Below are 105,106 nucleotides of genomic sequence, written 5' to 3'. Positions count from 1 at the left end.
AAAATCAGCTTAAAGGAACTCTTGAGCCAAAGTTTTGAAAATGTTTCAGTTTATGAAAGCTTAGCTTTAGATAGTATATGTCTGGGTATCCCAATTCAACTTTGTTTTATTAAAAATATTTATATTAATTTGGACCAATATTTTCAATGTGACAAAAATTTAAGATATGTCATTCTTTCAGGTGTATGCAAATGAAGACGATAAAGCAAGACTATCTAATATGATAGAAAGAAAAAATAGATCTGTTATACTAGATACACATGATTTTGAGTATCAAGCATTTTTTTACTGCATTAAACACATAAGGGATTTACATTCATCTATCTTTAACTAGCCAGTGTCAAGGCTTTTCTAGATTCTAGTCAGTTATTTATAAACAATAAGAATTAATGTGCAGATCAACAATCTTGCTAAAAACCAGATTTTTGTATCAAATAAGCAAATCCCTGTCCTCTGCTTTAGAGAAGACACAATCAATTCTAGCTTATTTTATACACTGCAGTTATTGCTACTTTTGGCATAGATGATCTGGCTCCAAATTTGCTGTGAGTAGCCCAATTTTTTTAACATTTTCCCAGTATAAAAATAAAACTGCCTTTATGGCATTCCTGATGTTACACTATCAAATTGCACAAGGCCTTCCATCCTGGGGAAAGCATGAATAGAGAAAGAGAAGAGGGGGGGTAATTAAGCAATTTGCCATTCCCCCCTTAGAAGAGAGCACAAAGTTTTGGATTTGAGTCATGGGGTGTGGTGTGAGTCAGTCATTTGGCTTTAAGCAGAGTAATTTAAGAAGAATAGAAGAATTTTAAGCAGAATAAATTAAGAAGAATAACACAAATAATGCACTGGTAAGGTTTCGTCTGGTAATGTAAATAGACTTAGCTTTTGCTGTTATGGCAGTTTATGTAACATTTTTCTGGTTTATATAATATTTCCCTTGCTTGTTTTTAGGTATTAAAAAACCAGAAGCCTGCACAATACTGTTGGACTACATTTTATTTGTCCAATTTCAAATTGATCATTGCATTAGTATTCTCTGATACTGCAATATCTCTCCTTCCTATCATGTTTCAAAACCAAATTAGCAGAAGATATGAAATGAAATTATATTTTAGTATACGCTCTGTCTTCTGCCTTTGTTTGCCTCTAATTATTTAACATGTTTGATTGGAACTTTGAAAGAAAGACCATGGGGGGTCAGGTGTACTCAGCTGGCATAAAATAACAAGGCCACCTGGAAGTGATCATTTCTACCACGTGAGGGTCTGGTAGCATCATCCAATTCATGCATTTTGGTGAGTGTTGGGAGCAGTATTTCTGACAAGTGATTTCCTGAAGGTGACCTGGATCCTGTCTGTCCTGTGTCCTGCAATGGCAGGATGCACCAAGTTAACAGGTACAGGATAATCACTCTTCTCACTATCACCTACTAGGTTTTTTTGTCTCGTTACACACTAGCAGGTTTGAGAGCTCACTTGCTCTCTTGCCAACTAGTCAATCTGCCCACCATCTGCATATGAAGAGCACCCAAGCAGTCAGGAAACTGACTGGTTTGATAAAAACACTCTGGTGTGTTGGTTTGGGGTTTTTGTTTTGTTTTAATTAAAGGACCCCAGGCGGGTTTTTTGAAAATTTTTTAATAACATACAAATGATAAATTTTGAAGATTAACTATAACAGCCATGAATAGAGATCTCTCCTGGCACCCTGAACATCTCAGCAAATCTGTTCATTTTATTGCAGTAGTGCAACCTCTTCCTCAGAACCATCTGCAACACCACTGAGATTTGAAAGCCAGAACACAGGAAAAAAAAAACATTGCTTAATGGATAATGATCAAGGACATTCTCAAACTCACTGCACTTATCCCCCAGACAAGTGCCCAAGCAGCTAAAGCCCTTCTTCATTGGTCTCACTTCCATGTGAAAGATACAAACAACACAGAGCCAGACAACTTCTCTAAAGAAAACCAGCTGATTTCTCACACAAATCTAGTGTTATATTCCTCCTCAAAATCTTTGCAGGACCTTAATGATAAACAAATAGAATGAATCAAGCCGTGACTGCACAGCAGAACAAATAAACAGCAGTGAATATTCAAATGGAATTAACAAAATCAAGCTTCTGATGGGCTCATGTAACCAAAAGTGATGCTGTTCCACTTATTGGGAGTGACCTCACAGTGGCTGGAGACAGCATTTGCAGTGCTGCCAGTTTGAATGTGTACCAGAGTACACTGACACTAAAAGAAAACACAGATCTCTGTAGAAGACAGAAGACATAGTGTTTGTAGGAACAAAGCAAAAATACCAACACTTGCAAGTAGTCACTGCAAAACACATTCAGTCTGGTGATCTGTGCACATCACTGTGACAGCAGCAATAAATCACAGGCTCTGCAGCTGTTCAGAGGGAAGGTTTCCTGTGAACCTGAAGCCAAAGATTAAGGTGGATCACATGATATTGAATTCATTCCATTCAATAGATAAGTTTCTGGTCATCTTATGCAAAAAACATACATACCATCTGTCTTGAGCATTTATGAAATGTTAGTACTGTGATACCTACACTGTGAGCAAAACAGAAACAGACTCTGCTCTTGCCTTCCTGTATTTTCATATGATCACATCTCTCAGTAAGATGCTTTGTTCTTAAATGATCTCTTCTACTGCAACCTTTGAAAGTATAGCTGTCAGCACTGAATTGCACCTTTTACCGGTCACCTGATCAAAGCTAGTTAACTATGTAATTCCTACTGACTTCTGTAAATTTTGACAAAATAGTAGTACTCCACCAGAATAAAACATTAAACTCTCTTATACAACTCAAATCTGAAAAATTTCTAGTGGCTGGAAAACACACTAAGAAAAAATCATTCAGCCTAGCAATGGAATAGAGTTGTCCAGTAGCAAAGAAAATAAGTTCTACTTAAGTATCCTGATGCTCTTCTCGTTGCAAGAAATTTTATTCTTTTGATGGATTTAGGATTAGGGTAGCACCAATGTCATTTCTCAGCTACTTGTCATCCTACTTGATGCAGACATCTGACATCTCATAACAAATCTGATGCTGTTGAAGCTCAGCCTGTCTCTGGTGAACTGTACTACAAATACAACCAAATTCAAGGTCATAGCTGAGATTCTAAGTGACTATATAAGATAAAATTAAATATAATGCATAAAATCTCATTTGCATTTCTGTCATTTCTTATATGAACATCTCTGAAGGAGTATAATGGTGAACAGCTCCAACCTCAAGAGTGATGAATTTCTGGGGGAGTTGGCTACAAATGTTATCTGAATCTTCATATTCTTTTCTTCTTGAAGAGACATTCTGGTTCCTCACATGTTTTGATTTAATAGAAAGAGACTAGTAATGAAATAACCCATATAAAAGCACTATAGATTTCATCTTAAGTTCTTCTGCAGGCCCAATATTGAGACATCTTGAGACATTTTCATGGCATTTGTTGCTAGCTTGTGATGCGCTTTCTTTTTTGATCTTTCCCTCTCCAATTTCATAAGCTAATTTTTTCTTTGCAGTCTGTTGCAAGTGTTTTACAAAGAACAAATTCATCTTGTATCACCTACACAAAGTGACAATGCTGTCTTCCATTTTTTGCAGCAGCAGCAATGCTGAAGTTATTCATAAATTGTGCTGTGCATTTGACATACAGCCAACAATTGGAAGAAGCAAACTCACCCCTCCCCAGGTATTATTCTCCATTCTATAATTTCACTGTATTTACCAGACACTTCTAGTTACTGTGGTACATAGAATTATTCTTACTTTTGTCAACCCAGAGAAAAGAGCCCTCACCTGATTTGCACTTGCCAGTTTTATGTAATCTTCTGAATAATTAATGGGACCATATAATCGAGCTTTGTTCATATGAACAAGGTTACATATGGTTTATAACGATTGTTCCTTTTTTGCATTTGTTTATAGATGGAATACATATCCTCTCACCTATGGTTTAGTAATAACTTTACAAAGTTTTAAGGAAATTCACATGAAGAATAGGAGAATGATACTAAAGGGATGAATAAACCCAGGAAATCTGAGAACTTTGAAATTGAACTTAAATTATCCTCTTGTGCCTGCCTGCTGTATATTGCCTTTATTTTGCTGTGTTTCTACTAATAACAATGGCATATTTGCTTGTGAAAAGTAGAGGAAACCAGTGGGCCAAAGCCATATGTAAAATATTTTTCAAACTTCTGCAGAGTGGGCTAAATGTGTAATCTAATGTTTCTTTATCAGGCAGCCATCATATGTCTGTATGCTGCCTGTAGCAACAGATAGCACAATAATATAACATTCTGAATTCTGTAACTGAGAAACACATCAAGCAAAAATCCTGTGCCTGGTTCCAAAAGTACTATCTGTATTTCTTCTTAGCTGAATTTGCAGGGGTTATTAGCAGGCACTGTTTACCATTTCTTTTGGGGAGGGTCTGAGGAAGGGAGGGAAAAAATCTAGCTATGTTTAAATGTCCTATGGGCTTTCTTATGTCCTCCATGGCTTGATTAAAATGATGTGTTCCCACTTGTCCCTTATCCTTTATCCCCTACAGAAGGAGCAAGTAGCAATAATTTGCAGCAAGATTTTTATGTAAGTGTCCCCCTTAAATGGGTTTTGTGCAGAAGGGAAACATATGGTTCTGAAAGAGCATTAATACCCAGGTACAGCTGGCCTTTGAAGATTTTAAGTGATCTAGATAAGAAGCATGATCAAATGCCTCCCAAGGGAGACTGTAGCTGTTCTGACATAGTTCTTCATAACAAGTGTAACACTTATAGGGAGATGTCTACAGAGACCCAAGAATAGACTGAGGTTTGTATTGGCAAAAGAAAAATAGACATATCAGCCAATAAGACAAAAATAAACCCCTCAACATGGCCAGCAGTGGAGAACTTAATCACAGTCTACCAGGTTGGCAATGAAGAAAAGCAAAGTTATTAATTCATCTATTGTTATTAGTTAATGCAAGAACCAAGCATTTCTCCATGACAGGAATGTCTCTGTGCCAGGTTTTTATTATCCTGCGGCACTGGCACTCCTATTACTCAGGGAGTTTCCATTGATTTAACACAGTTTTGTTTGCTGGATTTAAAGTCAGCTATCACAAAAAGATTACAGTCAGACCTTAGTGAGTATGAACATGGCTTCCTATTCAAAAGACTCATTTGTTTTAAAGAAAAATTGCTTTTAAAGAAGGGAAGATCTAAGGCAACAGATTTACTTAAGGAGCTGATCCCAAGTAATGATGTTCGATCTGTATTTTTGTTGTACAGAAGTACCACAGAGCTCCAACCATACTTAATCAGGCTTCATTACTGCATACTCCAGAGGCTCACATGGAAGTGCAAGAGCTGAGACTGGGTAGTCATTAACTGCTCCTGTGCAGGGAAAAATTTCCCAAGGTGTACATTCCCAGGAGAGACCAGATTGGCAAAGGGATAGAGAATAAACTTGATATAGAGAATGTGAAATTCAGATCAGAAAGTTCACAACAGAAGGTTGAGTGAACCTGGAAAATTTATGAAACTCCTATAGTTTCACGACTGCAAGAGGTAAATTAAAGGAGCAGTAGAAAGTCAAGAGGAAAGATGGAAGAGAATTGTGTAATCCAGGCAGTGCTCTGAGAAGAGGAGCCTTGTCTCACTGAGATTGGTAGCAAATCCAAAGCTTACTGTCAAATACAAACAAGAAAGCTAAACTACAGCATCAGAAGCTGTGGGCCAATTCCGCAGAATGAAGCTATATTTTGCAGGACTGCTCAAGGTAAAAATCTATTTCAGAAATAGACCATCACATCCATATTTACAGCAGCAATGAGAATGAAGTTGCTAATATAAAATAAACACAAATCTATCATTTTTCTTGAATTGTGCAGCAAGAATGTTTGCAGATAAGATGCAAATCTAGTCCTGGGGCTGCCACTGCATAACATGCCCCTAACTAGAAGGATTAGAACTACCATGACATAAGAAATCCTAAGCTAATTTGCAAGTAGAACAGCTGAAGAAAGGCTGTTAACAGAAGCTGGAATTAGAATGCAAGGTTAAATTGCTTCAGATTATTTCTATCTGTGCTGATACTAGTGCCAGATGTGAAAGTCTGGGTGAGATAACCACCTTTGAAACCACCAAGTCTTTCATAAGTCAGGAAGTTTAGGAGGCAAGATCAGAGATATTGTGCCTATGAGTGTAAATAAGAAAAAATTCATTTTAACCTTCTCATGTAAGATTAGGGCAATAAAAAAAAATGGAAAAGAAAATTATATGAAGGGAAGTTTATCTGTTTGGGTTTTTTTTTAATGAGGAGACTAAATATATTAAGAATAAGTAAAAATTGTAAGTTACGGTAATTATTTTAAAGTAACTAAAAGTTGCTTCACAGATTTTTAACAAAATATGTCCAGGAACTGAATACCTTGACTAAATAATTTCTCAAACCAAAAGTAGATGTGATCTTAAGTAGGTCCAAGCTGCAGTCTTGTTCTACAATATCTGCATGTGTATTTTATAATGTTACAGGTTATTAAGCATGTTGAGGTATAAAAATATGCAGAAATGTTGACTGCTCAAAGATCATGGAGCACAAAGAGATACTAGCTACATAACAGATTAGTAACAGCTGGATGATTTGGAACCAGAAGGCCTAACATGCCAGTCCAGGGAAAATTTCACTCCATTTACAAAACAAGACTGCCTTACCTGGGGCAATGAAACAATGCCTCTGGATTGGGTTCTGCAGAACCCGGGGCTCCCTTGTGAAACTGCACAATAACTTGGGCATGACAAAGATGTCACAGGATCAGAGAGCCCAGCAGAGAAATTCAGCTGCCTGGAAAGATTCTGACTTGAGAAATTCTGATTGCTTGAAGAGTTGAAGCAAAAAAAGGAATTAAGCTTGAGGTTACAAAATTAAAAATGGAAGTCTATACTTTTGCGCTGTAGCGTCTCTATGAATCTTTTGATTTCTTTAAGTAATAGAGCTGCATTCTGTCATCTTTTATCTTTACAAAGATTTCATTGTGTGAAGTGCTTAAGATTTGCCACTTTTAGATTCTCTTTTTGCAGAGGGGTGGGTTTTATTCAGTAGAAAGACTTTTCAGCTATAATGTCATATTTCAAAATAATTTTTTTTGCTGTGTTTTGCTCTTTCCCTTTGACAGCCATCTTGCTGAGTAATGCCCAGGGTCATACTTATGAAAAGCAGATTCTTCCTCTGCAGCATTGCTGCAGGACCTATAGCGGAGTGTTTATCCAGAGAACCAGGTGCTCATTCTTCTGTAAGATATAGGTTGATGCCTTATATCAACTTTGATATCTGGCAGAAAAGTGCCAGATGCAGATTGCTGAAGAAATACAAAAGGGAATATCAGCAACTTTAGAAATGGTTTTAGGAATATGTAGACATTTGTTCACATGTATATATAATTTTGAAATATTAAGCAAGAAATGCATTAAACGTAAATTAATTTGTTGCACCAGAAAAGCACTAGTCCAGGTCCACTTGCTTGGATACAACTCCAGACTGAGCCAAAATCTTCACCACAGAGAACAGAGAGCTTCAACTGAAGTCAAGAGAGTTGACCCAAAGTATCAAAGATAAAATTAGTCTGGACAAAAAGTCCTGAAAATGCCTAGATAGCAGCTATTTTCCTAACAGAATTTATTACCAAAACAAAACCTGGAAAAGCTCTCCAACTTTCTCACATCTGTTGGCAGATCATCAGTATGCTTAGTAAAACACAATAATTTTCTCCTGTAACAGATTTCCACCCTTAATAAATCTTAGTGTAAAAAGTCACCAGCACTCAGCTCATCCTTAGTGTCAAAATTGGACCAATGTCTCTAATGGGACATTAAGCATTAAGAAGGCATTGCAGAGGACTCAGATCCCTCATTGCTAAATTTTGCTTCAACAAAACAAAGAAACTCTATTACTTGCAGAGAAAGCAGAAGTGGACCTTAAATCACAAGGTAATTCAAGAGACAATCTTGTCTCTTGAATTATCTCTTCAATCTTGGAAGAGTAGGGGTTTTGCCCCTGAAGGTGAACAATAAAGAAATCCTGACTGTGATGGTTACTTTTGGGGTTATTAGAAGGGGACAAGCTTGTTAGTAAGGCCTGTTGTGATAGGACAAGGGGCAATGGTTTAAACTGAAGGAGGATCAATTTAGATTACATAGAAGAAAGGAATTTTTTACAGTGAGGGTGGTGAAACCGTGGCACAGGTTGGCAAGGTAGAGCTGGTAGATGCCCAGTCCCTGGAAACAGTCAAGGTCAGGCAGGATGGGGCTCTGAGCCACCTGCTCTGCAGTGAGGTTTGGATCAGACAACCTTTAAAAGGTCCCTTCCAACCCTAACTATTCTATAATTCTATTTTTATGGTCATATGCCAGATCTTTACAAGAACCTTAAAATTATTTCCATTTATAATTTGATTTCCACTCCCCTGTTCCAGCATTTTTGTTCAACTGGTTTTATAGTTGGCCAAGATAAAATATGACTAGTTGGTATATGACATGTTACCTCTGCAGTAGATGAACATATTTTGATTTCTACAGCACTGAGTCAGCATTCTGATGAGTTAGCATTTATATTCCCGACAGCTGTTTATTCCTCTCAATGTAATTTCAGAGATAAATGTCCAGAAGGGCTTTGCTGCCCCAGATCTATCAGAAAACATATTTAAGATATTCTTTGGTATTTAAATCATAAAAAAACCCCTTATTCAGTAATGCTAGGACAAACTGTGTTAAATTTTTAACATTAAATAACTAATTTAAACCTCAGCATATTATTTTGAAATATAATCTGGTGAAAAGTCAAATTATTTTTATTTTCTGTGCAAAATCACATAATTGGTTTCTAGGGACATTATAAATTTAAGAAATATACAGCAACTTCCAATCAGTGTTTTCACTTTAGTTCTTTAATTTAGAGTTGAGAAAGTAGCCTTGAGAATAAAAGAGATAAGACTCAGTGCACATAAAGAACCCAATGGCTCCTGGAACAGCTGATGGATTGTGTCTTACTAAAGCCATGGGAGCAGTTGGCACAGTGGAACATAAATCTTGATAGAAAGCAGAACCAGCGGACAAGGATTCACTGAATTCTGAAATTCTTCAGGTAATGCTGCAGGGTTATGTTGGCAAATGTGGTGTAGGCTGTGGTCATTCATATGCTGTCATTTGAATCTGCATTTTTGGTTTTAGTCGTCCCATAATGCAGTGCAGATGTTGCAGAGCAGCACAGATTTTATTTTCCTGCATCAGCCCTGTAGAATTTGTGAGGTGTTTTAGTACAGCTGCCTTAGCTTTGGACTTTAGCAAGAGTAAACTCTTTCTAGAAGATGTTTTCTTCTAAACACTCTTCTGATAAATGTGCATTTACAATATGGTAGGGAAATGAAATTTACTGTTAGCAAGGTTACAGAAGTGCCTGTTACTCATGCAAAAATAAAATCCAGTTCTGAATCCCATTAAATTAATGGTTTTGATCATATATGGTGGCAATTAATTCTACAGATTACTTATGATTTTGCTAAGCTAATACTTAATTGTTCTGTTCCTTTAGCCTTCATTTTACCTTGTCACAGAACACAAATTCTAATTGTTTGGTTCATCTCCTCTATTACCTACCTTTTGCTTACCCTAATCTCTAGTTTGAATCAAACAGTGCCTTTTTCAGGCTCAGATAAAAAGATATCTTTGCTTATTAAACTAATAATATATTTTGCCTCATATTTTTAATTTTGTTCTTCTGATTTTTTTCTTCTTCCTTTCTGGGATAGAGTATAAGGAGCAGTGAACAGTATTAGAGGAGTTTTCCAATAGATTCTTTCTGTATCATAGTACTTTGGTTGCTCTGGACCACCAACCACCAGTTCTTACTACATTTGCTGTATTACTGGCAAGTATTTTTCCTTTTATTCGTCCCATGGTACATATAAATTTAGAAATAAAGATAATAGGCCAAATTAACTTGCAGGCAATTCCATTCATCTCACTTATAACTGTGTCCATAAATGAACTTGCAAACCAATGAATAAAACCATCATGGTTACTACTCCAGTAAAGTAAGATTCTAAAATACAAACAGTGCTTTTATGCTAAGCTCCTTAATAAACACCCCAAACTTGAATGTTATTACCATGGGACTTTTTCCCAAGTGTTTACTTATGTCAGTAAATGAGGCTAAAGAGGAGGTGAAAATCTTCAATGTACACCAGTGAAACCAAGCTATGATGCAAACTTTATTATGGAAAGAAACCATATTGAATCTAAGCATTTAAGATAATTTCTTTGGCTGTGACATATACACAATAAAAATGTGTAAGTAGAAGATAATAATCTTTTTGATCTATTAATGAAGATGTATTTGGGCCATTTCTGTATAAGTGTTGCACTGCCAATACAGACTAATGTACAGCTGTCTCAAAAATCATTAAATGCGTCATGAAATTGAACACTGGTTACAAATTATTATTGTTCCTTCTAAAATCAGTTCATTATTCTGTATCTGTATTTATCAGTTTTCTGCTGGCATTATGAAACATCCTGAAGATTGCAGTGCCCGTACTGCAGTTTTGTGGATATTTGCTCAACATTCCACTTGGGTTTAAAAACATGGTGAAGAATGGCCATTGGGGTCAATATACTGCATAAAAGTGTTCTCATTTTAATGTTTTGCTTTATTCCCAGATCAGTCTTAAAAGACATGGAAAAAGAACAGTAATTTGATTAATTGAAATGCTGCTTTAAGTGATTGTGTACATAGCTCTCCACCTCTTGAGAAATCATTAGCTTGCACAGCAAACAGCTCCATATACTCTCACTGCAGGAACTCTAAAAACTTCATGTTGACCTTTGCAAGACAACTCATGCTGTATACAACACAGATTTTCCCAAACACTCAACTAAATACATATATTTGAAATGATACCAAAAGCAACAATGATTTTTTAGACCCCCTCATAAACTGAGTATCTGTTTCTTGGTGCTACTGTTACTTCAGGATTTCAATGCCTGGAGTTCCCAGGTGCCACTGACAGAGATTTATTCTGGACTAAAAGTGGTACAATCTAAGTATGTCTTTATGGAAGTATTGCTATGACAAAAAGGTCAAAATTATGTTATTACATACAGTTTAATGCATTTTTTCCTCAGTATGCAAGCAGTGCATAAGCCAACAGCACTCATAGAAGAAATATTTTTATGGCAATTCTATGATGCAGTGCTGTTGGGGCTGGGCACCAGCAAAGAATGTGTTATTAATATTACAGAGGAAATCTTCCCAAGCATAGCCAAGTCTTAAGACAGAAGGCTTCTGTGAGAAAATCTTACTAAGATGCAGTCATTGTGTTATGATTTCTTACTCAAAGACTGGTTTAAATATAAATTAAATTACAGCAAGAATATGTACATCCCCCAAGTGATGGATGAGCACAGTGACAGTGAGAATGCACACTGCCAGCTCCAGCTCATCCCTCACATAGCCCTTCTCAAACCCAACACTTCCATGTCTTAGCCTGCATCAAAACCCTGAGGAAACCATTAGAGCAGGGAGGAGTCATCTTAAAACAAGACTTTTGGATGGCTGGAAACGCAGCTGGCAGTGTCTGGTCTGCTCTAACAATGCCAGCTGTACCTGGGATGCACAAGAAATTGAAAAAGGCCCCCCTGGATACTGAAGAGATGGCTCAAGATGCATATAGAAGCCCAACCACAGCTCCCAAAGTGTGGGATTTAGCTGGAATACCACTGTACTCTGATGTTTTCTGATGCAAAGGACAATCTTTTGGGCATTCCTTTCCAAGAATAGCCAAAAATAATTTAGAGACTGTCATCTTATATATCAAGAGTTCTACTGTTGTTATAGCGCAAAGATTCCATATCACCAGGGTTTCATACCTCCTCAATGTTTCTCATAGGCAGTTCCTCTAAGCACTGACTGCTCCTGGTCCTTGCAGTAGACAGCTAACTTCAAATGTCACCAATCCACTCTTTTATACCACTGCTCTTATTGGCTACAGGTGTGGCCTGTTATGATCAGGCCTGTTCCTAATCTTTGGTAATTAGCTCAGCTGCAACTCTTTAGGGGATAAGATAACATTCTATACCACCTTCATTTACCCATACTGTATTCCCCTACAGAGATTGCAGTAGTTAAATGTAAAAGCCAAAAATTAGAGAAATTCAAAGATCAGAAAAAATGTTTTCAAGGCCAAAGGTTTGCTTTTAGGTTTTGTTGAAAGCAAAATTCAGGGAGAATAGACAAGGGAGGTCTGGATATTTTGAGACATGGGATATTGTGTGAGGAAGCATACATAATGCATTGCTATGGTAATGGTTGCCAGAGTTGGTAGGTTTTGTGGAAAAAAAAATAAATTCTGTAAAAGTGTAGTTACATAAGCAACTGCTACTTCAGTCACAAGAGCCATTCAGTTATCTATATTATCATAGAACTTCTCATATTTTACATTTTGTGTGGCAAGGGGAGCAGTTTACTGAAGTGGCAATTTATATAGAGGAAATGTAGATTTCCCTGAGGCGAGCAGGTTATTAAGGAGAGAGTCTGGTCTTTACTCCAACATACTGTACTAACAGTACAATTAACTACAGGGTCTGATAGCTGCTAATGTGTCAACAGTGGCAAGAAATTAAAATAAGAGACTGAAGAGTATTCAAAATGGTAATTCTAAAGTGGAAATACCCATAATACTTGGGAAAGACACTTGTGCTCAGCTCTTTATTTCCTTTTCTCTTCTCTTCCTTCACTTCTCTTTTACACTTCTTTCTCCTGCTGTCTGTAGCCGTGGCTAATCTGTTCCAGGTTCCAAACTGAGATAAGCAGCTTCCTGTCAAATAAGCCAATGCTGCTGGATGAATTGACCTTGACATGACTGCTGTGATGCCAAAAGCCACAAGCCAATGGTGACAATTGTTACATATTGTCACCTGATTGGTATTGTTGATGCATGACATAAAAATACCAGGTGGTAAAGACACAAAGAGTGCAGTCCCTTGGTTCATCAAAATCTAACCTCTTGAACCTCAATGAACAGTTGTGTCAGGCACAATCTGAATAAAACCTTTCCATATGTATGTTACCTGTGCTATTACCTCCCACTTTGCAAAATACATTTGCTCTGAAAATACATGCAAAATTGGGGATGGCACCCTCAAGGCAGAAATACTGGCAGTGATTTAGGCATGCCAAGTAGCAGGTGTTTGCAGGAAACCAGTCAAGGTTTTCTCTCAGTATTTGCTGGCAAGAAATGGCTGTTTTTCCTGATCCTTGATTGCATTGGCTCAGTGCACCCTCTCTTGCAGAATACCGTCCACGAGGAGGTGCATAATCCATGAGAATTTTCTCTTATAGGTTCTTCCCACGTAAATTTCATTAGGACAGTAGGATTTCTTTTCTATTTCCAATGCCACTCCAAATCATTCAGATGTGGAGAAAAGCATGACCATTCATTAAGGAGCTCTGTACTCCCAGCACATCCTAAAACCTCTTTGAGGACTGGCTACTTCTCTAAGTGAACACTGGAAGCAGGAAATACGAGGTGCAAGCACCAGAGCAGCACACAGTATTCCAAGTTTTTATAATTTTTTTGGACAGCCGTATATTGACATCTGACACCTCTAAACATCATTACTAATGTAGGTAGTAGAGTGTTTATGTCATTTTTTGCATGTGTTTTGTGTTCCTTCAAAAAACTTAATAACAATAACAATAATAAAAAGCATTTGAGCAAATTGGGGCTTTATCAACTGGCATAATTTTATTTTCTGATTTGTTCTTTTTCCTTCCCTAACAAACATTTGTATTTTTGGATTGGTGCCATGTACTGAGTTGATGTTTTTATGAAAATGTCTGTCACAATCCAAAACTTTCACTTTGAGTGCTAACAGGCAACTCAGAGTTCATCACTTTATTCATAAAGCCAAGAACACTAGCCCATGTGTATAATTTCACATTTATCTACACTAAATTTCCTCTGCCATTTTGTTAACCAGTCAACCTTAAGGCCCATTTCTGTTCTGTGAGCACAGCTCTCACACTACCTACATTAAGTAAATGTATATCCTCAGCAAATTTTTCCACTTCACTGCTAAGATCTTCTTCCAATCAATTTTTGAGTTTGTTAGGAAAAATCAATCCCCTGCAGATTTCTGCTGGTGACTTCTCTCTGTACTGTCCCAGTGCTCAGCTGGTTGAAGCCTTGGTGCTGGGGAATGTGGCATTCAGCACGGGTCTGTAAAGGTGCTGGGGAGCTGCATGGTCCCTTGTCTGGGATTTCCTCTGTAAGGATCACCTGCAGTTCTGTGCTGGGCTCCGTCCCTTGCACAGGGATCTGCACTCCAGCAGAGCTCACAACCTGATGTGTGCCTTCCTCTGTGCCTGGCACACTGGGCAGCAAGTGAGGGGATTATTTGGCATTTCCAGCAGTGGAGGACTGTGTGATTTCCATCAAGGCTCTCCATTAACTGAGGTCGTCTCAAAAGGGATTTTTTCTATATGCAGTCCAGACTTATGCTCTTTGTCATGTGATTTGACCCCCATGTTACATATCCCTTTTCATGTGATCAGACGCACATAAGAAAGAACGAACTTCAGAAATCTGACTTCGCACAGAAGGGAAGACACTAATAGCCTTTGCTAAAGGAATCTTTTGGGGCATAAAAAAGTGTTTTAGAGCACAAATAACAATACACAGACTTGTGACCAAGTAGTCAGGACCCACTACAGCAGTTCAGTAGGGAAACTGTATAAGATGAGTAGAAAGTCTGTGGTAATATGATTTGTTTTCATAAAGATGCAAAAAAAAGGAATTGTATATTAATCTGTTGGATGTGAATGAATATAGCCAAACAAATAAAACCTAGATGTTTGAATAGCTGTGGCTTTTTTACTTGCTTTGGACTTCACAGGCTTGATTTACTACTATGGTGCACTTAACTTTGCTGTTTGCAAATAGAATGTGGGTATGAAGGTCTCCAAATAGCAAGGAATTCAAAATCACATCTCTGAATTTGGGCTCATACTCTTCACTGATTTGTGTTTGGGTGCCATTTATTCCTCTCAGGGAAGACAGTGTCTGAATTTTGTTTGCCACATTCAATGAAGGAAAGGAAGTATTTGCCACCATGCCTTCGAAACACCAAAGTTCCATTTGTATGGGTTGATAAGGAACATGGGCTCTTTATTGATGCTAGCAAATCAAACCAAGAAATGCTTCTAAAAATCCTCTGCATCTGTCTCTGTGTGTGTGTGCGTGTATTGTGCCTAGGAAAACTGGGCAAACAAGTCATTATGCTATTGTTGCAATTCTAAATAATCATTCACAGTTATAATTTCAAATAGGCAGCCAAGGAATTGTCCTGTGGTGCAGTACCATCTAGTGGCCCCATTGAACAGGGTTTTTTGGAGACAGGTACTAGTGCCCAGTATCAACTGCCAAATGCTGCATTTGTTCATGCTTTTTATTATTGTTATTGTTGTTAAGTTTCTGAAGGAACACAAATCACATGCAAAAAATTACATAAACATCCAACTACCAAAATTAGTAATGATGTTTAGAGGTGTCAGATGCCAATATACGTCTATCCAAAAAAATTATAAAAATCTGTTGCTGTGGCTTAACTCTGCACTTCTTTCTGAATAAATGCTGCTTACATGCTTTGTACACATTATTTTTTGTTATTTAAAGCAAGGCAAAGACTATCACTTTTACAATAGAATTTATAATTAGCAGTGAAGTTTTGACACACATAAGCTTTGTTTCCCTGTGCAAAATGTTCATTTCCAAATGACAGATTCCAAAATATTCTGATTTGAAAGGGACCCACAAGGAAAATCAAGTCCAAATTCAAGCGACTTAAGGCAATCACATACAGGGACTGAACCCACAGCCTAGGTTGGGTTATCAGCACCTTACTGTAACCAACTGAGCTATTGTGAGCTGTAGTCCATTCTCAGCTAGATTCCTTATCAACTTAGGAAAAGCATGACTCCAAACACACAACTGCAAATGCTGGAACTGAATGCTAACTACATAAAATGAAGCATTTTAGGAGTTTCCAAGGTTTTATTTCCCCTATTTTTATGTTCAAATCCCTGAAGAAGGAACTTAAATCCCAGTATCACAGCATGTATCAGGTTACATGCTGCTCTTACATAGGTGTTCCTCAGTTTCTATTAATCTGAAAGTAAATAAAATAAAAATAACAGAAACTGTGATACTAACTTAGGCTGTCTGCCACACTCCAAGAAAATGTATGAGTAAAATATTCTTCTACATACATACTTAGCCCTTAATGCTGAAAACTAGCAGTGTCATCAATGCATTGCATCACTACTGAATACCTGTAGTAGAGACCAGGGATGATTCCTAGCACAGCATCCAAAAATCAACATCCAAAAATGTTTGTTATACAAAGCAGAATTGTACTTTACAAATGCTAGGTAAAATCAAATGCAATTAAAGCTTCAGTGGTACTTCACATATACAGACATTAACTCATGGGAAATGTGATTATTAAAGACATTATGACAGTGATAATTTTAACCTGTATTTGTTGAATGATTGGTTCAGTTGCTCCTCAGCAGAAAGGCTTCCTTCTTGGTCACTCATCTGACAGGCTTCGTGGAGCTCCATCTCTGCCACAGCTCTCAGTTTTGTTTGCTCTGGTAACGCTGGGGAACGCATACGGTCTGGATAACAAAGAAATTTCTCTAACAGCTGATGCGTAACTCAAAATAACATCTACACTTTGGTGTAATTCTGTCAGTGATGTTACATTTGGGTAAGTGGCTGGTTTAGGTAAACACAATATTTTTTTGACCTTATATTCATAAAGTTGTTTCCCTATTCATATTTCCAATAGACCTGAGATACTCAGGTCAGACAATTTATAGAAATTTGGAAATAATAAAAAGTCTTACTCCATATAAAATTCTGTCTGGCCAATGAAGAACTGACTTTCTATGGTATCATATGGGCAAGTAGTAACCCACAGTTTCTCCCTATGAGATCACTAGGGGCTTTGTTTTATACTATAGGGAGAATTTTAAGTAAAGGAATAAAGTCACTAATCTTGATGCATCGGTGGTGCTGTAACACCCCCTAAGTTACTGTGAGGGAAACTCTTTGAAATAATGAGGGGAAAGAGTTCAAAGTGGTGTGAAAACAATTATGTGCAAGCAACACTACATCCTTCAGTGACCACAGCTCACTAGCACAGTTCACGGTTTTTGCAGTGAGCCACAGCAATAGTCCACAGCCTGAGTGACCTCTTGGAGCCATGCCACATTTCCAGCACCTGTCAAATGGTTCTTTCTGTAGGGCATGCAGACAATGGAAACCCATTAAAATAACCATATCTGCCAACAGAGGCAGGTCCAGAGAACAGAAATTGGCCCCACTGTACATGGAGCTGATCAATGACAGAGATTGATTCTATTCTGTGTGCTCAGTCAGCCTGCCATAAAGAGTGTCTTTAACCAGCACAGTGGGCAGGATGGCACTGCTCTGCTCCCTGGGTGCTGATGCCACAGAGCACAGCCATAGCAGCTTCTCATCATGCATCTAGACTGCATTCCCTCCTTTTGATTCCTTTGCCCTATCAGTCAGCTTTTAGAGGGTGGAGAAGAAAATTATTGTAATGGAAATAATGAACAATGTTCTTTTTCATCGTATCTTTCTATGCACCTTGTAACACGGTTTATCAAAATTGATCTATAAAAATCCACAATGCCATAACACATTGTGCATTTTAATTGAATCTGCAATATATGTATGCATGAATTTAAACAGATTATTTGCATGAATTAATGTGAATATATAGCATGTGTTTTTCTTTGCCTGTTATCCAGTCAATTATTACTAGCAAAAACAGATTCTAAAACTAGCTTTGCACATTTGATAAGCGCTGCTGGGGGAGGGGAAGGAAGAAAGAGTGTAATAGTGGCTGAGCTAAGGCAGCCTGAGGCATTTTTCTGCCTGCACAAGGCACAGACAGACAGAATGGATTGGGGACATTGCTCCAACAGTATCTTTTACTCTTTTGGAAATGTGTGGCATTTGCTTTCTCCTTTTTCTCTGTATCTCCTGTGATGTTGTCAGGGAGACAGAGTCCTTGACTTGCACCCCACAGCTGAGGCCATCCCCCTTTAGAGCAGTACTACCCCCAAACCTTGTACCCAATGGAGGATTGAAATCTGTTCTGTGACAGGCCTCTGCACGATCTGTTTAGGTGGCATAGAATAAAAACCTCCCTGCACTGTCTCTTCAGTTAACTCAGAGGAAGCCCAAACTTCATCCCAAAAAGTATATTCCAAAAGACCTGGCTTTATAATGTATTTATGATCAATTGTATTTAAATGTATATGGTTTTTTAAAAAATGATAGCATAAAGAGGCTCTTTTTATAACATTGTAGTCTGTGAAGTACATTGTCCATGTATTAAATTCCCCAACAACATTCGTGAACCTCCTTTGATTTTCTTGTTCCTGCTATAAAACCTTACTGTAAATTGATCTTGAAAATTTACATTAAACGGGCATCTTTTGTAATTAAATTAGGGTAAAATGTCTGTTGCGTTCTCATGTAATTAGAACTCCAACTGTCAATTTTAAAAGTAATCAGGTTGTCAAGAGAGGGCACAATCTAGTTATTTTAAAGGTCAAAATGGTTTTTATATTTCAATTTTTCATATTTAGTTTATTAATATCTTTACAGGACTCAGACTTCTTTCATTTATAAATAGTTGTAATTTTAAGGTGTTTAAAGCTGGTACTGAATAGATTGGTGAAAGATGTGACTATTTTAATTACATTCTAAAAGGACATTCTCTATATAACCTTGGAGCACAACCCTGCAGTCATTGCTGAGAAAAACTCTAGCTGACTTGATAGACTGAAATTTAGAATATAACAGACACAAAAAATAAAAATAGGTCAGTAAGATATAATTGTGAGCACTCTGCACATTTTCACATTATCTTTGCTAATATCGAGCACAATATTGTTCCGTAAATCAGCACGGCTAGTGCCGATGTCCAAATAACCATTTGATTCACTTCACTTGTATTGTTGGTATTTAGTAATTCAATCCTTTTTCACACAGTTGTTTACAGACAGACACAGTAACTAACCAGAAAAATGTGAACAGGATCACTTAGTCGGGCTTTTGCCTACAGAACTTCTCAATCTATTTTTAATATTTCGGAAAGCGGAAGGAACGTAAACGATCAGTGTTACATTTCTTATCTGAGCGTTATCAGTAATACCTAGAAATCCTTTTCCCTATCCTGACTTTCTTTTCTTAATAGCAGCAATTTGAGTATTCAGCATTTTATCAGGTTAAATATTCTAAGTATAACAATAAAATATGTTTACATTTATTTCTCCATATTATTTTCTCTTTGATAACAAAGAACCATAAAGGCAGCAAATACTATCTCTGGTTTAGTGCAAGAGAGAAAGTAAACACTAATTATAGCAAATAACTATTAGTGTCAAAGGATTGCAAGACATTACCAATATACACTTAAGCATTTCAGAGCAGACAGTGACCTTACCTTCATAGCCAAGGAGAAAGCATGTCAGCAAGTTAGGAGAGACCTCCTCCAAAATGGAACAAAAGGCAGAGAAAGCACCTGGGCCTTTTAAATAGAGTTTATCTAGAAAATATTCAGTTCTCTTCTTGTAGCTCTCCTGGGACCAAATGTCTTTGTATTCCTCCAAGGAAAAGACTCTCTTGTAAACCAAATATGACAGCACTTTGTTCACATCCAGCTCCTGCAGTATTTTCTCTCTCTGATTGCTTGGGATTTCAGAAAGCCACTTACTCCTGCTTTCATTTTCTCTTCTGGTAGATTTTGCACAGTTGTAAAACCAAGACTTGGCTGTTCTTCCAAACATTTTGATATTTAAGTAGAAAATAGAAAATTCTGCTTCTGCATTTATTGTGCAGTACTCAGTATGCAAAATAAACATAATGTGGATGGCTGGAATGCAAATACATACTGCTGTCTGTGATTATTGTAATTCCAATGGAATAAAGAAGGCCTACATACAAATTATAAAGAAATCTAGCTCAATGCCCGCAGCCTCCTAAGAGGATTACATTACACTAATTAGCCCTTTACAACTGTTAACAGCTTCTGAACCGTAATGATGAGACTGAGAATTGCTTAGTTACTGTTACTTTTTAATTCTGTGACTGATCTTCAAAGATATCCCTTTGCAAAAAATAATTCATTCTAGAAGACGGCTGATCAAACTGAAATAATCTGTACAAGCTGGTGCAGGACATAAAGCATCCTTTGTACACTTTGATTTTATATTCCTCAGAGGCCATACCCAAACCACAGTACAAATGCCCTCCACTTCTTGTTTTCCCATAAAATATTAGCTTTAATATGCAATGAAATTACACATTTTAAAAGCATGTTTCTATATATATTTTGTAAACCTGTATGCAAAAGGTAAAAAAAAAGGCTACAGATTAAGACCTTTTTTGTGAAGGTAAATACATAACTACTAAGAATAACAACACTTCTGCATGTCTAGATTTTTATGCCATTTCCAAGCAAAATAATTCATGTAACGTCCATTTCCTGAGCCAGGTTTACCAGTGGAGATTACTGCAATCCCAGTGGAGGTGTTCTGCCACTGATAATCATTCATTGAGGATCACACATTACATAACCTCCCTTATGCAAATGCTCCTTAGTACATGGACTGCTCGGGCTTGTTTTCATACTTTCTGTCAACACAAATTCCCTGTATAGAAAAGCTATGAATACTTTCTGCCTCCTCCTCCTGTTTCTTAGTCTATTTTTTCTATTTCTACTGCTGCCAACTGATAATGCATCCATGGCCTTGCTCGTGTGGCCTTACCTGCACTTTTCTAAAGGGTAGTTGTGGAGGAAACAAAAATATTTTGCCAAGCTTTTAGTCCAACGAGTTTTAGAATATTTTCTGTTCTTGTGATCTTAAGTTGCAACCACTGTATCCTCCTGTCAGGCTTCTTCTGTTTCCAAAATTTCAAGTACTTTTCAGTTAACATTAAAGTTGACCACTGACCATATCATAATGCAGGAATTTTACTGACTATGTGAGCATCCAGTCAGTCAGCGAGGCTTCCCAGAATTGTTTGGCAGCATTGCCTGTCACCTTGTGGTTGTTTGCAGATACAACAAGTCTCTGTGTGACACATAGTGTGGAGCAAGGACCATGGGATTGTGTTTTATTGGAAGCAATATTAATGGTCCCAGTTTACAATGTCATGGCCTATTGGCCATAGCAGTGAGATTCTCATGCTCCTGTGAACATCTCAGGTAGAGCTCCCTGTGCTCTGCACATCACCCACCAGAGAGGACCCTCTGGGGGGACAGGGATGGTACAAAGCAGCTGCAATCCCAACCATGAGCCATCCCAACCATGAGCCAGGGAGCACAGCTAAACCAGGGTCATCTGCAGAGGGCAGAGAAAGTAGCCAACCTATCTGGCATGTCTTCTAGGTAGCCTTTGAAAGCAGGGGCTCTTTAATTCTCAAAATTCCCTCTGGTTTTGAACATCCATAGAGGTAGTACAATTTTTTTTCTCTCTTCAAATTGTTTCTGTCTCAGAAGTTCTACTAATTAACACCATATTATCTCAGCAGATAAAAGATCCTCATAGAGAGTACTGGCACTCCACATATGTTAGACAGCATCCTCTGAATCAGCCTTCTCAGCCTCTACAGCTTTGGAGGGGAAGTTCTTCTATTACTTCACTAAATGCTAGAGCAAGCCCAAAGCTACATGTGTTTGAGTTCATAAGGCACTACCCAAAGATGAGATACAGAGGATATAACCTGAATACATTTCTCAGAGTTTAATTTAAAAAACAAATCTGTCTTTATTTTATTATGCTGATAACACTGCTTGTCATCAGTATCCTAAGCAAAGTAACTAATTCTGCACAGTAGTGAATTTAAAAATTAAAGGAATAGGTAACCTATCAAATTAATAATGAAATGGATTTCTAAAGGAAGCTATAGATTATGTGTTACTTTCACACCTGCCAATCCAACCTCAAAGAAATACAACCTTGCTGTAGTGAGGGATAGACATAGGTGTTGTCAAGTTGCACCACTTCAGGAAAGGAAGGAAGAATTGGTGCAAATGAAAAAAGTGCATTGGTATCAGTTTGCTGAGGTATATTAACCTAAAATTTGTGAGTATAAACTACAGGAGTGTCTTTGGATTTGATGCACTGAATAATTGACTTTTTTCTTCTGAAGGAGTACAAAGTTTGGAGCCAGAAATCTCCCCATTATTTTTGTTGGTAAAACAATATATTCTTATAGCCTCAACAGTGTTCTTATAAAATCTTAAAATCACAAAGAAGAGTAGATGACATAGGAAATGTATCAAGTTGTGAAAAATTATAAAATTTATCTCTCTGCCTTCTCACATACCATGTATTTATTTCTCACTATGTAAATAGAAGAATAAAATGCTAAAATTCTGACTTGGTAATTGCCAATTTGGTAATAAAAACCCACACCTTTTAAAGTCTGAGTATAGGTTATAGGCAAAAATTTGAAAGTGTGTGTTGAGAAGCTGAACACAGAAAAGTGAATGTGAAGTGCAATAAAGGGAGGAAACTAGATAAATTGCAGATGGCAAGGAAGTGTTTAAGACAAAAGGATACATGAAAGTACGTGGTGTATATAAAAGATTTGTGATGGAGAGCTATTCTTTTCCCAGGGTCAAGGGTCTGAGGTATTTAACTGCAATGACCTGTAAATGATGCAGCAGACTGTTGGGCTGTGCAACAGGAGTTGTACAATCTGAGTCCTAATGCCTGGCAAATCAAACCTCTCCAAAGCATTTACCTTCGTGCTAAGTTCTGCAATTTGTGCTAAGATGCTCAATAGTTTCAATCAGCCTGATTTCATACGAAATGGTGTCAGCCAGGAAGCATCCACTACAAATAAGCTCTGGCAGTGTTTATTTGACATTGAAGTCAAACAAGAATGCAATCGACCAACACGTTTTAACAATGCCATTGTTTCATAAAGCGTTTAAGGAAAGACTGAATGTGGCACATGGAGCCATGCTCCACTTGACGCGGTGGTCCTCGGTCATAGGTTGGACTCGATGATCTCAGAGGTCTTTTCCACTCCAATTGATTCTGTGGATATCTACGCTTCCCAATTGCTCACCGGCCTCGGGTAGGTTGATCGATCACCGGCAGAGCACCAGCGGCTCCATAGAGCCGTTTGCCCATTTAAAAGGAGCGACGGGAGCAGGAACGCCCCTCACAGCCCGGGCGGGCTCCGCTGGCAGTGGGCGGGGCCGGGGCGGAGCGCGCCGGGGCCAAGATGGCGGCAGCGGCGGCCGCCGAGGCGGTGGAGCTGCGGCTGTCGCGGCAGGAGCGGGAGCTGCGCTGGCTGGCGGCCGAGGTCGGGCGGCTGAAGGAGCCGCAGGAGCTGCACTGCCCCGGCAGCGCCAGCCCCGAGCTGCAGCGGCTGCGGGCCGAGAACGAGAAGCTGCGCTACCGCCTGCTGCACCTGCGCCGCAGCCTGGCGGCCGAGCTGGGCCGGGCGGCGCCGGCGCAGCCCCCGGCCGGCGGAGAGGTAGCGCCGGGACCGCTCGGAGCGGGGCGGGACGGTGACCCCGGGCGGGCGGGACGGGACAGGGGCACTCACGGGGCCGAGCCGCCTGTGCCCAGCCCCCGGGAGCAGAAGCCTGTCGCGGTGTCTGCCCGCAGCACTGGGCAGTGGTCTCTGCCCTTGTGCCAAAGCGGCGCGTTCATAAAATGGTTTGGGTTGGGAAAGACCCTAAAGATCATCTTGTTCCAAGCCCCTTGCCATATGCAGGAACATCTTCCACTAGACCAGATTGATCATAGCTCCATCCAGCCTGTCCTGAACACTGCTAGGAATGGGCATCCACAGCATCACTGGGCAACCTGTTCAAGGTGTCTCACCACTGAAAGTTGCTGTGACTCCTCACTCCTTTGGTTTGGTCTCCAACGGCCTCTCTGCGGTGATTTTGCTAGTGATAGTTGTAGCGGTAAAATTTGGAAAATTTTGTTGAGAGGACTGTGCTTGGTGAGCAGCATTGCTGTGTCTGCAGAACATCAAAAGGATGTAGTTTAGATGTGCCGTGAGAAGTCTTTGTACTGAGGACATACCTTCTTCCCTGTAATTGCCTTTCTAGCCCTATATAGTACTGATTTGGTTTGTTTTGATGATTGCTGGGGAAAAAAAGATGATGGTATAATAGGGGTATACTTTGTATTCTCACTGTTTTCAGAAAGTCTCCAGTGCAAGTCCAGCTGATGCAGTGAATCAAATTAAAGAGGAGAAGAAAAAGGAAAATGAAGCTGTGAATCAGCACCAGAATGATGTAAGTGGTTCTTTAATACCACATAGTAATACAAGTGGTTTTCAGCCAGGTTCAGAAAAGGCACTCAAATCTGGAATACTTTGCTGTATTTTGAAATCCCAGCTTTTGGGGAGAAAGCTTGCTATAGCACAGAGAAAAAACCTCACATTATTCAAGAGCTTAATCTTGCATTAGTAGGGTTGCTGATACATTATTAAATCTCTACCTTTTATATAACGAAAGGATTTGGGTTATTGGAAAATAAAGCTCATGGTTTTGTGGTGCCTAAGGAGGGTGATGGTTCATGAGCATTCATGACGGCTGAAGGGATGTTGGCAGTATTTCTGTCGTACAATAGAGCTTAATAATTCACCTTAAGCTAAGGTGAGTTTTACTTCTCTCAAAATACAGGAACCTTCATGTGAACTGTCTGGCTTGAATCTGATGCTTTGAATGTAGTGGCAGAAGTGAGGGCTTGTTGGAGTGATCCAAATTTCTCCAGGACATCTGCCAAATGCAAATTTTGGGTCAGGAATATAAGCTGCTTTCTTAGGTCCAGCTCACAGACCCATTTAGACCCAAATTGATGAAAGTGCATAGAAAATCACTCTAAAATAGTCAGTAAGTTAGATGGGACTATCCTGTATATTATTATTTATAAATGCTTTACTGAATTTTAGTGTAAATTCCAGTACAGTTAAATCTGGACAAGTTGGAACCTCTGGGGATGTACCAACACTGTGAATCCTTTTATTCTCTCTGTCTCACAAATATGTGTACATGACCAAATTTATGTCTTACAGCTCCAGTGTGTGCCAAGCTTCATAGAAGACAGACTGAAGCTTTATGAAGCACTGAAAAAAGAACATGATGCTTTGCTAGCTTACAGAGCAGTCAACCAAAGCAAACCTATCAAAATTACTCTGACTGATGGGGAGACACTTGAAGGGGAATCTTGGAAAACCACGCCATATCAATTAGCTGTAGGAATTAGGTAAGGGCACATTCAAGGAGTTGTACTTCTGTAGTGATCAAACTGTTACTATCATTTGTCTCTTACCTTCTTATATAAAATGTATATCACGGTCACTGGGTGGTGGCTCCCTTAAATTGGTTTGCTTGGGAAGCATTGGCACTTCAGCTTCATGTAGTAGAAACTGTTTGCAGTTCTGATGCTTGGGATTCTGTGCTGGGATCATAATGCTTCCAACTAAATCTGTGGCACTGCTGGGAATTGAGAGACGTTTTGTGAGTCAGCAGAATCAGTAGAACCTGTTGTAAGGAGCAGCCTTTCCTCCAGATCCCCAGCACTGAAAAGTGTTAAACAAAACCTCTCAAGACCTTAAGGTTCTAAACCTTAAAAGCAGGCAAGTGTTTAAGAAGACCACAGAAGCAAAAGTTTATGGTCTTCAGGTGCTACAAGATGTGGATGTGATCTTACGGGGTTTAGATTTCTAAAGTCTTTTACAAATCTGAACCTAAATATTCTTGTCTCTTCTGTTTCTTTAGTCAAGTGTTGGCTTCAAATGCAGTCATAGCCAAAGTGAATGGTGAGCTCTGGGATCTGGACCGTCCGCTGGAGGGAGATTGTACTCTACAGCTGCTCACCTTTGATAATGAAGAAGCCAGAGCTGTGAGTAAACACTCTGCTTTCTGCTTGATTAAAGAAACTAATGACATAAAATTGATTGCAGCATTAAGCTTTAAAAATCTTATATTAAAAAAACCCCACAAAACTATTCAAGTAATGTATTTCCTATGATTCAACCAAGATTAAATTCTAAGTGCCTGTAGTCTGAGGGTGAGTAAAATCTGTGTCCTTTTAATCCTTCTCTTTTGCATAAACAAGTTATTTCTCAAAGGAGTTAGCACAGAAAGCCTTGATTTGTATGTGAACTTGAAGCAGTCTGTGGTTTGGCTCAGTGCATTTGAAGATCAGATGAAAGCAAAGTGAGGCAGTCTCAACTGTTTTCTAAAAGCTATCCAATATTAGACTTGAGCCATAAATAAAATCTACACCCCCTGGTACTGGCACTGTTTATTAGATCCTTAAGTAGACATTTCTTAGTCAATTAAACTATATGTATACTTAGCAACTTGACTGAGATTTTTCTTTAATGGTATTCAATCTGAAGCTTATGTTGTCTTTATACGCTGGGATTGGACTTCAGTTTTGTCAAAGAATTATTCATGTGATTAAGCTTGTTGGAGACATTTCAGGAGCCTGTCAAGGCTTTATCTTATAGCAGTAGCTCTGAAATAGTCTGTATTAATACGAAGTCAGAACATCAGACTGGTATTGATCTGCTGTGTTGTTGGCTTCTCTTCTGACATTTCAGGTAATGTACTTTACAGACCCATTAATAAATGTACTGAATGTGAACAATGGCAGCCTAACTGGCTACATTGCTTTAGATGTGATTAGGGGTGCACAGACTTCAACTGAAATTAACTTCTAAATAAGCAAGGTGCAGTAATTAAGTTGAAGGAATTGTGCAGAGGTAGAGTCATCCTCTTTCAGACTGAACTATGATGGGCCTTTATCTTTTCATTTTGAAGTATTCTAAATGAGTAATACAAAGTTGTTTTACTTCTCTCAGAATTTGAATAACAGTGGTTCCAGTCTGTGTCCTACCTGTAGATATCTCTAGTTTGCTTTTTCTTTTTAGTTACACAATGCCATTGACCTCATGGTTTGCTCAGCTGACTTCATTTACAGGTTTATTGGCATTCAAGTGCCCACATTCTTGGAGAGGCCATGGAAGGACATTTTGGGGGCTGCTTATGCTATGGACCACCAATTGAGAATGGATTTCATTATGACATGTATATTGAGGACAGGTAAAATTACAGTGTCTTAGAACTTTAATAGTCCCTATTAAAGATTAGTACTAGAATTATTTTGTTTGTTTCTGCATGTTAAAAGTATAATTCTGACTCTAATATGATTTGAAACATAGTCTTCTATATATACAGTTCAATTGAGTGTGTGTATATATTTAAATTCAGAAGCAGTAAGAGCTGAAGCTGTTCTGTGGAAAAAATGCAGTGTTTGGGTTGACTTTCTGAAATTCCTGTGAGGCAAAGGGGATGGTTTCCTTCAAGAGTCATGTTTGGTTTCCAGGGGTCACAGTCACTTGTAGAAAGGGCACAAATGCATGTAACTTGTCTAGGTGTTTACTACTTTTCTAATCCTTGTGCACAGCTTTACAATTCTGTTTTTTCCTTGTTTATCCTTCTGTAGGCAGGGAGAATACTGAATCTGCATGAGCTGATAAACTGGCTCTTGGGGCTGGGTTGAGCCTTTTTCCCCCTTGGTTTGTTTTTTTCCTAAATCGTATGTGTATTTTGAACTGTAGGTGTTCCAGACATTCAAAGGAATGATTGCAATGGATTTTTCAGGGTGGTAGTATCTGTGTTTCTGGGCTTTATGTCTGAAAATACAGCTGATTGTAACTAACGAAGAAAAAAAATACTGTGACAAATCACAACACATTCCATGTTTTTTGAATTAGACCATTAGAAAAATGGGAGTACCAAAATAATTAATTTATATTTCTTTTGCCTGTGTCTTTTTATCTAGAAGTGTATCTAGTACTGAATTCCCACTACTGGAGAACCGTTGTAAAAATATCATAAAAGAGAAACAGCCTTTTGAAAGGCTAGAAGTCAAAAAGGAGATCCTGTTAGACATGTTTAAGGTAAATCTTTAGAGTAGCTGTGAATCTGATGTGGGGTTTTTTTTGTTGGTTTGTTTTGATTTGTTTGGGGTTTTTGTTTGTTTTGGGGGCTTTTTGTGTTTTTTTTTAGTTAGAAGTATCTTTTACTGATGCACTTGTAATATAAGAATGTAATGTTTGAAGAGAATTTTATTATCCATTTTGTTAATGTTTCTGGCTTTTCATGCTTCCACACACAGTATAACAAGTTTAAGTGTCGTATCCTTAATGAGAAGGTGAAGACACCAACTACCACAGTATACAGGTAAAGAAATATACTTGAATGGTATTAATAGGTATTTTTATAGCTAATTAACTTAATTTTAGAGAAAAATTTGGGGTTTTTTTAATTCTGAGTTCTGAATTCTTGTGTGATTGGGACTATGGTTTACAAATAATATTGCTACGTAGGTAGAGTGTGATTTTCTTTCTCTGCTGGGACAGATTAGGTCTCAATTTGTGGACAAATGTCAAATCCAGTTTTTATTTATTCCCTCTGGTTTCAGTAGACTGATTAAAATAAGTTGCCATCTCTGACATTGTCTTGATGCATAATGTATAGAGCTAACTCTAGCTCAGTGTGGGGTAAGGAACCTGCTCATTGTTAGTTGGTTGGAAAATGGCAGCATCATTTTCTGTTTGATGTGCATACTTTAAAATTTCCTGGCCAACTTGAACAAGTTCACATATGGAACTGTATGAATTGGCAAATGTGAAATGATGCTCTTGAAAATGGATCAGTTGTTCTGAGCATTTACTGAGTGAATATTCCACTTCAGGTAGAAGGCACAGTTACATTTAAGGTGCACTGAATTGGCTGCATTGTGCATGTTTACTGGCATGTTTGAATGAGTCAAACATGAACTTGTGTGTCGTTAGTGAATGTATTGAAAAATGTTGGGTTGCTTGGAAATGAATATTTTTTGTTTTGGCATGTAGATGTGGTCCATTGATTGATCTCTGCAAGGGACCCCATGTGAGGCACACTGGAAAAATTAAGGCCCTTAAAATAGTTAAGGTAAGTTTAAATTAACTGTGCATCAAAGCTGAAATAAATTGTCAGTTGATTTATTGATGTATTTATTTTTCCTGATCTGACTGTACTAGGATTGGTCCATTGGTATAGTTTTCTTTGCTTACTGTACAATAGTTCATTTCTTTCCTAGTTCCCATTGTATAAGTAGAACTACTGACTTTAGTTGTTGGTCTGTGTCTGACATTTACTGATTCTTGGCTAAGGCAGTAGTACCTCAGTGAAAGTTACCACCATGTTTTGTATCAGAATATTGGTGTAGTTACCTGCTCATTTAGACTGATGAAGAGTGCTGCAAAACTACTCTAGCTAGTGGTGACAGATGAGCTGTGGAGCCAATTCTGCTGTGTGCAGGAGAGAAGAGCAGCCTTAGTCCTTGTCGCAGGACTGTGCCACTACTTCCCCTCAGCACTGCACTTCACAGGACAAGGGTCCTGCTTAGTCTGACTGCAAGGGGGTGTACATGCTCTGTTCTGCAGTAAGTTAACATTAAGATACTCACTGGGTCAGAAAACAGTATTTTGACCTTGTCAGGTACAGGAGATAAAATGGACCTTAACAGGTCTGCAAACGCTGCTGTTAAAAATGGTATTGCTTCCAGGGAAGCCAGAGACAGTGTTTGCAGAGGCCTCTGAATGTGTGTTGTAGTTTAAGTTGCTCACAGATCCTACTTTTGGTCACCTTGTTAGACTGAGCTCTTTGGAACATTCATCATTGTGGCTTTTCCTGGCTTCCAAACTGAAGTGTATGGAACTCTTGAGTTCTGGGGATTGAGTGGGTAGAGGGTTAAAACTGCTCAGATTTAACTGTGAGAGTTAGTTTTTTTTGAGTTTCTTCTTTTCCTACTGCATTAAGCTTTCAATGTAAACAACTCCTGCCTTTTTAAAAGCCATAACATGAAAAAAATAAAATATGTCATGACGTGAGTTAAAACAAGGTACCTAAGCAGAATAAAATAGGATTTGACCTGTCACTTCTGCTTGTCTTCTGTATTAGTATGCTGACTAAAAGGCACTGCAAGTCTCTTTGTATTACAAACAAAAGCTGAAGGACTGCGTATAATTCTTTTCCCAAGGAAAAATACAATAATGTTCGAATGGGTTAGTGTTTATCCCTCTTTCCCTGACATTATGCAATATTATCCTAAAGTATGGGTTTTGTGTATCAGAGTTCCTCTACATATTGGGAAGGAAAATCTGACATGGAAACTCTGCAGAGAATATATGGAATATCCTTTCCTGATAACAAAATGATGAAGGAATGGGAAAAAGTCCAGGAAGAAGCCAAAAACCGGGATCATAGGAAAATTGGAAAGGTACACTATTCCACTGTCTACTTCTTATACTTCTATAATAGAATTTATTCTCTTCTCTTGTATTTTATGTTTGGGTTGATTTTTTTTTTTGTTTTGTTTTGTTGTTGTTGTTGTTGTTGTTTTTTGACAGTTTTAAGGGGAGCCAGTTCTATGTGCTTCTTGGTGTCACATTTTAAAGTTTTAGTTCTACAAACTCATTACTTGCATATGAGTGTTAAACTAATGTTGGGAAGAAGTTAATGGCTTTAGTCCCTTAGTTTAGGGATATGAACCTTAAACCTATTAATGTAGAGTCTTTTCAGATCCTACCTAAACCACTCTGTTTTCACAGAAGAGAATTTATTTAGAAATTGTGTAAATAACATGGTTTGGTCATTCTTTATAATTGGTGGAAATTTGGGGAAATGTGTGTTTACATGGTCAAAGATCAAATGGAATTTGGTGTTCTTACAATCTCTAGGAGTAAGAACTGCACATCAATTAACTGGTCTTGCTGAGAAATTTTAGACCATAAATCATCTTGTTGCTGTAATGTCCTGTCTTTGCAAGCAGTGTCTTGATGTGTGTGAAGTAGTTACGTTCTGCAATTCTCTCTGAATCGTTATTAGAGCATTCTGGTTTTGATTTAACTAGGAGCAAGAACTCTTCTTCTTTCATGATTTGAGTCCTGGAAGCTGCTTTTTCCTGCCTAGAGGTGCCTTTCTGTATAACACTCTCGTGGATTTCATACGGGTGAGTATGTACTGATGTTACAAGTCCTAACAACTTGATTGTCATTTGTTGTTAAATGATAGGCCATTCATAGTGCTGAGCTGGCCTCAGAAAGAGAAGCATCTATTTATGTAAACATATACCAGATTTTTACAAGGATTATACATATTTAACCTTTTTGAAAATAAGGCAGAGTGAAGCTGTGTTTTTTCAATTGTGCAAACGCTACGTGTGCAGCAGTCCTGTAAATTGCCATCATAATACCACAGTTGAAAAGAATCAAGCTTTTGCTTGTCAAAAGCTCTCTCACCTTTTCAATGTTGCATTTGTTGTGCAGGGGGAATATCGCAGGCGTAATTTCACTGAAGTTGTGTCTCCGAACGTCTTCAACAGTAAACTCTGGGAAGCTTCAGGACACTGGCAGCACTACAGTGAAAATATGTTCTCATTTGAGATTGAGAAGGAAACCTTTGCCCTTAAACCTATGAATTGTCCAGGACATTGGTTTGTACTCTCAACTGGAAAATTTCTTATTTTATGTCATTTATCCTTTTTGGGGCTGAGGAGGAATAAAAGGAGTATTAATACACACTGTCATGTATGTTTATGATAGACTGTGTCCAGAGAGCTTCTCTGACAGTGTCCCAAAGCAGACCTTTGCAGTAAGTCTGCACTGAACTGGGTTTGTGCATGCTAATACTAGTCTGTACCACTAGTAAATACCAATTCTGTGGGGTGGAGGTGGGCATCAGATGTGATATTCCAAAAAGGGTATGGATTAACCTGTCTTGATTTACTCTTGCAGTGTTTTTTTTCTCAGTGATCTTTAGCAGTACACTGAATGGTGTGCTTCTTGTGTTTGCCTGTCTTCCAGGATGTAGACACTCTGAATGAGTAAATAGTTAAAAATGTGATTACTGTCTGTACTGAGCTTTGTTTATTTCTGTGTTGCTTAAATCTCCTGTAAGAAGGGTAAAAGGAAGGTTCTTCCATGTTCCTTTCAGCTTGATGTTTGCCCATCGGCCCCGATCCTGGAGGGAATTGCCTCTTAGACTGGCAGATTTTGGAGTTCTTCACCGAAATGAGCTCTCAGGCACTCTGAGTGGATTGACTCGTGTAAGGCGCTTCCAGCAAGATGATGCTCACATCTTCTGCACAATGGAACAGGTAAAAAAAAATAAAAAGTGCCTTCCATATCCCCACCAGTCAACCAAAAAACCCCTTCCCTCTCCCAGTGCAAACTGACAGTAAACAAGACAAAAATCCCTGAAATATTTCAACTTTTGATTCTTCCATTGTATAGTGTAAAGCTGCTTTTAGTAATTTTTTCCCTATGTGGTTCATTTTATTTAGAAAGATGCATTTGGGCAGTTAAACCCCAGAAAATAAGATTTGTTGCATTTTCCATCTCCCTCTGCAAAAAAAAGCAGTTGATCCCATTGTTTTCTGTAGTAATACGGAATAAAAACTTAATTTTGTCAGCAGTGCCATAGATTTTAGTTGAACTCCATGTAAAAATTTATTTGCATTAGTTCAGGATACAATTTCACTCCAGAACCTCATGCTTAACAAAAACACGACTTTTCTTGTCATGCTTTGAAGCCACAACACCTCAGATCTTGCTTTGCCCATTAAATGGATTTGGGCTCCTTGGATGTAATTTCCAAGTGATTTTTAATTCTTTCTTATGTTCTTGTTATGAGGAATTCAGTTGCTTCAATTACATTTTTATGTAAGTCAATTTTAACCTATTTTAATATGTTTTATGTTTAAGATTGAAGAAGAAATTAAAGACTGTCTTGATTTCTTGAAGTCAGTGTATGCTGTCTTTGGCTTTACCTTTCAACTACATCTTTCTACAAGACCAGAAAATTATCTTGGAGATTTAGAGATCTGGGATCATGCAGAAAAGGTAATTAATTTAAAATAAAAAAAACCCAAACCCCTTAATATTTGTACTTGCAGAGATAGATATTTAACTGAGTTCTTCCTTGCTGCATGGGGAAATTGCTTAAATCACATGCTAAATACTGCCCTTGGATTCTTGTAGGAAAATAGCACATTAACTCTGAAGTTTCTATAGAAAATCAGAACTTTCAGATTCTTACCTAGCCCCTTACCTTGAACTAGTTAAATTTCTATTTTTTTTTTCTGATTAATCATTATATTTATACAAGGAACCACTATTTCCACATTATTTATTATAAATGAGCAAATGCTTGAACAATAGAGGTTGTGCTGCCTTTTGACTCCTTTTGAATTTCAAAGGCAATTGCTTTGACTTCTAGTAATTAGAGGCCCTTCTGTACCTTTTTTAATTACTCTCTCATTATTATGATTAGCAACTACAGAACAGCTTGAATGACTTTGGAGAGCAATGGAGTTTGAATCCAGGAGATGGAGCATTTTATGGTCCTAAGGTTAGTGACTCAGCACTTCAGTATAACTTTGGGATGGACAGAAATGCAGATGTACTGCAGGCAAACTATATTTAGTAACTGTGTCATTTTGCTTCACAGATTGATATTAAAATCAAAGATGCAATTGGTAGGTACCATCAGTGTGCCACCATCCAGCTTGACTTCCAGCTACCCATTCGGTTTAACCTTACTTATGTTGGGTGAGTGGTTCAGCTGAATATCTTCCTTTTTAAAATGAAATTAAACAATAGCTTTCATTATCTGCAATTCCCATTATGTACTAATGCTATATTGCTCATTTAACAAATGATTAGCTTGTAAATCAGTCAGCTGGTAGGCAGAGCAGACGCTCCCAGTGGGTAGAGGAGCGAGTCATGAACTTGAAGATATTTTCTCAATGTAATGGTAGCTCACTTTGATTGTGAATGCAGGAAAATCTCATTTTCTGTCTTGTCTTCCAATTTTGAAGACAATTGAGCACAAGTAATGCTAAAAACCCCTCAACTGAGTCAGTTTTCTTTTTCAGCCTAGTCATTGTGTCTCCTTGGAATACACAGCACACAATTTCAAACATGCCCTAAGGAGCAATGTATGTTTGTACTAAGTGGTTCTTTATTTTTATCTGATTAAATTAGTTAACTTTGAACATAAACAAACAGCTTTTAGTGAAAATCTGGCTGGTTTCCAGCTAGGCCCACTGAGGAAATGAATTTTAGTGCCACGTTGACTTGAATACTCATTTTCTGCGTTGTATTTTTGCAAATCTGTGTTTGACTTTTGCATATTTTGAATGGGGAAGATAGATAAGAATTAGTAATTTTTTGGTCCTGTGGCATATTCTACAGTAGATTTCATAGCTTTTATGATAAGTGATAATATTATTATGAACTGGTTTTTTTTTAAGCCAGTTTTTTAAAATTTCAGGATTGTAATTTAAGGGAAGTAATGAAAAGTAAGGGCAGGTAAGTTCCTGTGCAACAAAATAAAAGCAAGTCCTAATGGAAAGAGTGCAAGGAAGAACATAAAATATTAAAATGCACAAAAATGGTGCTGAGTCAGTCAAGTGTCTTCTCAAGTTTAAGAGTGTGTCTCTGCCACTAGCTGCAGGCATGTTTATTTTAAATTAGAATTTCTTTAAAAGCCCAGCTGACTTGAAGTACATTTTTAATAAAACCAGTAGGCTTTTCATAAGTATAACTAAAATTTGTCTTTATGTTAAAAGTAGAATCAAAAATATTAGTAAGATTACATGTGTGTGAGCTAAGATAACTTTATTTTCAAACAAAAACCTTCTTTTTTTTTTTCAGTAAGGATGGCGATGACAAGAAAAGGCCAGTGATTATTCACAGAGCTATTTTGGGATCTGTGGAGAGAATGATAGCTATTCTAGCAGAAAATTATGGAGGAAAATGGTATGTGGAAATCTAAGATTTTAACAGTTCTAACAAATGGAATTCTAAGAAGACTTTAACAATGTAGAAACTGCATATCCTTCCTATTGTCCCATATATTATAATGCAAAAATAATATCCCTAAAATTTTCTCAAAATTAGTAAGATTACAAGAAAAGTCAGGTTTTCTGGTCTGAGTTGTATATCCATACAATTTCATGAGGCTGCAGAAAAAAAAAAAATTAATGCAGAAATAGGAACTGTAATCGAATGTGTAAGTCCTGCATTATTCTTGTTCCTTTTTTCTTCAAAATTGTGCTTGTGTACCAGCAGGATGTCAGATGTATGTAAAGCAATTATTTGTGTATACACAGGCATTAAGTAATTGTAATATGTGAGTATTTTTGTACTTCTAAGATTGATCCTTTTATCTTGGATAAGATCTGGAAGTATTTCTTCATGAGTGTATTTAAATTACTAAGGAAGAGGTAATTCTTATTTTCACTTGACTGTCCATCTTCACTGTAAAGTAATAGATAAAAGGGAAAATTATGCAGAAAAAAATTCTGTTTCAAGTTGTGAAGTCATCTGGGAAGAAACCAGAAGGTCTAACTTCCCAATATGTCATTCTACTGGAATCAATCCATTTGCTATTTTGTGTGAGCTTGAAATGAGGGAGAATACACTCTCCAGCAGCCTCAGCTAACATAAATAATTCTATACAGAAATTATTATTGTGGAACATGACTGTGGAAATGTAAAATGCACCTTTGTTTCCTGTGTGTCCCGTGCTGGCCAGGCCGTTGTGGCTGTCTCCACGGCAGGTGATGGTTGTGCCTGTGGGCCCCACCTCGGAGCAGTATGCCCAGCAGGTGAGAGGACAGCTTGTCTCCTTTGGCTGCAGGCAGATTGCAGAGATCCTTTGTGCTTGTCCTAGGACTGGGAATTAATGCTTGATAACCCCGGAGACATGTTTGGGGGGAGAGGTCAATTTTTCAACATAAAAGTTTCAGTCCAAAATTTGTGTATGTCTGAGTAAGCGGTATGCAACTTCGAGTATTTTGGGTTCTTTAATTATGTGCATATTTCTGTAATTATTCAAGGACAAAGCATCCTGGATAGCAAACCTTATATAACTAATGCTTCATTACAGCACTGACAGCTCTAAGTAGAGCTGAGAGTTTCTTCCATTTCCCACCATGTGTATTATTGATTACATCCCTTTTGAACCATGGTTGGTTTTACACCTGTCCCATGCTCTCCTTTTAATGCAAGAATAAGTGTGTTTGTTCCTACTCCTCTTTGTTCTTCCTCAGACTGAGGACTTTTTTTTGACATGCAGTAGCAGAGCAGCACATGTTTGACATAGATGTTATCCTGTATTGTCTCCCAGCTTGGGTGCTGCTTTGTGTGCAGGTTTCTTCAGATAACTTCATTGAAATCCTTATAGTCATCCACAAGAACAAAATTATGCATATGCATGAATTAATTATTGGAAGAAATCAATAACTGCAGCATTTACAAATGTATGTTGTGAACTATATAGTAATACTAAGAGGGTTTTGGTTTCTTTGGATTTTTTTTTTTTAAGGTTTGCAACCAGTTTTTTGAAGCAGGATTCATGTCAGATGTGGATCTAGATCAAAGTTGCACATTAAACAAGAAAATTAGAAATGCACAGCTGGCTCAGTATAACTTCATTTTAGGTAATTGCAGCATCTTACATTTCTGAATATCGTTTAAGTTCTAATGTTGGACAAAGTTTGTTCTAGGCTCATTTTCTAATGCAGATTGTGTAATATTTTGTGCTATGTCTTGCAGTGGTTGGAGAAAAGGAGAAAGCAAATAATGCTGTCAATGTACGAACCAGAGACAACAAAGTTCATGGAGAGATTTCAGTATCTTCTACTATTGAAAAACTCAAGAAATTTAAGGCTTCACAAATTGCAAACGCAGAAGAAGAATTCTGATGTTGCTGCTAGGAAAAAAAAAATTAGCTGCCTATGTGAAATGTTTCTTTTTTCCTGCACAGCAGTGATGCTCATCTGAGAGAATTTTCAGTTCATGGATACACAAACTAAGCAAATGGAGCCCTGTTGGTGCTCCAGGAAAAGCATGAGAGGACAGATGCACCTACCAGTTTTTTTAACAATCGCATGGGTTTCCAATCTGCCCGAATTGCAGAATGCTTATTTAGGAAGTCGTACACCTCTGATGTGGTGGGTTTGCTGTGGAAATAAGTCAGGGCTGTACCATGATGGGGATCAGGAGGCTGGGAAGGGCAGGGGAGATGCTGGGGGTGCTGAGCTCCCTCAGTCATGGAGCAGGTACCTGACTGTGACCTGGCATCCTGAGCCTGGCAGTGCACACACGCCTCAGGAGCAGTTTGCATTAGGTTTTCTTCTAGCTCCAGATGGTAACAAAAATTTGGGGGGAGATTGAATAGCTTGATTGTTTCAGAATGAGTGTTCAGAGACTGTGAATGCACTGGAGTCTTTGTTGGAAGTCTCAGTGTAAAAGGCACTTGTGGAGCTGGTGTGATGACTGGTTGCTGTGACGGTGGTTGCCAAGAGTGCAGTTCAATTACTATAACTTTGTGTGGAGTGTTTTATTTTTTTCCCCTCTGTTTGCTGTTGTTTTGGCTTTTTACTAAAACAAAAAAGAAAACTTTGAAAAGCCTTTCTGTGTGTAGTTTATTATTTTATTTGCTACAAGTAGTTAGGATGCTGAAAAGGAGCAGAGGAAAATTTTAATTTTAAAACAGTAAGCTGGACTTGAAACTGGCCATATTTCTGTTTTGTTTATGCTTAGAAATTATTTTTAAAGCTGCTGTTGCAGGCAATTGAGCTGAATTTTTTTAGAGATTGATTTTGACCATTTTTTTCACTTTAATATGCTGTTATTTAGTTAACAGACTTAAATAGTGTTAAGTGTATTGCTCAGTTACCTAAGCTATACAGCTCTAGTTGTGATTTAAATATCATAACCATGAAGCAGAAACTACAATTTAGTGTGTAAATATTAACACAAATACAAAGCTTATATTTTGCTTTTGCCTCACACTCGTGCAGATCTGTGTTTAATAGGTCTGTGTTTGGTTCTGTATTTGTCGATCTGTTTTTATCTCCTGCTTGTAAAAGAAAAGGGGGAAAAGCAAACATTGAAGGAGCAATGGGAAAGCTTTCTGTTCCGCTTGACTCCGCGGGGAGTGGCGGACGATTTTTATTTCTGTATTTTATACATACCTACATTTTTATGGACGATGTACTGAGCCTGCAGCATTGAGGTTCTGAGGGTGTTCAGGGTGTTTCAGAGCGAATTTCGGGTTTTGCCGTGTCCGCTCCCGTGAGGGGCCGGCCTGGCGCCGCCGTTTCCCTCAGCCGGCCCGGCCCCGCCCCCTGCCCGCCCGGCCCCGCCCCCTGGCGGCGGCGCGGGGCCCGCCGGCCGCACCAAGATGGCGGCGCGGTGGTGGCGGCGCGCCCTGCGCGGGCTCTGCGGGGCCGCGCTGTTCCTGTCACAGCTCTCCATCCTCTCGGGCCGCGGTGAGCGCGGCCACAGGGCCGAGACAGGGCGGCGGGGGTGGGAGAAGGGCCAGAGGCTCCGGCTGGGCTTGGGGTGGGGACGGCTGCTCCTGCGGCCAGGACTGAGCGCGGGTCCGGCTGCGGAGGTGGCGGTGCCCGCGGTGGGGTGAGGATCGCTGCCCCTTCCCTGACTGAGGGCGAAGCGGGTGTTTGGGCATGGCCGCATTTCGTTGTGCCGGTTCTGCGGGGTTCGGGCTGAGGCGCTCGGTGTGAGGGCAGAAGATGGGCCAGGCCCCGCTCGCCGGCTCGTGTGCTGCTCTATTACACAGCACCTTTTGTACCTGCTCTCTGTCGCTAACGTGTGTGATTGAAAACGTCCTGGGGCTCCTCGGCGCGGTCGGGGTGGGGTGGTGTGACAAAGCCGCCTCTCCTTCCTCCACCGTGCCCGGTGGCCGCCTTGAGGGCTCGGCACTGCTGGCGCATCGCGGCTGTCCCGAGCTCCCCGGCACGGTCAGGGTGGGTTGTGTGACAAAACCGCCTCTCCTTCCTCCACCGTGCCCGGTGGCCGGGGTGAGGGCTCGGCGCAGCTGGCGCATCGGAGCTGTCCCAGCCCACAGCCGGCGGCTCTCACAGAGAGCAGCGCGCAGCGCCCGCACGCACACGGCCGTGCCTCCCGAGCGGCTCCTCTGCTCCATCCTTCTGTCAAATAACTGCTTGCATTGCTTCATTAAATGCTATTGTTCAGTAGAAAACTCTGTGTAAAATACGCTTTCTGAGCAGTGCTTTTAATTCTCATGAATCAAAAAATAAGATTGAATGGAAATAAATGTAGTTCCTTGTCTTAAAGGAACAGCTGCATTCTAATGCTCTTTCTAATGTTTAAAATAAATATCCCACTATTAGTAGAACAGGAAAACAGACTTTTTTCTAATCTCATTACACTTTCCACTTGCGTATTCATATAAGAGTGCTGAAATCAAACTGTTTCTGAAGATGAAGTTTGTTTTAGAAATGTCACTTTCTCCATTGTTTTTGTCTTGTAGCGGGATCTTTGATGACGACAAAGCTTTCACAGCCACAGTCTACACTGGCAAAAAGCCTAACTTCAACGAGTACAAATGCTCCCTATTTTAAAGCAGTAGGTAAGTTATTATGTTTCTTTTGGTTGTTATCCTTCTCAGTCTTGAGTCCAGAAGTTCTTAAACTGGGTCTTAGAAACCTGTACATGATTCCACAGTGGTAAGAAGTGTTGCAGTGTAACACATTATGAATTACTCTATAATGACCCCACCAATTATTTTGGGTTATCTAATTAGAAAACTGGTCTGTATAAGAACTAGAAAATGGTAGGTTAAAGTACCATGGTGGTGTGTGTGGCTTATACCCCTCAGGATGGTGGAAGCTTTTGGAAGACTATAGCATCCTGCAAGAACTTTCTCCCTGTCCACCATCAGTACAGCTTTGTAGCTTGCTGAGGGTGCACCAGGACTGACAGAAATTCTGTTCTTGCTGGCAGTTTAGGAGGTGGTTCTGTACACGTGCAAACAGCAAATGGCTGAGGTAGCTGTAGCCCTAATTAGAGCTCAACTCCAAGTAGGTTACCCATGTCAGCTGCTGCTATTCCTGAAGTGATTACTTCTGCTGAGGAGCGCTGGCTGAGGCAACACTAATCCCCATCAGCTCAGTCCTGGTGCTGTGCTGGAGTGCTGCCTGCTGTCCTGCACAGAGCCCTGTGGCTCCTCTGGCTCTCACAGCACAGGATGGGAATGCTGCTCCATGTATAGTGAGGAAAGCCCTTTATACAGTGTCAGTGCATGTGTTTGTCTATGTGTATGTATAAAATAATGTATATAAATACTTCAGACTATTTAGCTTTTTTTTACCCATGTTCTTAATTCACTTATTGCACCTTTCAGAAAGTACAGAAATTCCACCTTACCTGACTAACTGTCCCAGCAATGGGCTTTGCAGTAGGCTGCCACCAGACTGCATGACATGTAACACAAACTATTCCTGTGTTTATGGGAAGACAGCAACTTTTGATTGCAGAGTCAAGCCGCATGTTCACTGTGTTGTAAGTAACCTGTTACTCTTAACCCCAGATTTAAGTAATTAAACTGTGGCATCTGGTATTGAAATGCAGAATATTGATTTCCAGGTTCTGATGTAGAGAGGTTTGCAGTTGTGTGATGAGTTTGATCACTCACTGTGGGCTGTTGAGGAGCCTGGCCTGCCCTTCCCTGGTTTGCCTTTCTCGCCTTGTATCTTTTCATTACCTGGCCATGCCTTTGAGTTAAACCATTCCAAACATTTTGAGAGTGGGGAGGCTAAATATCTCTCAGAGCTATGAACTGACCTTACAGGTGAGACTAAATGAGTCCTCCTTTTGGCAGCAGCCTTAGATTGGAGGAATAAGGAATGTTCAATGTGACTTTGATACCTCTTTGGTGGTTTTCTGTTCTGCTCTATAAAAGGTAGCAAACAGAACAAGTGTTCTTCTGCCCAAAATATCTACTCATGAAATCTAATTTAATACTGCACATTGATTCTTGGTTTTAATACTATTGAAGTAATAGTGCTGTCCTTTTACAGGATGAGAATAACCACGAGCAGGAGAACTTTACAATTAACATGACGTGCCAGTTTTGCTGGCAGCTGGCCACAAGTGATTATGTGTGTACCAATTCCACAAACTGCATGACAGTTTCCTGCCCTCGACAGCGATACAATGCAACCTGCACAGTCCGGGATCACATTCATTGTCTGGGTAAGGTGGGCAAAGCTGGAGTGCTCGAAAGAATTTTCCACATGGTTTGTAATGGGTGAATACAAAGATCGTTTATGTCCTTTTGCAAAACAGCTCCTTGATCAATCTACTGAATTTTTTTATTGTTGCATTTCATTTTTTAGCATAATAGTGACATCTAATTGTAGACATTGACTTATTGTATTGTTGTGTACTGTCACACCAGAGAAAACAGTTCTTTTTATTTTTGCCAACATCTGTGAGTTAAAATTACCTGAACCTATTAGTGGTCTGATTCTCAGACCATTAATAGAATCAATATCAAGTGTCTCCATAGGCCAATTTAAAAAAAATTATGCTGATTCCATCCAACTAGGCTTAATTTTCCCTCTGTTCACTGACTCTTCTGATATGGGACCAAGACTGCTGGAACAGAGAACTGCAGGGTATAAATGAGCTTGTATGTTGACAATTGTTTCTCAGTTAGTGACAACCCTTTGAGACTCCTTTTGGAAAAATGTAGTATCTTCTTCCTTGTCGTTTTCTTTCTTATAATATGATCTTTGTTTATTGCATTAAGGTTTTAATATTTTCTAATGTTTAGGTAACCGTGTCTTTCCTAAGATGCTCTATTGCAACTGGACTGGAGGTTATAAGTGGTCTACTGCCTTGGCACTAAGGTAAGCAGGAATAATGTCAAGCTAAAATAGATTTGTTTTCTTTAAAATCTTCAGGTTCTGTGGTTTTTTTGCTTGGTATTTTTTAAAGGTGTGCTGGATAATCAGTATTTCAGATAGCCTAGCTTGAAATGATGAGTATAGAATGCATGAAGGGTTCACATGCAACAGTGCTGGCTGTCTTCAGCAAACACAGCTGGAGGAAAAACACTTAGGTACCCAAGCTCAGTTCCTCTAAAGATAATAATAATTAATCATATTTTATTCTTTTAGCATCACCCTTGGTGGATTTGGTGCCGATCGTTTCTATTTGGGTCAGTGGCGGGAAGGTCTGGGAAAACTCTTCAGCTTCGGTGGACTTGGAATATGGACACTGATTGATGTGCTGCTAATAGGTGTTGGCTATGTGGGACCTGCAGATGGATCTCTCTATATTTAAATGTGGGTGCAATGTGTTTCTGAGAGGAGTCATTGCCTGCAAAGGGCTCTAAATAAACAAGTGTGGAGGTTTGAGCCTTTAAGGTAGAATGAAGAACAACTGTTTGTTCTATGTGCATACATTTTAATGTACAGTATCTGTACTTGGTTTGCCTTTAACTAAGGTCAAATAAAGGAGTGGATCACTGAGTAAGTTGAAATTAATTTCATTTCTTCTATAGACATGGTATTTTTCTATGAAAAAAGGTTGAGCAGCTAACCAAATTCTCCACTGTCTTTGAGCTTGGATGATCTGTCAGGCCCCCAAAGAGCTGTAAACTAACTTGAATACTGAGTTGTTTACTTCATATTTCTATGCTTGAATTTAACTCTAAAGCTAACTTCCCTAAATATGTCAGGATTTTTTTTGTATTTGTGGGAGGATAATTTATTTGCCTGAGTTATGTGGGTGGTATGTAAATCACCATGTTTTATTATGTTAATTACATTATCTTCTTGGCCAATATCTGCTTAGGGACTCGACTTTAAATTGTGGAGGAGTTTAGAATTAGACTGCAGTATCTCTAAACGCTAAATATGAAATAATTGAAATAGATTTTTTGATTGTTCTGGAATAACTCTGTTTTGTTTCGGTTTGACCAACATATCTGTGACAGTTACAGTTCCTATTCTTGTGCTAGCGAGCTTGCCAAATTACTTTAAAAACGGGTTGGCAATATAATCGATGAGTTTATCCTCTTAGGACTTTGTGACGCGATAATGTAGCGGACTAGTGCCATTGCAGGACAGCTTTGTGCAGTCGCGGTGGATGCGCGGCCGTGCGTGCGTGCCCCTGGCGCGGGGCTGGAGCGCTGCGGAGCCGTCGGGCCGGAAATGGAATCGCTTCAATAAACTGCCCCTGGAAGCTTTCCTGCCGTTAATGCTGACACTGTTTGTCGCGGGCCCGGCTCGGTCCCGCTGCAGCGGCGGGGGGCGGGCGGAGCGGCGGCCGCGGCCCCGCGCTGGACGGTGCCGGGGGCGGACTCGGGGCCGGGTTGGGGCGGTGCTGGGGGCGGGCCCGGGGCGGTGCCGCCGCCGAGCCCCGGCTCGTCCCGCCCCGCCGGCACAGGAGCCAGCATGGCGGCAGAGCGGGACCGCGAGCGGGAGCTGCGCTTCTACCGACGGCTGCCCAAAGCGGTGAGCGGCGGGGGGCGGCGGGCCCGGACCCTCCTGCGGCGGCACCGGGCTCGGGCTGCAGACGGACAGGCAGCCAGAGCGACAGACGCTGCTGCTGTCTCGGAGTTCTTGCCAAACGCGCGGTTTCTGAGGGCCTTATCTCACCGCAAAATGCATCGGGTGTTTGCCCGTCTGGTTTGCTTACAGACCTTACTAATCTAATTGCAATTAAATCAGTTGAGCGCGATCTTCATTTTCTCTTTTCCACCTATTTCCCCTCAGTCTAGCCAAGTAGTCTGGCTCAGATAACGCTTTTTCTCCATGTCCCGAGGGTGTGCCTTACTTCTGGCATATCAGTGCAAGCCTTCCGTGGGGGTGTGTGTGGATTTATCGCGGCTCGTGTGCCGCATTCACCAACCCCGAGGGCACGTACTCCAGCACAGAGCTCTGCACAGGCAGTGCATGGGCAACCACCAAACCCGCTTCAGACCACACCATCCTGGCATTCCAGTGATCCTTTTCACCAAGTTGCTTTCCAAGGTGTATGTTTAATGTCTGACAGAATTCTGTGAGGTAATTGTAAGCTTGTGAAAAATATAACACAGTTGTAGCACTGTATATCTGGCTCGGTCATCAGAATCTGTAAGCAGCCACAGCTTCTGGTGCTTACAATTTGTTTTCTAATGTAAAGCTTGAAGAGAAGTATTTAATAAATTTTTTCTATTGAGAATGGATGTATACAGGGAGACGATAGGTAGGTAACAAAGTAGATGCTTTGTGGATACATTTTGAACGAGCTGGGAGGGCGCTAGAGACTCGTTCCTTAGGTCAGGAGCCCGGAGATAAGAAGGAGAGAAGGTGAAGTGATTGAGTGGAGCTGAGGATCATAGGTTTGGAGCCCGAAGTCAGGATGGCAATAGAAAGTCAGGCAGAAAGAGGCCTCAGGCAAAGCAGTGCAGTTTCTGCAGTTGCTGCTCGTGTCAGAGTCTTGCTACGTTTCTGGAGTGAGTTTAAACTTCAGAGTATGAGCAAAAGCAAGGGGAGTGGGTAGATACCTGTTGCTATATTTGAGTGATGGACGTGTGCATTTAATTTGCAGTGGATGTGGAGAGTTCTTGAATCCTTACTGTACCTTTTGTAATACTGAGGCAGCTATTGGCTTTCTCCTCACCTTGGATCACACCATCCCAAGAATTGTCTGTAGACCTCTTTGCTGAGCCAGCTGTGCTCCCATGGAGACCTGAGCCAACAGCAGCCACCAAAGAAATAGGGCAGTTCTCAGCTGAACCAGTTGCAGAAACCTAAGGAAGTTATTATTAGCCAAAATGCAGATAACTGTTCTTTTCAAGCTCAGAGTGAAACACTGATGTAGGCTACAAGAACAGAAGTACAAATGAGGTGCAGGTGCCATCCTTTTCATAAGTCCATAGGATTTTTATTTATGTAGGAACTCCATGCTCATTTGAATGGCTGTATCAGTACTGCTACTATGAAGAAGCTCATGGCCCAGAAGCCAAACCTTCAGATCCAGAATGGAATGACTGTGATTGACAAAGGAAAGAAAAGAACCTTAGATGAGTGAGTATATGCATGTGTGTGATGAACATTTACCAAAGGTTTTTTATTTAAGTTGAAAACAGAGATGTGTGGCCTTACACATTAACTGCAGAAAACATGCTTTTAAGATTTACAGCATAATCTCATATATCTTTTTAATATTTGTATCTACAGAGTAATTTCTTCAGTGCTTGCAAACTAAAAGGAAAACTCTTGTTGATTCATTTCTTTAAAGGATTGAAATTTTTCACTTAGATCATCTGCTTTTCAGCAAAAATTGATGCACATAGTTTCCTTTTTTTGGAAACTTCATGTTTTCCTTTTCCTTCAAAAAGCTTTGTGGTAGTTACAACTTTTGTTGCAAACGCTTTGTTAGTATCTAAAATCAGAAATTCCATTCAGATGTTTCTTTGTATTTCAAGCTACAGTCTGGTTAGTTGACTCCAGTGGGCAAGTGTTTTTAAAATGTAGATTTTTTTTTTTCTACGTACTCTTTCAATGCCTTTCCAATTAATTTTTTAAATTTTATTTTAGATGTTTTCAGATGTTTCAGATCATCTATCAGGTTACCACGAGGACTGAAGATATTTTACTGGTAAATTAATTAAAAGTTCATTGCAAACAAGCAAGCAGTACAAACAGTCACAACGGGTTGGATTAAGAGCATTGGGTTCCAAGTAACAATATCAAAAATGATCTTTTTCAATTGAAGGTCAGAATAATTATTGTAAAACTCTTGAACTCTCTTCACTATCTCATTTGAAGGAATCGAATGTGCCTTCTGTGTGGTAGTATTTCCACAGATATGGGGACCATTATAAATACATTGGGCCTGAAAACATTGCAAGTGTTTCACAACAAAAAACAACTGGGTCTTTTAGTTGTAAATGAAAATATAACTAATTATAAGTATCACTTTTATGATGTTAAATACACTTTTACTTAATCAGATAACTAAAGATGTCATTAAAGAATTTGCTGATGATGGTGTTAAGTATCTGGAATTGAGAAGCACTCCAAGAGAAGAAAATGCCACAGGTACAGTCTTTTCTGGTTTTTAATTTGACATCTTCTCGCACTATAAAACTTAGTTGAAGGCTATGTTAATAACAAGTAAAGTCAAATTTAGTTGGCTCAATAAAAATATACTTTAAATATGAAAGGTAAGATTTAACCATGCAAAAGCATGTCACTTTCCTATTAGATTTTTGAGGGAAAAAAGGGGTTGGTCATAAGTCTATGACCCATGAGATTGGCTTATTCACTTGAGTGTGGCATCTGAGCCTGCTAATATTTTTAATAGCTGATATATTTTACTTTTGTTGTTTTGATTTTTTCTTCTAGGTGTATTTTAGTAGAAACACATAATAGAAGTCCTATTGTGATTCTCTGGTTCACACAAATTAGGAAGAGGTTTAGTTCAAATATGTGCTTCACAGTAAAGCTGTATTTACAGACAGAATTAGAATTACATGGGTTAGAAGACTGTATCATCTAAAATTAAAGGTGCAACATGAAACTTAGGAGACTAGAGAGCTGGATCTGCAATATAATAAAAATAATTTAAAATATGTTTGTTCCAAACGTGTGCATGTGTTTGCAGGTATGACCAAAAGGATGTATGTTGAAACTGTACTTGAGGGTATAAAGCAGTGTCAAGAAGAAGGCTTGGATATAGATGTAAGGTAAATAAAGCATGTGGAACACCTCTGTTTCAAGGGTTTGTGTAGTCTGATGCTTGGTCATGCTTGCAGAGAGGTTTACAAGCCATCAATATAGGAAAGAAAATTGTTTTTAAACCAGATTCCATGGAGTGGAAACACGTAATTTATGGAGACCTAACTTTTTATCTTCTTTTTTTACTGGTAAAGAAGAAAACCAGGTAAAACCTCTCATCTTTAAGACTGTTCATTCCTTGCAACGTTTTCAGGAAAAGAACTTGGCTCCTTTTTCACAGCTTAGCTTCATTGCAAAGATTTAGTTTGATTAGCTGTACAAGCACCTGCTGTAAAGAACAGCTGGTCTTGAGCAGCAGAGAAGTTTCAGAGGGTGTCAGTGGCTGTTTGCAGACAGTTTGCTCTCCTGTCTTTTAGAGCCTCTGTAGCAACCCTTACTAGATTTGTTTGTGAAAGTTGAAGAATTTTCATCCTTCATGTGTGTTATTGCAAATCATGTGCCAACTTATTTATCTGTGGCCCTCTGCACTTTGGTACCTTCATTCCTAGAATAGTCTCCTATACAAATACTCTTCATACTCAGCCATGAAGGATATGAATTGCCATTTTTTTTTTGGTATCAGATCTGTTGAGCTCTTGATAATACATCTTGTAAATGATTTAATAATAATTTAATTTAATAATTTAATACATATCTGTCCCAGGCTGTTAATAGCAATAAACAGAAGAGATGGCCCAGCAGTTGCTAAGCAGACTGTTAAACTGGCTGAAGAGTTCCTGCTTTCCAGTGATGGGGTTGTAGTAGGACTTGACCTCAGTGGTGATCCCACTGTAAGTTTTTGGTTAATTTTAGTGTGTTCTTGAAGATAGTGTGATAGCGAATGTTGTGTAACAGCAGGTGGTTCTAATCATAGTTTTTTCTCACAAGTTTTTGTGCCTAGCTGGAATGGATTGATACTGGGTTAATCCCTGTTGCTGTAAGGGGTAGATACTCTAACAAAAATCCCTTAGATTAGTGTGTGAATGAGAAAAGAGCCATTGAAATGTGATGTTTATCTGGGAAGTCTGTGTACCTCAATTGTCCCAGAAAACTGGGTGGAGGCAAGTTGTCAATAGTTCACATTTTGTTTACTACACCAAGTGTTCATTTCATATTAAGAAAGCAAAAATGTTTGAGAACAGCTGTCCCCAAGCTGAAGTGAAATAGCTCTAGGTGGTAGCTGTGTAAAAGGTACCAGAATCAGGACAATTGGCTTGGAAGTCAGGCATCACCTGAGCTACTGGGCACAGGCTTGTTTGTCTTGCTACCTTCCACACTGAAATAATGGGAAAAGTGGAATAATTTAAATGTAACTGTGTTTGAATGTAGTGTTTGGATGTTGCTAGACTTCTTAATTATGGTAATGACAGGGATTTTGTCAAATAAGCTGTAGAATAGTTATGTGTTCCTGTTTTCCAGGCAGGACATGGTCAAGATTTTTTGGAGCCGCTCTCTGAAGCAAAAAAAGCAGGTCTGAAGCTGGCACTGCATCTTTGTGAGGTACCAGGTTTTTTTTTATTTTGGTGCTTCTCTGTAATTCTAATTTTGTGAAAATCTTGATGAAACTAAAGTTACCTTCTGTGCATTTTTGACTTCTCAGGCCAAAGTATTAATGGTTTGGGGCATTTGAGACAAGAAAACAAGGAGAAATCTTCAACCTTTGGTTCTAAATCTGAATAGCCTGATTATTTCTTCCAGCACTATAGAAATTGTGGGTTTAGGTGTGAAATTAGGAGCTTTCTAAGAGATCCACTGCTTTCTTTCTGATATTAAGATCAGCAATCATGTGTAGTGAAATCCATACAGTTTTATGAGCAGTGAGCTCTGTTATTTCCACTGGGAACAGTAGAAAGAGTTGAGCTTTTGTTCAAATGGTGGCTGGAATTGGCTCCGAGAAGCCAAATAATTACTGAAGATAGTTATTTTTTCAGGAAATTACCCAGGACATATGATGTCATCAGCATATTTATACTTATTTCTATTTCACTAACACTTTCTTTTGGGTAAGAGATGCTGTGAAAATAGAACTGAAAGTCCATTGTAATTATATAATGTGCTGGTTTATGCTGCCTTGACAGAATGTGACATATATCCTCTCTAGATTCCAAATCAAGAAGAGGAGACCAGGATTCTCCTGGGCCTGCCTCCTGACAGAATTGGACATGGAACATTTCTCAACTCCACAGCAGCAGGTTCTGAAGAGATAGTGTCACTGGTTCAGCAGAATCATATACCTATTGGTAAGGAAAAAAGTATTTAAAATGACTTTATCTCTGGATATCAGAACAGGATATGTGCTGCTGATCTAGTGACACCAGTTTGTGTATCACCAAGGTGACTTGGAGAAATGCGGCAGTGAGACTTGCCCATAAAGGTACACTCATGACAATTGTGGGGTTTTTGGCACCTTTGTGGCAGCAGTTTTGCTTCCATCTGTGTCTCAGATGGAAGCAAAACCAAATCCCAAATCATAATTGGTCATTACTGTACAAGACTGTGTGGTGGCTCTGTACCTAGTTTGCAAGCTCCCTAAATTTTATACCCAAAGAAATCAATCAGCAAACTTTTCTCAAGAGAAATTACAAAATAAGTGTAGAAAATCAACAGTAGCTGATTTAAATTTTTATTCAGGACCTTCCTAAATCAATTAACATGCCTCTTGTTTTAATATATGTCCTAATTTCTTTTTCTGTTTTTCCCTTAGAATTTTGCATGACATCAAACATAAAATCTCAGACAGTGCCTTCCTGTGACAAACACCATTTTGGATACTGGTACAGCTTGGGCCATCCTGCAGTGCTTTGTGTAAGCTTTTTGACTTTTAAGCATGTATTTAAGCAAAGGGCTAAGTGAAGTTGGAAAAGTTTTTATCTGTTTATGGATTAGAACTGACTTACAATTTCTGACCTTGTAGCAAATAATTTGCTTTTAGGAAATCATAATGTTAAGTTTGAGAAATGCTTTTAATTCAAATGGGAATTGCTAGTATTTATCTTGGTTCTATTGTAAAGCCAGGACTTTTTTCTGTGGGATAAAATGATCCAGCTATACAAGCAGTGAACTTCATAGCTCTTTGCACAATGGCAGATTTCTCTTACAACCAGTGGCTCCAGTGCTTGCATATGCAGCTCTGCTTACCTGGTGTTCCTTGTGCTGGGTGAGAGCTCCTGCTCTTGACAGTTCTCTTGATAGCTCATTAAGGTCTTTAAGCATTGCAGGTGCCAAGTACTTGTGCTGCCATTGGCAGTGTTTTAGTACTATCCTGTTAGTTTAACCCCCATAATCCATAGCATTGTTCAAGTGAATGTTTATAAATATATATATATTTGATAGCACTGCTTATCTGGGGAAAGGGAAAAGAGGAATAAGAAGATCTGCACCTAGTGATATACCTTGAATATATGCATCATTTGATACCCATCTTTCTAGCAATTTTAATAGGAAATCCTATTTTCTTGATGAATTGTGCCATCATTTTAAGAAGTTTTCTTATATGTTTGAATAATTTATTCATTTCTAGTGAAAATAGGGCAAATAGAGAATTAAATAACCATGCAGAGATGAAAGAACAGCAGAATAAAATGTGAGACAGCAAGATAGAACTGGTTTGTTTGTATAGAAAGAAACCTTTTTGATACAGAGGAACTAATTTAAACATTTTATTTCTTTCCTTTCAATTTAACTCCAGACTGATGACAAAGGTGTCTTCGCCACTGACCTATCGCAAGAATATGAGCTGGTTGCAAAAACATTTAATCTGACTCGATCACAGATGTGGGATCTTTCCTATGAATCAATCAACTATATTTTTGCTTCAAATGCAGTAAAATCCAAGCTGAGGGAGCAATGGTGTAAGCTGAAGCCAGCTCTGTTTGATTAACCAGACTGTTGTCCTGAATAGCTCTGGTGTATTAGCTAAGTTAATAAGCTTTTTTCACTGAAGTCCCCAGCTTTTTTCAGACCTCAGGGTTTTTAACCCAGCCATAAACTGCCTGTATGAATTGAAAGCAACTGGAATGCATCCCTTCTAACTGGGGACAGAAGCAAATGTTCTTTTGGTAGGTGAGAGGGGTTCTCATGCAGTGACTAAAATGCCAGATGTGTTGTCACCTTGTTTCTCTTGAGTTGATATAACATTTTAAAAATACTTAATTGAAATATATCATCATAATATAAACATTGAAGAGCTGGAACAAAATAAAGACAGAGCTATTGGTGTTTAAAACATCTCTGTTGGCAGCATTCAGCCAAGCAATTTGAATGTGTGGTGTGTGTTTTCGGGGTTTGTATTATTTTCAGGTTTTGAGCTCTTGACTGAATGTGAAGACAGAAACCAACTCAGGGAGAACTAAATATTTATACCAAGGAATTAATGTTGTATCTGTTTTTATTGCTGTACATGTATGACTAAAGCTGCTGTGGGTTGAGTAGCACTTGGGGGTCTCTGCTGGTGCCCTGGGCACTGGTGGTGTGTAGGCACTTAAGAATCTTGAATGCCTTCAGTAACTGAGCTACTTGGCAAAGTGGTCTCATTCTTAAAATGCTTTTTAGAGTTGCTGTTTGTTGTGTAAAAAAAGGAATAAAAATAGCCTGAAGCTCCATGTCTTTGAAACCACTACTTCAAGGAGTGCATGTGTGTTTTTGAGCTGTACAGAAGAGAAGCAGGATTGTGTGGGGTGAGTCCCTGGGTACCATGCTGCCTGCCAGCCTCTCCCTGCTGCTGTGGCAGCCCCTGGCTCTCCTGTCCTGGGCAGCCACAGGGCTCACTCTGCCCTCTCCAAGAACCTGTCTGTGTGTTCTGGTGCTGAGAGCTCACAAAGTCTGTGAATGTGCACATGCTGCAGTTTGTGTCATAGGAGTCAGAAGGTCACCTGGAGGATTCCATCTGTGTGCAGTGGAAGAACCAGGAATGTACATGGGTGGCTAAAGAGCAACACACAGAGCTGGCATTTCTGTGTATAGGAGTCTAACTGTGAGTTACTGCAGTTATTTACACAGCAGAAATGTTACACTTAGGAAGTTGGACAGGATGTGGACTTTTGGAATGAGGAATCACCATCTGATGTCGTGCACAGTTCCCAAGATGACCATTTCAACTTGAAATCCTCTTAGTGTCCCTGGGCTAGTTTTCCAGTTTAACTTTTGTAAATAAAACTGCAGTTTCCTTCTTTGACTTCATGTAGCATTATAGTTAATTTTAATTTAAGCACTTCTTGCTGTGCCTGCTTGTCAAATCTACAGACTACTGTTTAGTTTATGATATTGAATAAAAATGACTGTGACACAGAGTGAAGCATCATCACAGAATTAGCCATCAGTAATGGGGCAGGGAAGATTTTTTCCCTGAATGCAATGGGAATTTTGAGTAACTGCTACTGGAATTTCATGTGGTATAAGGTGAGGTTTAAGTTATCTATTCATGTGCAGCTCAACTTATTTTTTAAGTAAACAAAACAGATCTAGAGTTAATATTTTTATTTCCATCTGATTATACAAGAGAACACTTACAGAGCAGTTTCCAATGCTCAGAGTCCTTAGTCATGAAAATGCACACTGGTTCAATACAAGCAGTCTTGAACAATACAGCTTTGGTGATGTATGTGAGAACAATTGCTCACTGTGGCATTGGTTTCTCTGTTCCTTCTGAGGCAAACACAGGCAGTCCTCAAAACCTCAGCTCCCTGTGATGAGACTGGTAACATTCCATAGCTTTTCATAATATAGCCACTAAAGTGTAAGTACACACTGCTCCTCAGGATCCTAGCTTGGCAGATAATGTACTTACATCAATGATTCATATGGCTGCTTGAATATTTAGGTGTTTCAAAATAATACATTAAAAAGAATGGATGCAGGTAGGGACCCTGCATTAGCTAAGTGATTCAGCTGATTAAAAGGCTGGCACATCCCTCCTGTGAGCCCTAGAGAGTGGGCACTGGTTAGATTGGAGTGGAGAGGGCTCTAGGGGAAGATCTCGTCAAGGTTTTTAAATATCTGATGAGAAGAAGTAAAGATGGAGCCAGGTACTTCTCAGCAATACCCAGTAACAGGAGAAGGGGCACAGACTGGTTCTGTGTGGGTGGCTGAACAAGGGAATGCTCACCCAGACAGGCTGGGGAGTCTGTCCTTGCAGACACTCAAACCTATCAATGACTTGTAGCTTTAGCAAAGGAGGTGGACTGGGCAGGCTCCAGAGATGCCTTCCAGCCTCATCTGTTCTGTGAAGAAAATATACAAATATACAAATGATAAAGTCTCTATATAAATACAAAAGCTTTTAAAATTAAATACTGACTTAACTGAGTCACTCAAGTGACAGTTTTCCATCAGGCTTGGTCACCGGCAGTTGGCTGATTTGTGAAACTTTTTTTAAAGAATAGTCTATTCACCCTTCATAGCCTTCCTTCTTTCACAGCCGTTGTGGAATCCTTTGGTGCCATCAGGACCTTTAGGCAGCCTCAGCACCCCTACAGGGAGACCGTCTGCATTTTGTATTTTCCGAGCCAACATGGGGCTGCTGACAGGGCTCTTCTCTTGGGTCAGAGTTTGTGCTTTCCTTCTCTGCACCCAGGGGCTCCCAGAAGGAGTGATGCTGCTATCTGAGGAATAATCAGTGTATTTCATTGGAATTTCAGGGCTAGTGCTTGCGTTCAGCTTGCTGTCTTCAGCCAGTGGAGATTTTTTGGTTCCTTTTCTTAGTGAAGATGGACTGTTCCAAGGACTTGATCTGGGTGACATGTTAGGACTCAAATGGTTGTTAGGGTGGATGATGGGGCTCAGATTACTCGTGGTATTTGCTGTGGTACGTTTGCGTCCTGATCGCGGTGACGTGGGATTGCTCTCCGGGTCAGAAGAGCTGTTGGCTGAAGATTCATCACCAGCAAACTGAAGTTCCTCAACTCTCTTGTTAAGAGATCGAGCCTTCTTAAGGCTCTTGCTGGTATCTTCATCACGGTTCTTGTCTTTGGGAACTTTTTTCTTTGGTGGTTTCATGCCTATTTGGACAACCTTCATGCCGGTCTCTTTGTTTTCAGCACACGTGAACTCATGAGCACGTACAGCAGCTTCTACTTCTTCAAATTCTATAATTGCACATTCCTGGGTTCCCAGCTGGGTGTACCTATTGCTGACCCTCCTGATATCAAGTGGGAGATCCCTGCCAGGCTTGAGAATACGAACTGATGAAATTGCACCAAAAGTTACAAAGGCTTTGAGGAGGTGCTCCATTATCCTTTCTTGCATGCATCCGTTTTCTTCTTTGTTAAGGGCCTGCAGCTCAGGAATCATGTGGATATCATACACCAGTAGCATCCTGGTAGGGACATTTTCACTTGGAAACACTGGAACTGGAGTATTTCTTCGAACCTTTTTGTTATCATCATTGAGCTCCAGAGTGCTGGAGTACTTCAGTGCATAGGCTGTGGTTCTCCAGTCACGGGTAAGGTGTTTCACCTTCGGGACAGACACAGGTTAAGCACACAACTGAGCAAACCCAATCAAACTAGTCACTGAATTTTAAGGCAGATGCAGGCTTCAGTCTACAAGCAGAACCCTGGATTTAAGTTTCATGTAGCAGACTTAGTGAGAAAGTATACAGTTTTCATGCAATAATGGGCATCAGTGAGCTCCTGTCAAGCTCATGTCCTGATGAATCAAATGAAAACAGGAACTGGCACTAAAGCTCAAACTGGGAATCATTACTACATCTGAAAGCCTGCTCAAGTAGTGCTTGGTCATTCCACATCTAAACCTGAACTGTGATCAAAATGTATGTTCTTGGGAGGTTACCTTTGCCAAACAACAAGTTTTGTTAAGTTTAAGTCTTCGTTGTATTGAACTGATCTTTTCTCCCTCAAAAATCACAGTCTAGAAAACACCCCAAACTTTTCAATTTTCATTAAATGTTTATAAAGGGTTTATCTGTTACCAGTATAATCTGAAGTGGTTTGAGGAAATTGAGAGTGCCTTAACTTCTAGACTGAATAACTCTGCAAAACAATGAGATATAGAATCTTGACAAAGTGTTTCTAGTGTAATTCTAGAAATCAGTTATGTACAGATTTATATAGGTCTTTCTAATGTAAGGAGAAAAAAAAATAAAACTCCAAGTCTAAGGCACATTGGTTACCAGATACTTTATACTACTCTTCACTTTTAGTTCTCTGTCCAAAAGTCAGATTCACTGTTCCTTTTCAGAGACAGGAACATAACTTTACCAGGATTACCCAGCTGTTCATGAGTAGTTGCCATGGAAATTAATTTTATCTAATGTCCTCCTGTCTCAAAGAATGATAATTTAAAAGCATAGAGGCTTTTAAGCCAATTATTTCCCTAGCCAATCATCAATGAGTTCAGCAGTGAAAGTTCTGGATGAGTACAAACCTAACCATCATAGCAAACCCAGATAAAGACTATAAAGTTGCCTGTATAAAATGTTACTTTAATCTCTTCTACTGTTTTTAGATTCATCAGGCTTGCATGAGAACCTTCAAGTCTTAAAAAGTTAGCTTACCTTCTTAAATGAAGTGAGGAGTTTAACACTGACATAGCCCATCTTATTTCTTCTCACATGCTTCAGAAGGAAGGCATCTTTCTCAAGGTTCTCATCTGAGAAGTAATATTCAATCTGTGCTATTAACTTCTGGATCAGGTCATTTTCTGGTGGTTTCCAGTTCTGGTCAGAGTCATCATCATTTTCCCCACCACTGGAAAACAGTTAAATCATTTTATCAACAGATCTTCATTTTCTATTAGTGGATTCAAATAGCCTTTCGAAATGAAAGGGCATAACCATTATGGTTCCAACTGACCTTAGATGTGGGCACTGGACAGGTGTCACCCACCCAGCAGAGCAGCAGGCTCAGAGCATGAGGCTTTCCAGTCAACACAAGGACTTGAGTTCCTGAGCCCATTCCAAAAGCTGATCTCAGTGCAGAACAATGAGACATCTACACTAATGGCTTCAAACCACTGACAACTCAATTCTCCCCCAAAACATGAAATGAAGGTGCCCTGGAACTTGGTACTATACAAAGTTCCTCCAGTTACAGTGTTACATTTTTCAGTGTGAAGCTATTAAACATAAGCCTGACCTTTATGTGCTTCATGAGTAGTGTCACATACCAGAGAATGAATATTCCAACTGGATGCAGTCATGATTTCTTAAACCTCTTCACTGCATGGATGCAGGAGCTGATACCCAGGGAGTAAGGAGGACTGACAGGACTGTTGCAATTTTATAGGTCACTTCCAGAGTGACAGAGTAACATAACCAGCAGTTTGGTACAGGGGCCAAACCTGCCAGCTTATGTACCTCAGGAACAGGTTTATATGCACACTCCACATGCAGGCTCCTCATGAGGGATGACCTCATGAGGTCATCCTCATGTCTTCTCTTTATCTCCCATATTGTCTGGGTACCTTGCCAAAATGGAGCACTGTTGAGCATTCTGTTCCTCAAAAAATACTGCAGCCATGGATTCAAGATAAACATCTTGCCACATGCAATGTTTGTTGCTGTAATAGAAATTTCCATTTACAGGTGACAAAAATGACAGAGTCATTTTTTCAAGCTGTTAGTGGTTAGTGTTAGCTGTTTTCAAGTCTAGTTTTGTGGGATCATCATGAAAGTTTCTGTTAAAAAAATAAAATCATCCATTTACCCCATAAATCATGTATTAGTTTGGTCTCCCAGGTACATTAGTAATGAAAAGAAGGAGCCATGCATTTCCCCAAAATTGTCTTAAGTAGCTTTTTCAGGCTTTGGAATCCTTAGGAAAAGGAGCAGGCCTCACACAGGAGTGCTGTGAGGCCAGTCTGGCAGGGAGGATGCAGCCTGCTGGATCCCCTGCCCTGGACAGGTCTGTGCACGGTGACAGAGGCAGTGACTGCAGTGCTGTGGCTGTGCTGCTCTCTGGAGAGAGTGGGCAGGTCAGGGGGCTCTGCACAGCAACTCTGCCTGCTGCTGGCACCACTTACAGCAGCTCTCTGGCACCTGGCTGTTTGAAGCTTACAATATATTTATTTGTTATGGTTCTTCTGATGAAAGGGCAGCACATCTGATATGTGGATACTTGCACAGTCCTGGAAGTCTCCCTGTTAAAAATCTCCCTAGCCTTTAACAGGGGACAGTTCAAAGGAATGACAAGAATGAGAGACCAAGACAAAGAATTTCTGTTATTTGGCAAAGCCAGAAGTGGAAGATGATGAAGTTACAATCAGGATGGTAAAAAATATCCAATACCCAGCTGTGGGTGCTGGTTTCAGAAGGAAGCAAAAAACAATGGTGTTTCTTTTTCATTCATGATAATCCCTTCCCACTACTTCATTTACTACTGATTCAGAATTAGTCTGGGTACAAGAAGCTTGGAACATTCAGCCTTTTTGCAAATCCACACTCTGCTAGGAAAACCTTGCCTTTAGTTCTGGATCAGGCTTACATTTGTTTTAGGCATTTATTAGCATAGATATTTGCAGATGTTTGTTTAGAGACAAAAGGGGGTGTTGTGCTTTGGAAAACAGCAAAAATGAATTGCATGTTTGCAGAGACCTACAGCATTGTCACACTGAATCAGGGTGAAACATTTCACCTCTCAAATATTGGTCCCAGTTTGACCTATACACTATTTCTATGTTTGGCAGGCATGTCAGTTTTTACAACATCTTATGGGGTCTTACAACAGCTCTCACTAAATACTGCATGGAAATAAAATAAATGCAGAAATTTGTAACTAGCTCCATGTTAATTTGTGATAATGATAAATTTGTAGCACCTCTGGAGTATCAACTGTATTACAAAAGTAGTTGATAAATAATTTCAGTCAACACTGACAAAGAACCAAACCATAGTAGTTATTCACAGCTTTATTTTTTTATTCAGAGCTTTGTGATGATTTGCTTGTAAAACAGAATGAAAAACAATCTTTCAGCATGGTGACTCATCTGGTCATTAGTCACACAAGAAACTAAACATATCTACGGAGAGAGCAGATTTGGAATTTTAAATATCTCACAATATATTAAATTGTTTGGATAGCACCTAACCTTCTGAAAATTTTAAGCTGAGTCTCCAAATGAATGAAGTATTGCATTAATAAACACTGTGTGGCAATGTAATTTATAAGTTCCAAGAGTACAGTCACTCAAGGGCAGTCCACGTTTGTTAACAAAACCATGAATACAGCACTGGGTGCCTACTGATGGCAAGCTGTCTGCTTCAGCTGGAGAGTGGGATGGCTCATTCCCAGCAGTTTTAGATCATCCCTAATAATTTTCCAAATGTTTGTAAATAATTTCCTGTCAGATGCTGCATTCCCAAGAAAGGAAATCCTTAGGTAAGGTTATTTGTAAATGGCAGGAGCATGTGTAAACTCCATTCACCTACTTTTGATGTGGAGTTTTTAGAGTTCCCTCCATGGCAATATCTCTGACCTTTCCTGATCAGGAGAAGGCCATTTACAAAAAGGCAACCTCCATAAGAATTGAATATACAACAACACCGTCAGCAGACATTTCTGAAGACAATACCTACTGCAGAGGATTAAATAAATTACATTTAAGAATATTGAAGAGCTATTGTCTTCCAAAGCTTGGAAAAATAACCATGTTATTTTTTTCCTACTCTAGGCCAGGGCTAGAAGTTCTTCACAAGTAATACTATCATAGATAACAAATGTAAATAATATTCTGATTTTAAGAAATCAGTACACGGAATGCAATATTGTAGGCTGCTGTACATTTTTATAAAAATACAACAGTCACATATGATTTTGGAATAACTAAGCTGACTCAGTTTAAAAACCTTAACTGCACTGTGCCTAGCTCTGTTCAACTCCTGTTTCTGTAGTCCATAGTTGACAGTTTTGGCAGCTACAGAAAATGTCTCACTCCCCTACAACCCCTCTGTAATTTAAAATACTACATTGCAGTTCATTCTGAGTCAGTGCTAGGTATGAAGTTAGAAAATCAGTTAGAAATAATAAATGTTCAAATAGAATACTGAATTTCTTGCTACTGTACCTAAATTTTTATGTGACAATTTATGACTCCATCTGCAGCTTTACTACAGACCACAAGATGAACTACAACTAGTAGATCTTTGTCTTCCTGCAGTTTGCTGGCACAAAAATCCTGGATGTTCCTTTTACAAGTAAGAGATTCTGGTAAGCTTCAAAGCTATTTCAGGCCACCCAGCCAAAACGGGCAAAAAGAGGGAAAAACCCAAAACACCAAACCCCAAAACGAAACTCCAAAACACAGCTACAGCTAACCCCCCAAATCTTTCTGTAAAACGCAGTGAGTTGGAAATGTCGGGGGCATCAGAGCCCGGCGTTTCTGGCTGCGGGGAGCCCCGGGCCCGGCAGTCCCGTCGGGGGTGGGTGGGAGGCAGCCCGGCGGAGCCATCGGTGCTGCGGGCAGCTCCCTGCCGGCTCTCCGTGCTGGAGGCTTTCCAGCGTCTCCCACCCGCCCCTGGGCGTTGCATCAGCCGGGCCCGCTCCGTTCCGGGGGTGTCGGCGGCGGCCCCGCCGCTCTCCCCGCGCAGCCCGCCCTGCCCGGGGGCTCACCTGGAACGCCCGCAGCGCCCCGAGTCCTCCTCGCTGCAGCTGGGGCACCGCGCTCCGCCGCCGCCCTCCTCCTCCTCGTCCTCCTCGTCCTCCTCGGCTGCCGCCTGGACGGCCACTCGGATCTGCACGGGGCCGCTCCCCGCCGGCAGCTCCGGCCCGGCGGGCGCGGCCCCGGGGTCGGCCGGCTGCGGCTGGGCCATGGAGCTCCCCGGCCGGGCTCAGCCCGCGATGCCCCGGGTTGCGACAGCCGCCGGCCGCCTCCCCTCCTGTCCCCCCCCGTCCCCTCCCGCTGGGGCGGCGCTCCCAGCTCCACTCCCCCGGCGCGGCCGCACGGCAGCGGGAGGGTCCGACCCTCCTCCAGCCATGCCGCCCCCGGGCCCGCCGGGCAGCTGAGGAGTCCTTCCCTTGACGGCTGAGCAGGGACTGCTTTTGTTTCACCAGAAAACAACGGGCTCCTCGCCGGAAAGCAGCGGTTCGGCTGCTCTTCTTCTCCTGGTGCAGCCTTGGGGCTGCGCCGCCGCTCCCTGACCAGAGCGTTGCGTTTCTGAAAGTCAGAAAGGTTTCGCTGGGGTAAGTGTAGTTTAAATGCCGAGGGTGAGATTTGGAAGTGAGACACACGAGTGAACAAGGACATGATTGGATACGTGCTGGTTTTGCAGAGGAGTCTCCTCTATAGCTCTGCATGGCTCTTACACAGAATAAAAACATACCCTCCTTAAGAATTAATTAACATAGAGGCCCTCTTTCTGAAACACTTAGGCAGTGATTATTTTGAATTTAAGACTATTGCACTATATTTCAGTGGACTGTTTCAGCTACTAAAGTGAAAATAACGTTCATGTACTAAATATTAGAATCAAAAGCTTTTCGATTTAGATTGTAAATACTCATTCACTGTCTGTACCCAAACTGCAAAATGATCTTTAAGTCACAGCTTCATTTATGGCATCCTTGTTTATGTTTGCATTGCTTCAATATTTTCTTCTTAAAAATTTGGATGGACAAAGAGTGAGACTGCACTCATGGCCAGTTCTTCTCAATACTGTGGCAAACAGTCCTCATGAGTCAGGTTTGCTGGCATGGACACATTCTGAGACTGCCCTGCCCCAGGCTTTGGCTGATTTTTAAATGTGCCTTAAGCAATAAAGTATTTTGTTTATGAAACATGCTTACAAGCACCACTAACCAAATCTCTAGTTCTCTGCTGATGGAACATTCTGTATTATGTCTTGGGTAATGCATCACTTTGCTATTTTTTTCAGTGGACACAGAAATACAAACGCAAATTCCACATTCTAGGCAAGAATATGGACAGGGGCTGTGGGTCAGATTTTGTATGAGTTCATGGAAGTTGTTTGCCTTCCTGGGCACAAACAAGGTCAGGAGTATGAACAAAGAACTATTTTATGCTACCCAAATAGCTAACCCAAACGATATTTGAGAGAGACCTTTCAGTTTATCTGATATATCTTTCTGTCAAGGTTGAGGGAACTTGATTTTATAGCAAAGGACACTAGATGTGTTTATTTGTTCTACCAGTGGTCTCAGCACAGAACTGGCTTTTGGCCAGATGAAAACTGATGTAATTTCAAACACTGTTGATTAGATTTCCATTGAAATTGCCAGACTGATATTTTTTGGGTTTGTTTGTTTTGTTTTATTTTCTTTTTAATGTAAGAGTGCTCTATAAGGCTTAACTTCCATAAGAGATAAAGAGGTATTTGTAAACACAGCAGAACTTAAAACTACATGTATTAATGTAGAGAAGTCCCTTAGAGGGAACCCATGGCTCACTGGTATGCAGTAAACATCCTAAACCCATGAACCTCAACTGCACAACCAAAATCTGCACAGATTTCTTATGGTGCATTTTCCAGCAGATGAAATATAAAATGACAATACAAGAAGCTAAACCTGGAATATTTATTTATTTGTGTGGCAAGGCATTGGAATAGGTTGGCCGGGGGGGGGGGGGGGGGGGATGTTTACGAGTGTCTGGATCTGCACTGGATCGTGTGGTTTGTGGTTTAGGGGTTACAGTTGTGGTGCTGGGTTGACATTTGGACTTGATTATCTTAAAGGTCCCTTCCAACCTTGATGATTCCATGATTCTGATTGGGAAAGACACCATGAGGCAATTGACAGCCCTTCCACACACTGGCAGCCACACCGTTATTTTTCCTACCACTAATTTCTTGATGAGTGTATTTAAAAGCATCCACTGTGCATCAGCAGAGCTCCTGGGCTCCAGGAGCTGCTGCAGGATCAGCACCAGGAGCTCGCACAGGTTGACTGTCACATTTTGTGATTGTCACATTTGGTGACCACTCTATGCCCACAAAAGAAAATTTCCTGAGGCACGACAGGGGCCATCCCGCTTCTGGCTTTGTCACAGATTTTCACACAGAGCCACTTGCTTGTAGAATTCAGAAAAATACAATCATAATATGTGCTTTTTACTGTGGGGCAGTGGGGTGTGGGCGACACCGCACACAGCAGGACCACCACAGAGAGCGCCATCCATCCATCCATCCGTCTACCCGTTCGTCCATCCATCCGTCCATCCGTTCGTCCGTCCGTCCCTGTCCCCTCACGGTTTCCCGCCCCTCACGGTTTCCCAGCCCTCGCCGTATCCCGCCCCTCACCGTATCCCAGCCCTCACGGTTTCCCAGCCCTCACGGTTTCCCGCCCCTCGGCGCCGCCCCAGACAGAGGGCGGGGCGGAAGCCGCGGTGTCCGCGGTAACGGCGGAGCCATTTCTGACAGGGCGGCGGCGGCGTGGGGCCGTGCGGGCTTGTTTGGCACCGCGGAGCTCTGACAGGCTGCTTGAGGCCGCCAGGGGCCGAGGGGCTGCCCGGGGCCGTGCGGGGCCGAGGGGCAGCGGGCCATGGTGCCCAGCAAGGGCCGGCCCGGCCGGGGCCCGCGGGCCGCGCCCGCAGCGGTAGGTGCTGAGGGGCTGGGGTGCCGGGGTTGCCGGGGCGGCCCCGGGGTGGGTGCTGCGGGGCTGGGGTGCCAGGGCGGCCCCGGGGTGGGTGCTGCGGGGCTGGGGTGCCGGGGTAGGTGCTGCCAGGGTTGGGGTGCCGGTGGGCGGTAGCGCCCCGATATCATTGTGCCGTGCTGGGAGGTGCATGGATGAGCCGCTCGGCTCTGTGCTCCAGTGAGATGTCTCGGTTTTGTCGCATAAATCTAGCTCAAAGACCAACATGTTTTGTCTTTTGAAAATACAAGGCGTGATAAAATGTAAATACTTGTTTTCTTCACACTGAGAGATGTATCCCTGTGGAAGCCACGCTTTCAGTGTATTTTTAAAGCTAAAACTAGTGTGATTTTTGTAAACGAAAAATTTCATGTTACTTAGAGCTGTGATGTATTCTTCATAGTATTTTGCAAAATAGTTCCTTTCTTGGTAGATTTTCCTGTTGAAAATAGCTTTATTGTTTAAAAAGCAGTTCTATGGACATGTAATATCAATATTGCAATCAACAATTGTATTGATATTTCTGAGAAAGGTAGCATTTAATTTCATCTTCTTCCAATTTGCAGGTTAATAATTGTGGTCTCCAGCTGGTCATCCAGACCTCGTCAATACCAGAAAAAACCAAACCGGTAATTATTACCTTTTCTTGGATAGCTGAATTAACAAATGTAATTGTATGATACAGACAAATTTGTATGCTTTCAGATAGGAATTACCTTTTCAGGACTCATCTGTTGACTTACAATATCTAATGTATCTGATAGTATTTTTTTATTTTATTTAATCCTATTAAAAACATAGGGTTGTACTGCAGCCTGCCATAAATGCTATATGTATATATATACACATATGTATAAATCATATATATATGATTTCTTAATCTTCTATTTGTAGCTCTCTCCTGTAATTCCTGAGAGCTGTTAGTACTGAGGCTGTATTTGTGTAAAGACATTATTTGCATTTGCAAACTCTTAACATTTGTCTATAATATTGTGTTACAGTTTGAATTCAGAATAAATAAAGAGCAGTCATCTTTCCACAATAGGCTTCTGCAGCATGATCTAGAAAAAAACTACTCCGGAAGACTAGGTAATGTTCCATAAAGTTTGGTTTGTCTTTTGTATCTGTTTTGTTCTTTAAAAAGTAAGGAAAGATTGTATCATTATTAGAAAATATAAGTGACAGTGTTTCCTACTTGGCTACAGTAATTCAATGTGATTACTGTTGCATCATGGCCTGAACCCACTGCTTGGCTTTTTTTCATCCTTTCTTTCCCCCCCCTTGTGGAAGAGTATTTTTTTCTTCTACCTACAAAGCCACAACCTATCAAGTGGCCTACTCTATATTCCCTCAATAGCCACACAATTGTCTAAAGTAACATTTTACTGGATGTTTGACATTTTAATATGTTTAGACAAAATTAGTTTCTAATTTAGAGCTGTGATATTGAGAGATAGTTTTTCAATTGTGCTTGCATGTTCTTGGCTTTGCCAAGCAAGATATTGTTGATATCACTGCTAACTGTGGTGAGGTCTGGAAGAGACTTGAAAGAACACTTCTGTCATGTGCTGCTGCTTGCTATGATTGGTGTGAGAAGAAGATTAATTTAGTTATCATGGCAACTCTTTATTGAGTCTGGTAAAAAACTGAAGGCCAGCAGCCATTCAGAATTGGATACAGTGCAAGTTCTGGAGTAAATGTAAGTCTGCAGTTTGAGTATTAAGAGTATGAAGTACTTTGGTGTGTAATAAACAGCTCTATCTCCCAGCGCCATCCAGTCTGACAGAACTTTCTGGTTTGGTGTTGAAGCAGAGCACAGGGTCTTTGTCAGGATTTGGGGAGGTTTCTATTCACACCCTTACAAAATCCAGAGCATGACAAGAGAGCCACATTTTTAGTTCACATGCTTCAGGTAACAGTGGGACCTTCTCATTAGTCTCTATTTTACTGGGAGCCTTACCGAAGGTATTTCCTAGTGCTCCCTTAGGATGTTAAGAGAGGTCCATAGACCATTGTCAGGAGACTGCTAGAAATCTTTTTCAAAAATATAATACAGGCATTGAAATGAATGTTTTTTATAAATCTTTCTTTAACATAAGGGCAGTAATAGGGATCTTTTACATGCCTTTAGGAGGATGACAGTAAAAAAAAGTCACTTTACTGCTATCCTGTCGTGTTGATAATTTTAAGTTTCTGGTCTTATGTTTATGGGCTTAAAAACCTATGACACAACTAAAGTAAGATTTTTGCAACAATGTTAATTGATTTTAATATTTTGGGGACTTGTTAACAGTTTTGATTTTGAAGGATGCATAGAGAATGTTGTTAGAGTAGCTAATGATAAAATTCAAGGGTAGTACTGAAAAGATTGTAAATTGACTGACAAATTGTTTTACTTAAACAGATAGCTAATAGTATATTTCACACAACAATGGACTCATTGCTATAGTAGTAAAACACTTATCTTGTTTATTGCAGATTTCATGTTTTCCCTGCTAACTTATTTGATTTATTTGAAGAGAGAGAAAAAAAGGGCAAGCACACTGAAGTCAAGCCTGTATTTTCAGTAGTGTGCATGCACAATGGTCTATTTTTGACCAATATTTTTCAGTGGATCATTTTCTAAATAAGCCAAAGCTCACAGAACACATTTGTTGATTAATTTTACAGGTATTTTTAGACAACCTCCCTTTTTTCCTTGTATATTATTGAAATGCATGAGGATGAATTTATAAATATGCTTTCAAGGGCTGCCTATTTTTTGATAATGGAGTGAAATACCAATGATCACTAGGTGTTGTGTGCATTTACCTTTGAAAGACTTTGCATTTGTTTGTGGCTCAGTGGGAGTGTTTCAGTATTTGATGCTTTATTTTTCTAGTTCTATCAACATCTATTTGATCTGTGTCTTTTTAAATTCATCTTAAGTTGGGTAATACCTTCTTTAAGTTCAGATACTGAAACTGTGAAACAAGTTTACAATTTTATGTTAAAATATCATTGGGTAATTCTAATAAAAATAAAGGCATTTACAAAATATCTGCTTACAACAAATTGTTGACAAAAATCTCAAAGTAAAGAAATAGATGTGCTTTGGAAATAGGATGTAGAGGGATATAGTCATAATATCAGGAAAGAAACTGATAGATCACAGTACTGAATGGAGGCAAAAAGCCCTTTCAGGCTTTACTTTTTATAAGAAAGAAAATTTTGCTTTTATCACCTGCAGTTCAAGACATGCATCTACAGAGCAGTAGTTCACGTGTTCTCTGTATGATTTTCCAATAGATAACACGAACTTTGGGAGCAGTTCATCAATATCATTTCCTGTATTGCAACGTACTGCTGAAGAAAAAATCCTGAACTCAGACAGACTTACCCTGGAAAGGTGAGAGGGTGACAGAGCACACACCCCAGAGCCCCAGGCCCTGGTTTAAAGTGACCAGAGTGCCCCACTAATGGCTGCAGTCAGTGGTGGGATTGGATTGTTGGGTTTGTGTGTGTGTGTCTTTGAAAGAAGAACTGTGTCCCATGGAGAAAGTCTCTGAGAGTGTCCCTGTGATGAGTATTTCCATAGAGCTGTCACCTGAGGCAGGCAGATTTCTGACCTGAACAGGCTGTCCATGTGATAGCTGAGGGAAAACTTAACAGAGTGTGAGACCATGTCTGTTGGAATTTTAGTGTGGTCACAACAAAAAACTTCCATGTAGTTTCTGTGTAACGAGCAAATCTCGAGAGGAGAGGGGTTCAGAAAATTTTGGCAGTATTTCAGCTGTGTTTTCAGGCTAGTTTTTTAATAGGCAGGAGCTTCTGCTTTATTGATAAAATTTAATTAGCAAACCTAATTAATGCTGTCTTTACCAAGATAATATAGTTTTCTCTGTTCAGTCAGAGTGGGTGAGCAGAAGGTGAATTACTGATTTGTTACTTACTTGTGTATTCTGTTTTTTCTTTTCTCTTCCAGGCAAAAGCTGACAGTGTGCCCAATTATCGATGGGGAAGATCACCTTCGTCTTTTGAATTTCCAGCATAACTTTATAACTCGTATCCAAAATATTTCTAATCTTCACCATCTTGTTTTCTTAGATTTATATGATAATCAGATTGAAGAGATAAGTGGGGTTTCAACTTTGAGATCCCTGAGAGTCCTTCTTTTGGGAAAGAACAGGTAAAAATAATAAAACCTAACTAGGGCACTCTACTTCCTATGGTGCAGCAACTGTGATTTCCCTTTGCTTCTGATACAGTTTTCAGTTTGTGATTTTGCTGTCATACCAGTGAGACCTGCCCTAAGATTAGCTAAATGTCAGGGATCCCACTGAGGAAGCACACAGATTTTGTGTGATGTCAAAGCTTCTTTCTTAGTAAATTTAAGCAACATTTCCAAAGTAGTTCACATGTTCCCATATAATCTTCTATTCTGATTGATTATTAAATATGTTCTTAGATGTGTGTGACATGTTGTGGAATGTCTTTTCAGATCAAATGTAGTCTTCATTAATTATTTATGACCTATAAAAATATTTCTGCCTGATATATTTATCTGGGAAACATACCAGACAGATGAGTCATGGATTTTAATGCTTATTTATTGCTTTTAGTCTTGTAGCCTTTAATTTTAATAATTTAATACATGCATCTGTGGAATTGCTCATACATCTAAAGGTTGTGCTCTGACTTTTAAAATTTTCCTCATTTTCTTATATTCAGTGAGAACTAGTGACCAGATTTCAGTTATGTGCAGATTACAAAGGGTGTACCTCCTAATTCAGCCTGTGCTCAAAACTGCCAAGTTTCAATAGTGCCACATGTTACTAGAGCTAGGAGCTTTTGTATTAAAAATCTCACCTGTAGAAATCACTTTTGTTTATAGTGAAATGTTGGGGTTGTGGATACTACAATATTCAAGTGCTTTGAGAAATTCTTTTCTTTATCATAACCACCCTGGGTGCAGTTTACCTTAGAAGTGTGGTGTTGAGGTAGATAGGACTTGGCCCACTAGTGAGTAAGTGGTTACACATCAGACAGAGTTGTACTAACTTGTTTCAGCTTGGCCTGTGTGTGAGCTTTGATTACTCTCAAAGCTTGATACATGTATTTAATGTCATCAGCCAGTAGATGATGCTGTTGGGTGTGTAATAGCCTAGGTTTGGAATCTGACAAAACATGACAGGACAGAGAAGTTTTAAGACAATGAAATTTTTGACTTTGGTTTCCAGTGGAGCAAGCATTCCATCTTTTTCTTTTTCTAGGAGAGCCACATAAATTTTGCTGCTATTGAATTATTGACAGTCAGAAAGGAAGGTGATAGTCTTAAAGTCATATTCATTTATAAATTTTCTTTTCATGGTTCAAAATGTTGTATTTCTGTTACTTTTGTTAGGAAAAAAAGGCTTTATTTTGTATTAGCTGGAAAATGAAAGATTCTTTTAATCTAATATTAAAAATAATTGTCATAACTGAAATCTTGCAGAATAAAGAAGATCTCAAATCTGGAGAACCTAAAAAACCTTGATGTTTTAGATCTTCATGGAAATCAGGTATGGTAAAATAACTTGGTTGCTTATGTTTGTTGTGTAGTAATCCTGTATTTGCTGGGTCTTCTACCAAAGTATTGTTTCATGAAAGGGAACTGGTGGCAAGTATTGGAGCTCTTGAGGTCACCAGAAGTCAGTAAGTTAATAAAAGGTGCCATGGTGTTTATTTTGAATATTTGTACCCGTCTCTTGTACTTTGTTGTACTTGAGGCAGGTGACAGTGATTAAAATGCTGAGTTTGCCAAGTGTGATGGCACTCCTACCTACACAACAGTAACCTGCCACAAGCAGTTGTGGTGTAGTTCAAGTAACACACTCTTAGAACTGCTGTAAAATTTCTTGAATGATTGATTGCTGTTTCTACTGCTGGTGGTCTGACAAAACCAGATTCCCTACATACATGTAAAGGAGAAGAAAAAGACAAGTTAGCACTGTAGGGACTATAGGTCATACAATAAGTTTGTGGCTTCTTTAAATCCCATTAGATGAACAATGAGCAGTGGCAGTCTAGGACCAGGGGATAGCATTGCCCTTGGGGTCTTGGCCATGTCCAAATATATTCATTCACAAGTGCTTGCTTGAACAACACAATCCTTTTTGTATTGCTAGTGGAAATTTGAGGGGGGGTTATGTCTGATAAAAAACTTGCAGCCTAACGCTACAGCTTTGGTAGTCAGCAACTTTCCCAGCACAAATGAAGGAATCACCAATGAAGATGAAACACATCTTGCACAATTCTTACAAATGATGTAGATCTGACATTTTTTTCCAAGTTTCTATAAAACTATTTATGTTTTCATCATAAATGTAGATGTGAAGGGCACAAATGTTTGGAAATGGAGTTAGTTATTTCCTTTTTTGGTAGATTTAGTGTATTTTTAATGTCAAGACCAAATAAAGACTAAGAACTTCCATAAATAAATTATCTTTCTCTTCCTTTCTAGTTCAAAGATAAGCATGTTTTCCTGTTTAACTTCTTTTTTTTCCTGCCTTTGAGGAATTCAAAATTTAGAACACCAATCTGCCATCCCACAGTATTAGTTATTTTTGAAGGCTTAATGAAGAAATGAAGGGAAGAAATGCTGTGTTTGGGATACATCTTAGGGGACTAGTGCCTTGTTTTGAAGTTGTTGTTTCCTTATATAACACTGAATAAGGGAGCTCCTTTAACTATTTAAATTTGTGGGGTTTTTATTTTGGCAGTCTTCTAGTCAATCTTAAATTTTAACATAGACTATATGGCAAATTTCTGAAGCAGCAACATAATTGGCTTTGAGAACTTCAAAATGCAGTTTCTCATGTTCAAGAATGTAGGACTTTAAACAACAGATCAGAGAATTTGAGCCAGATTTATCTCAGTGGTGTTCAGCAAAAGGAAAATAATCATTGAGCATAATGATGTACAGTATCTCTTATATGTTACCAGTGATCCCAGGTGAACACTGAACAATTAAATCCTGTGCACAAGTTATAGGCAAGGTATTGGAAATACACTAGATTAACTGTTGTTAACACAGTAATATAGACACATAGAATTGTATCATTCAGGGACTCTACACGTGAATTTTATTCTAGAATGCTTTGAATATTAGATGTCACTGGAATAATTTCCTGTGTTCTGTATAACTCTGTGAATAATTTTTCTTTCCAGAAGTTCAAGCTGTAAGTAAAATTAGGCAACCTGATTTTTTTTTTTCATGCAGGAGCTTCTTTTCATTAATCTCAAATTTTTTTTAAAGATCCAACTTTAATTTGTGCAATTTAATTATTGATGGGTGATTATTTGGTGCATAACAACCTTTTGCTGAATTTTATTTCATAGTGAGGTATTCAAAGATAGAAGCAAATGAGAAAATAAATAGTGTTTTTGTTCAGTGTTTACAAGTAGACTTTGACTTGTGTCCGAATTTCTTTTTGTTATTATATAAATATTATTTGAAACATCCAAAAAGAAGTGATAATAGCTTGTATTGTTTCTTACCTAATAGCCCATATGAAAAGCTGGTGTACCCTCATGTGTGCATGCATAATTGAAACAGGCAATTCAGAAGAGTTAATCTTAAAGCTTAGCAAAGTGGTAAAGAGTATTTCTATATGTTGCTGATGAAATCATTATCTTTGCAATAGCAGTGAAATACCAGGATTAATATTCTAGACTGTGGCATTCTAGCTGGGCAGACATCAGCAGAGCTCTGTGCTCTTCATGCCAACTGTCTGCTCTTGGGGTTGCTTTTAAAAGTCTCTCTGTATAAATATCTTTTAAATGGGGCTATTTTCTGTTCCTCTTGCTGTAGTATTTTCGTATAGAATACACATAAATGGACAGTTTAATTAGCAATTGAATCAGAAGTTTAAGCACCTTGAATCAAAGGTTTAAGACGTTATGTAATTTTGGCCTTGCTATCTACTTTTGTATGCTTTTTAACTGAGAAATTATTGAGATATTTCTTATAGCAGCATATTCCAATCACAGACTTACATGTACACATATATGTGTATGGATATATGGAAATTACCAACAAAAAGGGGTGCTCTTAAACTGTTGAATTATGTCTCCCTTACCTCTCCTGTTCCAGGAGCTGCTGGACACTTTGTGCAGAGTGCCATGGCCACACCTGCACTGCTGTAAGGCAGCAGGAAGTTCCATGTCAGTGACTCCAGGCACTTTGTCCTGCTCTGCACCTTGGCACTGCTGTTCTCCTGGAGGAGGGATGGAGTGCCTGGGCGTGGGTGCTCAAGGGGCTCACAGTGGTGCAGAGATGCTATTTCTGACTGACAGGGAATGGTACATACTGGTAGCTCTTTGCACTGCCAAAACCTTGGGGCTGCTCAAGTATTTTCCACAGGAAAACCTGCTGGCTTCTTTCTGCCCCCCAGCATGGGTTTCACTGAGAGTCCCTTGCTGTCCCTCATGCAGGAGCTGTCTTTCTCCTGGGGTGCAAGTCAGGCATAAATTCTGCAGAGGTGCTGAGGACAGATCCACACTGCCATGAGAAATAATTATCTGGATAGAGAGCCTGGTGTGGATCACTGGGAAATACTAACAGCAAGAAACAAACCTATACTGAATCGGAGCAAAAATCCATGCCTCTGTAAAATACAATGGTATTTCTAGAAATAAAAACTAAAATTAAGAAGCATTAGCTATTACTGCTCTTTTTATGCCTTTTTTTTTTTTTGTCATTATCACCTAAGTCTTTAAAATAGGTTATTAAGTATAAAAACAAGCTGCCTGCTTACTGTAATTCTGTCTTTGTTAGGTCCCTCCCTTTTCTAATCCCAGGAAGATAAGTGAGTGTCTTTGCAGACAAATTAAGGCTCAATCATGAACAAAATTCCCCCATTTTGGCATACCACAGTACCATCAGTGTTGCTTGGTTTTGTGTCTTCAAGGTTGCTGCTACAGAATAGCACAGCTGAAATAACCTGGTTTCTGATGGAATAGAAGGAAGTATTGACTGGTTTTAGCTGCAGGATGGCAAGAAAAATGTGTGTGAATGCTTGTTCTGGATCTCTGAGTATCATGGTTTAGAGAAACACAGGCACACCATTGTATGAAGCTGATAGTTCATGTATACTTTTAGAAAACGTGTCACATATATACATATATTTTATATCCATATAAAACATAGTGTGCATGTTTATTGTGTCTCTGACAGATTGCTAAAATAGAAAACATTGGTCATTTAAGTGAACTGAGGGTTTTAAACCTTGCCAGAAACCTCCTCACTGTTGTAGAGAACCTGAATGGACTGGATTCACTCACAGAGCTCAACCTCCGTCACAATCAAGTCTCTGCTATAGTAAGGAGAAAAACTCTTGTCCTTCTCTTTTTTTTTTTCATTTCCTTTTATTTGTTTTTGGCAAAAAGAATGGTAACTGTAGCTTCTTTAAACCATATCAGTGTTTCAGATTTTTGACATCTCATGTTTCCTCATATTGTGTTGTTTATATTTATCTGCTGCAATACTTAATTGTACAACACAAAGGTGAAACCAACACGTTCATTTTAGTATTATTTTCTTTGAATGTGTTCAGGGAGACTGGACTTAGAGGACCTTCAAAGGTCCTTTGCAACCCAAACTATGCTGTGATTCCATGATGACTTGGAGTGTTTCAAATCTTGAAAGCACATGATATTCCTTGGGGATGGGGGAAGAGATTTTGTGGTTCTAACATGCAAATTTAGTTCCTCTTCTGCCATACAAGTTCAAGTTCTAGAAACAAATCATCTCACTTTCTGTAGGTTAGCTAAGCCATGAGGCCATGTTAAATTTCATCTTAAGAATGTTGCTGGGGCAAATGCAGAGAAAAAAAGGTATTGATTGTAAGAGCAGAGTTTTCCAATGGAAACTTTAACTCAGCATTTTAAGTTTCATACTCTAAAAATTAAGATTTTCACTTTGCAATTTGAATTGTAGTTCAGGTATGGCAAGTGGATTATTCAAGCAAGAGCTTTTTAAAATAAAACAGATTACTTAGATAGCTCCCTTTCTCTGGCCTGCATAATTCTTCTTGTTCCTGGTCCCCTGTTGTTGCTGAGCGTTTCTTTTCTTCAGTTTCTGCTGTTTGCCAAATAGGAATTGTTTTTACATCTTAAAAATGAGAAATTTCTGCTCATTGCTGACTCTGTCACTGTACTTTCCTGTGTCAGTGATGTTACCTAGAATTCTCTTTGCTTGTAGCTTCTGCCTTTTCAGTCCTCTCAGGTGCAACTTGTACTTTCTGCTTGCTTCCTGCTGTCCTAAGTGGAGAGTCAGCATGAAATTTAAATTAGTGACTTACAGACTTGGAGGCTGTGCTGCATCTCAATGCTTTCGTGTTTCCTGGCAGAGACAGTGTTTCAGAAGATGATGTTCTCTTCAGGGAAATATTTATTTTACTTGTTGGCTTGTGGGGGTTTTTAACTGTTGTTTTTGTTGGTATCTTTTTGGGTTTTTACTCTGATTAAATTCTAATGAAATACAGTTTTGTGAGTGTGGATTGTTTTATTTTTCATTGAATGTTATTTTTAGCAAGTATGGCACTAACTCTGTGTCTAGGTTTTGGACACATACTGTCTAAAACTCTAAGTAAATATGGCCAGTAAAATAAAATATTTTTTCATATGTTAATGATAGGTGTTATCTTTTTTTGTGTGTACAATAATGTGCATGTGTTTCTTATATTTGTTTGATTTATTTAAAATGAAAACTACATTCCTTTTGTATGGAAATTCAGATTCTGCTGCAACAGGAAATTACTAAAAATGCAGAAATATGGAAAGATAGATCTCATTCTATGGAAAGAATACCCAAGATAGTTTATTTCTGGAGCACTTGAGTAGCTGAGGGAGGGGGGTTATATTTTATTTAAGATGAACTTTAAGTTCATGTGGTTGACTGTGCAGGTGGAGGAGATATTTTAATCATGATGTTGTTATGCTTTAGCACTTAGCTGCAAAAGATTCACTCCTAAGCTCATGAAAAGAATTTGGTTACTGTGCTTTAGTTAATCACTTACTGTGACAATGCTTATTATGAATCAAGCTTTTTAAACTTGATTATTCCTTCAAATGAAAGAATCTAAACTCAATTTTAAAAATAAATTGCTGTTCTAAAATAATTTTTAAAATAATTCTGTTTTAAATAACTTTGCATTATTTTGGTGAACCTTCCTTATTTTTCACATACATCCCTTTGACCTGCCCTAAGTGTATTGTTCTTGTGTAGGAAAAATTATTATCTCATTTGTGAAACAAAAATAAGGTTCCACACTGAACTCTCTACCCATTGCAGTTTACTGTATTGTATAACTAAAGTTATCTAGCAGGGTTGTAACTGGTTTGAGAAATTAAATCTGCCATCATCCTTTACAATCCATTGGCCTTGGACTACCAGTTTAGGGACAGTTTTTGAGCTTTTCACTATAGACTGAAAATCCTTGAATCATAAGCAGTTATTTTTGTAAGAATGAACTGTAGTTGGTTCAAAGCTGCAGGATTTGCAGAGGCAGTCCTGGGGCTTGGTTTGTAGCAGAAGGATCTTACAGGACTGAAGTGCATTCAGAGAGGCTGACTTGTCAGGAGAGTAGCAAACAGAAATGATGACAGAGAGTCTCACATGGCATCAAAAGCACAGATCTATGCATCCCATGAGTTATGAAATATCTTCTTATTTTCCATCCAGTTGTGAGCTGGGGCCTCTGTTAGGAAGATTATCTATGTTTTTCTTTGAAAGATTGACCTGCTTGTTTAATTTGAGGTACTAAAAATTTAGAATTTTGGGTTTTGTCATTTGCAGCTTGATCATAAACTGGAAGGAGCACTAGTCAAGGTGTTCACCATTTCTTCAAGAAAGAACTCTTGCCCTCTGTCCACCTCACTATAAGACTTTGTATCAAAATTGAAGTAGCTGGAGGTTTTTGGGATTTTCCTGCTGCACCTATGAGATTTGAAACTTGTTTTACAAGACAGCAACACATCATGCTAGGAAATTTGTCTCGTGGGGTAATTTATTTGTGTTCCCCAGTGGTTAGTTGAAATCATTGCTGCTTAAGAGTTACAGTGCACAACCCTATAATGCCTGTCCTCACATGTGTGCCCACCCTTTTAGGCATGAACACCAAGTAGCCTTGGGGACAGAGGGGACACCCAAATGCACCTGTTGTGAACTCAGTCTTTCCATGGTCTGACCTGGGAGGACTCAGAACAGCTCTAGCCCAGGAGTTTTGCACCTGCAGACTTGATCCCTTAATCCCTTTGTTCTAACATGTCATCCTATCCAGTGGTGACTCTCAGCAGCTTTGCTGGCTTAAATTCAGTGTTTCATTAATAGGAGCTGCAGGCTTTGTTAGAGCTGCCTTTGTTTACCTCTTTGAAATTAACTGTTCTGGACTGCTATGTAGACATGTCAGAAATCTGATGAAGGGAGGAGGAGATCTAGGCTAAAATCAAGACGCTGAGCTCTGATGCTCCTTTCCCTTTCCCAGGGTTGTATCCTGTGGTTCCAAGTTGGAGTGTGGCCATTGTTAGGGATTCAGACTCAGAACTGAGGGGTTAGGTGTGAATGGCTTGTGAGTCCCTGCAGACTCTGTTGTCTGTCTGATATGGATGTATTTTTCATAAATGAAGTTTGATCTTCTAAATATTTGCTATTAAGAAACTTACTTCAAAGACATTTAGTGCAATAATAAATTTAGAGTTTCTTAGTCTGTAAACTCATACCTTCTTCTAAATGTTAATTGTGAAGGTTGTAAAGGTGACAGAGTCCTTCAGATCATTCTCTGACTGGAGAGTCACTGCTGTTCACAGTGCTAATTGCACTGCTGTATTGCTGTATTTTGCTGTATTGCACCTTAAAAACCTTATTTCAGCAAGCTTTTTTTTTTTTTTTTTTTTAAGCATGTTTATCCTGCAGCTTAAATGCTGAGAGAGCACCTTGGCTTATTTCCCAAAAGGCTGTTCAGAAAGCAGCAGCAGTATCCTCCTTTCCTTTAACACGATTTGCTTTGCAAGTGATGCAGCGTGTTCTGCAGAGTGGGATCTGCACTGAAACACTCCCTTGCAGTCTGCATTAGGGAGAGATGGAGCTGCACGTTCAACACAAATCAATGTTGCAGCAAGGTTACAGCATTTAGAAATGAAAGCATTTCATCAGGCCAAGTAAAGAGGCTCAAAAGCCATTTCCATCTGCTGAATTTATGCCTGTCTTTTCTTTCTAGAAAGATGTGGATACTTTGCCCTGTCTCCAGCGTCTCTTCCTCAGCTTCAACAATATTTCTAGGTAAGGGGAATAGTAGTTTGCTTCCTATCAGTAATTTGAAGTATCCTACAGGAGCTGTATTTCATGAAAATTTGAACTCAAACACTGTGAGTACAGATCCTTTTTTCCTCCCCTAACATAGATCAAAAATATCATGCCATTGTGTATTTTCTACTTTAAGTAAAAAAATTCTTGAAAGCCTTTGCATTTAAATGTAGTTATACTATGAGTATTCTACAAAGAAACATATTTTTAATTGATTATCATACTGTTTATAGTGGTCAAAATTAAAAGTGGATTTGTAAATAGGTTGTTTTGCTGTTAACCTAGTTGTCTGTTAAAGCAGCATGATGCAAGGTACAAGTTATATTTAACATTCCATCACTGTATTTCTGGAGTTATGCAAATTGCTGAGTCAGATTCTGCTTGCTATGGGTAAATTATTTCATGCCTGTATTTTACTTGTCCATGTATTAATAAAGTCTGAAAGGTATATTCATGATTCCCTTTCAGACCAGATGGCAGAAGCAAAATAGCTCAACTCACAAAGCTGGGCTTCTATAGTTTCAAGTAACTAAGAGCATTTTGTTATAAATAGACATGTTTGTCTTCTGTGCCTTTTCATATTAATGCATTTTTGAAGTCTGCCTTTATACTCATGCCAGTATTTGAGAAAAACCCTAAGTGCCTGCATTATCTTCACTTTGGTATGTCCTTTTTTTAATCCCTTGATCACCAACAGCTTTCTTTGTTTAGAATCAAATAATTAAATGTGGGGTAGGGGAAGATGCTTCACGTTCTAATTACTGGAAATGCCATGCTATTCTTGTGGTACCTGCTTTCTCTGTAGAATGTACTTAGTAGGAGCTTTTATTGTAGCAGCTACTCAAACATTTTAAATTCACCTGCACCTATGTGTCTTGCAGACAGCTCCAACCTACTTGTCTGTGTTTCTTAGGTTCTTAAAGTACAAATGCAGTACATCTTAAATACTCATGGCTGTTAAACACACAAAAACAATTCAGAGATGAACTGCAGGAGTCTTTCTTATGCTCTTCCCTTAGTTAATTTGCTAGTCTTTTTATTTTACATTTTAATTTGGTGTGGTGAAGAGAAGGGGTTAGCATTTTGCTGCTTTTGAATCATTTCCAGAATTGAGACTTGCCTTTGTTTCTGGCTTTCTAAAAAAAGTCTCAGGTTGGCAGGAGCAAGGAGGAGACTGCAGCAGCTTGGCTCCCTGGCTGTCAGGGAGCATCACTGCAGTCAGGGAAATTGCCCTGTCTTTTTATGGACTTGGTGCCTTTTGTTGTAGCTTTCTGGCTTCTTTCACATATTGTTTTATGCAAATGCATGTTATTTTTACAGTGCTCAAAGAAAGAAAAATGTTTGGAATTTTCTGTGAGGTTTTGACAGATATCTCAAAGTTTGTGATCAGTAGCTTGCTTCTTGGTACTATATTAAAAATTCTGTCATTTATCCATGGGGGCTTTAGTTGGTCTATTGCTTAGGTTTCTCATAAACTACAAATACTTATCTAGAACATATATGGAAATAAATAATTTAGTTTGAGTTTGCAGCTGGAATAGGTATCAAAAAATCTTAATGTTAAACAAAAGATATTGCTGTTCTATAAACTTTGATTATGCATATCGGTAGATAGGTGGATGGATATCTTTAACTCTCTATTTACCAGTCATTATTTTAAACCACACAAATGAAAAACTTCTTTTAATCACATTCAGCTTGGAGTTTTTTTAAATAATAAGCTTTTACTACATATAGCAGTTCTGAAGGCTAAAACCCTCTGTAATTCCTTATTCAGGGTTATATAGTAGATATGTTTTCTACCAGGGAAGTTATTAAATACTATATATTTAAGTATATTCTTGACCATCTGTGATCTGATGCTTGGGTTGATACTCTTTGAACTGACTGAGGAAGTTCTTTGCAACCAACCAGTGAACTGCTGTGCTCTCTCTGACCATTCCTACACCCTTTTAAATGGTTTTGTATGCTTTTGAGTCACTTACCCCATTTACTCTGGGCCATAGAGTAATTTGAAAAATTATTTTTCCTAAAAACTACTCTGTCTATACAACTGAATTTTGTTTGACAAGCAAATTGGTGCACAAATACTCTTAATTAATTTATCTGTAGGTGCATTAAAAAAACCCCTGCAAATTAAAACAAACAACAAAATTGCCAGAACTTGAATATATTTGTTACCATTGCATTGCAATACTTCATTAATGTTCATTTTTTTAAATAGCATTTCTGAAGCAATGCTTCCATGGAAGGATTTTCTTGTTTCTACTTTTGTGTCAGTGAAAATATTTGAGTCTTAAATTGACACATGCTGACATATTGAATTAATATTTCAGTAGAAGACTCAGGAATGCCATTAGAAATTGTCACTATTTTAGGCATGAGGAAATACCACGGGTTTAATCACTATGTTCTTTTTACCTCATACTTCAGAGAAGGGCTCAGGATGCTGCTGCTTCTCTGCAGAACTTTTAGTAAAAATGGATATATTACCAAGATAATGTAAGCTAAAACTGAACTTGGTGCTGTCAGGAAACAAAGGAAGTCCTGTTTTTGGCTTCAGCCCAAACAATCTTAGTTACACTCTGAAGATGTTTATACCTGATGGCTGAATGCAATATCTATATATAGAACTGGTTATAGAGAAATGGGAGAAATTCCATTTTTAAATTGTCATGTGGCACAGGGAAGAGATTGCAGTAACATTTGCAGGCAAGATTTGCCACAGAAAGAAGGTTATTGCTCATGTTTGAACATGTGAAACCAGGAAAGACCATTTTTTAATCTTGGAAGCATAATACATATTTTCAGTGTTACACTGCTGTCCAGGTCAGCATTATGTTGGCTTTTTCATTTAATCTAGGCATATGGAATGAGTTGGATACAAGCTCATGTAATTTTGGTTCTTCATTTTGTTGCTGAATTGGAAACCTGAGAGAAGCAATGTTCTTAACCTAATAAAAAAAAGAAAGTAGCTTTTTACTCAGCAAGATGAAAATTTATAAATGCATTGTTAAATGCTTGAACAACAGCAGGTAAAGGGGAATGAAAGGTTGATGGTAGTTACATCTGCTCTCATAGGTAGTTCAGTAGTTAGAGACATGGAAAAACACAAGTTTTCTTCTTTGGGTATTTTTGAACACAGAGTTCCCTCTCAGGTGTTCTTTCATAGTAAGTATGTTGCCTTCCTTCTCTGTTCCAGAGCTGTTCCCCTTTGTGCAATGTGCTTTTAAAAGTTGATGCAAATGCGTAGAGAAGGAGCAATTGTCTCCCTAAAAAGCAGATTTAAACAAAAGATAAATATTCCTGTGTCCTGTGCATGTGTTTCACTGGTGCAGGCTGAGCTCCAGAGTGCTGTGCTGTTAGGTAATTGCTGCATTCTGATGTGAGAAATGGGTTTGAGTCCCTTTGGCAGAGGGGAGAGCTGGATGCAGGACTTGGAGCATCAACAAAGATGGAAAACTGATCTATTCTCAAAAGATTTCCAGAAAACACTTTGTGATAATTTAGCCCAAATTTGTGACTTATATCTGTGTTGCTGAAATGACAATTTTAGCAAAGATAATTTATGTAAGAAGAGGAACAGGAATGAGAGGTGGTTGTGTCCTGCAGGAGGAGATGTTTTGTAAAGAGAATCAGACATTCCATGGAGAAGATTGGCTGAGGCAGTGTGACACAGCACCATCCAGAGCTGCTCTGTGTTTCCTGAGCAGGTTCAAGGCTCCTTTGTGGGGAACAGAGGCTGGAGACAGAGCCTTGGGATGTGGCCTCTGGTTTCTGTCAGGTGCTCACCACGGGGCTCTGTCCCAGCAGTCTGCAGGCTGGGAAGCAGCAGAAGCTTGGTTGTAAATTGTGCAATCTGTTTGGGAATGCAGCGCATTAAAGCTTTAATTAGTTTAGGATTAGGATACAGTGTGACAAGTACAGTATATGAACTTTTCTGTATGGAATTTCTAAAGCTCAGGGGTTTTGTATGCATATAAAAGATGTGAAAACAGTTTTTTGCGCTATTGTTTCTTTCTAAAACTGATCTGCTAATAGGGCAGCTAAAAGCAGGATAAAGCAAGCACATCTGTTTTTAGGTCCAGAGTGAATGTTCTGGCATGCTGAAGCAGTGAGAATTTCAAAGCACAGCAGTATGTGTAAGTGGAAGGTCTTGAGAACACACTAGCAAGCTTTCAACTTTTCTGTCGTTTCCTGAAGAAATTTGTTTTATTAAAAATCTGTAAATCAGATGTAATGAAAGAAGTACTGTTTGGTTAAATGTTTAGTAGTAAGTACTCAGAATAAATATATTTAATGCTTTTAAATATACTTTGAAATAATTTTGAAGACCAAAGATTTTCATATTTTTCAAGCAAAATGTGTTCTAGCTCAATGGAAATTCAGACTGTGGGGTATTTTGTTCTAACATGTTTCAGTTTGCTTTACTAACTTGTGTGTCATTTGGGAAAACTATCTTTTATCTTTAGGGCATATTGAGTAGATATTTTTTGTAATATGTCAGACTGATCTTCCAAAAATGTGCTTCCATAAGCTGTTCTCTGGAAAGGAAGCAGGATCATAAAAAGAAACAGACAATAATAATCAACCTTTAAATACATGTACAAAACAACCAGTTCTTCAGATGTCTTAAGAATTTCCACTGTCTGTCACAATCTACCCACAGTTAATTTTCCATGGGTTTTTGGGTTGTTTTCATGCATTAAGCACAAAGGCAGTAACATCTTCCACTTTTCTGCCCTTTGAGTGTACAGTGCAGGAGCTCCTTGCATCTGCACCAATTGCACCAGAACAGTTATTGTAGTTTATTCAGTGACAGTCTCTGATATGAACATCTGCACTGCATATGTTTTCTGATCACTCAGCTCAGGGCATACTTAGGGTCTGACTTGACTTAAGGCAGACTTGGCCTTGGAAGGCCAAAGGACATTAGGATGCTGCAGTGTCATACATACCATACTGAACATTTATGTAATAAATAAGACTCCCTAACATTGTAAACATGTTAGGGAGTCTTATTTATTACCATAGATGTTCAGCTTTTTTATTAAAATCCAGTCAAATAGTTCTCTGATGTTTAAAAGTACTAAATATCTGAGCTGCTTTCTTTTCACATTTCATTTTCAATGAAAGGACCACTACAGAGGTTATACATCTCTAAATGCATTTTACACAGGTCAGTTATTTTTGACAGGTAACCAAATCTGATATGTTCTGAGAAGCCAGCTGGTTAGAGTTTGTAGTCTGAATTCAAACTAATGGACTAATCTGTTTTGAAGATTATGATGCTTTTGTAGTTGTTTTACTTCCAATATTAATGATGATTCAAACACCTAGGGTCATTCTCTGATATTTGTGGTTGGCTTTCTCTCCTTTTACTTTCCAGGTTTTTCATGCTGCCCTTGATGGCAAATACATCTATTATATTTCTGAATATGGATTTATATGTATCATATTTTAGCAGGGGTTTTGATTTAAATACTCCTATAGTTCTCCTTATTCTGGATCTCTTTTTACCTGTATGTGAAGGGAATAAAAAGTTTGCCAATAGCAGCTGCTGGTATTTCAGAGCACTTGTATTTGTCATATGCAGTATTGATAGGTGGAAGTGTTTCAGTGCAGTTAAATATTTATGTTCTGTCCTTAAGAGATAAAATCTTCCACCTCAAAATTATTCCTACTCCATGACATTAAAACTTTAAACTCTTTTGGTTACAGTTTTGAGGATATTCTGTGCCTTGCTGATTCCTCATCCTTGTCAGATATCACCCTTGATGGCAATCCAATAGCTCAGGAGACATGGTACAAACACACTGTTCTCCATCATATGATGCAGCTCCGACAGCTAGATATGAAGAGAATCACAGTAAGAAATTTCTGTTTTCATCAAATTTAATAGATACTTCAAATCAGAAGTAAAATGCAGGGATTTCTGTGTGTATGTGTATATTAAAAATACAAACTTTTTTTTCTTAATTTAGTATGGAATTGAATGGTGAATAGACATTACAGTATTTAAAACTCTAACCCTTTTCTTTAGTTCAGTATAAAGTAAGGGTTTGCATTTTTACTTCATTTAACATGTTTATTTTGAAGTGGTTCAACTCCATCAGCAAATGCTGTGTTCAGCTGCCATGTGACATGAGAGAGCCTGCAAAGCTTTTGGTTAGAATTTTCCTAACAGTCTTTGCTGATTTGTTGTATAGCTGAGAAGGGACAGCACATTTCTTCCAAAGTAGTGGTCTGTTTGCCCTAAAACTGCTGTAATTGGTATCCTTTATTTAAGAATTTAATTGGTTTCTTTAATCAGCCTCCCTAGGGAGATCTGGTGATCACATAGGTTGTGTGTCTGTCTGTATTTCTCTCTTCCTAACCTACTCTCCCTGATAATTTCTGTTTCTGCTGCTCAAGTTCAAGTAACCTTGATAAGGGAGAGAGGACTCAGTCTCCTACAGGCTTCTTGAAAATCCACTGCAGGGGATGAAGGACAATCACCAGGGTCTTACCATAATGCCACCTATTTTGTCTTTTAATATAGGATATAAATTCTTTTAATATAGAATACAAATTCTTCTGTGCCTACTCAAAAGTGATGTATAAGCATTTCTTACTAGAGAAATCTGTCCAGCAGCAAGCAACAGTGATACAGTGGTAACTTTTTGGACCAGGTGCTGACACATACACCTTCTTTTAAATGCTCATTTGCTTTGTACAAAGGCTGTACTGCATTGTGAGCTGCAGCTGATGCTTTTTCATAGAGCCAGTTAGGCTGACAAATGTAATGTGTGTGGAAAACATTACTGTTAAAAAGAAAGTGCTTTGGGACATGAGAGTTCTGCTTCCATCATTGAAAATACTAAATACTTGTTTGTTCACAGATATTCTAGGCTTCAGGGGGGTTTGTATTTTATACTGACTTTAATAATAACTTTTATTATGACTTTAAACTGACTTAATAATTGTTAATCACTTTGCTTTTAAAAAGTTGTTTTATCAGTATTATTTCAGAAACTTGAGTTGCATAAAGAAAATATCTCTCCATCTCCCCATTTTAACCCTTGTCAAGAGGGGATGGATCCTGGTGGAAATATCAGTGATAGAGAAAATTGTAGAAAGAGCTCAAACTCCTTTTAGACTCTAGGAGATCTGTATGGGGGGAAAGTTGTCAGAAATTCACAACCATGGGAAGAACATAATCTGGGTTTGCACCTTGTTAAACATCAGAGAATCAACCACAAAGACACAAAGCCATAGAAAACCAGGCTTCACCAGTTGTGCTGCTCATAAACCTACTTGTAAAAATAATGTGTTTTACTCTTTATTTGCCTTCTGGTTTTTGAGCCTTTTAGCATTTTTCTTCACGTAGAGGGTGCCATATATTTTCTCCAATAAAACTGCTACCCAGATAATCGTGTGACTTAAGAAACTGGGATTTAAAGAAAAATAACAAGTATCATGGGATCTGTGGTAAAATTAAAGAGCTGGCAATCCCAAATCCAGCTATTCTGCCTAGCACTGCAATATCTTGTTGCTGTCAGCTCTAAGGTTAGATCTAACCTGGTGGGGTTAGATCTTGCAGTGTTGAGCATGGGACTTGCACTCTTGATTAGTGTAAAAAATAATTACATTTATTTTTTACATACATCTAATTACATTTATAGGATCATTTCCTCATCAGCCTGAAGAACATTTAGGCATTTTGAACTTTAGCATGGCTTTGTCTTGTAAAAAACTAAGAGTTGGATGACTGTTGGGTTTTATTCTGACTAGGAATATTCACTAACTTGTTCAGAAGTTTTCTGCTTAAGAACTGAATTTTGCACAATTATTTGTTCTGATTTTAACTTTTCTTTTACTGAAGGATATTGTCACAAGTTTTTATGAGACTTGGAAGCTTCATTCATGTTTGGTTTCAAGAAGGTACACACTTTGGTGCCAGGCTTTTTCCACAGGATTCCCTGGAGAAAGGAGCCCTAGTGCAAAATGACAACTCTCTCTGCCCGAGGGCACTATTCAGAAACACAGAGGTGCCATGAAAACCAAAGACACTGTACTTGGAATAAAACATTTGTGCACTGTAATTATTTTTAGGTTGGGGTAGATTGTCTTTAGACAAGGGATTGTGTTGAATTATGACAACTCTTAAACCCTGACATGTGTGGAAGCTGATGTTTTCTTAGGCCACCTCATTCCTAAGCCCGTTTTGAATGTAAGATTGAAGCTCTTGAAGCACTGAAGCACAGACCCAGTTGTGATAAAATCAGTGAGATTAAGCACCTGTAATGCTCTTCACTTGTTCATTGTCCACACAAGATGATTTTCAGCTGGAAACCCAACCACTTGGTGTTGTGCACCTGAAACATCAGCTCAATGGAAATCTTTGCTTTCTTGAACCTTTGGTAGCTCAGTCTAAAGGCCTAAAGACCGGGCAGGAGGCTGAATTATTGTAGCTGGATGGACTCCTGTGTTCACTTGTGTGCCTGTCTGTAACTCACAGTTACACCTTCACCTCACCTTAGCTGCATGGTTATGGGACTGGATGAATGGAATGGGCTTCTGCAGAGCCCCACAGTCAGAGCAGGCTCAGGTTGCATTTGTGATTATTTATCTTGGTTAACCTGCCATAATGGTTGTTTTTCTGGGCTCTGAAGATTTTTCACCCTGCTTTGTATGTTGAACTTTTTGAAAAGGGGGCCTGCCCAGTGGTGCTTGCAGTTTGATTGGGACCTATTTCTCTTTTCCCACTCTTTGGTAATAGTAGGAAGAGATTGTCTGCAGATATGTAATAAAGTATTTAAATATGATTGAATATTTAAATACTTTATTTAAGTGTACATATTCCTTACTAAGGAGTTTGGTAAGGAATATGTACACTTTATTAAGTGTACATATTCCTTACTAAGGAGTTACATAACCAGGAACATTTGCTATCCATCACTTCCAACAGACTTTCTCACGAGAATTTGCTAAGTGTGTATATATTCCTATATGTGTGTGTAAATATGATATATAATGCAAATTTTTTTAAATGTTGCCAGATTGAAACACAAGCTGTGTCTTCTTAGAAGTAAAGCTTTGAATTTTTCATTGAGGTTTTATACGTTTTAGAAGCTTAAAATAAGAGAGCTGTGTTTGGTTTTGATTATTTGCTTAGACATTTCATTGCTGATCAGGGAGTAGGTTCTACTGCTCTATCCAGAATAGATTTCATGACTGTATTCCATCACTACCATAAAGTGTTCTGAGGTCTTGGGATCTTTTGGGTTGCTGTGACCCCGAGAATGTTAAAAGTCTCTTTTCCCAGCCCAGGCACTTGAAGAATGAGTTGGAGCTCTTCATTTCTCAGTCTCAAGGTTGTTTATTGTATGTTATCTATAAAATTCTTTCTCCTGCCCTGCTGAGGTCCATCCAGCAGGACAGTTCCAGGCACCCTGCCTGCCCCCAGGGCAGTTTTATGTCTTTATACTAAAAACTACATATACAATGTTTACAATTACTTTCTATACCCATCACCTATGTTAGACAGTGAACTTCTACTCTAAACCAGTCTGTAAGTGCCAACATCACAGCAGAAGATGGAGGCCAAGAATAAGGAGAAAGGCTGGACACACCCAGTTCCCTCCATCTTGCCTCCTGAACCTCCTTACCAAAACCCCTAAAATCTACTTTTCCACCCCATGATAACTTCACTATTATTCTACCTAAACTGTTGTGGCTTGCTGATCTTCATCTAAGGTTGCTAATTTGCTCCATGGGTCATAATCAAACCCACAGGTGTTTCGGTCTCTGTGCCAGGGTCTCTGAGCCCCCTGGCAGGAGTCCTGGCCATCCTGGACAGCCAGAGGGATGTTCTGGGTTCCCACACTGAAGGGTTTATTTTAGGGAGGGATCCCTAACTGTTTTTTTTTTCTTTCCACGGGGAAATAAGACTCTTAAGTGTGACTTAAATCATGTCACTGAAGAATAGCAATGCGGTGGGGAGGAGGAACGCGTGTATCCGCTGCGGTCCGTGCGGATCCTCTCCGGTTCCCCGGGATTGCCTCCCCTCACCGGGCGGGCAGCGGTGGGCGCTGCTGCAGAGCGCGCGGGGGCCGCCAGGGGGCGCCATGGGCACGGCAGAGCCCTCACGGACCGCGGCGGGAACGGACAGAGGCACGGACACGGACACAACCAGCGGGACAGCCGGGGAAACGAGTGACACAGGGCAGGGGCTCCAGCTCTTCCCAAATCCCTTCTTAAAGAGAAGAGATTGCAGGAAAAATGAGTTGTGGCAAGGCTGTGCAGCGATTTGTTTCATAACTTGTTCAGTACTCTGGGGAGTACTTTGTGGGTTCCTGGGAAAGGTGTTTTTTAAGATTGCTTGCATGTGTTGTGTAAGGTTAATCAAGAATGTGTAAGATTAATCAGGAATGCATATGTAGATGTGGCCCTTGATCTTTATTCAGAGATTTTCTCAATCACTCTGCCTTTATGAATACTGAGTAAAGCTAAGGATGTATTTTATTTTTGGATAAACTAGCTTCTTTTAGAAAATAATTAATGTTTTTAAAACGTCTATAATTAGGATAAACTCTTGATCAAGGAAAAAAAGACTTATTCAGTTAATACTCTTGTTAGAATGTAGTTTGCATGGTAGATTTTGATCTTTGTATGGAGGCTGTGTTGGCAAGGAGGGCCCAGGACTGACTTGAGTGGGGGCAGCAGACCCTCCTGCGTGGGAGGCAGTCATAAGGTGCACATCTGGGCTGGATTAAGGGACAGCTTTGGGAAGGACGATAGAGAAAGCAGAGATTTGTAGAAGCTGAGAGAAAACTGATTAGGGAACTTTTGCTTTAAAACTTAGGAAAAAACTACAGCAAGTTGTTTTGAAACAAATAAATTTAATGAAGGCTAGCTGTCTAATAATGGAATTTTGTTTTCTAGCTCTCACCTCCACCAGTGTGAAACACAACACCAGCTCAGTTAGTTTGAAACTGAGTCTGATGAATGGCCAGATGTTTTCTGCCAAATAGAATGGATAGTTTCTGTTCCCTCTTCCTTGGTGGTAAAACTAGCTTGCATTTCTCTGCTTTCTACACACCAGTTTAATATAATCAAACTTCTAGGGAACAGGAAAAGTCCCTTAATTTAAGCCTTCTAAACATTGTTATTTGATATGATCAATGTATTGAAAAGTGATTAGAGAAGATGAAGACAAAGAAATTACTAAAAGCTTGTTTCTTTAGGAAGCCTAGTTTAAAAGCATGGATACACAGTCAAATGAAGCAATTTAATTTAAAAAAAATGCCTGAAACAAATCTAACCTGTTTTCTAAAGAAAGATAGCACTAAAGTAGTTTGCTAGTGTTTCTCTTTTATTTTAAGACTTGAGGTTTTTTACACAAAACACTAAAAGAGTAATGTAATACATAATTGGGATAATGTTTGCAGTTCTTAAAATTCTGAATAATATCTTAAGGAACAGTACATTTTTATTTGTATTATTAATGATGCATTCACATTTGTGACATATTGCCTGCATGGGGTTTAGTTCATTATTTTCACAGCCTTCCCCTGAACTCTCCCATTCAATGCTGGATTTCATTGTGTGGTACTTTGTTGCAGAGGCATCTAGAAGGCCTTCTGTGTCCATGTGTGCTTTATTTTGTTATTCAGTTACTGGTGATCTCCTTTAACATGCACTGGTGAGCTACAGAAGTCCTTCTAACCAGGATTATGCTGTAATTCCATGGCAATAGCCCCTTGGAAATACCCTGTTTAGGAGTAGCTTGAAAGCCCAGTAGCAGAGGAGGCTGCCAACAGAATTTCACCAGTAAAAGACAAGCTGCATTGAGAATAAATAAATTATAAAAAAAAGGGGGCTTTCCAGTTAGTGTTCCAAGGAAATTCTTGCATATAATTGTGTTAGAGAAGCTTACTCTGTCCAAAGCCTCTTGCCTTACTGTGCATTGAGGTACTGCTGTTGTTTAATGTATGATATTAGGTTTAAGTCATGGAGGAACAGTTTGAAAATCTGTTCTTTAACCCCTTTTCAGACTGATGCCAAACTCCATGGTGTGTCAGTGGGTTTCAGGGGGACTGTACACAGATCAGAACAAGTCTGCTACATGCACTGAACTTCTTATGTTTTGGAAATTGTTTTCTTAAAAATGTAATGGCCATGCTAAGTGTGAAGTTCCTGTTTTATTTTATCTTCCAGTAAGCACTCACCCATGTGCTTAGGGGCTCTTACAAGGCTCTAAACACAGCATGTTTTATTTATGTAGGAATTTTGACATGTCAATTTGTCTTACTGGTTGGTGGTGCTTTCTGTTCATTTTTGTTTGTTAATTTTGTTAACATATAACTTTGCTAGAAAATGAAAAGGTTTGGACAGGAGCTTTCTATTTTGAGGAAATGAAAACACTTTTCATATGTTCTGGGAAGAGGCTTCAATAGAAATGCCCAAATGGCATGTGAAGTAAATCAAAATAAGTTAAAGTATGCTTCCCAAATATTTGTGTTGGAAAGAATCTACACTTTTTACTTCATAGTGAACATTTCTTTTGTTACTTGGAAAATATATGTTCTAAAAATACTGTGCTGTGAGAATGTTTAGACTTCTGTAAACAAGGGGCATCCAACCTAATATGGATATATTGCAGTATCAAATTGCTGTACCAGGAAAATGAAGCAGCTTCACTTTCATTGTTTAGAAATCAATGGCTTTCTTCTTGAGACTTCTTCATTAGGCAATAATGTTGATGAGGCATAATGGTCATGGAATAGCTAACATTGAAAATGTTCTGTTGCTGATTGAAAAAAGCCAGGCTCTGGAAATGGCTTATAACAGTGAAAATTAAACACGGATTATGATTCAAGCATAAAAAGAACCCAGCTTTTTTGCTCTGTGTGTTTTTTTACAATAAAAATAATCCTGCTAATTGCAAAAACTACTATCAAGATATGAAGACGTATTGCAGTGTCATATCTAAAAATATTTTTCATGGTCACCATATGCTTTATACTTTTTCAAAGACTCATGTATATTACTTTTAACTAGGTTTATCTTCAGCGTTTTTATCTGAGTAGTTATTTATTCTGTTTTTCTTGACTTATTTATAATTAATTTGATTGGTTTTAATAGTATTTAGAAACATTAAGATGATAAAAATTCTGAAATTGTGTTAAAATGAAAATTTCCATTTCAAATACCAACACAAGAACATAATTTATCAATAATACTTTTCAGAACTGGCTTAGTTCCTCCCTTTAGGCATTTCTTTTTCTTTTTTTCTCCAGGAAGAAGAAAGACGTATGGCATCTATTGCAGCCAGGAAAGAGGAAGAGAGGAAGCGTGAAAGCCACAGACAGACCTTGCTTAAGGTATTGCCTTGGCTGTTCTAAGGCTACTGCAAACCAGTTTACAGAAATCATTTATATCCCTATTTTGGCTGCAGCTATTGTATTATATATCCCAGTATGCCTCTATCTATTTTCACAGCTTCAGCAGTGCACTCCATGACTGACACTCTGTTCAGTCACACGTGCAAGGTACACTTTAGCAGAAAGCCCATGTTGAACACGAGTGTGATACACGTTAGTGGATGGCAAACTTCATTTTCATAAATCCAGGCTAAAGTAAAGGATTCCTCCCGTGATTTCACATTCCTGGGTCTTCCCTTTCCAGGTGAACACTTGGGCTGCAGCCATGCAGGCTGATCTGAAGTAGTTTTTCCTTCATTTTCTCCCGTTGAATTTATTCCTTTCTGTGGATAGAGTGAAGGGGCCCTGAGGGCACAGGCAGGCTCCAGCTGTGTGTCTGTCAGCACAACTCTGATCTGGCTTATCTCCCAGCCCAGCTGGCCTGCTTGGTGCTGACACACACAGACAGAAGTGCCCCACCAGGGGAGACCCTGCTGCCCTCCACAACACTCATCATGGAGCTGTTGACTGCATGAGCTGTGCTTCTCATAGGAGACCAAAGATCCAGAATCTGGCTCCAAATCATCATTTGGCTCCAAATCCCTTTTTTTTGAGGAAAAAGCGGTCTACTTTTTTCTTTAGTGTTTTTTTTGTTTGTTTGTTTGGGTTTTTTTTGGTTTTTTTTTTTTTTTGTTAGCCAGTAATGCCTATACAAACAATCTCTTTCAATTTGGCATTCAAATAAACAAGAAATGTTCATGTCCATATTAAGTTTCCTAGGTAAAATCATATTTCATGAAGGGGATTAGACTGGATTAGTTGCAGGAGGTCATAAGAAGTGTAGGAAACATATAGAACTGAAGAATAAAAAAGACACAAACAGAGTGTTAACAGTATGTTAAAAGATGTTTTAAGTATATCAAAAATCCCCAAGAGAATAGGGGTGAAAAATTTTGTGTCCAGTGAATAAGAATATGTTTTGATTTCTTGCATATTTGTATCCTTGTATATTTCTGTTTGATTAAAAAATATTGATATAATAAAAAAAAGGCTTAGATATGGTTTGAGGGGTGGTTTTGGGTTTTTTAAGCAGTGTGTTTGTTTGGTTTTGCTATTTCTTCTTTCCCTGCAAGATATTGATGTATTGAAAGTCTCTTCAGATTTGAAGTGTTGGTGATAGATCTTAGTAGCATCACAAAATGAAAATTAGTAAATAATTTTCATATATTATATTGTCTCATGCTGTTGAAAATGTCTCTTTGAATAGGAAAAAAAAAGTAGGTATTTATTTGTAGTTCATGTTCTTAACCATTGATGCAATATTTCCTTGTAGCAGAGAGATTGTCTTGGTGGCCTACATTTTGAGGTGCTTTTTGCTAGTGGAAAAATTCCTTAGAAGAAAAAATATTTTTAACACCTAGTGTCATCATTAATAAATTTCAACATTACATTTTAGACTTTAATTTTATCAAAGTATATTTCCTATCTTCAAATAGGTAAGTGGCATAATGGCCAAATACCAATATTTTTCATATTATTTGATGATTTTGTATATTTTCCTTTGTGAATGGGTTGTTATGATTCAGGCTTTTTTCCTGTTCCACCTATTTGAATTAAAGGAACAAATATGCTCATAGATACAATGTCCAGCAAAAAAGTTGTCAACTATAGGTTTCTTCATAGTTAAATCTGAAAAAAACATTTAGAGAATTATGTTCTGCAATTTTTTTACCATCACATTTCTCTAACATCTCTTATGCTATAGAAAATGTAAATGAATTTATCGGCACTCGTTCAGTAGCAAACAATTGCTGTTTTCCTGTATGCACTGCATTGAAAATGTTTATTTCACCAATGTCATCTCTTCTTTTTCCCTTGCTGATACTTGTCGGTCCAAACAACAGAATTTCTTCATCTCCTTTTCCAGACTTCTCTTTTATTGCTTCCAACGCACTCTTCTGGGAAAGTTTGAGATGTACTTTGAAATGTATAGAGAATGACATTCCTTTCCAGTAGTGGTTGAACTTAATATTTACTGGAACAAGAGAAAGTTACTGCTAGCAGAATCTTCACACTTGTAAAGTGTGCTTTATGTAAAAAGAACAGATGGAAATTTTTGAAGTTCTGTAGGAATCCAGCAGCCCACATCTGAGGGCTAACAAAGCAGTAGAGCTGTACAGTAATTGAGGTTGAGACCCTCAGCCTTGAGAACAAACAGAATTTTCCAAAGATTGTTGTGATAAAAAACTCTGATGGTTCCAACTTCCCTCCCTTTGTGACATGGAGATCAGTCATTGTGGAAGTCTGTAAGTGTTGAGCACTAACCAGAGAGCATCAGAACTCCCATGGCAAATGGAACATGAGCTAGAGTTTTGAGCTCTTTAAAATGGAAAAACTTGCACAAGTAGCAGTTTCCATGTCCTAAGTAGCTTAACTTCATGCTTTCATAATTTGTGGATTTATTATGTTACTTTTCTTGTTTCTTTATTGCAAATTTTGTGAAATTATGTTCTGGCACTTATGCAAAATAGCACTAGAACAATGCATTGATTTTAATGCGTAACCACCAGTACAGTTTCTTCAATTTGAAACAATTGAAGATGTTTTGCTTGAGCAGCACATTTCAGACCAAACAAATGAGCTGCTCCTGCCCTGACATGCCTCACGGTGCCCTGTGTTTCTCGTTTCAGGAAAAGAAGCGGTTAACGATCGGTAACATCGCCCGGCAGTGGGAGATCCAGCAGAACCAAATCGCTCTTGAGGCTTCTTTAAACAAAGATAAAGAAAATGAGCCCTGCCAGATCAATGGCAGTGCTGCATTTGTATTTCCTGAAGAAAGCAGGTATTTTATTTGGTGATGCTTTTACCTGTTCAAGTCTTCAGTTCCAGGTTACTGCTTCTCACCACAGAGATCTCGCTGTATTTTGTTATCAAAAGTACAATATATGCACAGCAACCCTGAAAAGATGGCTTACTTTGCTTTTGACCATTAGAAATGAGTAACATGTTTAAAAAGAAATAGAACAGCAACTCATTGCCTAAAGAAGTGCAAGCTAAATTATTATGTGATTTTGCTAAAGAAAGGACAACTTCATGTTTACAAGAAATGTTAAATGTGAATTCCTGAGCCTTCTTGAGGCTGTTCATTTCCTTAACAGCTTAGATTGTTGCCTTCAGTTTAAATGAACAAAATGAAGATGTATGAGCATTATGAAGATTTCTAATCTCTTTGTGTATCAAGAGGTTTCATAGTTGAATTCAGGCTCTTAGTTTGAACTGCAGCATCTTTTATTAGACTGCTTTCACGCCCATGCAATAACAGTAGCAGTTACCAGATTTAGTTTTATTCTCAGGATAATTTTAGTGTTTTTTGGTTTAAAAGATATTATTTTTGCTTATTTACATCTTAAAAAGTGGCCATGTGGTGAGAAACCACTGCAGAACTTAATGAGCAGTGTATGCCTTGGATTGGCTAAAACCAAAGTAGCACTTCAACCTTGGCTAGCTTGGGCAAATGCCTGAAAAAATAGTCTGCACAAATTCAATAGCAAGTACAGCTTCCTGCTGTCCCTGGTCAATGCTGCAAATGTCAGGGATGCTCAAGAAGTCTTTGTCTCTCACAAGCAGAACCCATCTGAGTTTCAGTCTTGTATGGCTAGAACTGGTTCTTATCTCCAATCAAGTGCTACATCTTTTGAAACACTTTTTCCTTAGCATGTTTAAATTGCCATCATCTTTTCTATTCTTGTGCTTCCAAAGGTTTCCCCTGAATGCATTTGCCCATTGCTTTCTTGCTTGCTTGGTTTCTTTGTCATTTAATTCAGTGTTGGTAATCCCTCCCCCAATGACCAAGGCAGTGTAACAATGGTAGCTTGACTGTTTCTCTATTAATGAAGAAATTCCCATTGCTTGAGAAATGATGCTGTTTTGATGTATGTGTTTTATCATAGTGAAGAATTGCAAGATGAGCTACTAAGCAATAAAATTGCAGGTGAAATTCAGAATAGATAAGTAATTAGAGCTTCACATATGAAGTGGTGGGCTCTCAACATTTCCAGTTGAGTGAAATTTTAGAGTTCTGATTCTTATTGAGAATCAGAGATTCTCAATCTGAGAACATCAGATTGCTGCTAGTCAAAATACATTAACAAGACTAAGAATGTGGTAAAGAATAAAATAATAACAGTCATTACATAACTTTCTAAACCTGAAATTTGTGCTTATCCTTAGGTCTTTGTACACTTTAGGTCCAGCCAGCTGAGTGTATCATGTTTGTATCATGTTTGAAGAAGAACAAAAATTCAGGAATACCTGGATTTATTGCTCAATTTAAAAATTGCTCTTGTGAATTGGAAAGGTCACACTATTTGAAAGAAATGCTTGAGTTATTGCTTATGTCCACTTTTACATTTCACATAGCAAACAGAATGTGAAGGGGACATTGCTTAAATAAATACATTGTTTGAAGCTTTGTTTAGATATCTAAAGCAATATGAAACATGCTTGGTTACCATTCTTAGCTCAAATTTTAAAGGCAATTACTAAATATGAATGGACTCTTTTTTTAATTTGACCCCACCACCAACTCAAATACACCCAGACCCTTTCTGCTGAAGAAGTAGAACAAATACAGTGTTACTTGATGGAAGAAGGGTTTTCCAGCCTTTACTGTATTTGAACCAGATGGGGTACTGAAAATGAATACTGAGCAATGCCATTGCATTTGACAGTTGAGTTTTGGTAAAAGAAAGGACTCTTATTTGGTAGAGTGATGATATTATTTCAAAATCATCTCATTTATATCACTGTATTTTTATTTCCTCTACAGATCTCTTGATACAATCCTGAGCAGTGCAGTACAAGGCTTGTCTGTTCTGGAGTCTCATTTAGTGGAGGTGGAAGGGGACACTCTTGGCTTGTATGGTGCTGGGGCACTGGAGTGCCTGGATCGAAACTGGAGTGTTCAAACAGCTGGCATTATTGCCACAGTCTCCTTTATGTTCATAGAATTTGATGAAATTGTTCAAGTGTTAGCAAAAGTGAAGACAAAATTTCCTAACTGTGTGGTGAGCATGCCTCATGTTTCAGCTCTGAACAGCTATGGAATAGGGATTGTCTAATAGAACCTTACTATGGAATATGGATTGTCCAATAGAACCTTACTATGGAATATGGATTGTCCAATAGATCCTTACTGTGGAATATGGATTGTCCAATAGATCCTTACTATGGAATATGGATTGTCCAATAGAACCTTACTATGGAATATGGATTGTCCAATAGATCCTTACTTTGGCATAGCCCCCTCACTAAGTGCTTTCATGTCAATAGATACACTTAAGAATTGCAAATTTCCTTCTGTTATAATGATAACCTTGATACTTTAAATTAAGAATTTAAATTTAGATTTGTTTTCCAACTGATTTTTATTTCTTTTAATTCCTTTGACCTACCTAATTATTTTTAAGTTGCAAAACTTGTGTGTAAATACAGTATTGTTATGAAACCATGGTAGCAGAAAGACTTCATTTGTCTGTCAGTTCAAAGAGCAAATTACTGATAGGATAAAAAGATGAAGATTAGAAGAAATAGCTGACTAAATCAGCACAGTTAATGAAATTCCTCAGTTCTTGATGGAGAAAAGCAACATGAATGAGAAGCCTGTTCAGTTTGTCTCTCTTTTTTTCTTAGTCATTCAAATCAGTCATTTTGATGCAAATAGTAAAATAGAGATAACAAACATTATCTGAGCAAGCAACTTGTAGCTCAGATTGACTGGCTCTGGAGCTCCCTGCTGCTTCTCAAGATTTTGAGTATAACAAAACTTAATAGTTTAATTGAGACTGATCAATTTGTGGGGAGCTCAAGACAAATTTATGTCTTAATGAAACAATTGTTTCACTGTGGGTGGGGGACAATTTGTGGGCGATAGCAGAATCACAACTAAATTTTTACCTTGACCATCAACTTTTCCCACTAGCTCTTCCCACATTAATGCTACTGTGTAGCACACACCATGCTCATAGGAACATTAGTGTAGGGCAGGGTATGCGTTAGGCCAGCACCCTGTGCCTGAAAAGGGAAGAATATTTTAAAGGCATGTATTGTATTTACTTTTATCTGTAGATATTGCAGGTGCTTTACTGTAGAATTAAAGTAGGCATTGTTTAAGTACTATCATTGCTTTATGTAACATTGAAAATATTTCTGCTTTAAGTAAAGAATTTACAAATTGCTTGGGGCTTGTAATGTTGACTTCTCTTAGTATAAATAATACAGCACAAGGTTGATACATTGATGTGTTTTGATAAAGAGACCTCAAATGAAATGAGCTCAGTTGCTTCATCAGACACATGAGTGTTACAGTTTGAAAATGGAGTGGCACAGAATAGAATCATTGTGTTCACTCTTTGTTTCCTTATTTAATTTATTGGGGTTTGACTTTCTTTAGCACCTGAAGTTTAAGGAGACAAATCTTGTGGCACTGCAGCAGTTCAATGCCTTGGCTGAGATGCATCGCATGGAACAGTTGACAGTTGATCCTCAGGGAAATCCAGTTGTCAACTTCACTTTGTGGAAATCCTATGTCCTCTTCAGACTGAACCATTTTAATCTGCAGAAGATAAATGGAGAGAAGGTAGGATGGTGGTGCTTCTTATAATTGCTCTTGCAGGATAAATTAGTGTTGTTTTTAAAAGAGGAGATGAACTTCTAATGAAATGAGCACAACCCTGTCAGTGTCTTTTTGGTATTAGGGGGAAAAAAGATTTAAGTAGACTTCACCATGTAATTTCTTGTGCAATTAATATTAAAATTAATAATATTTAGTAAAATTATGTGAAATTATTATTAAATAACTGCTCAATTTCACTTGATTTTAAGGAGCACTTTTTGAGAAAATCACAGCACTGACATTGAATACTTAAACAGAAATGTGTTTGACAGACTCCATTGTAGTTTACTGTATATGATAATTTACAATTATATACAATAATTATTTACAATTTACATGGAATCATATTTTTTGCTTTAAGCCTGTTACAGGAAAAGTCTGTCAAATAGATTTTTAAAATTTTTTTCTGCTTACTATGTACAAGATCTTTAAGGGTGTATTTTTTGTTGTTGAGTGAGCATTTCATGTTTAAATAAATAGAAAGTTAGGACACTAATATTGCTGTTCTTTGTATACTTTGTATTCCCCTTTACATCAATTGAAATTAAATTTATTCAAGCATATAAACCAGCTATTTTATACTAGGGCTTTGATCATAAAGGGGGTGAAAATAGTTACAATGCAACACAATGTTTGAATGGACATCCAATTTTAAATGCTAAATAAGTTTAAGAGATGTTATGGAAGTTAATTAGAGCAAAAATAATACACAGCTTTAGCGTTTAGATCTGGTATTTTAATTTGGTCATCATCATATGTTTTGGATTAGATATACTTGTTATCTGATCCAGCCAAAGCTGGATGTTGTGGTTTACTTGGTTTTAGTTGTATAAAACATAGATTAGTTGTTCAGAAGAGTAAGAGTGGGTAAAGAGCTTAAATGAATTAACTAGCAAGGTAAGGATGGAAATAGGGCTCACTCCAACAGCACAGTATCTTGAAAAGTAAGAAAATATAGTGATAGTAATCCCATGAAAAATATAGAATAACTTCAAATTTAGTACTTTGCTGGAAAATGCTCTTCAAATTTGACTTAAAAAATAGAAAGTTTATTTCTTTTTTTACTACATCAGGTTTTCAAAATCTGCTAGTGATTCAGATGAAAAGCAAACAGATAATTCTTGTGTTTGGTCTTCATGGAGAAAGAAAGTAACACAACTGTTTTGGTAGACTTTTTGTTACAATCTCAAGGTCAACAAATTCAGTCTCTGAGGGAAAACTTTGTATTTAATAGTTCTTGGGGATTAATTTAGTAAATGGAGCACATGTAGCCCAGCATGATTTTATGTAGGGCATATATCAGATCTTAAATATGTATGACAAGAACATTTTTGTCCTCAACAAACTTTTTCAGCCAGACCACACTACATGAAGATGTGCATACAGATTTTTTTTTCTAGTGTCATTAATCATTTGGAAAGTGCCTTAGCTAAGCAGAAGAAAGAGATGAGCTCTGATTGCTGTTTTTCATTACCCTACAGCAGAAGTCATGATATTCAGCTTTGCAGATGTGTATTACCTATTGGATTAACATGAGTAATAAAAAATTCTATTTCAATGTAAAGAACACAACCCCTGAAGTGATTCTCAGACCTTAGATCAGCCCTAAATAATACTTCCAGATGACAGAAAGGGAAATGTGCATATTCTGCTATTCTGATCACCATTTGTGTGCAGTGTTTGTGGAGACAATATTGTCTTGTCAGCTCTGAGCTACACAGAGTTGCAAAGTAAAAGCAATATATACTAAGTGAATTAACTAAATAAATTGCATCACTCTAGCACTTTTAAACTGTAAAAAACTTATTTAAAAAAACCTTTTATTTTCTCCCCAGCCTTCCCCCACCATTCCAGTTAATATTCCAGGCTAGAAGCTGAGTGTTGGTCTCCCCCTAACAATAATTCTGTGCCCTTGTCCAATTGTTACATTTACTAACTGTGAAGAAGCAAATTGTCTTTATTGAGATACTACATGAAATTCTTCCCAGTGATAGTAATTTCAGATTAATTCTAAACTCAGATTAATTTTAAGCTGTTCAGGTTTGAAGTTACCAAGCCCTCCAGAGCGCTGTCTATACCCTGTGGTATGGAATAGAGTGTGACAGATGCACCCCTTTGCCTGAGCAGGGCTGCTGGCACAGTCAGTGCCTGCTCTGTGCACTTGGCAAGGAGCAGGCACAAAGCCTTACATTTATGTGATACCACCGTTATCATCTTTTTGTGATTAATGGAGCAAGCAATGCACTGCACTAAGATAGAGAACATGAGTTTCTGTGAGCTGGAGACTGTATTCAGCATTGCTGTCTCTGTTGACCTGGTCCTTATGCTTCTCTTAACATAAATAAATACATTAAAATCACTTATTTCTCCAGCAGGCATTTCTGCCTGCACTGGCCTTTGTTTCCCTAGCTGCCTTCTGTGCTCTTTGTTTTAGACCTTGCTTCTGTTGCAGACTGTTCAGCAAGGTCATCTACTCTTAGGCTACTATGTAAGAGTTACTTAATTTTTAAGTGAAAATTAACAACTCCACTGTAAAAATTGAATTGACTTTACATTTCTATTTTCCTGATCTGTGTTTTGACTGAATTTACCCCTGCATTATGCTATTGCAGTATACTTTAGGCAGCGTAGATTGTACAGTCTCTAAACATTACACAAGAATACCATAAAATCTGTTAATGTGGATCAAAATTCCATTTTATGCACACATTTCAATAACAGAGAATACAAAGTTTGTCTGGAAGTGCTTAGTAAATATTGTGAGTATTGAAGTATATTTAATCATGGGTTACTCTCCCAAAGTATGTTATAGGATGAATGGAAATTAAATTTCAACCAGAAATTAAGAAGTCAATGAGTAAGTTTCATTGTCCAGTGTTATCCAGGTCAGATTTTGCGATCATAAAGATTGCTTCTGCACTCAGTACAAAGCCAGGAGCCCAGAAACTGTGCCAAAAAACTTTTGGCAGTTGAAGTCAGTTCATAGTCTGGCCATCAGAGAGAAACACAGGCCGTGGTCTCCAGAGATTACAAGCCAAGACAAACAAAAAGTAGTAACCACCACCACCAAAGAATGAATCTCTTCCACTTTCTTTACACTTTTCAATTTTGTATAAAATGAATCCTGAAAATTTTTCAACCACTGAAAGTTAGCCTAAAGAGCAGCTGGAACTTAATATTGAAACAACAGTATGGTAGACATTTAGAGAAATATAATGAGTGAACACTTATTTTCAGGAGCTGAAAAATACAGAGAAATTTTTTTCCCTCTAAAGCCTCTCTTTTATAAAACCTTTTCCATGATGCTGCCAAAATAAGGGAATCTGTAAGTTATCTTTTCACATGTGCATGCCCAGAATCTTTCTGTTTCTCCAGCATAACTTAATCAGAAATTTTCCAGTAGACCTTTTTGTAAATGCATGCAGTATGGAGCAGAATTAATATGTCTGGCCTTCAGAAAATGAATGTAAGAAACCTTTTTAAAATTCCTCACTTCACGAAGACTATCATGAAGCACAGGGCAACACTAAAATATCCAGAATGACAGGAAATAAAACAAGCACCAGTACCCCATCTGGTTTCTTCTAAAATATATTTAAAGTGCCAGTAGAAGCAAGCCTATGTTTTGAAGATGTGCCTGCAACGGATCTGTGTGCAGTGCTCTATATAACAAATTTCAGTTAATTCTCAATGTACATATGTAATGAAATATGCATGTGCTAATTTTGAAATGTAATTTTTTTCTTTTTTCTCCCCTTCCCACTCTCTCACAGGTTACTGAAAATGACATTGTAAAGGCAGAAAGGCTCTTTGGCATTCTGGCATATGTGGCATCCTCAGAGCTGCCTCATTACCGCATGCTTTCATTATTTGGAGAGTCCAGGTAAAATACAAGAACAGAACAGGAGTTTGTCCAGAATGTGTTGTCTAACTCTTTTGCACACTATTATAATAAATTCATTTTAAGTAAAAAGATGAAAATTTCACAAATGCCATCTTCTAGAAGATAGGTCCTCTGCATAATGCACAGGTGTTACAATCTCCCTATGTAGCCAGAGGCTTTTCCAGACCTTGTATGAAGTCTGCTGAGGAGATGAAAAGGAATATGCACACAAATGAACTGCATGTTCAATTCTGCATTTGTACTGGGATTGCTGAAGACTTGTGGACCTTCATGATGAGAACTGGTTATTTAGTGGGTATTTTATAGTGGATAATTAATGGTTAACAGATTTAAGAGTTGTAGTGTAAAAGAGGCTGCCAAACCCCCCTATTTTTAGTCTTCTATAGAAAACTATGCAGAAATACTTAATAAAAGTTAAAGCTGCAAGACTTCCTATTTAGGAGATGCTATGTGATATCAGAGTCAATTGTTTAGAGACAAATTAATGAAGGGACAAATTAATGTAGAGTCATACGTAATTGAATAACTTGAGGGTGCAAAGTATTTTAAAGCTCAAAAATGAATGTTCAAAAGGAGAACTCCCCCTTCACAACAACTAGAAACATAAGCGCTTAAAAGTTTTTGATAATTAGGATTGTAAATCTCATTTCACAGGAGGAAGCAATTCCATTATCTGCTGGAGGGAAAGGGAAAGAAATCTGGGGTTGGGAGTGAGGAAAATAGTGATAACAGAAGAAGTGGAGGGGAAAGCACAGCTCGAGCAACGTTGAATTACATGACAAAAGATTTTCATATGGAAAAGCTTGAGGTAAATATACCATTACAAAATATTTGCATTTTCTGTTAGGTAACCTTAGGCTACTACTCTTTGAATTTATCTGTATATCAAGTTTCAGTTGGGCTATTAAGAATAGTGATTTTAAAAGAGCCCTTCTTAATGTATTTACATATCTGATCAAACATTTTATCTAACTGATCTTTCCTCACAATACTGGAAAATGCTCAATTTCTGTCTTTGGTGAAGTGATTCCTGAACAGTGCCACGGTCTCAGAAATACATTCTGAACTACAAGCCATATGGAGTGAACACAATTTTTTAGGAAGAAAAATGTATATTGCACATGTTAGATTTTGCCTGAATGAATTGGTGAAGAACACCTTCGGACAACACATGAGATAATGCAGGCTGTAGTAATAAAAAGCTGCTTCCTAGCTTTTAAGTGAGCTACAGGAAAATAAATATATAGGCAAAGTACTAGGTTTAATTATTAATAAAATTGCAAGCTGGCTTGTTTCAGACAAGGACATCAGTCACGCTTGTTTTAGTTTGTGTTTTTGATCTGTTCACTCTTTTGCTTGGGCAGAGGGAAATTGTTCCCAGAGAGAATATGATTTTTTCAGCCACAATCTCCCTTCTAAACAATCATCATGAGTTCTAACTGTAGACACTCTACTTCCCACATTTGTCCCATTGTTTGCTTTTTGATTATGTGGAAATATGTAAATCTTGTAGTGCAAGAAATTATATCAAATTCAGTAATCACTGAATCTTTTATTCCGTTGTGGTTTTATTGTCTCAGATCCACAGCATAAAAAGGAGACCATGACTGCATGTGTGGAGAGTTTATATTAAGAAAATATTTTAGTCTCAAAAATTGTGATAGCTCTTAAATCTTTGAATGACATGGGGTAAGACAGTGAAGTATTCCTGTTGTCCTTTACCATGGAACCAGCCCTATAATAAACTAAAGTGAGTTTAGTATTTGTACAGTCCATTAAATAAACGTGTTGTTTTCTTTTCCCAGTGCAGCAATTCCCACCTTGTCCTTTGCAGTAGCATTATGCCTGTGGCAGCAGGTACTGCAGGGTGTCACAAGAGTATGTCCTGGCAAAAGGAACCCTTCCAGATCCCCAGCAGCAGTAAACTAACATCACAAATGTGGCTGAGGAAGTGTATTGCTAAAGATGACAGGCTTGGGTCTTTGACTAATAATTTGGGGTTTTAGCTGACACTGCTGGAAAGCATTTTCTCACCTTTATTAGTCATTAAAAACTTTTGTTTTGGTGGCCTGAAGCATGACCTAACATTTTTAACAATGCTGCCATTGTGCCAAATAGCTATATATTAGCTATATATTTAGCTTAAGGCATTTTATAGGAACTTTGCAGAAGCAAGGATTAATACAGTTTGATGTACTAAAACTGAGAGCTAGTAGTTACACAAAACACAGTATCTTTTTATTATTTTTTAAAGTTCAGCTTACTTCAGTATCTAATGTAATACACATTAGGAACCAGCACTTGCCAGGGTGACTGTGGAAAAGGATGAGTACTGGGATGTTTTTCTATGACCATGTTCTTGTTAGGGCACGTAGAGAAATATCTACTTTTCAACTGTTGTACTGTAAGGATGAAATTCTGGGAAGGGAGAGAAGGAAAAGTAGTTTAGTGTTTAATAATTTCTGTACATTTTCACTGCTATGCCAGAGAGCAACACAAACTGTAATGCTGTTAACAGGTATTTATATAATTACTTGAAAGTTAATTTCAGATAAATTAATTATTTAATATAGTAGGAATATTATGAATACATTAAGGTATTGTGGCCACACTCATAAAAGTGAGTGGGCCATGCAACTTAAAACCAGGGGGAGAAAGTGCACAATAGCATCTGCCAGCTAATTGCTGTTGTTTCATTCATTCAATTTTTGAGAGGGTTTTTGTGGATTTGCTCTTGTTTAGCCTTTTTTTCCTTTTTTTTATACATTGTGTAATTTCCTCTTATGCAGGAAATCAAAGAAAGAAAAACATTTTGCCAGACATACGTTGAGAACTTAGTGAAAGAAGCAGCTGACATCAATATGAAGAATGAATCCTTGCAGAAGCTCTGGCCTCAGCTGTTCATTGAGCTTGTCAGAGATGCAGTGCTGGAAATCCGCAATAAAAACTCCTACATGAAACTCTGCCTCCAGAGGATCACTGAGCAGAAGCAGTAGAGTCTTGCAGGCTTTTGGTTCATTATTCTCTCATGTTTTACAAACTTAAACCAATAGAATATGAAATAATCATCACTAGGGCATCCTTCACTTCCTCCCCACAAAGGGATGCCTTTAAATCTTACTTAACTCTGATTATTTTTGAAATGAAAGTTTACTTTGATACTGCTTTGCCAATGCTTCCTTGGCTATCTAAAGTGATAGCAAAGAAATGACTTGGTGATTGTTCTACTAAAAGTTCTTGTTTATTATTTTCTGTCACCCTTGATTCTGTAGTGCTACAGCATTGATTTTTAAGGAACAAATTTACAAAGTTTGCCTTATTTTTATTGAACACTTTTCAATTGTCACTTTTTTGACTGCTGCTGTTTAAAAACCCCAAGAATAGTAGCTAAATTTTTTTATGACCGGAACCTAATAAATTATTTTACACCCTGAACTCAATGAAGACTTATTATTATTCTTTAATTTGTCAGATTATAGAACACTTTTGCACATGAGAGTGCTCAGAATGTTGACATTTAATCAGCCTAATTCTCAACTGGACAAATTGCCCAAACTCAATTTCAAGTGTTTTTTGTTAATGTTACTAAGATTGTGTAAATTGTTATAGGTAAAATATGATTCCAGGGTGTTCTTACTTGAGCTTTATTTTTGTTTTGTTAAAATATGTTAATATAATTTATTTTGTTTCTTGATTACTAACTTATTAACTTCTGAGATTTGCCAAGATCAAATGAGCTAAAATGCATGCATTACATTTGGTAGGGAGACTGATAACTGCTATTCAGTTGTAATTCATTTCTGTGACTCTGTGAAAATTTCATAATATCAATAAAAATAAATTATTCACTTTTACCTTTCACAGATACTATAAAGAAGTACTGTATACAAAGAAAAGTCTTAATGCTGCATGAAGAGATGAGACACAACTTGCCCCAAAATCAACTGAAAGGGGAGAAAAAACCTCATTCCATAGCACAGTACCTGCCACAATAAACAGCTTGCCAGCTTCTGTCCAGAAATTGAATCTAGGAAGCCTTAGCAAGTCCAGATGATTGCCATGGATGGCATTCAGATGCAGGTAGATAGTTGTGCCATTTAAATGTAATTTTTTAGTTCCATTGTATCTTAACTAAAACAATCCAAAACCTTTGTGCTTTTTTTACTTAATTAAAACTGTTCTTATTTTACTTGGGCTCATTTATAAAAAAGAAACTAAAGAAAATTTCCTGCAAAGATTTCTATGACTCAAAGGTAAGTTTATTTTTAAACTGTATCTAGAAGGTATTTTCTGTCAAAGCAGAGATGCAGATACAGTTTAATAAGTTTTTATGCCCAGAAAATCATGGAAGTTTTGGGTTGGAATGGACTTTAAAGACCATCTAGTTCCAATGCTCTGCCAGAGGCAGAGACATTTTCCGCTAGACCAGATTGCCCAAAGCCATGTCTAGCCTGGCCTTGAACACTTCCAGGGATGGGGCATCCAGAGCTTCTCTGGGCAACCTGGGCTGGGGCCTCACCACCCTCACTCAATTTCTTCCATAAATCCAATCTAAATCTTCCCTCTTTCATTTCAAGCCATTCCCCCTTGTGCTGTCACCTCATGCCCTTGTTCCAATGCCCTCTCCAGCTCTCTTGGAGCCCTCATGGGCACTGGAAGGTGCTTTAAGGTCTCTTGTGCCTCTTGTCCAGGCTGAGCAGACCAAGCCCCCTGAGCTTTAAATGAGTACAGGAATTGAATGGTCACAGGTGTTTTGGAGAGTTCAGCCTGCTTGCATTCAGGTCAGGGTGATACATCTCTGTTGTTGGGGGGAATCCAATTTCAGAGCATGTGACAGGTTAGCAGTGATGTGGGTACATCACTGATAAATGCCATTTTCCACTTGGTTCATGTTATATTTGCAGGTAGTTGCTTTTCAGCCTGCAGAATGTAGTGGAGGTTAAGTCATTTAAATTCTAAGGGAGTGTTAGAATTCCTGGAGAAACTGCTCTGGCAGTTGATAGAATTTAATAGAAACAATCACCTATCTGGGTTTTTTGAACTGCCTCATGGAATTTATAATAAGATTAGTTTATTTGGTGGGATTTTTGTTTCCATCCTATTGGAAAATTGCACTCTCAATTTTTATAGCGCGTTTTATTAAAGGAACAAATTAGGGCCCTGCAAAATGTAAGAAAAGGAGAGTTTACATTAGAGAAAGAGCCAGTGTAGAAATGATCATGCAATAGGTTTTTGTATCTATCATTTTCTTGACATAATTTCTGTGCCAAGGGGGTGCATGAAGCAATTCCAGCTTCTGCAGGGGGACAGAAAGCTCAGCAGCTGTGTGGAAGTGCAGAGCTCTCCTGATGATGTACTGGAACAGATGGGCCCCTTTTGAATCAGATTCAGCAGCAGTAAAAGAGTGGAAAAAAATGTTTTAAGAAGGTTGTATTGGTCTAGAGGA

General features: G+C 38.7%; 5 protein-coding genes across 5 annotated transcripts; 4 read left to right on the top strand and 1 right to left on the bottom strand.

The window, feature by feature from the left end:
• Positions 1 to 23,406: 23,406 nt before the first annotated feature.
• Positions 23,407 to 37,683, top strand: TARS3 (threonyl-tRNA synthetase 3). The gene is made up of 19 exons (XM_054272840.1): positions 23,407 to 23,661; positions 24,344 to 24,436; positions 25,219 to 25,409; positions 25,925 to 26,048; positions 27,135 to 27,256; positions 27,999 to 28,116; positions 28,335 to 28,399; positions 29,074 to 29,152; positions 30,336 to 30,482; positions 31,116 to 31,214; positions 31,531 to 31,697; positions 32,198 to 32,360; positions 32,968 to 33,105; positions 33,536 to 33,613; positions 33,713 to 33,813; positions 34,921 to 35,025; positions 35,804 to 35,876; positions 36,596 to 36,710; positions 36,826 to 37,683. Exons 1-19 carry the CDS (start codon positions 23,407 to 23,409, stop codon positions 36,972 to 36,974), a joined length of 2,382 nt encoding a protein of 793 aa, XP_054128815.1. The 3' UTR covers positions 36,975 to 37,683.
• Positions 37,684 to 38,266: 583 nt separating this feature from the next.
• On the top strand, positions 38,267 to 42,579 carry TM2D3 (TM2 domain containing 3). Its single transcript, XM_054272724.1, is given in 8 exon segments — positions 38,267 to 38,324; positions 38,327 to 38,409; positions 38,411 to 38,546; positions 39,569 to 39,667; positions 40,442 to 40,599; positions 41,118 to 41,292; positions 41,876 to 41,951; positions 42,222 to 42,579. Coding segments are annotated over 8 exon segments (951 nt in total). The 3' UTR covers positions 42,388 to 42,579.
• Positions 42,580 to 43,497: 918 nt separating this feature from the next.
• ADAL (adenosine deaminase like) lies at positions 43,498 to 50,977 on the top strand. Its single transcript, XM_054272817.1, has 10 exons — positions 43,498 to 43,562; positions 44,989 to 45,119; positions 45,633 to 45,693; positions 46,049 to 46,136; positions 46,702 to 46,783; positions 47,479 to 47,605; positions 48,234 to 48,314; positions 48,916 to 49,054; positions 49,519 to 49,619; positions 50,503 to 50,977. Exons 1-10 carry the CDS (start codon positions 43,503 to 43,505, stop codon positions 50,692 to 50,694), a joined length of 1,062 nt encoding a protein of 353 aa, XP_054128792.1. The 5' UTR covers positions 43,498 to 43,502; the 3' UTR covers positions 50,695 to 50,977.
• Positions 50,978 to 52,274: 1,297 nt separating this feature from the next.
• Positions 52,275 to 59,577, bottom strand: LARP6 (La ribonucleoprotein 6, translational regulator). The gene is made up of 3 exons (XM_054272816.1): positions 59,378 to 59,577; positions 55,327 to 55,519; positions 52,275 to 54,266 (listed from the first exon to the last, which is right to left on the bottom strand). Exons 1-3 carry the CDS (start codon positions 59,575 to 59,577, stop codon positions 53,196 to 53,198), a joined length of 1,464 nt encoding a protein of 487 aa, XP_054128791.1. The 3' UTR covers positions 52,275 to 53,195.
• A 2,532-nt stretch (positions 59,578 to 62,109) lies between these two features.
• Positions 62,110 to 103,847, top strand: LRRC49 (leucine rich repeat containing 49). The gene is made up of 16 exons (XM_054272476.1): positions 62,110 to 62,317; positions 62,920 to 62,982; positions 63,355 to 63,442; positions 65,642 to 65,741; positions 66,318 to 66,521; positions 67,827 to 67,893; positions 71,550 to 71,693; positions 75,592 to 75,653; positions 81,399 to 81,546; positions 88,961 to 89,044; positions 91,774 to 91,925; positions 93,912 to 94,149; positions 95,535 to 95,720; positions 99,530 to 99,639; positions 100,315 to 100,468; positions 102,450 to 103,847. Exons 1-16 carry the CDS (start codon positions 62,264 to 62,266, stop codon positions 102,654 to 102,656), a joined length of 2,061 nt encoding a protein of 686 aa, XP_054128451.1. The 5' UTR covers positions 62,110 to 62,263; the 3' UTR covers positions 102,657 to 103,847.
• Positions 103,848 to 105,106: the final 1,259 nt, after the last annotated feature.

Source organism: Melozone crissalis, unplaced genomic scaffold (assembly GCF_028551555.1).
Source record: "Melozone crissalis strain CALT ecotype California unplaced genomic scaffold, PUWL_Pcris_2 ptg000014l_1, whole genome shotgun sequence".
Taxonomy (NCBI): Eukaryota; Metazoa; Chordata; class Aves; order Passeriformes; family Passerellidae; genus Melozone; species Melozone crissalis.
This window is presented reverse-complemented; position numbering and strand designations above follow the sequence as displayed.

Excerpts from the sequence above, each read along its gene's own strand:
- TARS3 (XM_054272840.1), top strand. The coding sequence starts at position 23,407 with ATGGCGGCAGCGGCGGCCGCCGAGGCGGTGGAGCTGCGGCTGTCGCGG. Across the intron at positions 23,662-24,343 it reads AGCCCCCGGCCGGCGGAGAG|AAAGTCTCCAGTGCAAGTCC; the intron begins GTAGCGCCGGGA and ends CACTGTTTTCAG. Across the intron at positions 33,814-34,920 it reads TTTAACCTTACTTATGTTGG|TAAGGATGGCGATGACAAGA; the intron begins GTGAGTGGTTCA and ends TTTTTTTTTCAG.
- ADAL (XM_054272817.1), top strand. The coding sequence starts at position 43,503 with ATGGCGGCAGAGCGGGACCGCGAGCGGGAGCTGCGCTTCTACCGACGG. Across the intron at positions 46,137-46,701 it reads AAGAGAAGAAAATGCCACAG|GTATGACCAAAAGGATGTAT; the intron begins GTACAGTCTTTT and ends ATGTGTTTGCAG. Across the intron at positions 48,315-48,915 it reads TGGCACTGCATCTTTGTGAG|ATTCCAAATCAAGAAGAGGA; the intron begins GTACCAGGTTTT and ends TATCCTCTCTAG.
- LARP6 (XM_054272816.1), bottom strand. The coding sequence starts at position 59,577 with ATGGCCCAGCCGCAGCCGGCCGACCCCGGGGCCGCGCCCGCCGGGCCG. Across the intron at positions 55,520-59,377 it reads GGGCGCTGCGGGCGTTCCAG|TGGTGGGGAAAATGATGATG; the intron begins GTGAGCCCCCGG and ends ACTGTTTTCCAG. Across the intron at positions 54,267-55,326 it reads TCCTCACTTCATTTAAGAAG|GTGAAACACCTTACCCGTGA; the intron begins GTAAGCTAACTT and ends TCTGTCCCGAAG.
- LRRC49 (XM_054272476.1), top strand. The coding sequence starts at position 62,264 with ATGGTGCCCAGCAAGGGCCGGCCCGGCCGGGGCCCGCGGGCCGCGCCC. Across the intron at positions 63,443-65,641 it reads AAACTACTCCGGAAGACTAG|ATAACACGAACTTTGGGAGC; the intron begins GTAATGTTCCAT and ends ATTTTCCAATAG. Across the intron at positions 91,926-93,911 it reads GTATTTCCTGAAGAAAGCAG|ATCTCTTGATACAATCCTGA; the intron begins GTATTTTATTTG and ends TTTCCTCTACAG.